The sequence below is a fragment of the Ostrea edulis genome, chromosome 10 (assembly GCF_947568905.1).
Source record: "Ostrea edulis chromosome 10, xbOstEdul1.1, whole genome shotgun sequence".
NCBI classification, from domain to species: domain Eukaryota; kingdom Metazoa; phylum Mollusca; class Bivalvia; order Ostreida; family Ostreidae; genus Ostrea; species Ostrea edulis.
In genome coordinates this window covers 17,893,948-18,038,126 of record NC_079173.1, presented here as the reverse complement: position 1 = coordinate 18,038,126, position 144,179 = coordinate 17,893,948, and the positions used below count along the sequence as shown (strand labels likewise).

Genomic DNA, 144,179 nt, shown 5'->3' with positions numbered 1-144,179 from the left:
TAAGTATTTCCAAGCAATTTGTTGAATATTCAACGTTTTAATAGATGCTTTTTCTTTGGGGAAATCATTTTTTCACTTGTTAACATTTCAACTTTAACACCTCTTTCCTGTTTCACGGTGACATGGTTTTTTCAAGTTATGAAATTTATGGTCAGATCTTGTGATTGCGGTTTTATTTACTTGTTTATGCTTGTCTCTTACACATTTATCTTTTTAAATCAATGTCATTATAGAGCTTTCCCTGAATTTGCAACTTCTTTGAGTTTATTTCATTATATTATTTAGTTCGTCAATACAACCTATCATTGGGTCAAATGCTGTCCGACGTGTTTCATATCGTTTGTTAAACTGTTCTTGGCACACTGATTTTGACTGCGGATAACTCCGTTTACCTGAACAGGATATAGGGGCTCACGGCGGGTGTGACCGGTCGACAGGGGATGCTTACTCTTCCGAGGCACCTGACCCACCTCTGGTATGTCCACGGAAACAATGTATTTCATAATTCATGTAGTATAATAAGTCTTTTTGATCCTAAATACATGTAATATTGACTTATTTTGAAAATGAAGTTGTATTTTGGGAGAAGCTATATCTAAACTTATTTCGCTTAGAGCCTACGCTGATTCCTGTTATACCATTATACAATTACAAATGTGTGTTACGATTCAAAGAAGCAAATATGTCAAAGATGACTCGAGTACACCTTGTTAGAGTATTTGCATAATCACGAGAAACTTATTTCATGCTTTGAAGTCCCGTAGGGATTCGGGTTAGAATACATGTAGGTCTGCAGTACCCCTTGCTTGTCGTAAGAGGCGACTAAATGGGGCGGTCCGTCTGATGGGGCCGTAAAAACTGAGGCATCGTGTCACAGCAGGTGTGGAAAGATAAACATCCCTCCCTGCTCAAAGGCCGTAAGTGCCGAATCATAGGCCTAAATTTTGTAGCCCTTCACCGGGAACGGTGACGTCTCCATATGAATAAAAAAAATCTTGAGTGGGACGTTAAACAATATTCAACGAAACAAGCTGCTCCATACAGATGATTGGAGGTGAGATGTTTCATTACAGTAACTGTGTTCCATAACAAGGGGAAGAACTTGTGGTCTTTCTGGGTATTTTTAAAATATATTTTATAAGAATTCTTTGCCTTCAGAAATCACCTAAATACATCTGTGTTGTTCTTTTGGGGATACTTAACATATAGAAACCCCCTTTTTCTATAGGGTTCTGAACATTTAGAAAGCCTTTTTCTATGGGGTATTTAACATTAAGAAATCCCCTTTTCTCTGGGGTACTAAACATTAAGAAATTACTTTTTCTATGAGGTCATTTTGAATCCCAATACTTACAAAAGGTAACAAAGTAATTTGGTCTGTGAATTTTTAAAATTATTTCATTCATAACAGTATCGTTTACGATTTTAATTTTACAGACTGATGTAATTTAGTTATTGGATTGATTTAATTTTGGAATTAATCTGTGAGTTATCAGGTGAATTCGTAATCTTGTATTATAACTTTCTGCCTTGTTTATCGTCCATGGCGGCATGCGGCCAAAATGTGGTAGTTGTTGGACATTCTTTTATTCGGCGATTACGGGAATTCATTGACTCCACTGAGAAGAACTTTAGTTTTCGCCTGCAGCGAGACATTTTTTGTATTTCTTTTTACGCTCGAGGAGGATTGACCATATACCGTCTGGCTACCACCCATGCCAGCGTTATACAATTTCCATGGACAGGACTTATGTTTGCTACAGATAGGAAGTAACGATGTTTGTGACTCATCAAGATCTGTTTCAGAGATTGGATCTGGAATTTTTTTCTTTTGCTAACTTTCTCGTTACTTCTGGTAAAGTGAAAAAAAGTGATCATTGGACAAGTTTTGCGCAGATCTCCCCGTGTTTCAGACTCCCGGTACAACGACAGAGTAATTCAACTTAACACTGTACTCCAGTCATTGTGTGGTTCACAGGCCTACGGTTATTATTACGGTTTCTGGGGGGGACCTATCATACATGGCTGCGAATGGAGTACATCTCGATTGAAGTCAGCATTTCGCAAATTCTATGGTCGTTATAACGATCTAGTTCGTCAATACAACCTCGCATTGGGTCAAATGCTGTCTGACGTGTTTCATACCGATTGTTAAGCCGTTCTTGGCACACTGATTTTGACTGCGGATAACTCCGTTTACCTGATCAGGATATGGGGCTCACGGCGGGTGTGACCGGTCAACAGGGGATGCTTACTCCTCCTAGGCACCTGATCCCGCCTCTGGTGTGTCCAGGGGTCCGTGTTTGCCCAACTATCTATTTTGTATTGCTTGTAGGAGTTATGAGATTGATCACTGTTCGTTATCTTCACCTTGCATCTACACCACCCCATGCAAAAATATTTGCAAAGTTTAAGGAGTGCTATTCTTCATTTTGCCTAATGGGCATGTCACTAATTTCCTCAAATAAGTATTAGATTTATCTTGTACAAATTATTGATGTGACTTAAGCACTGTATGCTATATTTTGTTGTAATGAAATATTAAATAATTAATTGAGTCACGTCTATTCAAATCTAATACATTTTCGTAAAACTATGGTCCAAAATTACTGGCTTTGGGTCTCTATCCATTATCAAATTTATTTGTAACATATATATATATAATGTTCAGGGTGACTATAGTGTTGCACTGAGGTAGATTTATGAACAGCAGTTAATCTTTAATAAATTACTTAATTGTGATTTTAGTATTTCTGGCTATTATAAAGTAAATTTACAAATTGTAGTGATTAATTTATATTTAGCCAGTTCTATTAAGTGGTTTTTTTTATGTCGCATTATCATTATGCTGACAAACTTTATGGTAAATCATAATCGTTAATTATTAGGTGCAACATTTTGACGTTAGTTTTATTATCACGATGCTGATTACATATATGACTTTGATTGTATGTAACCCAGTCGACATTTTGATTGTGCTAGGGACTACATCGTTTATTACACGTAAAATAGATGCTGATTTCCTTCGCTGGTATAATCTATTTCTGTGGCATCTAGTCAACATTTTGATTGCACTGAGGGCTATAAGCATTTTCATGTCACGTTTACAGTGTAGGGTGCTCAGTCTTCTATCAGTTTTTATATGAATAGCATTTTGACATTACGTTCACTGTAACGGATATGTATTTCCTTGCTTGCTAGATTTAATTCAGGTAATTAGAAAGAATTTGTTTTATGCTGATGACTATAGCATCTCAACGTCAAGTCCATTGTGTCGGATGCTTATGTTTTCTCAGCTTATTTTAATGAACAGCATTTTGACGTTATATGTAACGGATGCTGTTTGCTAGCTACATTTACTGGTGATACTTAGCCATATTTTTGTTAACAGCTAGAGGCATTTTTACGTCACATCTTTTGTGTCGAATGCTAATCTTTTATCAGCTTATTTTGATGAACCGCATCATGACGTTATGTCTATTGTAATGAATTGCTAGTTTTACGTACTGGTGATATTTAGCCAGATTTTGTTTGTGCTGATAACTAGAGGCATTTTGTACGTCTCATCCTACGCCTCCTATACACCTGATCCCACCTCTGGTGTGTCCAGGGGTCCGTGTTTGCCCAACTATCTATTTTGTATTGCTTATAGGAGTTATGAGATTGATCACTGTTCGTTATCTTCACCTTGCATCTTTGTGTCGAATGCTAATTTTTTATCAGCTTATTTCAATGAACAGCATTTTGACGTTACACCTATGGTAACGAATGCTGATTTCTTTCTTACTAGCTATTTTTACTGGTGATACTTAGCCAAACTTCTTTGTGCTGATAACTAACACCGAAAATATAACGCAATAATATTCGTGGAGACCATAATTGTATTGCTGATCACTTTTCACGGTTTAATGAAAGTAGCAAGCACTGCAGAAAAAAATCATAACCAATGTTAGTGGGTTATGCAATTTTTTCTGCATTGATTGCTATCTTCATCATCCGATGAAACAACAAAGAAAGATTATATTGTTTATATCTATATTTTTTATGATCTAAAATAATAAACTCGATATCGTTGACCCATTCATTGCTTTAAATATCATAGACAACACACCCTTTGACCTTGATGACGCTTCAAATTTGGTAGTGATTACGCAAACAGGTGGTAATAAAAAACCGAAATGGACTAGTTTTCAACAAACATGTATTCATTGTCGAGGATAAACGAAAATTCAAAGGAAACATAAGAGAACTCTAAATGCCAATATATTACAGGTATTCAATGTATAACGGAAGCTTAATTCAACAATTGTGACTGATTTCAATAAAAACAATTGATTATTAAAGGATTAAACATTCCTTTTGAAGAATGTTTTGATGTGTAAACTCTGGACATTTTACTCACAAACTAAACAAAAGTGCGAATCACTTTTATGTTAAGTTTGTGAGTAAAATGCCCGGAGTTTACACATCGATAAATTCTTCAAAAGAATGTTTGCTTCTTATAATTCCATTTCGTTCCTTGTATTATCAATCTCAAAATTTGGAATAGTTTTCCTGCGATATGTTATATATTTTCTGGCGCGTATGAATACATGTACATAGCGTTCTTGGATTTATTGTAAATTCTCATTTAGCTTTATTTTTGTCCAATCAAAACAATTGTAATAAATAACATTGGAAGTATTGTTAAATAATGAACAAAATTAAGTAGATGAATTCTAAATGGCTGGTAAATTACTAGAAGCTGACCTTTTTGCACGTGATGCTGTTTTGAAGAGTTATATGCCCTTTATAAGAATATAAAAAATCTAATTTTCTATAATAATAAAAAAAAAAAAAATAAAGTGTGTGGTAATTGATTAATCCCCTTTCATTATGGGCAGTGAAAAGAGTAAAAATAAATCGACGTTATTACAAAACGAACAATTAATTTTCAAAAACATACTGAAATACAAAACTAACCAGCTTGAGATAAATTCGACAGACTCCGTTGCAAACCCAACGATCACCGATGCAAAACCAACAGTCATTAACTAAATTGGAGCTAGACGGCGTACAAAAAAGACAGACATTATCTGAATCAACGCTAGATTGCGTGCGAGTCTATATAGGTAATCATTATATGTGTATACATATTCGTAATTCTCGTGAAATTGTCAATCATTGTCGAACTTTCAGAACGTCAACCTCCCGAACACATCTCTGATATTTCCAGGAGTCCGTGTTCACCCAACTCTCTATTTTGTATTCCTTATAGGAGTTATGAGATTGATCACTATTAGTTATCTTCACCTTTCATCATGCATCAAATCAGTGCGAAGTACGAATTTTGATATCTTTTATTTCCAAACAAACAACCCTTCTCATCTTATTTATCGTCTTTATTAAAAGATCTCGCTGTCAATATACAATAGTACAGAGTGTTTTTTTTTTATATATCTGTTTCATATGTTTGTTCAATTGTAGATTTAAATCTAACATATGAAAGGTGAAGATAACGAACATATTATGAAACACCCTGTACTTGGGATCAGAAGGACTTATCATACAGTATGAATTATGAAACACATTCCTTCCGTGTTGTACTCGGGTACAGTTTGTGATTCACAGATTACCTTGAAATTAAAAGATCCATAAAGTTTACAAATTTATTATAAACATAAGTAAATACATGTATGGTTTTAGAGTAGGTGATAACAAATAATAAGTTGCAATGAAAACGGATGAGAATATCCAGAGAGGAATGTAAAATTTACCTAAAATAATTGATCAGAATCACGAAAAATAAATAAGTTCTGAAATCATAAGAAAATCTAACGTTATAACACTAACAAACTTCCATACACTTGAAATATTCATTGGTTTAATACTAGCGATCTTTTATACATTCCAAAGTAACATAGAGCAAGGCTTGATACAAACACTGGGGTGGTCTAAATATGAAAATACAAACTCTGAAAATAGTAAGGTATTGGATATCCACTTCTACCTTGAACCAAAATAAATTGACTCCACTATGGTATATACATTTTATAAGGTACATAGCATATAGGAAAATCTAAATTCAACACTACTTTATCTTCATTTAAAGATTTAGAACCCTGTTGAAAAAGCTATTGTACATTGTATGTGAAAGAAAAAAAGCAAAGTTGGTTCTGCATGGTTTAAACTCTACACATTTTCAATCTTATGGAGACGTCACCGTTGCTAAGGAAGGGCTGCAACATTTAGATATATGCTCGGCATTTACGGCCTTTGAGCAGGGAGGGATCTTTATCGTACATCAGCTGAGACACGAGGCCTCGTCCGAAGGACCACCCCATTTAGTCGCCTCTTACGACAAACAAGGGGTACTGAGGACCTATTTTAACCCGGATCCCCATGGAAGCATTTTATAAGGTTTCCTAATAGTACATCATTTTCACTCACTGCATGTTAAAAACCATTCTCTATGTAAAAGAAAATAAGAAGACCCCAATATAATGCCTTGAAACTGTCCATCTTTCTTTAAGCCTTGCATACTAATAAAGAAAGGTGAAGATAACGAACAGTGATAAATATCATAACTCGTATGAGGAATACAGAATAAGAGTTGGGTAAATAGGGACACCTGGATATACCAGAGGTGGGATCAGGTGCCTATGAGTAAGCATCCCCTGTCGAACGGTCACACCCACCATGAGTCTTGATTAGGTAAACGGCTAGAAAAAATTTCGTTTCGATTATCTTATTCTTTTTTATTAGCAGTAGGAAAGGATTGACTACAATAAAGGAAACAGCAATACTTACTATTTTGTACAATATGTAAATATTTAACTTTGAGAATAAGACAGTTATTACTAACTGAGAATGTTGAGCTTAACTGACAATATTTCACAAAATAAACAATCAATGCATGACTTACTGAAAAGTAAGTAAATAGAAAAATGTGACATTTACACCAAACATTTGTTGTAGTTTTCTTTACAAACTTTAAATGATAGATGACCTTTTATAAATACATTGAAAATACAATATGAACATCGAGTTAACATCATATTAAAATTGGTACCGTATAAGTTTTACATTAAAACAACTATTGAAATGATAATTATCGTGATCATTTTCTGATAAATTGATGAAAAAGAAGAATAAAGAGCTCAAGTACAATACAGGAATCCTCATGCAAATATGGCGCTTTTACAATTCAGGTTGACACACAAATTCCGTTCTGACAAAATTGAACATTGGATATTTATATGCAATCGAACAAATGTGAAAAAATTCAAATCACATACTTTACACCGGCCTCTAAAATATGTTTCTAACTTTAACATATTTCTACAATTTACCATGTGCAAAACCATATACACTACTTGGAATATTCCTTTACGTCCAACAACATGACATGAGTTTTCACTTGCAGAACACCCAATATTTAAAGTCCGGTTTCAGACCTAAACAAGGTTTTGAAATGGGTCGCATTAAAGTTGTTGATGCTATTTTCATCAGCACAATATGCACACTAGCGTTCAGCTGGAATCAGGTTGTTCTTCAATTACCCTTCCCAGTTTGTAAATGTTTCGTGGGGTATTTTCAACGATTAATACGACATCCACAATCTGTAAGTGCCGTTTAGGTTTCAATAATCTCTGTCTTTTCTGGAGAAGAAAAGTTCACCTTGCCCAAAACACATCCGTAAGATACTGTATTCTTCTCCATCTTCTCCTCACGTACATGTAACTATCAGTCTTTAAGAGGGTTCCTGGAGGAAACTGCTCACCCGGTCTCAATAAAAGAGATGATTTGGCGTAAGTTCTTCTAAAACATTTGTGATGTTAGGAGATTCTACAACGGGTCTTCCATTGAGGACAGCATTTATGAAAATGATGTTTGTAGTCTTTCGCCATCCTACCGTATAACCTGCTCTTGCATGATATAATATAGAACTTTTCTTACTGATCGTATAAATCTTTCCCAGAATCCTCCACAATGGGAATCCGCAGGTTGATTGGCTTCCCACTGGATTCCTTTTTGCAGCAACTAATTGCGATCGTGTTCGAGATTTATGCTTGTATCGCCTCTCTCAGGTCCTTCCCAGCACCAGCTAGGTTAGTTACATTGTCTGATCTAAAGATATTTGGTTTTCCTCTTATTTCAATAAATCTAAGAATGGCATTAATACCCGAATGTGTATCTAGATGAACTGCACGTGTAAACATACGGTAAAGATCACTTCCAATCGTTGCTGAAACACGTACCGTATGTGGATTGTATAAATATCCCATTTTATTGAAAAGTGAGACTACCTGAGCGCACTTCTGAGGCGAATTTAAAGCGTGCAGAGAACTAGTTCCATCTCCATATAATTTCCAATTGTGTTTTGTTTCAAAGTAAGGTAATGAGATGTATTAAAACTTTGTTTATTTTCTTTTTGGAAGGACTTTGTCATTTGTAATTACGATCCTTATGAGGCCTGAGCCCCTTGACTTAAAGGTCAGGAAATCACAATTGTAGGTTTCTATCATGGTTTTAACAGAACACACAGTCTGTCAGAAACTGTATCTGCATTACAAATGACTTCGCCCTTCCCTGCGGAGGGTGAACAAAAAAAACGTGAAAAGCACTATCTTTGCTTCCTTCTGTCAAAGACGCTGCACACAAATGTAGGCAAGAAGTAGAAAACAAAAGGCACACACTCTTCGGCAGACGATGGATTCCAATAGGCGATATCATCTTGCTTTAAATACTACCTACGCGTGGCGCTTAAGGCCCCAAGACTGAAGTTCTTTATCGCACCAATGCTTTTTGTGATACGAGACCTTCGTTTCCCAGGTCATATCCGAATAACCAGTAACTGCCGAATGCTTGAAGGAGACTATCATTACTGTTAGGATTGTCATGGTTGTAGGAGTTTGATGTCTGTCAAGCAAAGGGTTCTCAAGATATGGAGTGGACAGTATCTTCCTATGTCCAGAGTAGATTGACCTTTGACCTGAAAAAAGGGGTCTTCTTCTACTCATAACCAACCCACATATGAAATACTACGATCAAGTGAATGATTCTTAAGATATTGAGCGGACAACATGTGGTCTACCGACCGACCGACCGACAGACCGACCAACCGACCGACCGACCGACCGACAGGTGCAAACCAATATGCTCCTCTTGTTGAAAGGGGCATAAAAATGCGCTAATAAGTTATTTGATGGTAGTGATTCTGAGAACTATTATACCCGAAAGGTAATATTTTGTAAAATTGCGTTATCCATTTTCACTTTATCTACCAAAATAAAATCTATGATTATGATAACCCATGTTCGCTAGAATATTGATTGATTGGTTGATTTGTTATGGTTATACGCCGTTTTGGCAATATTTCAGCCATTTTACGGCGGTCATCTAGTTGAAGTATGTTTGGTTGTGGGTGTTTGAGTTTCCCTGACGGCCCCCGGTTAGCCTACTCTCTTTTGAAAATCAGGGAAACGATGTTCTGCGTGCCAGGGGGGTTGTTATCCAGACACTTGACACCCTCGATTGTTCCAGCCGACGGACATAAAAGTTGAAAATGCATAAACATGTTTTTTAAAGATTATTTTATGTATATAAACAGTTATACTATAAAAGATTTCAGATTTGTCTGTAATAATCGCATTCTTGTATATATTGATTGATATAATGATTGTCGATATATGTAAAAAGCTCTTTCATTGATTGCACATTATTAAAAGGTATATTTCGTATGGGCGTAAAATCATTACATTCTAAAACGATATGATTTATAGTTAATTGACATTCACCTGATATGCATATAGACTGACGTTTTCTGTTTAGTAAGTAAGAATGGGTCAATTTTGAATGTCCGATGCGTATTCTTGAAATAATCACTTCGTCTTGGCGTTTCATTACAATGTTGCACGGTTTGTTTACTTTGTTTTGAATAGAATAAAACTTACTTGTGTCACAGAAATCCTAATAGTTTTGCCAAAGAGAATTTATATATAGTTTTAAAAAAATATTCCAAATCAGTGTAAGGAATTTTGAAGTGTACAATGTAATCTTGAAGTGCATTTTTGCCGCTTTGTCTGCTTTGGTGTTACCGTGGATATTAATGTGACTTGGGATCCAGCAGAACACAATTATTTTGATTTGTTTAGTTAAAAGATGGTACCAATGTAAGATATCTAAATTATATGGGTGATCAATATTCATGTTGTTTACTGACTGAAGACATGATAGGGAGTCTGAGCATATAGTACAGTGTTCGTCATTAAAATTTCTGATGTACTCAAACGCAAACCGAATAGCCTTTGCTTCGACGGTATAAATTGTTGCTTCATTCGGAAGTCGTGCAGAGAAAACGTCGTTTGTGATAACTGCAGCAGCTTTAGTTTGGTCTATTAAGCCATCTATATAGATATCAATTTTAGATTGTTTTATTTCGGATAATTTTTGCTTGAAAATAACGGAATTTTTTAAAGATTTTTTATATTCAGAAATTGGTGTGTCTAATTTGGGTTTTAGTAATTTCCATATAATAGTATTTCAGAACGTGATGCGGGTTTTACGATGTCCAAAGGTAAATTAGAATCATGCATTCGCTAGAATAGAACAATCCGAAAATGTCTACTGGTCACAACTACATTCCTCGACCACACAACTTCATCAATTCTTGTTTGAAATGAGTATCTGTGAATAAATATACGAACGGGTTCAAAATTCCGTTAATGGTAATGATATCCGGAAGGTATTCTTCTAAAATATCCTCCATCTTGGAAATTTCCTGTCGTGGGAAAAAGTATCTCTCCATCGATTTGATGAACTCGAACAACGTATGCGTGATAAAGCTGACCATTAAAAGCATTGAAACAATGACGAATGTAATTGCTATCCGCCTGTTTCTTTTATCCTCTTCCTCATCGACTGCCTCATTTCTTTTGGACTTATCTTTCTTAACAGCATTTCCATGATATTTTCCGACAACCAAGGCTAGATTTCCAGATTCAGATTTTTCGCTAGAGTTTTTCATCATCTTTTTTGAATTGGTTTTCCTGACAAGGGCATTTCGTATTTTCAACTGAAATATTATTACCACTGGAAAACATACCACGAGAACGCCGAAAATTAAGACGTGATATAGAAAAGGCAACATCACTCCGTCATATTCGTTTTTGGTGGAACATCTTGTAGCATTTATACCATTTATGCCTCCAACTACGACATATCTTTTTCCATGAATCATATAGATCGGAAAAGTTATGGCAAAGCTTAAAATCACTGTGCATACACACATAATTCTTGAATGTTTGATCGTAATCTGTGGTTTAAATGGTGTACATATTTTCCTGTATCTCTCAAAAGATATAAACATAACAATAAAAAAAGACGCAAATCCGACAGAATTGCCGACGTAGTGAGATATTTCGCATATGAATGATATTTCATATCTCGATTGATCGTAAACTGCTATCATTCTGTTCAACTCTTTTGCTATGTGAGCAATACAGGTGAAGAGATCAACAAATGACAAAAATAAGACGAAGGTCCTGTAATTTAATGATCTGCTAAAGCGTGTACGAAAGACATGGAGAACCAATACATTTCCGATAATTCCCAAAATGTTGAGTAGATAGGATACTGCTCCAATTGGAGCTCGTTCCATCCTTCCCTCCACGTTGTGGTCCAGAAATATCCCCGCCACCATATTGAAGATCTGGCTTAACCTACAAAAAAGTGAGTCTATTCTGAAGAATTTCAGTATTTCATTTTTCTGACTAAGTTTTACAAACAGATACGGAGCATGGACTCGTGAAATAATTGTAATTGAGATACACTAGGAGATAAAAACTTTCCTGTGATTTATGGCGCCAAATTTTTCTTTGTTTCTTATACAACATTTGGCACTAAAACAAAGTCTGGGATAATGAAGTAAGTGGGGTAGTGAAATACCGCTTGATTCCCCTGATCGAAAAAATTGACAGCAGTATCTTTGGTCTCCAGTAAAACAAATTCACAACCAGAACAGATTTCTAAATACATGGAACTTTTTGTCATTAGCAAAAAGAAAAGAACACAGAACTTTTTCCTGTTAATTTGAGTCAACTACCCATTTAGAGGCTTTTTTTTTTTTACGTACTTCCCTATTTGTTTTTGACAGGGAAAATGTGAAAAGAGTAACTTTCTCTTTCATTCATGATCCGATATCTTTATCATGCAAAGCGAAGATAACGAACAGTGATCAATCCCATAACTCCTACAAACAATACAAAATAGATAGTTGGGCAAACACGGACCCCTGGACACACCAGAGGTGAGATCAGGTGCCTAGGAGGAGTAAGCTTTGTATGTAACTATCAAACAATGCCACATAATGTCTCAGCATTTCTTACGCTCTTCCATTAGGAATGAATTTATAAAAAAAAAAAAAAATTCGTTGGATGGAGGTATACCGCAGAAAAAATGCTGAAAATTGATGCAATGTTTTCTGATTTTTTTTTTTTTTTTGGTGGTATACCTCCGTTCAACGAAAATATAATAAATCTATTCCTTTGCCCAGCGATCTATTTTGTTTTGCTCATAGGAGTTATGAGATGGAAATTGATCACTGTTCATTATCCTCACGTTCCTAATCATTTAGATAATTTAAAACATTGGATTTAAATAATAAAACATGATGTGATTTTGAGTTTGAGTTGAATTAGCGACTTATTCTTGAACTACATTCTATGTCATTTCGAGATGGGTGTAGTAATTTGAATGCACAACTAAATCCGTTAATGGCGGCTTCCACGAACTGTTGAGCAAACGGATTTGAAATGTGTAGTTTTAAATAGATGAGTTAGGGATAAGTCCTTTCGAGATAATAGTGCTGGAATTTTGTTGAGTGGAACTGGAATTAAGTCCAAAGCTTAATGTCGGAACTAATGGCAAGCGTGGGACATGTGCATGATCATATAATTTTTATTGTGGATGCGATATCATATTGTTGATGCGATCAGAGACCAGACAAGTAGGATTCTCTTGAGGGTTGTCATGGCCTCCAGGTGGGCAAGTGAGTGTTACAGAGGGTTTTCGAGTTTTACTAGTGAATTCCTAAGGTGTCCCTGTTGTTGTAACGTCGTACAGAAGCCTCGTTTCGGTGTCCACTCATAAATAGATTATGCCGGAGTACGAAACCATCGATCCGGGTTAGAATAGGTCATTGGTACCACCTTGCTTGTCGTAAGAGGCTACTAAATTAGGCGGTCCTTCGGATGAGACCGCAAAAACCGAGGTCCCGTGTTACAGCATGTGTGGCACGATAAAGATCCCTCCCTGCTCAGTGGTCATAGGCGCGAAGCATAGGCCTAAGTTTTGCAGCCATTCACCGGCAGTGGTGACGTCTCCATATGAGTGAAATATTCTCGAGAGTGACGTTAAACAATATTCGATCTATTTTTGTCCTCAAATAGCCATGATTATTTCATTTTGCATAATTAATTGTTAATATGTATATTTGATGTATTGTTTTGTTATTGTTGAATTTTTAATGGGATCAATAGCATTATTAAGGTTTTCTGTTCAGGATTCCCAATCTATAAAAAGATCTATAAATATATAATGCATCCAGAAGAATCCCCAACATTCCAATAGAAAGTAGTTCCAGCATTTTTTCTTCGTTGGATACGATATACCACTAATTTTTAACCCATGAAAAAGTGTGTAACATATAAAATTAGATGATAGAAGTATCAAATAAATAACGTCACGAGAGAATATTAGAAAACATCAATCCCACTAGTATTGTATCGAATTTGCTGATTTATATTGTTTCTGCTTTGCAAAATACAGAACAGTGTTCATAGAGTGTGTTTATGTTGCAAGTTGTGGAATATGATTTGAAATAACCTACTGGTAGATGCATGTCTGCTCTATCAGTTTCGCATCACCGCTCTTGACGTGTTAAATATATATATAATCTAAAATAATTATATTCTGTAAACAAACTATTCACAAAGTATATCACGCCGACATCTTAATTTTCTTTTTTACCAGCTGCATTACTTGCCATTTTCTGCGAAATGAAACTGTTCACGTAAATCAAGTATCTGTTTTAACCAATGAAAGATATGATATTTTCCTAAACTGGGCAGAGGGTGAATTCTGTGTATACATTTGTGCGTACTTTCAGCTCTACTGCAAATCTAAACGTTTACTTTTTGTTATTTGTTTTATGCTCCATTTAAGAATTTTGAATTTTTTTAACAATTTTCAAAAGATAATAGATCAATTAATTAGTAAACATCAATCAGAATACATAAAGGGAAGACATATAGGAACAAATGCAAGAAATATTCTCGATATAATTGAATATTGCGAAAATAAGAATTACGGCGGCATTTTATTTTTCTTTGATTTTCATTCAGTTGAATAGAATTTTGTCTTTGAAATCCTCAAACGATTCAACTTCGCGGAAAACTTTCTGCAGTGGATTTCAATTCTCTATAAAGAACCCATTTTTAAACTTTAACGTGTAACATGGAATGGGGCACAAAACAAGGCTGCCCTATATTTTCGATGATTTTCATGTTTGTTGCAGAAATCTATCAATCCGAATAATGTCTGACTGTGACATTATGGGATTTAAAACTTCTAAAATGTCAAATGACATTACATGGATACCGCATGCTGATGATGCTACGTTAGCACCTCGTGATAAATAAAATCATTACAACTTGCAGTCACCTATAGAAAGAACCTCGGGGATATATCTGGATGAATTCTTAACGTTAACAAATCTGAATGCATACTATAAGGCAATTTGAAAGATACAGCCCATAATTTACCTAGATTAAAGGTTAACAGTGATCACATCAAAGTCTTAGGAATTCATATAGGCCATGACATAAAAAAAAATCTACAGAGAAAAACTGGGGAAATAAAGTTTAAAATAAACTTTTGAGACTATTCGAATCATGGGGAAAAAAGAAAATTAACTATATTCGGTAAAACGTGTATCAAAAACAGTCTTGCTATATAAAACATAATATATATATAACCTTTCATTCCTACCATACCTTAGTGTTGATATGATAAAAAAACATTAATAGAGTAATTCTCAATTTTATTTGAAACAAAAGGGATAGAATAAAAAGAACTTTAATATGGGGCATTCAACAGGGTGATATTGGAATTGTAGATGTAGAGTCAAAAGCAAAAGCGAGTAAATGTTCATGGATGAAAGGTGAAGATAACGAACAGTGTTCAATCTCATAACTCCTATGGATATCCAAGTTAATTTCTGACGAACAAGACAATAAATAATAAAATATGTTTAGGAAATTTTGATATTAAAAAACGTGACATTTTGTACATATTACACACGGATGAATTAGCAAAATTTCATACCGAACTAAAACGTCATTATTATTTTATAAAGAAATTTTTGAAGCATTTAGTGATTCTAAGTGTTCAATGGAAATACATGAAATGACTACACTTGACTTTATGGGGAAACAAGACTTTTCAGTTTAAAACAAAGCGCTCTTTTTTGAAAACTAGTATGATGCTGGAATTCTACATGCAAAAGACAATGTCGATGAAAATGGTATTAAACCAATAGAATATTTTTTTTCAGATATGCTTACTAAAACAACAACATAATTTGTGAGAATTTCAAAGGAATGCATCGAAACAAACAAACAAACACTTACTATATGAACGTCAAAATGTTCAAAAGATATGGAATATTGTTAGTGAAATCTTAAAATTCAAAGTGTCTTGGAAACTAATTGTTGTAGGATTCCATAATGTAGTGAATGAGAAAACAATTTTGTTTAACAATCTTCTATCATTTATAGCTCTTGGAATTTATAAATACAAAATGTGGTGCAGACTGAAAGTAATTATTGAATCATCAGATAGCCTTCTATGGCATGCCAAGAGTTCATTAAACACATTTTACTATGCTCTAAAAAGATCAAAATATATACATTGGAAATTGAACATATTCAAAAGAGTTGATGAAAGATAATAATTTTATGTATCTAAATATCTTATAACTTATCAAATTTTCACCAAAAAATGCATTAATTACAATCGTCCTTTTTAGATAGATATGTTTGTCAACACCTTTTGCGGTAATATGGATTGTCATTATGTTTCATATAGAATTGCTTAGATTGTCATTAGTTATGTGTATCGCTGCATAAAATATTTATGTTTATGTTCAAACATGAATGTAATCATGTACACTGTAATATACCATATATTTTAGATGCAAAAAATCCCCTCTTTTTGTAATGCTCCAAGTCACTGTCAACAGGGTTCAGTTCTTTAATAGAGTTGCCTAATGAGTCAAATATGAACTTTGGTTATGTGACTTGGATTCATTATGATAGCACAGCGTAGGTAAACTTTTCATATGTACATACATATTTCATTGCAAATATTGATTATATGTAGTATTATTTACTGAATCTAATATACCTTTTATATACATGTATCTTTATCATGTTTCTGTGCCTATAATTACGCATACTTTGGGTGCCATAGTGGGGTATTCTGGGAATTACACATATGGATAATGCAAACACAGTTAAAATCAACGTAGAATACAAAATGCATTGTACAATAAAATGGATAGTTATATTGGTGTAGAAAGTTGACCAATGTGGCCCTTCTTTTCGCAATTCTAATGACTGTTTTATATAGTCTCCAACTACTGACAAAAGTTCAGATTCTGGATTTAAATGTATTTTTCAATTTTAACAAAAAGGAGATTTCCGAGATTTTGTTCACAATTAAGAAGATATATGTCTGTGTCGAATTCACATTCTCTTAGTTTGTGTCTGCTATTTTCAACTTTTAAATGACAATCGGTTACTCTGAATTTCCTAATTAACTGCCTAGTTTTAAAATTGTTTTCTAACAAGACACATTCTTCCATTTTCATATCAGTTTTTAATTTACTTTGAAGAAGTAATTAGGTGAAGAAAATGTTTAATCAATTATTATTAAAGGTTACAAAATTAGTTCGTTTCATTCCTATTTCCTTAAACGTATTAGAAGCAAAACTGTACCAAATTTATGAAAATATGTTGGGTTTTACCTATTTCATTATTAAATACAGGCGCAACATATAGAAATCTAATTGATGTGCAAGTCCTTAAATCATCTAAAAAGTCCATATGAAAGGCGAAGATAACGAACAGAAATTAATCTCATAAATCCTATAAGCAATACAAAATAGAGAGTTGGGCAAACATGGACCCCTGGACACACCAGAGGTGGGATCAGGTGTCTAGGAGGAGTAAGCATCCCCTGTCGACCGGTCACATCCGCCGTAAGCCCTATATCCCGATCAGGTAAACGGAGTTATCCGTAGTCAAAATCAGTGTGCCAACAACGGCCTAACAATCGGTATGAAACACGTTAGACAGCCTTTAACTCAATAATAGGTTGCATTGGTAATACATAATGTATTGTATATAATGTGATATATTCAACACTTTCAAACTGTGTTGGAATATTGTACAATGTTCGAAAAAGTATACTTTAGAATTACGTTCACCTTTTTCACAAGACCATAGCATTAGCTTGGGATTTAAAAAAGGCAAATAAGACATATTTGTAAAAAGTAATGGTTATAAATAACTGATCTTCTCTCTCGGTAGATAAGTCTCTTACTGGATTGTATTCCTATCAGTATGAAAGAAATATCCGAGTGTTTGCGATCTACTTGTAGATTCAAACTTTATGTGCTGTCGGTTGCGAGAAAAACACACACATTATCTTCTTAATGTGATCCTGGTACTGCGTTTGTACATGTAAAATAACTATTCGTGGAAAAATAAAAGTCTGTACACTTCACTTTTCTACCCTCAAAATAACTGAGGAACACGCCATGAAAACAATACTTTGCATGTTGAGCCATGAGAATTATATGTCTGCACGGTTAACTTCTCATTAGATAAACGATATAAACAAGACACCAGAACCACAATAAAGAAATGAAAACATCAATAAGGGTTTCTTTATCAATAAGATCGTCGATAACCATTTAGATTTAAATGTGCAGCTTTTTGCTTTCTCATTACGCTACCAAAACTTGTTTAAAGTAAAGTATCAAATGCCCAAAACCAAACACTGCTTTAGGTACTTGCTTTTTTATGGCTGAGGGTGTTCGAAAATTCCGCTTCTACAGAGTAATGTCTTAAGTGAACAATACACTGTATATGTAAATAGATACTATCAAGATACAATACTTATCAAGACATGTGGCACACGGTGGGTATGATCGGTCGAGAAACCAGCGACACCAGCATTCCCACTTCTCAAGATGGAGTCCGCTCTGATTCTCCCCCGCACATCTCACAATATGATAATGGTGGTAAATGTCAGGGGAATCTTGGATTAATATTGAGCTGGCAATTTGTATTTAGCCTCCACATTGGAAAGCGATCACAGTTAATTAAAACCGATGTCGAAAACACCCGGAATTCTGGATTTTTTTTTTTTTTTTCTGCCGACCCATTAAAAAAATGGGTTCGGGGCTCAAAATTAGGGTCGGTCGGGTTACAGAAAACACAGAATTGTTTAGACCTAAAATTGTTACATTGATCATTAATAGTTATATAGATTATAATTATTATTAATGTTATCTTCGCCTTTATAGGAGTTATGAGATTGATCACTGTTCGTTATCTTCGCCTTTATAGGAGTTATGAGATTGATCACTGTTCGTTATCTTCGCCTTTATAGGAGTTATGAGATTGATCACTGTTCGTTATCTTCGCCTTTCATATTGATGAAAACCATTTCCATCTTTTTAGAATATGTTTACATGATTTTCTCGTATCTCGTAAACACTGTGTATCTTGTATGATGCTCATAAATGCACGTCAAATATCTGTATCCCATTTCCATTTTTAATGACCCGTTTTTCACCTGATTCTAAATAATTGATAATTCACAAATTCTACCTTTGTGTAATGAATTTATTTATAACACAACATAAAACAATCTATATCTTTCACAATTATTAATTTGAAATGATAACATTATTGATATTGCAACTGAAAAACTTAATCGAGACGTTGTGATTGCCAACTTGCTTAATCGACTTTTTTTAATCAGAGCGCTGCATGGGGGTTATTTCTTTCTTGCTCCTTCAGGGGTTTGATACTGGTTGATTCCCACTTCTCAAGATGGAGTCCGCTCTGATTCTCCCCCGCACATCTCACAATATGATAATGGTGGTAAATGTCAGGGGAATCTTGGATTAATATTGAGCTGGCAATTTGTATTTAGCCTCCACATTGGAAAGCGATCACAGTTAATTAAAACCGATGTCGAAAACACCCGGAATTCTGGATTTTTTTTTTTTTTTCTGCCGACCCATTAAAAAAATGGGTTCGGGGCTCAAAATTAGGGTCGGTCGGGTTACAGAAAACACAGAATTGTTTAGACCTAAAATTGTTACATTGATCATTAATAGTTATATAGATTATAATTATTATTAATGTTATCTTCGCCTTTATAGGAGTTATGAGATTGATCACTGTTCGTTATCTTCGCCTTTATAGGAGTTATGAGATTGATCACTGTTCGTTATCTTCGCCTTTATAGGAGTTATGAGATTGATCACTGTTCGTTATCTTCGCCTTTCATATTGATGAAAACCATTTCCATCTTTTTAGAATATGTTTACATGATTTTCTCGTATCTCGTAAACACTGTGTATCTTGTATGATGCTCATAAATGCACGTCAAATATCTGTATCCCATTTCCATTTTTAATGACCCGTTTTTCACCTGATTCTAAATAATTGATAATTCACAAATTCTACCTTTGTGTAATGAATTTATTTATAACACAACATAAAACAATCTATATCTTTCACAATTATTAATTTGAAATGATAACATTATTGATATTGCAACTGAAAAACTTAATCGAGACGTTGTGATTGCCAACTTGCTTAATCGACTTTTTTTAATCAGAGCGCTGCATGGGGGTTATTTCTTTCTTGCTCCTTCAGGGGTTTGATACTGGTTGAATTCCCCCGCTGTCATGCGGAAGCTGCCACATGTGGGTAAACCCTCGGGTACAGGTTACATGTCTGAAATATCGCCTTCCTGGAGAAGCACGGCCATGCCAGAGATTTGATGGAGTTCGATGTGGCAGTGCATAAACCAAATCCCTGGAAAAAAATTCTGTATAGTGTACTGACCCGTTCTTAGTTATTTCACACGACACTGAATCCCTCAAAACCAGGATTAATACGACGGGTCTTCATGGAAAATTTGAGGAAGCATTCTTTTATATTTTAAAAGAGAAAGCACACCGTGTAATGTTTCTTAATTGCTAGATTACTTTTTATGAAAACAAACAGGTAATCTGTCTGTTTAAACGAAACTTCATATCTAATTTTAGAATTCGATATGAAATAAAAATCACCGCGTATCAACAAGCAATTACCGGGATTATCCGCTTTCAGTCTGAGAACAACGTAGCCATTTCTCGGCACCGCTATTGTGTCCTTCTGAGGTGGGTCCTCAAGATTCAGTCCGAGGACATTTCCAAATCTCCCAACTTTCATTTCTCCAAGATGCATCGTTACAACTTTTGGTATTACAGAGAATGTCTCTATTTCTGTTCACAAACCTCCCAGAGGTGACGTTGTATGTTGGATATCCAGTCTTAACGACATGAAAATGGGGACCGTGCATCTGAACGGGATGTGGCATACTGAGACTTTCCTCACCTATGTAAACAAAAATTCTAGTCATGGTTGTCTTGGTAAAACTACTAAAATCTCAAAAGCGCCAGCGAATACATCATTATTTTTTTCAACACTTTCTTTTAATCAGCTCCCCTTTTCAACAGAGGAATGCATACCATCACTGTTTGAAAATACACCAAGAAACAGAACATTATCATTGATCCCCTACACTCTTCATACACATATTTAGCAAGGTCATTGTAATAAATCATTGTCTCCGTGTAGTCGATAACCCAATCAAACTCACAAATGTTTGCATTTGGAGGACAGTGCGGTTTCACGGAGTGATCAAAAGACCACACAGTTCTGGAAGTAAATATCCATTGTCTTCCGTGCAAATATTTTGGTTATCTAGATTTTTCTTAATTAAACATAAACAGAAGGTGCTTACTCCTCCTAGGCACCTGACCCCTTCTCTGGTATGGCCACAGGTCATTGTTCGCATAACACTTTATTTTGTATTCTTCATAGGAGTTATGGGATTGATTACTGTTGATATTTTCACCTTTTTATGATCAATATCATCATTCCTTATCTTCTACGTGGGAGGAGGGAATCTCTCGCTGTGGCCTTCGGTTCGACTTTTGGATATGTTGATGACGTTTTGTCTGTTGACAGTGATGACTTTCATTCATGTGTCGATTTGGTGTGTCCCTGTGGGCTCGAGGTGAAGGACACCACAGAGTCGTCCACTTCTGCTTCGTGCTTGGATATTTTGTTGAAGGTGGACATTAGCGGCAAACTGACAACTCAACTGTATGACAAACGGAGTGGTATCAGCTTCTCCATCGTCAACTTCCCATATTTATGTAGCAATATTACATTATCACCTGCATATGATGTTTACACCTACATATTGGTATAGTAGATCGCCATAACAACCATAAAATAGTGAGATTAGTTCCGTACTGAAAATGAAAATCTAGTCAAACTTCAAGCTTTGCTTCTTCGGGCAACTGCCCTTCGTCTTTCGATCTATCGGTATTTGCCCAACTCTCAATTTTGAATTGCTTATATTTGTCGAAATGCGCATCTGGTGCATCAAAATTGGTACCGTATAGGTTTTACATTATAGCAGTTATGAGATTGATCACTGTTCGTTACCTTCACCTTTCATTTAACTATGGTCCAGCTGCACATGTCATTACTGTTGATGTTGATATGGTTGAAAATGAGGACCTCAAATCACTTATTATAAAAGGTCCTAAATACAGAGAACCTCGGTCTTTCAATTGGTGACAGAACTTCATCTCAATTATGAATTCTGTCGAAGATTATGCCAAAAGATGGGCTAAATATGAAAAAGAACTTGATACATTGTCAGTGTGGATTAAAAGTATAAGAGGACATAAAATATCGCATTAGGCACATTAAAAGAAACGTATGTACCATCAATACTTCTGCGTTTAGTAAACCAGAAGTCATAAAAGAATTAGATAGGTTACATGAGGAATGTGTTTTAGTTTCAGCTGACAAAGCTTGTAACAACATTGTCTTTGTTCGTAAGGCGCATTATTACAACTGTATATTAAACGAAATTGGTATTAATTCCACTTTTGGTAATCGTACTTATACTCCAACTCCCCTTTCATAAGATGAAATTCTTCATAACTATGCTTCAGTTTTTAGACTCATTTAATATCCCAGTTAATGGTTCGGATGAATACTAGTATGAGATACCGGAACTATACTGGATTCCTAAACTTCATAAAAAGCCGTTACAAACAAAGACACATTGCTGGATCCCGTAAGTGTTTTCTTTCAAGTCCCCATCTTTGCTCCCCGTGAAAATATTAACAGCAAAGCCGAGCAATAATCAATGTTGCGTTACAGCCCATTGGGCTAATAAATGCAATATCTGATGTACAACTGTTAATATCATGCTGACCCAACTTTACGTACAAATTAACTTTATTGCCAAGACAAGACCTTCAATCCATTTTAATAACGTATTAAATGCATTGATGTAGTGACAAAATTGAGATTCCGGAGGTCACATCCCTGATCATAATGCAGTTTAATTTTTCTAACTGGACATCTGGGTTCAAATCATAAGCATTTGAATAAAAAAAAATAATCAACCATTCATTAAAAAACACCATTTACTTAATAAACTAATTAAGTTTTGCAAATATCACCCGAGAAGAAAGTAAACAAAAAATAGCATAAGTATTACGGAAATAGGCCTAATTATTTGTTTGTTTTCCGGCCTTCCCCCCTCTCGCTCCATTTTTTTAAAAGTGCCTATATGGTCCTGTCTAAATGTATAAGAAAAAAATCCGCGAGGGCTACGATAATGCAACTAGAAGGAGTCTAATCTCATACAAAGGAAATTTAAAAAAAAAATAATTCCACATAATTTCAAAGAATTGAATGAAGCATGTAAATTTATGAACGTAAACACCGACTTGCAAGATTTGACGCAACAACATACAATATGAGCGATGGTCAGTTTCGTTTTGAACAAAATATTAGAGAGTTTATAACTATAAGATACACAGTAATTCACTTACTCAATGACTGGAAGATTCTCCTCAGAATATCTGCATCAACTGATTCAACTCCTGTTCTCGATTCATGTTCAAAATGTTGTTTACCGGTACAACATTATGGCGCCTGTCAATATCAACTTTCGCGCTCAGCATATATTGTGTGAATCCCACACCCGACGCATTGAACCCGATCTCTATTTATGATGCATAGAGCCGTAAAGCCCCATGAAGACCTACTTTGGTATACAGCTTAGATTATTCTAACTTAGTATAAATTAGCATTCCACAAACCAGAATAACGTACCTGGATAAAATCCTGATATGTAAATTATACATATAAAGGTGGATTTTTACCACTCTCATTTGATTAATTTCAACTCACAAACCCAGCATCTGAACTGTAATCAACAGATATACATGTAAATAAAGAAAACAAATCTCTCTCTCTCTCTCTCTCTCTCTCTCTCTCTCTCTCTCTCTCTCTCTCTCCATTTATTTAGATATAAAAAAAAATTCTTCACATTTTTTTCTAATTAACTATTACCCTTTGAACATCTACAATTCACACGATGCTATATCAAAGGAAAACCATTATAAAGTACTATGCAACCCTGTCAATGTAGTTCATGCTAGAAGGTTTTTTGAATTTTTACATGAATGTTTTGAATTCCGCACCAAAAGTAGAGTGCTATAACTACATTTAATTTTTACATGAATGTTTTGAATGCGCACCAAAAGTAGAGTGCTATAACTACATTTAATTTATGTAATATGCAATACTAAATTGTATACATAGTCTAATATCACAGGTACATATCAAATATATACTTGTATTTACATATATATATATAAATGAACTGTTAGTAATTAGTTTATTGTCATTATATATCTCATATTGTGTAACATGATTGTATGCTAACATGCTTGGTGAATCAATAAATAATTGAAATAATTAGATTAAAATTCAGATACCTGTGCACTTACATCTTACTTTAAAGGGGCATTAGCTGTGAAAGTGATGGCAACTATTTTTTTCTCAAAATCTCTCGATGATATTGAAATACATATTGATGACTAATAAGAACATTTATTTTTTATTATGTACAAAAACAAGAAAATTAATCCTAATAAAACTATGTTAGATAACCGCTTTTAATGTAAAGAAATATATATATACGGAAGAAGTATTCACTGCACCCCAATTAAATCATTTCTCAAATATAAACAAAAACAACAAATACATTTTGTTGACAGCATGCAAAGGTAACTAGAGAATAATTATACTGTCTCGCAAGACAATAATATTCAATCACCAAAATCACATATTCTTTTTCAAGATGTTAAAAGGTGTTTGAAATAATTAAATACAAGTGTAATTATTACTTTAATATATAATATCTATTATAGGGCAACTTTCATTGAATTCAATATTTGGTGACAAAATGACCGCTAATTCCCATTAAGACAAGAAGATCGATGGAAGGGGGTGCGAGAAATGTTGCATATGTTCTATTATAGAAAATGTTGTGATGGATATATTGATATGGCTCTTTTATTCTAAATATTCAAGAAAAAGTCGTGAACTTTGGTACCCTTACTGTATCAGTTCTAAAATTTTAAGAAAAAAGTTGTGAACTTCTGGCACACGATTCTGAAAACCAAAGAAAAAGTTGTGGTGCACTTCTGGCACACAGTTTTGATTCTGAATACCAAAGAAAAAGTTGTGGTGCACTTCTGGCACACTGTTTCATTTAGGAAAAGTTGTGGTGCACTTCTGGCACACTGTGCCACTAGTGGCACACTGTGTACTGTTAGTGGCACAATGTATGCCGCTAGCGGCATTAGTTGCACACTTCTGGCAAACAGCTCTGGCACACTGATTTGTTTGCCGCAAACTTGGAGCAAACTTGCGGCAAATTTGCAGCAAACTTTACATTTTGGTAAGGGTAATCATTGGAGAGAACTCGTTGCGTCGCTTCGCGACGCAAGCTTCGCTCGCTATTATAATCTAGATGAACTCTTTCATCGTTCTTTACTATCACCGAATTACTATTACAAAATGAATTTTGTTTTATGATTGCTCGTGCAGACAGTTGCAATATCGATACTGTTATAAGGTCACCTGAATTAGCTAGGTCTTTCATGGGCAGGTCTAAAGGCCGGAATGGAGGTAGTGGTACTCAAAAAGGTACCTATATCTCCGTTAATACTCATCATATTTTTATTCGGTAAAAAATCCCATAATCTATGGGGCAACACCTTTCAGAATTTGATAAGATATTAACATTTTATTATTGATAAGACTATGAAAATCCTGCTGGAATGAACGAAGGTTGTTAAAAGTTAGTGTTTTCCCAGTGTAGTCGGTGCCACATATTTCTTTATATCTCCTAAAATATCTAATATGTTCTTATTCGGTAAACTTTCCCACAATCTATGGGGCAAATACTTTCAGAACATAACAAATTCATGGCATTTAGATGATTTCTAATACATGAAAATCCTGCCGGAATGAGTAAATGTGAAAATATGAAGGCGTCGTGAAGAGGTATGTATTGTATAATCTGTAATATCTCGTAAAACAATTTATATTACATGTATCTTATTCGGATGAATTTCCCGAAATCTACGGGGCAAGACCTTTTCAAATATGTATGGTTTTTAACATTTTGTTAATGGTAAGTATATGAAAATCATGCCGGAACGATTAAAAATAGGCACATTTTCATGTCGAAATCGATGAGTCGGTATTCAGCGACGGGTGTTGACCTAATTACGAGGTGTGAAATTCATAACCGTGAAGAGGACTTACTCTTCGGTTATTAAAACAATGATAAAATTATAATAAAAAGCTCAAAATAGTAATTAAATTTGATTTTTATTCACAATAATGATCAGTACACAACCATTCATTACAATCTGGTGAAACAGTTGTACACTTTGAATGCTTCCAAACATCACAACATTTTCTCCCCACTTTATAACCACACCCTACCATTGCATCCACCCAATCGGGAAAACCACATGGACAACAACATTGAATTTTAACAAGTTTATGTTTTAAAGTGTCTTTAGAAACAAAATCACTATTTTGTGGAAATTTAGTAAAATGACCTTTTCGATACACTGAATTAGATGTTCCCTTATACACTCGGTTTTGAAAAATGTTTTGCTCTCAAAAAAATTCTCATTATAACAAAATTCCACTAAATTTGCAATGGCAAATGAACCACAATCGTTACCATTTTCTTGCTGTTGAATATCTAAAAATTGTATAGGAATAGACGTTTTAGCGCGATTCTTCCTCAAATACTTCTTCGTAGTCTTCGTCACTCTTGTCCAGGTCGATGCGGGCTTCGATTCCAACGGTGTGGACGTAGACGAGGTAACAGGAGGACTAGCAGACGACTCATTCTTGCGACCAACAGGCACACTTGTTGACTTGCTGACTTGTTGACTCCTCGGCGCACTTGCACTCACAGACGCGATCACTGAAGACACAGACGCGGGCACAGACGACACACAGACGGGCAGCCGATGAGATGGTGACAGTGTAGGCCACTCCTCTTCATTCCCTAGATCTGCAGAGAATTCCTGTGGAAGTCGTAGAAGGGCATCTCGATAGGGCGTGTTGATAGGCGATAACGAATCCTCACATATAACCTTCTCGCAGGGCACAAACACTGGCTTCTCCTCACAACACACACTAGGCACATCACACACATCTATACCGGGGGCATCACACACATCTACACTGGGGGCATCACACACATCTATACTGGGGGCATCACACACATCTACACTGGAGGCATCACACACATCCGCGTTGCTGCTCTCGCAAATAGCAGGTCGAATTCGGAAGACTACGGTGAAGATGGCGTCCTTCAGCTGCTGTATTCCTCGACGCGTCAGGTGGAGTCCGTCCCTGGACAGAAGATGTCGGTTGGCCGTTCGTCTGTTTTCGCCAAAGGTAAGATGGTGACAAAACTCCAGTAGCGGTGTTGTGGCTGCCAATTTCCGTAATCCAACGTTGACGTCGATTGCTTTCCTGTTGCAGCTATCGATGAATCCAACGTTGTTGCGTGCTCCTTCGCGAGGTAGTATTCCTGAAGCGATGATCTTTACGTTAGGGTTTGCCTCCCAGATGTTCTTTAGCAGGTAGCGGTAGCGGTGGAGAGTGGTGCGGGGGTCCTCATCTGGAATGTTGTTCGTTCCTGCATGGATGACAATGGTCCGGAAACCCCTAACAATGCCAGAAAGGAGAGCCCACATCCACACGGAATTCCGATGAAAATCGCACGGTGGATTCGTCGTCCAGCACATGATGAAGGTACTTCAGCTGAGAATCTCCCACGAATAACACAGACATTTTATCACACAACACACTTTCTCAAACTAAAACACACAATTATATTTATGATTTCACACTGAAAGAAAGCACACACTAAGCACCTTTTAAAAAATAGAGAATAATAGCAAATACGAAGAATCGTAGCACTATGGGTTTTGAGCACTATATACACCTGTATGATACAAGTAATATGGCAAAGTGGTGTTCAAGGAAAATAATCTTATATTTAAATGTTTCCACCGTATAAGTATGAACCAATGAAATTTAAGATATATGTGATTTTTAATACGCAAATTAATTTATAATTGAACATTTTCTGGTAGCACGCTGCTTCTGTGCAATGAAAACTGCATAATGATATTTAATTCAGCTTGAGTATATTCTAACTCACTTTGAAGATTTAATTATTCAGTTTATCTCCATTATCCGGAAGCCGTCTTCTCATTAGACGTAATGCATTTTTCACACCTATCGGCATATCAATTATTACTTTAAAAACATTGACTCGATCGCCGATTTGGTCATGGAATTTTGACGATCTCCGCTCATTCCGGCAGGTTTTTCACATACTAAGCATGCACAAAATACTAAAAACTTTACATGTTATAAACGATCTTGCCTTGTAGATTGTGGGAAAGTTATCCGAATAAATCAACATGCAATATTTTTTTAGATATATGATTTTATAAAACAACGACTCCCATATGACCTCTCCATTTTCTCCCCATATTTTCTCATTCCGGCAGGATTTTCAAACACTTTCCAGCAAATAAATGCAACTGTTTTTATATTTTCTAAATGGTCTTGCCCTATGCTTTATGGGAAATTTTACCGAATAAAAAAATATCAACTATAACAGGAGTTATAGTAAAATATTTGATACCCATTCTTCTATTACGGAACCAACTTTTTTCGATCACTGCTCATTCCGGCAGGGATTTCTATTAGTTGTCATCTTAGATTTTAAAAATGTTATATATATTCTGAAAGGTGATGCCCCGTAGATTATGGGATTTTTTACCGAATAAAAATACGACGAGTATTAACGGAGATATAGGTACTTTTTTGAGTACCACTACCTCCATTCCGGCCCCATTCCGGCCTTTAGACCTGCCCGTCTTTCATTACTATCAGTACTTGGATTAAATAATGGAACCCACCTCCAGTGGAATATTTTCTGGATCCGCTCATATACCAAATGGTAGACTTGCTCAAGTCTCTATGTTTCTATTAAAGTCTCTATGTTTAATAACCATTGCTCTCTTTAATACTTTTAATAATGCCAAACTATGTTTGGTGACATTAAGTATGGTAGAGAGCAGATATTTAGACTTCTGAAACACAAAAAAAAAATTGAACGAAATGATAAAGTAATAAAAACAACATAGAGACTTGATCAAGTCTAACCAAATGGTATTAGTAGGCTTATCACGTCGTTGAATTGATTCCACAGATAAAAACTATAAAGTTTTAATAGTTTATGTAAGCTTCTAGAGCCACGTTGGATATTCCCTATTCAATTTCCGGAGAGTTTCTGTTATTGGCTTTGAGTTATATCTGGCTGAAAGCGTTTCCAGTTATAACAACGCGCGAAAAACGGACAGATACTGAGATGAGATAGAAAAATGATAGACTTTCCACATACTCGGCGAACGTTGAAAGACCTAGAAAACGATTTGCGATGCAGTGTTTGGTACGTGAAAACTCCATCGATAAACATAATCAAGTTCAAGCAATATGCTGACGGCGCTACTGTTTGAGCGAGCGCGCGTTCAGGATTTTTAATTTTCCGTACATATGACTTGGATTGGGCTGCAAAACAACCTATTTTAGCCTTTTCCCAGGGTTTTATGTCAAATCATGAACAATTAAAGACCTGTAAAAGGGGTTTTGCTAGATTTAGATCACTCTATAATACCGGACATCTTAGCTGCAATAATGTAGCCCAATCCAATTTTTTTTTATTCTGACGTTTTCGGGATAGGGCTACAATTCCATGGGATCTCCGTAATGGTGCAAAATAATTTTATGAATAACCGATAATAAACTCTGTGTATTGGTCCCAAATGTTGTTTACACCAAAAGGAGTACCAACTTTGTGCTCGGGCATGTCTAATAAAGGTGTTTTTCATTAAATATAATGTACAGCATGCAAAATTCTTCGTCTGCTCCGCCATGCTTGTTATCGCGAGATCTCGTAGGTGGATCTAATGAAAAGCCTAAACATTGACAATCAGCGCGAAAATGTAGTTACTCGAGCCACTTCGACAAAGGAAAGAAAATCATATTGTTGCAGAAAGAATTTACACTCTGCTGTTCGGTTTTTAACTTGATATTAAATTCAAACCTTCTCAATACCGACGAAATAGCTTTCGCCTCCATACTTGTCCATTGATGTAAATACCACCTTATATGGCATATGCAAATGACTTGACAACCGGAAGTTGAAACTTCAGTACATCAAACATGGCGCATAAATATGAATCGAGAAACTGGGATTTATCGAAATTGTTGAAAACGGTAGAATAGAGCCTCACAAATCTAAAGTTGCAGGTTGTGAATTTATATATTGACTAAGAAACATAGAATATCATTTTATTTACGTAAAGAAAGTCAGGAAATGTTTAGAATGAGCGCAAATGTTGCGGGAGTGAATCACTCCCGCATTTGCACCATTACGGAGATCCTAAGGAGTTGTAGCCCTCTCCCTAAAAAAAAAAAAAAAAAAAAAAAAAAATCAGAGAGGGCTACATTATTGCAGCTACGGACATCTGATTACAAACTTATGCATGAATGTTGAACTTGATGAAAGATTTACAATATTTATTAGATTTCTGCTGCCTCCACTGTGACTTGCATTTAATTGTTCTGAACTGTATACGCTTGATTGTCTCTACTAAATTCATTATTTCAACTGTGTAGTACCATAAATGGGTCCACTTTTTTAATTTAAAAATACTACATAATTCATTGAAAACATTCACTTTTCCAAATTATTTTCATTAGGTTATCTAGCATCATTTTACACCATTAACAAATGTCTCTCATTTTTGGTCTCGGTGTCTTGCATTTTTCCATAACAGTTATACAGATCATATGACAAAAGTTTTTGTTCCACTCTTACAAAGGATTATGTAGGGTTATGGAGTACTTGAAGTTGATGTTAACGTTTCAGTAACCATATTTCTGCAATATAGGGCTTTCGAGATACGGATCCACTCAGACTTTTATCGCGCATTGAATGTAATTTGTAGGGCATGTCACTTCCAAATTACAATAACAACTAAGTAAACAAGGACCGATACTCCAATTGCTATCAAATTCTTGCATTTAGATGCTATCTTTGAAAGAAAAGAATCACTACAACCATTTTACAGGAAAATGCATTTGATGAAAGTATGTGAGTTGGTGAGGGAAATAAATCTAGTGAATATCTTGAGGATATCGGTAAAACTTCACACCTTGCATCCAGTGATACACGTCTAAATGCACCTTTTCCCTTCCATCTAATTTACACCCAGGTACTAAACACCAATAGTGACTTGGTTCATCATTGTAGGACTGCTCATAGCTCTTTACGGACCGTCGTTAGTGAAACACCAATTGTATCGATGTGAACTTTGTCCTACAATTGGTGTATAAACGTCAAATATAATCAGTCGTTCCGGCACATCCCGAAAGTACCGTTATGTTGGTTGAAGTTTAAAAATCATCAATAAAATTTATGTCTAGATAATTTGTAACAAATGCTTTAGATTTCATAAAAATTGGAGCAAAAATAAATTCAGAATGATTTCTCAAAGATGTTTTTCAATAAAATATATAGCGTAAAACACAAAAGTGGACTCATTTATAGCACTACACTGTACCCTTACAGTGATTTTTCTACATTTTTTACAAGGGTACAATTGTCGACATTTCAGTCAAATTGGAAAAAATCTATTTTATCATAAATAAGTTTTAAAATCATATCAAACATTATGCTGTCTTTATTTTACACATCTAATTTTCTTTATTCTTCTAAAAAAATTAACTATTCTATCCAAATCATCATTACCATATCTCTTTGTTAAATCTTATGTATATAATTCACATCGAATGTTTATTTTTTTCAAATACGTTTTACTTTCATAATTTTATTATTGGGAAAAATGCAAGCTAAATTGGGAAAATATTTGCAATTTTCAGGAGGGGAAAGGGCCGAAATTCGGACCCAAAATAGGCCTTAAAAAATCACTGCCTTAATCTTTAAGTCACCAATTGTGTCACAGTGATAAAAATGTCCTTCAAGTCTTGTTGCCAGTCTTTCAAGTTTGTAAAATCATGTGAACAGCACTGTCTGTGGGCATAGATCACATTTCAAGGTAATGGTAGCCCAAATACTTTTCAATTTGAAACACACACACACACATATTTAAACTTAATTGAGAAATCCAATACCATTTCACATACTTGGGTGTATCCAGCATTTTGGAGGGGGGGGGGGGGGGGGGGCTCTTTTTAACCCCAACCCTTTATGCGAACCTATCCAATATTTAAAATGAAAAGAGAAAAACTGAAAATTTATGATAATCTCCATGTAGCAATGGCATGTTTCTGAAGAAGTTAGGACGATATTGTATACTGTATAGAATCCTTGATTTAGCATTTTATAGCATTCACATATGATTATTGAATAATTTGCTACCTATTGAGCCCTCCCATTTGTTGTATGGATACATTGAGATTTATTCACAAGCCTACAATTAATTAATGAATTTTCAGTTATGAATAGTAAGTGGAGTGGTTGGTTATCAAGGAGTAATTGTGTTTTGCATCACCGGAAGTGCTTGGAAATTGAAACTGGGGCCATCATTAAAAATATTTTTGTTTGATGTACTCCGACCCACATTTTTCAAGGTGGGTTGGTAAGTAGATTTTTTTTTTTCTTTTTGAACATCATGAAAATATCTAATATTTTTCTATTTTTTAAGGGAACCCCCCCCCCCCCCCCCCCCCCCAAAAAAAATGAAATTTCAATTGCTAAAAAAAATGATCAGGTAGGAGCAAATTTGACGGGTCGGTCGGAGTACATCAAACAAATCAATTTTTATTTTTGGCCTGGTAAATAGATTTGTGCTGTTGGTTTTTTTTTTTTTCTGACCCCAAAAAACAAAACTAAGGCTTTTATTTTCTGTTCAATAAAATAAACTCCTATTAAATCTGCAACTGCCACAGTTGTAACATAAGAAGTTCACAATCTTAGACCAAGATGTGATGTTGCAATATATCCGCCATTTTTAAAGAGGCACTTCTGGGATTGGTGAACAAAAATTTTTTTAGACAAATATATACAGCTTTATTTATTCTTGCTTTTTTGCGTCCTTTAGACATTAGAGCTTGTAGTACAAGCCATCGCTTTGCACTAGCTAGCTGCACTTGCTATCAATCACAATCACATTGACTCAGACAGTGGCAAGCTGGCGGTCAGACGGGGTCGAAAGTTCAGTTGGTAGGGCACCTGGCTAGATATTTAAGGGGCCCAGATTTGAATTCTGGTCATTTGCATTTTCTCCCTTCCTGTTGCATTTGGTGTCATATGCCTTAGAGCAGCCCCCACAGTAATGTGACAGGTGAAAATGCCTTCCAGGGAATAAAAAATCCTGGGTTGGTGTCTTCAAGGTGTGAATTAAGACATTTAAGGAGGGAGGAATGTGGTATCAGACGGGTTTGATCGCCGATGGCCAGATCGATAGCTCAGTTGGAAGAGCATTCAGGGGGCTTGAGTTAGAAGCGCAATCTGGTCACTTGCATTTTCTCCCTTCCAGTTACTGTTACTTACACACACACATATATATATATATATATATATAGAGAGAGAGAGAGAGAGAGAGAGAGAGAAGCTCTAAGTCCAACATACCTAAAATGGGTGAGATGTTTTTTTTTATTTATCAATAAATAACTTGAGAAAAAAGGCAAATTTTGATGTAGATTATTTTATAATGTTAAAAGTAAACTCTATATAGGAATTGGTAAGATGACTCTTTTTGTACATGTACAGTGCTTGTATTTCAGTGGCCAAGTAGCAGGGAGTCCCTGTACCTTGGGTGGATGTGAACATATTTATTGCAGGTAATTTCTGTTAAAACTACCAACAAAAAGTAGTTGGAAGTGTAGGTAAAGTGGTAGTTATTTCAGTTTATATTGAAGAGAATAAATCTACCTTCCTGAAATCAACTTGTCTTTGGTGTTTAGCTCAGCTGAGTCGAAGGCTCATGTGAGCTTTTCTGATTAAAAAATTTGTCTGTCATCGTCGTCTGCGTAAACTTTTCACATTTTCATCTTCTTCTCCAGAATCACTGGGCCAATTTCAACCAAACTTGCACAAAGCATCCTTGGCCAGGTGAAAGGCTTTCAAGTTTGTTCAAATGAAGTGCCATGCCCTATTCATAGGGGAGATTATCACAGAAATGCAAAAATAGGGTGGGGTAATTTAAAAATCTTCTCAAGAACCACTGGACCAGAAAAGCTGAGATTTACATGAAAGCTTCCTGACATAGTGCAGATTCAAGTTTGTCAAAATCATGATCCCTGGGGGTAGAATGGGGCTACAATAGAGGATCAAAGTTTTACATAGAAATATGTAGGTAAAATCTTTAAAATTCTTCTTCTCAAGAACCACTGGGCCAGGAAAGTAGAAATTTACATTAAAGCGTCCTGAAATCGTGCAGATTCAAGTTTGTAAAAATCATGGCCCCCTGATGGGGGGGGGGGGGGGGGTAGGATGGGGCCACAATAGGGGATCAAAGTTTTACATACAAATATATAGGGAGAAATCTTCTCAAAAACTGCTGGACTAGAAAAGTACAAATTTACATGAAAGCTTCCTGACATAATGCAGATTCAAGATTGTTAAAATCATGGCCCCCGGGGAGTAGGATGGGGCCACAATAGGGGATCAAAGTTTTATATACTAATATATAAAGGAAATCTTTGAAAATCTTCTCAAGAACAATTGGTCCAAAGAGGTTTACTTTTGTATGCAATCTTCACATAATGCAGATTTAAGTTTGTAAAAATCATGGCCGTCGGGGGTAGGTTGGGGCCATAATAGGGACCAAAGTTTTACATGTGAATATATTAGTGTTGAATTATCGAAAAAATTTCATAATCAATAATCGGTCATGATCGGAAGAACTGTATAGATCAATGATCGATATAATTGCTATTTACATGTAGATCATAAATGTTTTTTATTTTAGGGGTAATTTCTTTTTAGTTTTATGCCCGCATATGTGCAACATACACACATCTAGATATTAGCCTATTAGGCCTAAGGAGGAATAAGATGTGTGTTCTCTAGCCACAAACCAACATTGGCTTTACTTTTAAGCAAAAAAATCCAGACGTCTGACTTGGGTTTCCCTGGGTTGGGATATATACGTATATATATCAAGATATCAACTAATCCGAGATTCCTCTGACTGTTAACCCCGTTTTTATATCAAGGCATGTGCGTGCGAGATACAGGGCAGACTCCATATTGAAAAGTGGGAATTCAGCTAATGTCACTGCTTTGCCTACCTTTTACAACTTTATTTCGCGGATCTAGATTAAGGATTCAGTTATGGGATGAGTATTGTTCAAGTTAATCATGACTACTTTGACGCTGATTGGAATTTTGTGTACATGTGTATTTGTGTGTTGACGTCATGCACAAAGAAATCAAATGGCAAGGAGGCGCCCTAAGTCAAAGTGATGCTTCATTTGTCAGTGTTAGAGCTTTTTACATGGCAATAGCATCGTATTTATACTGACTGTCATGATTAACTTGTAGAATAATCATATCTGATAACTGAATCCTTGCGTCTTGGAAAGTAATTTAAGTAAACCAGCGAAATAAAGCTGTAAAAGGTAGGCAAAGCAGCAACAATAGCTGGTGTCGCTGAATAATGAATTCCCACTTTTTAATATGGAGTCCACTCTGACTCTCCCCCGCACATGTCACAATATAAAAGCGGGGTTAACAGTCAGAAGTATCTCGGATTAGTTATCAACTAGTGCACGGACGACAATTGATTATGTAAAATGAAATCAATAATCGAAATCGAAGAGCCAAATTCGATACCGACAATCGTTTCATCACTAGAATATATATATGGAAAATCTTCAGATATGGGCCAGATGACTAAAGTGAGCGATGTGGCCCATGGACATCTTGTTTGTTTGGTGTGTTTTTTGCCCCCCTAAGAATTTAATCTGTTCTTACACAATTCCAAATGCACTGTTAAGATCACCAGTGTAAAAGGTGTTTTTGAAGTTGAATTTTCAGGTCCATTTTGCAACATGTTTTTAAATTTATGTAAAAATTAATAATGCAAGAAATGATTAGCAGATAAGTGGAATATTTCAGTATTTGCTGGGAGAAATTGCTGGAATATTTCAGTATTTGCTGGGAGAAGTTGCTGGAATATTTCTGTATTTGCTGTGAGAAATAATTAGAAGTCGCTGGAATATTTCAGTATTTGCTGTGAGAAGTTGCTGGAATATTTCGGTATTTGCTGTGAGAAATAATTAGAAGTTGCTGAAATATTTCAGTATTTGCTGTGAGAAATAATTAGAAGTTGCTGGAATATTTCAATATTTGCTGTGAGAAATAATTAGAAGTCGCTGGAATATTTCAGTATTTGCTGTGAGAAGTTGCTGGAATATTTCAGTATTTGCTGTGAGAAATAATTAGAAGTTGCTGAAATATTTCAGTGTTTGCTGTGAGAAATAATTAGAAGTTGCTGGAATATTTCAGTATTTGCTGTGAGGAATTGCTGGGTGAGAACTGTGTTATCTGTCACATCCCGGTTCATGTGAAGGACGCTCAGGTAAACAGACAGCTGTTCAACCTTGCGAACTTGTGTAAACGGCTGGATCAGATACTGAGTAGCCCAGAGAGCAATGTTTCAGGTAGGTGTGCTACTAAGATTCTGATATAATTTGTTTTGAATTCAGTTTCTAAAATCCAGTTTTGAAACTGTGTAATCAATGATAACACTGAATGCTTTAATGGTCGTACAATCTTTGAAGTTTGTAATGGAACTGATAAATTCATGCGTTCATGAGCACACACTCCTCCCGTCTCCCATCCCCCTCCAAATCTAACCTTAGGGACACATTTTGCAGTGCTTAGTAATAGAGATTTGATATGATGTCATATTAGTGTAGTTGTAATCTTGTGCATATATTCCCTTACAGCTGTGATGTATTTAAATCTCACATGACATATTGTCTCACAGCTGTGATGTATTTAAATCTCCCATGACATCTCACAGCTGTGATGTATTTAAATCTCCCATGACATTGTCTCACAGCTGTGATGTATTTAAATCTCACATGACATATTGTCTCACAGCTGTGATGTATTTAAATCTCCCATGACATTGTCTCACAGCTGTGATGTATTTAAATCTCCCATGACATTGTCTCACAGCTGTGATGTATTTAAATCTCCCATGACATTGTCTCACAGCTGTGATGTATTTAAATCTCACATGACATATTCTCTAACAGCTGTGATGTATTTATCTCACGTGACCTATTGTCTCACAGCTGTGATATATTTTCTTTCTCACATTATCACCAGTGTGAGATAGACTTTACCCATGTGAGACAGCCATGTGAGATTTTTCTGTCTCACACTGCTGCGACGTCATTTGATTGTGACGTCATATATTTTCTATGATTTACGTTACACGGTGAAGATTTACGGTACACGATGAAGCAAAAATATGTTGCATTGTTCTCTTTAAATTTTAATGTATATAGCTTTCTGGTGAACATCCTTAGTTTTTTTTAGTTTATACTTACAGTGTAAACCATTTTCGGGTATGCTCTTTCTGCCTATCTAATTAGTTTTTGCATCGAAGTTCAAATGAGGATTTTGATAATTTAGAATTTTCTCAAAGCTCCTAAATTTATGCACTAAACTGTAGGTAAAATGTGAGAAAAATAATCCTTCATTATTAACTCGTGTAGGATAGGGAAAGTCCACCTCGGGAACAAGATTCGCTGTCTAGGACTCGGTAAAGCCTCGTCCTAGACTGTGAATCTTGTCCCCTCAGTGGAATTTCCCTATCCCACACTCATATTAATGAAGGATTCTATTATTCTCACGTGACACATATTCTCTCCCAGCTGTGATGTATTTAAATCTCACATGACAACATGACATAATATGTAACAGTTGTGATGTATTTAAATCTCACATGACATAATATCTAACAGCTGTGATGTATTTAAATCTCACATGACATAATATCTAACTGTTGTAATGTATTTAAATCTCACATGACATTGTCTCACAGCTGTGATGTACTTAAATCTCACGTGACACATTCTCTCACAGCTGTGATGTATTTAAATCTCACATGACATTGTCTCACAGCTGTGATGTACTTAAATCTCACGTGACACATTCTCTCACAGCTGTGATGTATTTAAATCTCACATGACACATTGCCTCTTGTAACACACTTGCTGTATGACTTAATTGTCCAAACAAAGTGCACAAATAATTTAATTTTACAGTTAACGTACAGAAATTACATCCCAGCAAAACTGTAAAATCTCAACAATCCACGAAAATTGAACCCAAGAAATATATATATCAAACTCTTTAGTATACCACACTTGTTCCTCACTTGAAACACTTGACTTAAGATGCTAAACATTTGTTCATGCCATATAAGTTGTGGTCCTTCTATCGTCTTGATTTAACAGACGTTGTCTTTAGGTCAGATGATTGCTGATATCACTTGAAGACAAGTCTACGAATCATGGTGTAAGAAAAACACCCTACATGTATATTACCATTGGCAGTACTCTTGTTAAAAATAACATGTTTGGATTGAAATATACGCAAGGTATATATCAGGGGTAGATATAAGAGAGAAATTTTACACATTAAAAATTTTGGTCTGGTAAAATTACTTATGGAGATTGTTTACCAGACGGAATGACCTGTAAAATTAAAAATCATTTGCGTACACAGAAATTATAACAAGTTATAAAGTAGGCTCTTTAAAACTCTTTTCTTCAATTATTTATTAAGTACATTTATATCTTCACATCAATTAACTGAGTTATATCCCTTTTTGATACCATAAAAAAAATTCTTTCAAACAGAATTCTTCACTGTTGAGACTTGGCACCACTTTTTATGGAAATTAAGCTTTCAAGGATATTACCATCAAAATAATTTCTTTTGCGATTAGTTTTCGATCAGGAGAAATGTTTTGATAAATTGAATTCTCCTGTATATACAGAAAAGAGCCAGTTCAGCGACACCGTGGGGACCTTTATCAGCCATGCTGAAGATGTTACTGAAGAAGGTGTTAATGCTGAAAGTGTTAATGATGGTGTTTATGACTTTGTCAGTCCAGAAAAGTCCACGCCAACAAAATTACCCCACAAACGGAAATCTTTGGACAAGACAGGTAGAACTACTGCTGTTTTTTATACCTCTGAGAAGATTGATACCAGTTTGCAGGATGTAGGTCCTGAGAACACTAGCTTTAATGGAGTTTTCATTTCTTTGGTTCATATCATTATCTGACTGTTGTTTTGTGTTGAGAAGTTTTATTTAACACATGCAATGAATATATATTATATATTGTCTTTTGATTTTAAGTTCTTGCTATTATTCATGAAATTTTCAAGGATTTATCAAGATTCTTCTTGCTACTGATTTAGGGTACAACTATTCTCTTTTTTGCAAAAAATGAATATTTCTCCTTTTACAGGTTTTCATTCAATTGTAGAAAACTCCTGAGTTGGAGGTATTCCCTACAAATTTTTTTACATGAGACTTTGTAATCTTCAAAGAGTCCCCCCCCCCCCCATGTTTTGAGAGAGTTCACATTTAAATCCTCAAAAATTCCCCAGAAATTTGAAATGGGTTGTAATATTTGCAAGCTGGATAAAACCCTGAATTTGATCCCCCAACATAACAGTATGACATGGATCCTACTTTCACTTTTCAAACTCTCTGGGTATGATGCATAATTTACGTTTATCATGTTTAAAATCATGGTGACTCTTGAAGGTAGAAGTATAGCATACAGAAATTTATGAAAATTAAATTTGAATAAAAAGAGTTTTAAATTCATTGTATGAAAATATGATTTTTTTCTTTATTGCCGTATATCAGAAAATCAGCGACAAAGATCTACGACTTCGGTGGTAAAAGGACAACAATCATTAACTCCTGGTCCAGAAATGGTGGCTGTCTCCAACAGAACAGGTTCTCATGTTCACAAGACTACTAACAGGGGATTGAGAGGGCAGACTACCAGTTCAGATGTTAGAGAAATGAGATCAGCAGAGCCAGGGGACCAGACAACGATGACCCAATTCTTCGACTACATGGAGATGAATGATGGGATCACTCTTGACCACAGTGGCAGTTGTTCAGCAAACGTTAGCTCTGAGGAAAGGAATGCATCAAAGAAGATGAGTGAAAAGTCCACAAACGGGAAAGCAAGTGGAGGATCCAAAGGAAAAACAAGTGGCAGATCAGAAGGAAAAACAAGCGGTGGATCAGAGGGAAAAACAAGTGGTGGATCAAGGGGCAAAAGGAGGCTATCAAAGGGGTCAAGCATTTTGAGAGTTAGAAAAGCTGGGGATAATGTCATGGACTCAAAGTGGGGCGATGAAGAGGATTTGTCCTTGCTGCATAGTAGTAAAGGGAAAGACTCAAAAGTCAGTGAGGCTTCTGATACACAGAGAATTTCTAACAGAGGCGAGAAAGTTTCCCTGGTGCATGAGAAGTGGAGTGACACAGATCTGCCATCTGATAGTAAAAAAGGCAGGAGAAGTACCATGGCAACAGAAACCACTACCTCGCACACCAGGTATAGTATTTGTACTCACTAAATCACTGCTGCAGCAGTTTAAGTATCGACCTTGGGTGATGTGATTGATTGATTGATGTTTTCCGCCACGCTCAACAATTTTTCAGTTACAGTACCTGGTGGCGCCCAGTTTTTATTGGTCGAAGAGAGAACCCAGATACAATGTACCTGGGAAGAGATCACCGACCTTCCGAAAGTAAACTGGGAAACTTTCTCACTTACCGGCGCGTGCAGGATTTGAACCCGCGCCAACAGAAGTGAGAGGCCGTGTGATTTTGAGCACGATGCTTTAACCACTCGACCATGGAGGCCGCTGGGTGGGTGTAAAAGTGTAACACAATCATTGTCACATGGCAAAAGGTTTGATATCTTTTGGAATTGTTGTAATGCATTTATCAGAAGACTTACAATTCTATAATTTTTTCTTGGCTGTGAGTCATTACATGTGACATTGACAGTTCTGATATCAGCTGCAGCATGCTTTGTGAAAAACGAAATTAACATTTGAAGTAAATTTGCCAGTTAAAACTCAAAGGTCATCTTCACTTCATGCTTATAAAGTTGGCGGGTATTGACTTCAATTAACTACTTTTGATTGGTTCTTTGGTACAAGATCTGTACACGCACATGCAACACGTTTTATCATCCCCTGGTAATTCATTGGGAGAGGTGATATAGTAACAAGACTGTTCGTGTGTGTGGTAGTATGTGTAGGAGTGTGTGTGTGGGAGTCTGGGTAAGTATTTGTGGGAGTGTGTATGGGGGGTAAGTATGTGTGAAGTGTGTGGGTAAATATTTGAAGTGTATGGGTAAGTATGTGCATGGGTAAGTATGTGTGGGAGTGTGCATAGGTAAGTATATGTGTGGGTAAGTATATGTGGGGGTGTGTAGGTATATATATAACACTGACATAATGTACAGACTGTACAGGCCACACTTTTGCTCGATTGATTCAATACTTTGGAGTGTGGCTGAGCATATAAATGAGTAAGTGTGTTTGTACCAATTACCTTGTAGACTCTCCACAGGCCACACTTTTGCTCAATTGATTCAATACTTTACCTGTAACTTTGTTATTAAAGGAGGAAATATATGCACCCTATTGATTTTGAGGTCAAAAGGTCAGGGTCACTATGAGACTTCATAGAATAAGCTTTTAGACACTTTATGGGCCACATTCTTGGCTTGATTTATTTGATACTTTACATGTAGCTTTGTTATCAAGAGAGGAAGAACCCTATTGATGTTGGGGTCAGAAGATCAAGGTCACTATGGGACTTAATTTACTGATTGCCTACATTGCATTGAGATGTCCTGCTATGTTCGAAATTATTTTCACACTGTATGGAGAATGCTGACACATTGATAATACACATTTATTAATTTAGAAAATTTACTGTCAATGTTGTACAAAATGTTGGTCAGTCTAGCTACCAGATGAAAGAAATGCTCAAAGTCTTTTTGATCTAATCACATTCAAAATAGACTTATTTTTTGTAAAGTATGGTTTTAATTGTCAGTAAAGTGTTCAATTAAAAAACTACAGGAAGGCAGCCAGAAGAAGCTTGCCAGGGCGTCTAGATCAAACGCCAACACCAAAAAAGTTTACAAGGACCAGATCGGGCCCTCAGAGAAATGAAAGTTGCTTGAACTCTTCAATGAACAGCACTAGGAAAAGCAACCAAAGCAGCATTGATAAGAAGAATGTGAAAGGAGAGACTCCACTCCAAGTAGCTTGTATCAAGGTTAGTAGGACATAATTCCAGCTGAAGGACAAAAAAACAGAAACTGAAGGAACGTGTTCTTGGCTGTGAAGTCTCTCTATAATTATGGTAATTGTATAAATGGCTATGACGTTTGTTTGGTATTTACATGATGTTGTGAAGTACATGTAGTAGACCCCCAATATGACACCCCCCCCCCCCCCCCTCCTTCCCTCCCTTCACTCCATTTTGATATTCATTAAACTTTCAATTTCAATTGATCACATTGTCACTTGTGTGTCTCATTGAGTTGAGGCTTGCCTAGCAGGTGCCCTCATCATCACAGCTTTGTGTAATTATGCCCCACGCAACAAAGTTGCAGAGGGTATGTTTTTGACTCGTCTGTCAGTCCGTCAGTCCCTTTTTTGTCAGCACAACTCCTCTGAGACTGCTCAACAGAATTTCGTGAAACTTTGTAGTTGAAAAGGACACACTGTGTAGATGTGCATATTCCCAGGAAATTCCGATTCAATATTTTTTATGCCCCCAAGATCGAAGATATATTGTTTTTGTCCTGTCTGTCATTCTGTAATTCTGTCTGAAACTTTAACCTTGCTAATAACTTTTGAACAGTAAGTGCTAGAGCTTTGATATTTCACATGAGTATTCCTTATGACAAGACCTTTCCGTCAGTACCAACATTTTTGACCCTGTGACCTTGACCTTGGAGTTTGACCTACGTTTTGAAAACTTTAATCTTGCCAATAACTTTTGAACAGTAAGTGATAGAGCTTTGATATATTACATGAGTGGAATACTCATGTGACAAGACCTTTCTGTTAGTACTAAACATTTTGACCTTGACATTTGACCTACTTTTTAAAAAAATTGACATTGTTCATAACCTCTATGGTAAATATTGGAGCTTTCATATTGCACATGAGCATTTCTTGTGACAAAATCTTTCTACTGGTGCCAAGGTATTTGTCCTTGTGACCTTGGCCATCTTCGGAATTGGCCATTACCGGGGGCATTTGTGTTTCCCAAACACATCTTCTTCAGGGAGTTATGCCCCTTTTAAACTTAATAAGGACATACTGTCTGTGTTTGGATGTGCATATTCCCAGGAAATCCTGATTCAATCATTTTTCTGAGAGTTATGCCACTTTTTAACTTGAATTTCGAGCCTGTCTGTCCTGTTCTTTTCAGCGCAACTCCTTTAAGACTGCTCAACAGAATTTCGTGAAACTTTCTAGTTGATAAGGACACACTGTATAGATGTGCATATTCCCAGGAAATTCTGATTCAATAATTCTTCTGGGAGTTATGCCCCTTTTGAAGTTAGAATTTCGAGCCCCTCTGTGCAGTTCTTGCAACCATTCATTATATGAGGCATTGTCAAACAATGTTGGAACGTGGGTTATGTGAGCTTGCTCACTTTTGCAATCTTTCATTTGTTTAGCAGTTGCCCTCACCACCCACAGTTGCATGTCATTTGTTTAGCAGTTGCCCTCACCACCCACAGTTGCATGTCATTTGTTTAGCAGGTGCCCTCAACACCACAGCTCCATGTCATTTGAAGAAGCATTGTAATGCTTTCTGTATATTTTATGATTTTTAGGGGGATCTGGAGAGAGTGGAAACTCTGCTGTCATCTGGAGCAAATCCAAACACCAGAGACAATGCGGGCTGGACACCACTTGTGAGGGATTATTTCAAAACATTCTTTTTAAATGTTTGAATAAAGCAAAAGACAAAGATTTCATTATGTGCAGAAAATAAAAAAATTTAGAATTATTCATATGAAAATTACATAATAATGAAAAGTGATTTCTAAAATGGTGGAAACGAGAATGAGAAAATATGTAGGTGTTGAACTGCAAATGAAGTGAAATAATTAATACTTATATTTTGATGTGCTGGTGATAATTGTCAGTCTAACAGTTCTATAACACTTTTATCAGCATGAAGCATGTCATTATGGCCACACAGAAATAGCAGAAAAACTTCTTGGTGCAGGAGCACTTGTTGATGTCCCAGGAACTGAGAATGAGACTCCATTACATGATGCCGTCAGACACATGAAGATGGGATGTGTCACACTATTGGTTCAGCACGGGGCCTCTGTGAATGCTAGGTAATTTATTGATGTATAGTACTTTGTAGTAATTCATAAATTTACAGTTTGTTTTTCAGGGATTTTTTTGTAGGATGTTTAAGCTACTGTAAGCGATCAAATCTTCATGACAGTTTAATTTCTGTTCAATCGGACAAAAGCTGTTATTTTGAACTGAAACTTTCATGTAAATGTTTCTTTTGAACATTTCAAGTTCCCATTGTGAATGGTTTCTTGAAATTAATCTTGCATAAGATACATGTATGTTTATCGTTAGACTTTGAGGAATTTACTTCTTGCACATATATTTCTTGCGTTACAGTATATGTATTGTTTGACAATAGTCTTAGTGTTTTGTTTATATTTAAACGAATGTATAAGAGAGAGCTATAAATCTTGTAAACTATTTAAAAGAAACACTAGTTCAAATCGAAGTGAATAGGATTATGACGAAATTGAAACTAACCTGTGACTATAAGGCTCTTTATTTTTTACAGAAACATAAAAGGGCTTACCCCTGTGGACCTTGTCGGGAGTAACAGGGAATTAAGGTCTGCACTGGAGACTGAGGCACCCAGAGTTGTCACACCCTCTGTTGTACAGGTAAGTTAGTACTCTGTAGATACTAGTGTTGTCCTACCCTCTGTTTTACAGGTAAGTTAGTACTCTGTAGATACTAGTGTTGTCATACCCTCTGTTTTACAGATAAGTTATTACTCTGTAGATACTAGTGTTGTCCTACCCTCTGTTGTACAGGTAAGTTAGTACTCTTAGATACTAGTGTTGTCACATCCTCTGTTGTACAGGTAAGTAAGTACACTGTAGGTATTAGTATTCTCACACCCTCTGTTGTACAGGTAAATTAGTACTCTGTAGATACTAGTGTTGTCATACCCTCTGTTGTACAGGTAAGTTAGTACTCTGTAGGTACTAGTGTTCTCACACCCTCTGTTGTACAGGTAAGTTAGTACTCTGTAGGTACTAGTGTTCTCACACCCTCTGTTGTACAGGTAAGTTAGTACTCTGTAGATACTAGTGTTCTCATACCCTCTGTTGTACATGTAAGTCAGTACTCTGTAGATACTAGTGTTGTCACACCCTCTGTTGTACAGGTAAGTTAGTACTCTGTAGATACTAGTGTTGTCACACCCTCTGTTGCACAGGTCCTCTGAACAATAATATTACGATGATATGGAGTTCATACCTGATAGAATTAGTAAGTAGTGGCTTTATGCTAGCAGCATCATTAACCATTTTTAAGTCCTTCATGTTTCAAAAGGAATTTAAGGCAGTCATTATGTGGATGTGCTATCCCTCCTTAATATTAACATTACCAGCAAACCTGCTTACATTTGTGACTTCCACCACAATCATCCATAGATAGAGCTCGTTCTAAGATCGACATCTATAGGCAGTACTGGTATCCCCTGGTTAATGGATTGATTGATTGATGTTTTCCGCCACACTCAATAAACCTGCGCCGACGGAGGTGAGAGGCAGTGTGATTTTGAGCGCGCTGTTTTAACCACTCGGCCACGGAGGCCCCCTGGCTAATGGAAAGCACCCTCAATCTTGACATATCCATGAGTAGCAGTCTTTACGAAAAACTTTTTTCAGCTCTGTATCTGAACTCTTTACCAAACCAATGAAAAATTCACTATGTTTGCCCTGTTTCTTTGTCTTAGTGAAGACTTAGAATTTGTATATATGCCCAACTCCTTTTCTTGTAGAGAAAATGTTTAATAGAAATTGTACATATGTATGCCACGTTTCTTTCTCTCAGTGAAGATTTAGAAATTGTACATACGTATATCATGTTTGTTTCTCCCAGTGAAGATTTAGAAATTGATCATACATATATCGTGTTTGTTTCTCCTGGTGAGGATTTAGAAATTGATCATATGTATATCATGTTTGTTTCTCCTACTGAAGGTTTCTGTTCTTGTTAACAGGTGGACCCTCTCTATTACCAGAGTCTGTGTTTCCTGGGTACAGGGTTATCACGAGACCAGAGGATCACGCTGCAGAAGTGTGCCTCACAACTCCAGGCCAGGGTGGTGGAGGACTTCTCCCTTGAGGGTAGGCGATACTGTTTCATGTTTCCCTCGCAGTAGGATGCACCAGTAGTTATTACACCATTATTAACTTTTAAAGAGGTTAACTGTTTTTATCCACCCCAGGGAAGTATTATACCATATAGCAGGGTTTTTTTCGTGGGGTGATAAATTTGGCTTATTTTAGCAGTTAAATAGCTTTCTACTGAAATTTCACTCGCCAAATATGCACCTAAATGCAACGTCAATAATTGCAAGGGAGATAACTCTTTCTTGTTCGTCAAAATTTATTGTGCTAAAATTATTAGCATACTTTTAAGCATTTTATAGACCCACGGAAAAAAAACACTACGCTATTCACTTCAGCCAAGCTTGTTCACAACATGACACATAAGGATAAGGCAAAGCTATATGAGGCGTCCAAAGTTTTAGAGAGGATTACTTAGGGCTGTTCCAGAAATGATCAAATGGGGGGGGTCGGGCGGCAAACGATATTTTTTTGTGTGGGTGGTCGTATTTTTTCATATTTTAATTGGTCCGTGGTTGGACTGTTAAAAAAATATTTATTATGGGTAGTGGGTAGTTTCTATTGTTTTATTTTGTGCCTCGTGGGTGTTGAGTTTTCAGAATATTTTTATTGTCGCTCTTGTCGTGTTGGTTACAAAACGTCGGAGGGAAAATTGAAAACGTGCTTTCGAAATGCTGCTTTCGAAATCGGAAGTAACATAGAACTATTCGAGTTGTCGCTCTTTGCAGCACATAACTTTCCATTACGGCACTCTTCAAATTAGAGGCGCGTTTAGTAGGGTCCCTTTGGACGTGATGGCGGCGAACTCTGTTCTGTAGATTATTACAGTTTACAGTGCATCGATTTTGGGAATATTTTGAAACCAATAGGTATTCCGTTTTCTAATAAAAATAGGCAAACCTTAGTTGATTTATACGAGGGTACCGATGCGTTATATTTATCAGTCGGTGTGATGGTGATAGAGGCCTTCGGGCGCGGGCTCCATTAGAAGACGAACGATTCATGGAAAAACATATCCATACCCATTTCATGATAATAGCATCGTTTGGACTCCCAATCTTTCCAACATTCCCGCCATAGATGCCTTTGATTGTTGATGTGACATCGTTTCTTCAGAACTGCTGTGATACAATGTCGCACAGGCATTACCGCGTCATTGACTAGAATGTTTGTCCCGAAAACCTCGCGAGATTTGTACCGTTTTCATTTTTAAAAATATTTTTGTGGTGGGTCTGGTTAGTTTTTTTTTTTTATTAGATGGGTCATTGTAAAATGAGTTTATTAATTTGATGGGTCATGGGGTAATTTTTTATTTTTTTTTATGGGTGTTTGGTATATACAAAAGGTGCCTCCCGACCCCCCCCCCCCCCCCCCCCCCCCCCCCCCCCCCCCCCCCCCATGTATTTATTTCTGGAATAGCCCTTAGGAAATATCTTTAAAAATCTTCTTATAAACTAAATGGGTACGATTTGTCAAAAGCAAGCATCAGAGTGTAGTTATATCCCCCGCAACAAGTTGTGGGGGGTATACTGGAATCGGGTTGTCCGTCTGTCTGTCCGTCCGTCTGTAGACGCAATGGTTTCCGGGCTCTAAAGCATTATCCTTTCCACCTACCGTCACCATATCATATATATGGACTACCCATGGGATGAAGATGTTCCCTATCGATTTTGGGGTCAAAAGGTCAAAGGTCAAGCGCACTGGACATCGAAGTAGCAATATGGTTTCCGGGCTCTAAAGCGTTATCCTTTCCACCTACAGTCACCATATCATACATATGGACTACCCATGGGATGAAGATGTTCCCTATCGATTTTGGGGTCAAAGGTCAGGCGCACTGGACATCGAAGTAGCAATATGGTTCGGTTTGTCATGCCATTTGTTTTTTACACTCAGAAAAGAGGTAGTTTATACCTATTACCAACACCCTTTGGGAGATTGGGGTAAGCGGGGGGTATTCTTAGTGAGCATTGCTCACAGTACCTCTTGTTTAAATTTACATTTAATCACACCATGACTAATGACTAGTCAGGGTCAGTGGTTACTTTTGGACAGGGAGGCATCTTGGTCACGTCAAATCTCAAAAATAAAAATGGGTAAGGGACTCTTCATTCTTTAGATATTAAGTTAAATGTTTTAGAAGGGAAAGTTTGGGGTTTTATCAGATGCGACCTTTAAACTAGAGGACATGTGTCGTGGAAGGCACAATAAAGAAAGTCTCGCGGTGATAGAGCCCTGAATGCCAAGCATTGGTCTAAATTAGTGACACTTCAAATGCAGCTTGTAACATCTTGATAGAATTGAAAAATTATCCGATTTGATTTGAACATATTTTATTGCATATTATATAATACTACAAAGGGCTTTAATTTGGCGAGGCTAAAATTTTGCGATTTTTATTCTGTATTTCACCATGGTTTAAATTTCACGGATAATCCCTTCTCATGTATTAACTCAAATTTTGTGATGGTTTTATTTTTGCGATTGTTGATATAATAGCAAAGATAGCAAAAGAAACAAGTGAATATTTCCCCCTTTACAGTATACAACTTACAAGGTTATCAGATAGGTTGTAAAACAAACAATAGAGTACAGTGGGTTTCACTTAATCAGATTTCGCACATTCGGATATTTCGGCCAATCTGATATAATATTGCTGCACCGAACCATTTTCTATATATTTATACACCCCGCAACAAGTTGGGGGGGGGGTATACTGGAATCGGGTTGTCCGTCTGTCTGTCCGTCCGTCCATCTGTCCGTCCGTCCGTCTGTAGACGCAATTGTTTCCAGGCTCTAAAGCATTATCCTTTCCACCTACCGTCACCATATCATATATATGGACTACCCATGGGATGAAGATGTTCCCTATCGATTTTGGGGTCAAAAGGTCAAAGGTCAAGTGCACTGGACATCGAAGTTGCGATATGGTTTCCGGGCTCTAAAGCGTTATCCTTTCCACCTACAGTCACCATATCATACATATGGACTACCCATGGGATGAAGATGTTCCCTATCGATTTTGGGGTCCAAAGGTCAAGCGCACTGGACATTGAAGTAGCAATATGGTTTCCGGGCTTTAAAGTCTTATCCTTTCCACCTACAGTCACCATATCAAACATATGGACTACCCATGGAATGAAGATGTTCCCTATCGATTTTGGGGTCAAAAGGTCAAAGGTCAGGCGCACTGGACATCGAAGTAGCAATATGGTTCGGTTTGTCATGCCATTTGTTTTTTACACTCAGAAAAGAGGTAGTTTATACCTATTACCAACACCCTTTGGGAGATTGGGGTAAGCAGGGGGTATTCTTAGTTAGCATTGCTCACAGTACCTCTTGTCCTTTATATTTTATTCTGATAAGCAAAGTTTCAACATCCGGCTAACCTAATAGTAGAAAAACTCTGTAATATACAATTTCGGTCTCTATCCTTACAATTTCACACCTTTAGACCCTTAATTCATTGTTTATACAGATAAAACAGTTTCACAGGTGAGAAGTCACACTTCAACGCACTCAGATTGCTCCCAAGCACTCGCTGATTTAAGCTACCGACATCGATTGCACGCCCCACGGCAAGTTACCTGGACGGGTAAAGCTAATTAAAGGGCTTGTGTTTATGGACAGTTTTGTCTTGTGTCATGTACCTGGCAGCATGGGGTGTGAGAATCAATTAAAATTAAAACAACAAAGGTAAACGGTAAATACAATCCGGAAAAAATAGGTTTGCATTATAACTTCTGTTCTTTATACGTTGTACTTCCGGTTCACAATGGCAGCTGTTTGCGGTAAAGTAAAGACATTCAAAATTGGATTAAGTCTGATAAAAGTAAGCAAAATTACAATAAACCATTACAGTTAGAAAAATAGTAATAAATACACATGCAGTTATGAATCAAACGTAATAATACCGATATATATATAACATATTTCGTTGTAATATTAAGTTGCACTGTGAAACCCTACTTGTACCTTCAAAGACATCGATATTTCGGAGATGTATAGAGTTTTGTGAGTGTAAATAGCCATTCGGCTAATCAAATATCCTGATAATCGGATAAATTTTCCCTGACAAATGGGCTAATGGATTAACCGAAACCCACTGTACCATATCCTCTTTTGAGTTCACAGAAAAGTTCTTTAGAACAACAAGAGAAGGTACAAAATGTCTATGCAAGCATCCTCATAAAGTCTAGATTCAAGTTTGTTCATACCTTGACCCCACGAACAGAAATGGGATTTTATGTTTTACTTGGCAAATGCAATTGGTCAGGTTAGGAATGTGACCCTTGAGCCTCCTGTTAACGTATGCAGTGCTCCAAGTCACATCTGCTATCAGGTCGCAAAATGGTGACCTAAAAATATTTCTGGTCGCCATTTTCAAATTTCTAGTCGCCATGTTCAAAATTTCTACTCGCCATGGTAAAAGATTTGTAAATAAGACCTACAATGTACAAGTTTTTTTTTTTAATTTGAATATTTTTCAAGAAAAAAATCAACACCCATGTATGCATTTTGTTTGTTTTATTTTTAAACTGAATAGAAACGTGCTGTAAAACATGCTGGATGCTAACAAGTCAAGTATTTACTCTAGCAAAAGTTGTATTGCATTGGGCATATATATATATATGTATATTTTACATTACGCTTCTGGGGAAGAAAACCCAGCGTTTCACACAAGGATTTGCTTTAAAGTCTTCAATAAGTGGGCCTTCACTGCTTATGCGAATAAGAGCTTCTACTTTTGTTGGATCTTTTGCTGAACAATCAGTACCAGCATCAATAAGAACACTACATCCCGAGCAACAGTTGCCCCGCTCGACTTACTGCTAATAATGCAGTCACGGACAACGACATGTCTTTTACTGTTACCATGAATAGTCATACTTCCACATTTGAAAGATGTTCACCAGGTCGTGGTGAAATCGGACAATGGGTGTCCAGAAATGGTGGATGTTGCTGGCTGATTGACCTCACATATTCTGCAAACATTTTGCAATCTCTGTATATCAACCACGAAAATTCCTTCAGCCATTAGGACTGGGGTTCTTCCTTTACTTTTGCATTTTTCTTTAGACACAGCTACGTCATCTTTAAATGCAGAACTTTCTCCTTGTGATTCTTGAATTTCTTCGTTGCATGTACTAGGACGAGGCTTCTACTTTTTACCACTGATAAATCTAAAGTGCTTTAACCCTCGTTTTCCGACCATCTTGATCGCTTTCAAATGCTGTTTTGGCCAAGACTGGAAAATATTTATTCAGACTTCCGATCCCAATTACAAAATTTTACTGGATGCCCAATTTTTCTCCACTCGCAAAAATGCGACTTAAATATAATCTCTAGTCTCAAAATCAATTTTCTGGTTGCAAATGTGACCGTTTTACTCGCAACTTGGAGCACTGGTATGGTATGTAACTGTCCCAAGTTTTACAATGTTCTTTGTATATTTCTAACAGTGACCCACATAGTGACTACATGCAACAAAGAGGGACTGTGCCCACGTACCATTAAGTACTTACAGGGGGTACTTACCGGACGCTGGATTGTTAACATGAACTGTAAGTAGCCACTGAGTGGTCAGTAAAGTATGTACAATCTGTCAGTGGTCAGTTAAGTATGTACAATCTGTCAGTGGTCAGTTAAGTAAATACAATCTGTCAGTGGTCAGTTAAGTAAATACAATCTGTCAGTGGTCAGTTAAGTAAATACAATCTGTCAGTAAAGTATGTACAATCTGTCAGTGGTCAGTTAAGTATGTACAATCTGTCAGTGGTCAGTTAAGTAAATACAATCTGTCAGTGGTCAGTTAAGTAAATACAATCGGTCAGTAAAGTATGTACAATCTGTCAGTGGTCAGTTAAGTATGTACAATCTGTCAGTGGTCAGTTAAGTAAATACAATCTGTCAGTGGTCAGTTAAGTAAATACAATCTGTCAGTTAAGTATGTACAATCTGTCAGTGGTCAGTTAAGTATGTACAATCTGTCAGTGGTCAGTTTCATGTCTGTTTACATGTGTTGGATTATGAAATGTTTGAGTTTTTGGTGTGCCTTGCATCTTTTGGGTTCCAGGTTTTGTCCCCCACCACAACGCGGAAGGGAACATAAAAATACCAGTGTTCGTGCGTCCGTCTGTCTCATTTCACTTTGTGGACGCAACTCCTCAGAAACCTCCAAATGGATTTTGTTCATATTTTGTAGGATTGTTAGTCACCATGCGTAGTTGATCATATTGTGCCACCTTTCTGATTTGACAATTTTTACAGTAGTTATGGGACTTTGTTGAATTTGTACAATATGCTACACTATAGGAACACTGTGAATGCAACTCAAGAAACCGCTCAACGGATTTTGTTCATATTTTGTAGGATTGTTGGTCATCATATTTAGTTTATCATATTGTGCCGCCTTTCTGATTCGACAATTTTTACAGGAGTTATGGGACTTTGTTGAATTTTGTTCATGCTACTTTGTCGATATACATGTAACTTCTCAGAGACCACTGTATGGATTTTGTTCAAATTTTACAAGATCGTTAGTCACAAAATGTAGTTTATAATATTCCACCACAATTTTGATTGTACAAATTTTACAGGAATTAAAGGGAAAGGCAACTCAAAAGATTTTTACATGATAAATGATAGGAATAGATTTGTCATACTATTCTGTTGATATACAGCCTAGATAAGCTTCAGTACTAATTTGAAAACGTTAAAAATTGAAATTCCCACGATCTATAAAGGCTGTCATGATGTGCAACTCTTTTGTATTCAAGACCACAAAAATCAATAATTTTGACGTCACACTGTCTGTTCCGGTTTTAATGATATTCTAAGATAAGATCATCAAAGATGTGCATGTGGTAGATCTTACGAATAAATAGGTTGATGCCTTCCTGGCAAGCAGTTAATTACACTAATGCAAAGGGGAGATGTGAATTTTTTTTTCTCGAAATTCCCGACCCAATCAAGTCATTTGAAAAGAAAAGACTACGTAAACTGTGGATCCATCATTTGCGTAATGACAAGTTGAGGTTCGAGACATTTGTATGAAAAAACGTTTACCGTCTACCTGGTCTGCGACTCGACAACGTCTTTTTTTCACAATTTCTTCTTGCAAAAGAACGGGCTCAAATCTATACTGCTCTAAACTTAATTGTTCGTGAATTGTCATGTTTACAGTGCTACTGATGAAATAAACCGGAATAGAGGGTATGACATCATAAATCAAACATCAATGGCCGCTCTCTTCGCGGCTGGTAATTTAAAATACATGATAGATTAATATTGATTTAATTGTTAAGCAAGTATTTTTGTAGTTAAAGACTGCCATTTACGATATCAGTAAGTGATACTTTATTCATAAAAGCAACTATGTGGTTAGGGTTGCCATTCCCTTTAAGGGACTTTTTTGCGGCAGCGGGGACATATGGCTACGCATAGCAATCTTGTTAATTTTTCAGTCTTAAATGGTTGGTTTCTATTTCCACCACATTTCCTTATAAGGCATTTTAAAGTAGCTGATTAGGACTGTGTAACAGGCTGTAAATTTCTGTATCTACAAGTACAGGCTGTAAATGTCTGTATCTACTGTAAATTTATCTACAAGTACAGGCTGTAAATTTATCTACAAGTACAGGCTGTAAATTTCTGTATCTTTAAGTTCTTGAGGAATTTTGTAGGGGTAGAAATGTGTCTGGAATATGGAATGAAAGTTTGTGAAGAAGCATTCGAGAGCCCGGGAACCAGTTCCGACCCGGAGTCAAGGGCGGCTGAGAAAGGACGGGTCAATCGTCAGAAGCAGGTAGATACATCTTGTACTGTAATGCTAAACTTTTAGTAGATGTAGATTCATTCATTTATGCCTGGAGTAAAGAATATTTCCAGTTTCATACATACAGAAACATACCATTTTATATAATTACCATATGTACTCGCCTATAAGTCGGTTCGCCTATAAGTCGGTTGTATAGTTTTTAGGTTATTTAGGAGGGAATTGCCGTTGACCCATTTATAAGTTTGTCCAACTTTTTCAAGAGTCGAATGGCAATTTCATATCAATGCTCTAATGTTTTTACCTGTGTTTCAAATAATATTTTGAGAAATGCGCCGATATTATATTTTTCTCCCAACAAATCAATACTCTTATGTATATATCTGTTCCAATAATTATGTTTTGGGATATGACATCAATTTTTCACTTTTTATTCTCAACAAATTAAAATAAAACAGTTACTATTTTGTTTATTCCGTCCATGTTTTTGTCGTTTAAAAAATACTAGGCTATACATTATGCCATTCAGAAAAAGTTAATCTTCTTAAGACACTCCAGTGTGCAAAATTAACCATGGACCGATAGACAATGTCTATAGAAAATTGAGTCGGTCTATATAACGATCAAAATAGCTATAGACCAACTTGTCTTTAGGAATTCTGAGTAAAAAAACTGGTTTCCCGCTGCTTATTAACTTATATGAGAAGCAGGACCAGTTTATATGTATTACGCTTATGTTTCTGTTCACCCCTTACAATGTAAATACAAATCATTCGAATCAGATTATTCCATTTTCAATGGGGGGGGGGGGGGGGGGATTAATTTGATATTTACTTCAATGTACATCATTTTGTGCAAATTTGGAAAGTCCTTTTTTGAACGATTAAAAATATGTGGAAGGTGCACACCCTGGAACCTGGAATTAAACGGAAGGCAGTCAGTACAACAAGTTCCAGCAAGGCTAAAGTCACAGAAAATTATGAGAAGACGAAATGTAGTAGAAGTGACTTAGATGAAGAATCAGACTGTCTGACAGTGAAACTGAGCTGGAACAAAATGAAAAAGAAAACGAAATTCTAATTGAAAAGCTTGTGCATAAAATTCAAAAAGAATATAATCAAACTATGAACGAATTACCAAATCGAATTTGTGTCTATTATTTATTTATTAATAACAATGAATATTGCATGTTAAATTTCGGTCTATAGGAATTTGTTGTGGTCTACAGGAAATGAAATGACTATGGACCGAAAGTCTATAGGATTTTAAAGTTAGTTTCACACACTGACACTACTATAAGTCGGACATAGAGTTTTGGACCAAAATTTAACTCCCAAAAATCCGACTTATAGGCGAGTATATACGGTATGCTTGATTTTAATTTTGTTCAAAAAACAAGTTACAAATCTAATTAACAAAAGATGTTTATTCCAATGGTTAGTCTGTCATAATGTATTCAATATTAAGCAAAAGTATTTTTAAGAAAAAAAAAAATATTGGAAGTATGTTTAGAAACCTACAAATGTCTACAGACCATCAGCCTATGGGGAATTTTGCTTTGTTTACCCATAGCAACTTTTCCCTGGACATGAATGTATACAGATCATCAGTATAAGGGGAGATTTCCCTCTGTCTCCACTGGGGCTTTTCCTGGGGAAAATGGAAGCTGTTCACGAACCTTTATGCCTAAACCTTGTTTGCATGTTCAGTAATGAGCTATGCCGCTGAATGTTCTGTATAGTAACCTTGTCCTTGTCTTATAATTCAACAGCTGCCAGGGTTGTTTGATGGGTGCCAGTTTTACTTCTCTGGGAACTTTGAATACCCAACACCAGAGAAAGAGGACCTGGTAAAACTGGTCACGATGGGAGGGGGTCTGGTGATTCACCGAGAACCAAGGCCAGGACACATCCCTGAGGCAGATATTACCACCCCTTACCACGCTCCAGTTGGCATGGAAACATGTTGCATATTTGTTGTCCATGACAACAAATGTAAATTTCAGCCAATCAGAACTTCCGTAGTTTCCACAGTGACAGCTTCTTGGATTATGGATAGCATCAGTCAGTTTAGATTAATGCATTAGTAAACGCTGTGAGCTCAGAGAAACGGATCATTTTGTGTGTAAGAAGTGATCGTTGGATTTGTGAGCAGTAAGAAGTGACCATTGGATTTGTGAGCAGTAAGAAGTGTTAGTTGGATTTGTGAGCAGTAAGAGTGATCGTTGGATTTGTGAGCAGTAAGAAGTGTTCGTTGGATTTGTGAGCAGTAAGAAGTGATCGTTGGATTTGTGAGCAGTAAGAAGTGTTCGTTGGATTTGTGAGCAGTAAGAAGTGATCGTTGGATTTGTGAGCTGTCTTTTCCTGAGAATATTCGTTGTTTGTGAACCAGTCATTATGTTGTGAATATGTGCATGATGTGTGGGTGTCAGCTCATTCACAAATATTACAAACATGTATGTACTACTATAGAACTTGTTCATGTAATAAACATAATGATATATATATTGTAGCTTATATGTGTTTTTAGTGTGTACTCGAGGAAAATATTTACTTGCTAATCTTTAAAGTTACTTTAATTTCTTTCATTTTCGTGGTACAGCCATACCTAGGACTTTTTAAAAATCCTCATTAATTGATTGAAACTGAATTGCAACAGAAAGGACTCTCTAACCAGAAAATCAAATTCTAGTGATTTTTCTCAAACCACGAAAATTAGACAATGGTAATAACTAATTCATGTATTGTTAGAAATTCATTGATAAAAGTAATGTTTGGATAGTTTTAGTGCAAATATTGATTGATTGTATATTGTTTAACGTCCCTCTTGAGAATCTTTGACTCATATGGAGACATCACCATTGCCAGTGAAGGACTAGAAAAGTTAGGCCTATGCTCAGCACTTATGGCCTTTAAGCAGGGAGAGATCTTTATTGTGTCACACCTGCTGTGACACGAGTCCTTGGTTTTTGCGGTCTCATCCGAAGGACCGCCCCATTTGATTTAGTCGCTTCTTACGACAAGCAAGGGGGTACTGAGGACCTATTCTAACTCGGATCTTCACGGGAATTTAGTGTAAAGAAATGTGTGTTAAAATGTATGTATACCACATTGGTACATGTAGTAAACAGAATATCAGACACTTTTGTGACCTTTTTCTGATTGGTTGTGAAAACTATGCTCTCAAGTGCTTCAGACTGACTTAACCAAGCTTGGATTTCTTGTAAAAAAAATTAAGTTTGAATTTTCTTTTATTTGTTGAGTCAAAATTTGAGTAAGTCCAAGTTTGAACTCAAGTTTTTGTGGGTTTTTTTTTTGGGGGGGGGGGGGGGGGGTGAGAAATCCAGGTGAGGAGAGATTTCACATTTTACCAATCATAAACAAACTTATTGCATGTAACCAATCATATTGCACACTTCAAAGATCACATGACCAACAGTTATTTGCTTCAAGTGAGCTATTCTGATAATTTGTCTATTTCTAGCATTGCCATATAGGTAATCAAATTTTTCGTCTACTACTCGTGCCTATCCATACCTGAAATAGATGATCACCAAACACTCGGCATTTAAAAGCGAGAATCGCAGGTCTTTCGGATATGTCCTTAAAAATGGAGGTCCTGTGTTGTAACAAACATTGGCACGTTAAAGAACCCTCACTGCTACGGCCCAGAGCACTAAGCATAGGTCTATATATGTGGTACTTCGCCTACAGCTGGTGACGTCTCAATACGAGTGAAAAATCCTCGATGGGACGTAAAACAAACAACCAAATCAAACTGCCTGACACCCATCTATGTATAATGCCAATCTAGATGTCACCCACATCACATCTTCAAGAGTATAAAGACCTAACAACTCGTGATGGACGAATTTGTTCCAAAGAGGAATCTTTTGTACTGTTACAATAGTCAACTATTAAATTCTCATTTATGCAAGCGATGCTACAAGCCGCAATCTGCTACCAATGTCATTAATGAAGTTTAAAAAATTGACAGGTCATCACTTTTGCAGTACAAGGAGAAAACCAAAGGCTGTAAAGTACCTGTGGTCACCACTTTTCACCCTGCCCCGAAGGACCTAAACAAACTCCTAAAGGATAACTTTCCTAAAATCTTTGATAATCTTATGCCTCGTTCACACGAAGAATTTAATTCGCATTAAACGTGAGTTAATGCAAATTAAATCTGAACCACGTTCACACGCAGATTTTAATGTGCATTAGTTTACTTTGAATTAAAATTTACGTCGCGATTTAATGCGAATTAAATTTACTTCGCATTAGCTCTGTGTGAATGCAATGCGAATTAAATGTACATGCATGCGTAATGGCAAATTTGGGTCACATGCATCATACCCGTGGTCAGCTATATATATTAATTGAACAGTTGGGACATTTAAACCCCTGGCTCTGAAGTGGCTTTGCCAACTGATTGCAAAAACAATGGGGAATATACACAAACTTCCCTCCGACTTATCTATGGAGATAAATGGCCGCATTGCTTACTAAATACCCAGGTCTGGGGGGGAACAACCTAGATACCAACACACAAGGTGCATAACGGGCAAAACGGAGACCTTGTGTTGGGCACAAGTGCCAATGGAGTCCCATGTATAGAAACATGTGGACAGGGGTTGCATTGGTTGACATATCTGTTTCCCAAAGAATTGCTCCCTGGTTAATAGTACTGCTGACACCGAGTACTCCAAGGAAAGCCTCCCCTTCTGTTAAGAGGTGGAGGGGGCCCCTGTCTGGCAGACACACGTGGACCCCAATTTACATGAGGGGTATTCTTCCCCCAATAAACATAGTAACACCTGAGGGTTTATTCTTCCCCCGATAAACATAGTAACACCTGAGGGTTTATTCTTCCCCCGATAAACATAGTAACACCTGAGGGTTTATTCTTCCCCCAATAAACATAGTAACACCTGAGGGTTTATTCTTCCCCCAATAAACATAGTAACACCTGAGGGTTTATTCTTCCCCCAATAAACACCTGAGGGTTTATTTTTTTTCCAATAAACACCTGAGGGTTTATTCTTCCCCCAATAAACACCTGAGGGTTTATTCTTCCCCCAATAAACACCTGAGGGTTTATTCTTCCCCCAATAAACATAGTAACACCTGAGGGTTCATTCTTCCCCCAATAAACCACACATCCCCTCTGTCTTGATTGACAGATGGGGGGGAGACACAGACCAGAAATGCCCCTAAAATCCCCCCAGACCCGCCACACAATGCGATGAAAAGGAGGTGAAAAAAAAAATGCACGTGCACTTCATTTTGATTGGATAATACTAAAACATCTAACTCTCTTATCAATGAAGCGAATGAGTTGATATTTACAGCATAGGTAGATAATATGTATATTTATACATGTATATTGGTGTAATAAAAAATGCCAACACGCACATGCATCGTCTTTCAAATGCCAACACACATGCGCGTGCATCGCCTTTCAAAACTTAATTTTTAAAAGGACGATACTGTTTTTGTTTTTTATCAAATTTTTATAATTTTAAGGTTCTAAGTGTGTCTTGGTACGACTTGTCAAACTACTGCTCAGCACGTGCATGCACGTGTGCTGAATTCTGATTGGACGATTTTAAAATCACTATAACTTCCTTATATTTGATGGAAACGTTATGAAATTCATACTGTGGGTATATGATACAAAGGCCTGTTGAATGATATCAACAAAAGTGCAGCATCGTACTCGCGTGTGCGTGTATGCACGTGCATTACTTTTATTCATTTTTTGGTAATGAAATGACCATATTAAACGCACTATGTGTAATCAAAAGCTAAAATAAAATTATTTTTTGCTATAAGTTTACAATGACATCACTTTTTCATTGAGGGAGATTTGGGGAATATATGTAACGGTCCCCGTTACAATTAGAACTAGTTTTTATTTATTTTTAACGTCCGGCCTCTACCTGACCTTGACCTTTAGATTTTGTATGAAACAGAGATTAGTGGATGTTTCAGAAACTTTTATTTTAAAAAATCATTGTGTTATAATCACAAAGTCCAACAATAAATTATATAACTGAAAAAAAATAATCACCGATCAACATATATAGTATACATACACAGTAAGTATTAAACATATCAATTATAATTGCACAATTCATATCACCTGCTTATAATTATTTTTAGGACTAATCTTAATAAATTAGTCATTCTGGTGTACAATATATATACATGTATTCCTATATTTATTAATTCTCTCTAACTTAACAAACATTTTTAGGACTATAATCTTAAATTAGTCATTCTCCGGTGTACAATATATATTCTTATAATTCGCCTTTAACTTAAATACCAACTTTTGTATGGTGATTCAACATCAATGTTTGACTAGAATGGTATACACACATATTTGCTGATGTAACATGAACTGAGAACATCGTTTGGACAAATTGTGGTTGAGAAATTTCTGTGATAAAAACACATAAAAACATTGGGACTGTGATATCACTTTAAGGGATTGAAGTTTGAGCCATCTCGAGTCACCTGTATGTAAATGTACATGCACAAGTACTTATTAGTTAAAAAGTTTTTTCCTCTCAATCTAATGGCACCATGATTAGAACACCTAACATAAAAATACTTCAATATGGCCTCTCTCTCTCTCTCTCTCTCTCTCTCTCTCTCTCTCTCCTCTATTCTTTGATTGTTTTTCTAATGTTTACTTTTATATGCTATTCACATCTTGCTTTTGCTCTTGGCGACATGGTTGGACCACTGTGAGAAAGGGACATCATTTTCTGCCAGTTTCTTCAGGAGACGACTCGGAACCCAGTGAATGCTGTAAGCTACAAATCAAAGTGTTGATTCAAGACACTGGTAAAAATAAGTATCAGTCATGCAATAGCGAACATAGGTGACAAATCAAGGGATGTACAAATTTTCAATAATTCATAGAACTGGGGGGGGGGGGGGGGGGGGGGGGGTTAAACATGAAAATTGTAATATTTCTTTATGTATACTGCTTCTGCATGAGAGACAACTGACAGAATTTTTTAAAGTACTAAATAGTAAAATATTACAGAATTTTTTAGTCATTCATGTACCAATTAAGAGGCCCACAGGCCTTTTCAGTCGTCCGAGTATTAATTTAAAGTATCACTGGTCCCAAAAGCGATGAAATTTGAAAATTTCCTGTTCTGCATATCTATAAAACTAAATTCTGATATTTAGCAACAGTATAAAACAAGACATGTTCTTAAAACTTAAATGTCCCTGAAAGTGCCTATACTGATGAAAGACTTTACATATTTAAAATAACATATGTTCTTAAAACTTAAATGTCCCTGAAAGTGCCTATACTGATGAAAGACTTTACATATTTAAAATAACATGTTCTTAAAACTTAAATGTCCCTGAAAGTGCCTATACTGATGAAAGACTTTACATATTTAAAATAACATAGTGTAACATTAACACAATATGACTAATGTAGGACCTGTCCTTCAGTAAAAACCCTAAGGTTGCAAAATTCACAATTTTGGTACATCCTTTCATACTTTTCCTAAACATGGACTTAGTTTTTATACCATATCAGCAAACATAAAAAAGTTTTTCAAATGATAAAGACAATAATCACTTTCATGAATTTGGCCTCACCCTGGAAACAAGACTGTTAAACCCTGGGATCAAGACTGTTAAACCCTGGGATCATCAAATTTACAATTTTGGTAGAGGTCTTCCTGCTCTACATCACTATGTACATGTATTGAGTTTTCCTTACACATGTGTAGAGAAGAGTTTTGAAAATCGGTCAATTTTTGGCAGTTTTTGCCCTGCCCCTAAGGCCCAAGGGGTGCAGGAGTCCTGAAATTTATAACTTATGTCCCCCTTGTCCCAAAGATGCTTCATACCAAATTTGAAATAAATTGGAATGGTAGTTATCAAGAAGTTAAAAAATAAGAAGTTATAAACGACGGACGCCAGCACTTAATTTGTGCCATATACCCGGTACAAACAATAGTTTTAAAGCCTACATTTTGTAGCATACAATATTGGCCCAATACAAACAAACAATATTCATTTAGCTAGCTAGGTCTCAAGCGCACACTAATGAAATATATAATGAACTACAATTGGAATGCTTGCATATTAATGTATCTAATCAATATGCATATTCATGTATCTAATTAATATGCATATTCATGTATCTAATCAGTGGTACCTAATAAGAAATTTTGAAAGGGTTATATTAATTTTATATTGATTTCAGTGTAAAACTTTGATCCTCTATTAAGATCCCATCCTATGGATACCCCCCCCCCCCCCCCTCTTTTTTGGTACATTTGATTGTTCTTAGTTTATGCATGCATAGCGACATTCTACATCATCAACTGAAAATCTGATATATGTATACTTCAACTTGTGTGTTAAAATTGGCACAGAACCATTCCATTTATCTTTTTAAACAAATAAAAGTTTGTAAATAGCTTACGACATGTTTCATGATAGTGACAAATTCTTTCGTAGATTCTTTTGAGTCCAATCTGGCTGGCATAAAACATTGGTCCTCCTCGGTATTTTGGGTAGCTGAAGCCATAGATCCTACAATTTTTTTAAAATCAAAGTCGATGAAATATTCATACTTTCAGTCTACTCCAGATATATTGAAATATACTGGGAACTAACGTCCTCAACTATTCATTAATAACGGAAGATGTTGAACTGTATGAATATTGTTACTGCATGGGGATTTACTTTTACTTCAATATAACAGACAGTTCATCATAAGCAACTTCAGTATAAGTGGCGAAGGCCTCCGTGGCCGAGTGGTTAGAGCATCACGCTCAAAATCACACGGCCTCTCACCTCTGTCGGCGCGGGTTCCAATCCCACTCACGCTGGTAAGTGAGAAAGTTTCCCAGTTTACTTTTGGAAGGTCGATGGTCTCTTCCCAGGTACTTTGTATCTAGATACAATGTATCTGGTTTCTCTCTTCCACCAATAAAAACTGGGCGCCACCATATAACTGAAAAAAATTGTTGAGTGTGGCAGAAAACATCAATCAATCAGTCAGTATAAGTGGAGTGGAGTGTAGTTAGTCAGTTAGATTTTAAATGGGTTTGATTCAAACTCGAGATCCACCACCAGTAAACTTACAGCCTTATCTATGATAAAGAAAATCTGAGCCCACAGGAAACCTGATTTGCATCTTACGATTTGAAACTTTAACCCCCACCCTCATCATGATCTGCCCAGAGCCCTGCTGGGATAATAGTGTGCACATGGACATCATAAATAAGTCCATGTGGCTCTTGAAATCATTTTTAAAGAATTCTTCTATTTTTTATTTTAAATAATTAAAAATTGCAACCTTTTGTGTGACCAGCCTTCCTAGATGACCACTGGGGTCATTTTAAACAAACTTGAATGTATTTACATGAATAAGCTGCATGCATATTTATTTGTCATATACATGTACAAATCAAAGAATTTTCTATAATTATCTAAATCTTTAAAATTTCTACTAGCTATGAGACCAATAGCAATAGGCAACTCAGGTGATCTAAAAATTGTATTCTTGCGATTCTTGAGAAAAAAAGTCTTTCCATGATATTCCTATATACTCATAAATGTGATGCTTTGAAGACACCTGCATCTACACTACATGGGGGTGCTTGCGTATTTTAGATAAGACATATTGTATAGATGTCGTTATTGAAAGATTCTTATACAATCTATGTTAAAACTCCCACTCAGGCCCTATGTCATAAGTTTGTTACAATAATGTACTAATTTATATCGTTTCATATTTACTGATTCATTCAAATGTAGTAATAATCAATATGATTAACATCAGACTCAACAATCTCAATAGCCTAATCAGCTAATCAAGAACCCAGGAAGTCGTGGATAATGAGCTCGGAGATCCATACAACTCGATTGTATTTCTAATTACAAAAAGACAAACACACATGAAATACTTTTGTGTACACAGTTCTGCATGTGACGTGGTCAATCATTTTCCACGAAAGCTTGTGTAGATGCATAATGTGACATCATCAGTTTCAAAGGACATGGTCTGGATTCAGATCATCAAAGTGAGGTGATCCAGAAAGTCGGATCACACTCCATGAATTTCACAGTATCAAAACATGGATTATTGATAGATAATAAAACACATTCTCACCATGAAATGTCAATTTCTTCTGGTGTATTACATATACCTTCCTCCAAGATCCGAAAGCCCTCATTAATACAAGAATAAAACTGTCGTTCTAGAATTTCCTGCCAAAATAATACATACATGTCATTGTTCTGATACTAGATATTCTAACACTTAAGGTTGGGAAAAATAATGAAATTCATAAAATCTACCCATTTCGAACATCTCTCCTGGTATTAGAATTTTTAATCTAGAGGCCCATGGGCCACATCACTCACCTGAGCAGCAGTTCCTAACAACAAACAAGCTTGAGCAAAACTATCATTATACAAGCAGCTTGGTTCAGAAAATATTTTTCAAAGGTAACGACTAAAAATTCATTAATTATCAAACTTAATTATTAAACTTGACTTTGATCCCCCATTGTGGCCCCACCCTAACCCCAGGGATCATGATTTTTACAGACTTAATTCTCCACTTTGTTAAGGAAGCTTTCATGTAAATTACAGTTTTCTGGCCCAGTGGTTCTCGAGATTTTTAAATGACCTCAATCTATTTTTGTGATTATCTCCCCTTTGAAGGGGGGCATGGTCCTTTATTTGAACAAACTTGAATCATCTTCACCTATGGATGATTTGTATCAAGTTTGATTAAAATTGGCTCTGGAAAAGAAGATTTTCCTATATATCTGCATGTAAAACTCTGATACCCTATTTATTATGGCCCCAACCTTACCTGGGGGGGGGGGGGGGGGGGGGGGGGGGAAATTGACCTAAACAAATTTAAATTTACTCTATATCAGGAAGCTTTTAGCTCAACTCTTCTCAAGAAAAAGATTAATTTTAAAGATTTTCTTCATATATTCACATGTAGATTTGATCCCCTATTGTGGCCCAAACCTAACCCTGGAGGTCATGATTTTAACAAACTTGCATCTCCACCATGTCAGAAAGCTTTCACGTATCAACTTTTCTGGCTTAGTGGTTCTTGAGAAGATTTTTAAATGAACCCACTATCATTTTTGTAATTAACTTCCCTTTGAAGGGGACAGGGCCCTTCATTTGAACAAACTTGAATCCCTTTCACCCACGGATGCTGTGTGCCAAGTTTGGTTGAAATTGGCCCAGTGATTCTAGAGGAGAAGATGAAAATGTGAAAAGTTTACGACGAGAACAACAACGACGACAGACAACGGAGAGTTTTGATAAAAAAAGCTCACTTCAGTCTTTGGCTCAGGTAAGCTATAAAAAATCTATCAATATTGCAAAAATGTATTTTGTTTTGCATATTTTTGATAGTCAGCTTTCTTAAACTTAGTACAATGTAGTAATTTCATGCAGAACTGTAAATGACTTTGTGAAACCTGTGGTGTGATTTTCCTTTTACTGATCTGCCTTCTCTGTCTATAGTTGTTTATGATTTCCTCAGACTCGGCATCCACTGTTGGAATTTTCCCTCCAACTTTTTCATACAAATACCAACCTTTACCTGAAAAAAAAGAAGATATTTACGACCAATCTGTCACAAAGACAATGCATCACCCTTAGGGTTAGTGATTGTTTGGTACAGTGGACATGTGTCAGTTTGTTGCAATGTGGATTGGTATAAAGTTATATGATCAATAGACTGTATCAATTGGATTTGACAATCAGGACAAACTGATTCAATTTAAATTCTTAAAAATAAAATGTATGACATATTGTGTAAAACACCACTACTGCATTCAACTATGAGAATCCTTAGCAATTTTGTAAAGTGTCAAAAATTTGTGGTCATAAAAACAATTCACATATTTTGTTGAAATTGAGTGTGAGATTTTAGCATAATTAGACCTCATTATAACGACTTGAGTAGTTGTAATAGGACTAATAACCCTGTATATTCAGACCAAGGAATATCAAACCCTCCCCCCCCCCTAACTGTGACCTTGTTCAAATGACTTAATCAGATCAGAAACATGACAGTGTCAAGCCTAAGCAATGTTTGAGCTGAGTGTGTTCTGGTATCAAATGTCTCTCCATCAGAATGTTATGGTTTGGACAAATATAATGTCAGGATGACCTAGATTCAGGGTAACAATACACTGTCAGGATGACCTAGATTCAGAGTAATGATATACTGTCAGGATGACCTAGATTCAGAGTAATGATACACTGTCAGGATGACCTAGATTCAGAGTAACAATATACTGTCAGGATGACCTAGATTCAGAGTAACAATATACTGTCAGGATGACCTAGATTCAGAGTAATGATACACTTTCAGGATGACCTAGATTCAGAGTAACAATATACTGTCAGGATGACCAAGATTCAGAGTAAAGATATATTGTCAGGATGACCTAGATTCAGAGTAACAATATACTGTCAGGATGACCTAGATTCAGAGTAACAATATACTGTCAGGATGACCTAGATTCAGAGTAACAATATACTGTCAGGATGACCTAGATTCAGAGTAAAGATATACTGTCAGGATGACCTAGATTCAGGGTAACAATATACTGTCAGGATGACCTAGATTCAGAGTAACAATATACTGTCAGGATGACCTAGATTCAGAGTAACAATACACTGTCAGGATGACCTAGATTCAAAGTAATGATATACTGTCAGGATGACCTAGATTCAGAGTAATGATATACTGTCAGGTCATAAGTAATCTGTGCCATATTGCATTAACTTCTGATATACTTCCATTCAAACTTACGGCCTGGATGAGAATTTCTAACGTTTTATTTTTACTTGTGAACTTTATTTTCACTAAATGACCTTGGCTATAGGTCACAATACCAACTGGTCACAAGCAACCATTGTGCCTGGGAACAACTTCAAAACATAAGTTTTCCTTTGCAAAGTGATAGACTGGAAAAATATTTCTATCAATGTGGATTAGAATGACAGACAGACATGGAGATTCACACATGTATAGACCCTATAAACAGACGTTTAGGAAGAAGGGGCCTGGGGGACAGGATAAAGTTCAGACTTGCCTGTTTTTCTTCCATATCTCCCTTTGTCAAAGAAGTCATCATTCAGCCCACAGTATCTGTTACCACCAAGAAATCTTGTTTCCTTGGTGATGGTGGTTCCCAGTGCTTTGGCAACCTCTCTGTTAATTCGCCAGCTGATGTCAGTCCCTAAAGACACAACGATAGGCTTCCAAAACAGAAATAGCCTTCCCTTGCGAAAATTTGCATATTACAGCATTGCACTAAATGACAATATGATTTAATTTACCATATGCTTATATTAAATATGTATATTAATCGATGACACTAGCTGTGGTATATTACAATGGTGAACAATTATGGAGTGCCAAATCAACATAAACTGAAACGCTTGAAGATATCTAATTACATGTATTTGAGGATATCATCAATTCATTTGTCGCACACAACAATTCAATTAAAGATCTCTTAAAATAATTAATGATATTTCAATTCTAAATGATTGTGCATATTAATTGAATTGTGGATAGCATTTAATATTTAATTATATTGCTTCTTGACCTTAAAAACGGTCCCATGTCACAGTAGGTGTGGCACACTAAAAAACCCTTCCTGCTCAATGGCCATAAAGCACCGAGCATAGGCCTAAAATTGAAGCCCTTCACTGGTCTTGGTGACTTCTCTATATGAGTGAAAAATTCTCGAGAGGGACGTTAGACAATATACAATCAATCAATCAAATTGAAGTGCACTATAATTCAATAGAAGAAAAAAATTTAATTAATACACGCAAAAATCAAATTATTACTCTCTTCAATTGAATTAAGGATATCATAAATTCAATTGATGCGTGCAATAAATCTTTAAGACATCGAGAGCATCTATATGATTATAATAATTCATTACAACATAATATCCACATCTGTATTAATCATCTCTTTAATTGAATTGTTGCACTCTTTAAAAGAATTGATGTGCACATTATTTCCTCACACAAAAGAGTTGTAAATAATTAAAAATATCTTAAATTAAATTAAAGAGATCATCAAATCATTTATACTGAGCTCCAAGTTAAATTTTGAGAGGAATAATGCCACCACATTGATGTGCAGATCAACTGGATTGATGAAATCAATTATTGCTCTCTTTAATATGGGACTTTCGAGATACAGATCCACTCTGACTTTTATCGCGCGTTGAACGTAATTGTAGGGCATGTCACTTCCGGGTTGCAATAACAACTAAGTGAACAAGAATGGAAGACTTCAATTGCATTCAAGTTCCTGCATTAAAATGCTATCTTTCCATGAAAGGAATCTCTTCAACCATTTATAGGAAAACGCATTTGATTAAACAAGATGTGTTTGTGAAACACAAATGCCCCCAATAATGGCCAATTCCGAAGATGGCCAAGGGTCACAAGGGCAAATATCTTGGTACCAGTAGAAAGATCTTGTCAAAAGAAATGCTCATGTACAATATGAAAGCTCTAATATTTACCATTTAGAAGTTATGACCAATGTAAAAAAAAAAATTAAAAGTAGGTCAAATGTCAAGGTCAAAAGGTTCAATACCATCGGAAAGGTCTTGTAACAAGGAATACTCATGTGAAATATCAAAGCTCTATCTCTTACTGTTCAAAAGTTATTAGCAAGGTTAAAGTTTTCAAAAAGTAGGTCAAACTCCATTGTCAAGGTCACAGGGTCAAAGATGTTGGTACCAACGGAAAGGTCTTGTCACAAGGAATACTCATGTGAAATATCAAAGCTCTATCCCTTATTGTTCAAAAGTTATTAGCAAGGTTAAAGTTTTCAAAAAGTAGATCAAATTCCAAGGTCAAGGTCACAGGGTAAAAAATGTTGGTACCCAAGGAAAGGTCTTGTCACAAGGAATACTCATGTAAAATATCAAAGCTCTATCACTTACTGTTCAAAAGTTATTAGCAAGGTTAAAGTTTTCAAAAAGTAGATCAAATTCCAAGGTCAAGGTCACAGGGTAAAAAATGTTGGTACCCAAGGAAATGTCTTGTCACAAGGAATACTCATGTGAAATATCAAAGCTCTATCCCTTATTGTTCAAAAGTTATTAGCAAGGTTAAAGTTTTCAAAAAGTAGGTCAAACTCCATTGTCAAGGTCACAGGGTCAAAGATGTTGGTACCAACGGAAAGGTCTTGTCACAAGGAATACTCATGTGAAATATCAAAGCTCTATCCCTTATTGTTCAAAAGTTATTAGCAAGGTTAAAGTTTCAGACAGAATGACAGAATTACAGAATGACAGACTGGACAAAAACAATATGCCCCTCGATCTTCGATCTCGGGGGCATAATTATGTGAGTTGGCGAGGGAAATGAATCTCGAGGACATAGAAATGAAAGACAGCCATGTCGACATGGATAAGGAATGGAGAATTTCCCTCTGCGTTACACCCAGGTACTGAGCACCAATAGTGACTTGGATTGTCAGCGTTCTTCCTCTTTTTAGGACTGTACATAGCTTTTTACGGAAGGTCTGCCAGTGAATCGATGTCAACTTTGCCCTACAATTGGTTACACTGTACTATCAGGTGACCATGGTGTATAAACGTCAATTCTAATCGGTCGTTCTGGCGCATCTCAAAAGTTCCGTACTTCACTCATCAAATCAATTTATTGCTCTCATCAATTGAATTAATGCACATCAATTGAGTTGATGAGAGCAATAATTAATTTGCTAATTCAATTGATTATATCTTCAAATAATTAAAGGTATCTTCAATTATTTGAGTTTATGTTAATTTGGAGCTCCATAAACAATTTTGCATGCAGCATACATATTAAAGATATGACTTTCTGTTGCATTCCTGCACTGACCATTCAAACATCACATCTCCACAGAAAATTTAACTTTCTCTTACATTCCTGCACTGACCATTCAAACATCAAATCTCCACAGAAATTTCAACTTTTCATCTACCTGACAGGTCCCGCACTTTGAAGGGTCCTATTGGCATTCCAAAATCCTCATTTATCTGGTCCACTTCCTGAGGGCTGGCTCCCTCCTCCACCAAGAAAGTGGCCTGGAAAAGTCAGTGTTGCAAAGAAATACATTACCAGCAGGCATGCTCTGCATTCCATTTCAAATACATTACCAACTGGAACTGCTTCTTAAAAATATATAGTTATCCTGGAAATCACTGTATAATAAACATGTATACAATAAGGAAATACCAGCGAAGGAGTTATTGCCCTTGACAACATTTCATAAAAGATATAATTTAATTATTTGTTGAATATTCAATTTTTTTTTTAGAATCATTTAGTTAATCAGATGTTTAATATACCCAGTGAATAGAATTCCTCTGGCAAAATTTAATTAAATAAAGATTTTGCAAAAAAACCCATCACATATCACATGAGGGTGGAATACTTTAAAGGACACATGACATGAAAAGAATTGATGTGGAAAATTCAGTCTTTGTTAGCCTCTTTTCAGTTAACATTGACATAAAATCTGTAATACAGGCATCAGATAAGAATACATGGATATACACCACAGTAAACAATATCAGTGGATGGAGAAGCAATATCGGATATACAGTAAACAATATCAATGGATGGAGAAACAATATCAGATACACCACAGTAAACAATACCAGTGGATGGAGAAACAATATCGGATATACAGTAAACTGAATATCAATGGATGGAGAAACAATATTGGATATACAGTAAACAATATCAATGGATGGAGAAACAATATCGGATATACCACAGTAAACAATACCGGTGGATGGAGAAACAATATCGGATATACAGTAAACTGAATATCAATGGATGGAGAAACAATATTGGATATACAGTAAACAATATCAATGGATGGAGAAACAATATCGGATATACCACAGTAAACAATACCGGTGGATGGAGAAACAATATCGGATATACAGTAAACTGAATATCAATGGATGGAGAAACAATATTGGATATACAGTAAACCATATCAATGGATGGAGAAACAATATCGGATATACCACAGTAAACAATACCGGTGGATGGAGAAACAATATCGGATATACAGTAAACTGAATATCAATGGATGGAGAAACAATATTGGATATACAGTAAACCATATCAATGGATGGAGAAACAATATCGGATATACCACAGTAAACAATACCGGTGGATGGAGAAACAATATCGGATATACAGTAAACTGAATATCAATGGAGAAACAATATTGGATATACAGTAAACAATATCAATGGATGGAGAAACAATATCGGATATACCACAGTCAACAATACCGGTGGGTGGAGAAACAATATCGGATACAACACAGTAAACCATATCAATGGATGGAGAAACAATATCGTATATACCACAGTAAACAATACCAGTGGATGGAGAAGCAATATCGGATACACCACAGTAAACAATACCAGTGGATGGAGAAACAATATCGGATATACCACAGTAAATAATACCAGTGGATGGAGAAACAATATCGGATATACACCACAGTAAACAATATCAATGGATGGAGAAACAATATCGGATATATCACAGTAAACAATATCAATGGATGGAGAAACAATATCGGATATATCTCAGTAGTCCAGTGGATGGAGAAACAATATTGGATACACCACATTAAACAATATCAATGGATGGAGAAACAATATCGGATACACCACAGTAAACAATATCAACGGATGGAGAAACAATATCAGATATACCACAGTAAACAAGAGGTACTGTGAGCAATGCTCACTAAGAATACCCCCTGCTTACCCCAATCTCCCAAAGGGTGTTGGTAATAGGTATAAACTACCTCTTTTCTGAGTGTAAAAAACAAATGGCATGACAAACCGAACCATATTGCTACTTGGATGTCCAGTGCGCTTGACCTTTGACCTTTTGACCCCAAAATCGATAGGGAACATCTTCATCCAATGGGTAGTCCATATATATGATATGGTGACGGTAGGTGGAAACGATAATGCTTTAGAGCCCGGAAACCATTGCGTCTACAGACGGACGGACGGACGGACGGACGGACAGACGGACAACCCGATTCCAGTATACCCCCCACAACTTGTTGCGGGGGGTATAACAATACCAGTGGATGGAGAAACAATATCGGATATACCACAGTAAACAATACCAATGGATGGAGAAACAATATCGGATATATCTCAGTAGTCCAGTGGATGGAGAAACAATATCGGATACCACAGTAAACAATACCAATGGATGGAGAAACAATATCGGATACACCACAGTAAACAATATCAATGGATAGAGAAACAATATCGGATATATCTCAGTAGTCCAGTGGATGGAGAAACAATATCGGATATACCACAGTAAACAATACCAGTGGATGGAGAAACAATATCGGATACACCACAGTAAACAATACCAGTGAATGGAGAAACAATATCGGATATACCACAGTAAACAATACCAATGGATGGAGAAACAATATCGGATATACCACAGTAAACAATACCAATGGATGGAGAAACAATATCAGATATACAACACAGTAAACAATACCAATGGATGGAGAAACAATATCGGATATACCTCAGTAGTCCAGTGGATGGAGAAACAATATCAGATATACCACTGTAAACAATACCAATGGATGGAGAAACAATATCGGATATACCTCAGTAGTCCAGTGGATGGAGAAACAATATCAGATATACCACTGTAAACAATATCAATGGATGGAGAAACAATATCGGATACACCACAGTAAACAATACCAATGGATGGAGAAACAATATCGGATATACCTCAGTAGTCCAGTGGATGGAGAAACAATATCAGATACACCACAGTAAACAATACCAATGGATGGAGAAACAATATCGGATATATCACAGTAAACAATACCAATGGATGGAGAAACAATATCAGATATACCACAGTAAACAATACCAATGGATGGAGAAACAATATCGGATATACCACAGTAAACAATACCAGTGGATGGAGAAACAATATCGGATATACCACAGTAAACAATACCAGTGGATGGAGAAACAATATCAGATATATCACAGTAAACAATACCAGTGGATGGAGAAACAATATCGGATATACCACAGTCAACAATACCAATGGATGGAGAAACAATATCGGATACACCACAGTAAACAATATCAATGGATGGACAAACAATATCGGATATATCTCAATAGTCCAGTGGATGGAGAAACAATATCGGATATACCACAGTAAACAATACCAGTGGATGGAGAAACAATATCGGATATACCACAGTAAACAATACCAGTGAATGGAGAAACAATATCGGATATACCTCAGTAAACAATACCAATGGATGGAGAAACAATATCGGATATACCACAGTAAACAATACCAATGGATGGAGAAACAATATCGGATACACCACAGTAAACAATACCAATGGATGGAGAAACAATATCGGATATACCTCAGTAGTCCAGTGGATGGAGAAACAATATCAGATATACCACTGTAAACAATACCAATGGATGGAGAAACAATATCGGATATACCTCAGTAGTCCAGTGGATGGAGAAACAATATCAGATATACCACTGTAAACAATATCAATGGATGGAGAAACAATATCGGAAATACCACAGTAAACAATACCAATGGATGGAGAAACAATATCGGATATACCTCAGTAGTCCAGTGGATGGAGAAACAATATCAGATACACCACAGTAAACAATACCAATGGATGGAGAAACAATATCGGATATACCACAGTAAACAATACCAATGGATGGAGAAACAATATCAGATATACCACAGTAAACAATACCAATGGATGGAGAAACAATATCGGATATACCACAGTAAACAATACCAATGGATGGAGAAACAATATCGGATATACCACAGTAAACAATACCAATGGATGGAGAAACAATATCGGATATACCACAGTAAACAATACCAATGGATGGAGAAACAATATCGGATATACCTCAGTAGTCCAGTGGATGGAGAAACAATATCAGATACACCACAGTAAACAATACCAATGGATGGAGAAACAATATCGGATATATCACAGTAAACAATACCAATGGATGGAGAAACAATATCAGATATACCACAGTAAACAATACCAATGGATGGAGAAACAATATCGGATATACCACAGTAAACAATACCAATGGATGGAGAAACAATATCGGATATACCACAGTAAACAATACCAGTGGATGGAGAAACAATATCGGATATACCACAGTAAACAATACCAGTGGATGGAGAAACAATATCGGATATACCACAGTAAACAATACCAGTGGATGGAGAAACAATATCGGATATACCACAGTAAACAATACCAGTGGATGGAGAAACAATATCGGATATATCACAGTAAACAATACCAATGGATGGAGAAACAATATCGGATATATCACAGTAAACAATACCAGTGGATGGAGAAACAATATCAGATATACCACAGTAAACAATACCAGTGGATGGAGAAACAATATCGGATACACCACAGTAAACAATACCAGTGAATGGAGAAACAATATCGGATACACCACAGTAAACAATACCAGTGGATGGAGAAACAATATCGGATATACCACAGTAAACAATACCAGCGGATGGAGAAACAATATCGGATATACCACAGTCAACAATACCAGCGGATGGAGAAACAATATCGGATACACCACAGTAAACAATACCAGTGGATGGAGAAACAATATCGGATACACCACAGTAAACAATACCAATGGATGGAGAAACAATATCGGATATACCACAGTAAACAATACCAATGGATGGAGAAACAATATCGGATATACCACAGTAAACAATACCAATGGATGGAGAAACAATATCGGATATACCACAGTAAACAATACCAATGGATGGAGAAACAATATCGGATATACCTCAGTAGTCCAGTGGATGGAGAAACAATATCAGATACACCACAGTAAACAATACCAATGGATGGAGAAACAATATCGGATATATCACAGTAAACAATACCAATGGATGGAGAAACAATATCAGATATACCACAGTAAACAATACCAATGGATGGAGAAACAATATCGGATATACCACAGTAAACAATACCAATGGATGGAGAAACAATATCGGATATACCACAGTAAACAATACCAGTGGATGGAGAAACAATATCGGATATACCACAGTAAACAATACCAGTGGATGGAGAAACAATATCGGATATACCACAGTAAACAATACCAGTGGATGGAGAAACAATATCGGATATACCACAGTAAACAATACCAGTGGATGGAGAAACAATATCGGATATATCACAGTAAACAATACCAATGGATGGAGAAACAATATCGGATATATCACAGTAAACAATACCAGTGGATGGAGAAACAATATCAGATATACCACAGTAAACAATACCAGTGGATGGAGAAACAATATCGGATACACCACAGTAAACAATACCAGTGAATGGAGAAACAATATCGGATACACCACAGTAAACAATACCAGTGGATGGAGAAACAATATCGGATATACCACAGTAAACAATACCAGCGGATGGAGAAACAATATCGGATATACCACAGTCAACAATACCAGCGGATGGAGAAACAATATCGGATACACCACAGTAAACAATACCAGTGGATGGAGAAACAATATCGGATACACCACAGTAAACAATACCAGTGTATGGAGAAACAATATCGGATATACCACAGTAAACAATACCAATGGATGGAGAAACAATATCGGATATATCACAGTAAACAATACCAGTGAATGGAGAAACAATATCGGATATACCACAGTAAACAATACCAGTGGATGGAGAAACAATATCGGATATACCACAGTAAACAATACCAGTGGATGGAGAAACAATATCGGATACACCACAGTAAACAATACCAGTGGATGGAGAAACAATATCGGATATACCACAGTAAACAATATCAATGGATGGAGAAACAATATCGGATATACCACAGTAAACAATACCAATGGATGGAGAAACAATATTGGATATACCACAGTAAACAATACCAGTGGATGAAGAAACAATATCGGATACACCACAGTAAACAATACCAGTGGATGGAGAAACAATATCGGATACACCACAGTAAACAATATCAATGGATGGAGATTTAAGTGAGGAGATAACACACTCGAGAGTACATTAGGCCATATAATAATACATATGAGGGCTGTTCGATATTTAATGTGTATTATTATCCTTCAGAATAATACAGTCAATTTCATTGGTCGAGGGCTGGTCAACTGTATTGTCTCCCTCTAGAAGATATTAACTTCTAATGGCACAAGCGAGAAAGCTCTAGGCTATTAAAAAATAATTGAAAATATGCGGGATCGTTAATCATAAACTTCAGCGTCAACATTTACGCTCGCAAATAACAACCGAGAGGATAAATATTTCCATTCTAATGCAATTTGGTATTTCACTTGATGTTTATGTTTTTGTCTTGAAATACGTTACGAAATGTTTACGTTTGACGTGAGTCGTTATGTTTTTGCGTCATTCTACTGTGATGTCACAATTGAAAGCTTTCTCTCGTTTAACTTTCTCAAACCTCAATGTTTTGCTTTCGTTAACATATATATCTAATAAATGTACGACATTGAGTGTAAAACAAAATAATGTATGTAGTTGAGGGTAACATTGATTTCACCCCTCGAAAACTATTGAAAAGTTATCAGAATTTTCTGCAGAGAAAGTTATTTCGAATTTGTTGACGTTTTAAATTAAAAAAAAGATGCACGGTAAAAGTCAATAAATGTGTGATAGTTTTTTTTAACATTCAGATTCTTCAGGATAAGAAAACTATTATGGACTGTTTAGCAGGGAGACATCACAAATTATCAGGTCTTAGTAAGGGTTATCACCCGGGTGATAACCCTACTAAGACCTGATAATTTGGGTGATAACCCTACTAAGACCTGATAATTTGTGATGTCTCCCTGCTAAACAGTCCATAATTGTATATTGTACCACAGTGTGATAACACTTTGCACGATTTCGTGGATGATGATACTCTTGAATAGCTCTATTCAATACCTTTCCAACGGTATAAACACGAGCCTTCAGCTCCACATAGTTTTAAACTTATAGTCATTTCAATAGAGCCAGTTGTTGACCACTGTTGTAAAAATGCTTGGGAAACAGGTTGAGAATATTGAAGAAATTAGAGCTTATATAAAAGTTCGCACAAAACTCGGTCACTCGGTAATGCAGCTTTTTACTGAATTGGGGGAAGTTTATGGGTCTGATAATTTATCTTATGAGACAGTTCGTAGGTGGAGAAAGAAATTTCTGACTGGCACAGAGTTTGTCAAAGATACAGATTTGGCCGACCTGTGACTGTAACAAGCAAGGCAAATGTCTCAAAAGTCAGGGAAATAATTGAAAGCGATGGCAGATACACGATTCGTGATATCGCCAAAACTGTTGGCATATCGCTATCATGGGTGCATTTCATTTTGAGGCGTATTTCCAAAGTACGAAAGATTTCTGCCAGATGGATACCGCATATATTGACAGATGACCAAAAACGGGTACAAGTACAAACTGCTAAGCAATTGCTCCAAATGTTTTCCAATTCAATCAAAGACAATTTGCAAACATTAGTGACGAAACATGGGTTCACTATTTCAAACCAGTAAGAAAAATTGGAAACAAAATTTGGCTAACTAAACACAGTAGAAGGCCTGTATATATAGTTGCCAAAAGAACCATAAGCTTATCAGATATGTACATGTATTAGGAATTAAATTGGGGAGAATTTCCATTTTCATGTCATGTATTCTTTAAATCAATTTCTTCTATGAATAGTTTTTGACCTACTTCTGTATTGAAGGGACCATTCATTCTGTTGGCCAAGAACCCTTCACAACTCTTCACCAACACTGCAACCTGTTAAATAAAGATCTCACCAACTGAATTGTCTTTTATTTTAAACATTCAATTTATTAATTTCAAAACAGTTACCATCAATTATTAAGCTACAGTACAACACAGTTATAGCAAACCTCCAGGGCCAGCAAAAAATAGTTCTCTATAACCAAACTTTATTATACAGTAAAACAGTTATAGTGAACCTCCAGGGCCAGCAAAAACAGTGCATTATAACCAAACTTTATTATCAGTAAAACACAGTTATAGTGAACTTCGAGGGCGAGAAAAAAACCCAGTTTGTTTTAATGCAGTAAAAATTTCTGTTATTTTCCTCTCACAGGGGAATAGATAAATAAACTTCACAATAAGTGTGAATTTGTTGCGAGCATGTTCATTATATGCATATTTTAATGTACTAATTTTGTTAAGAAGTGAAAAAGAGCTCTGGCGAAAACAAATTTTGTAACCAGTCACCTTGTTAATAGTTTTCCCCAGTTTCATAACTGTAGCCACAGCCTCTGGCGAAGTTTTGGTCCCATATATGTTTTCCAGCAACCTCATGTGATAGGCTGGTGCAAAGAAATGGGTCCCCACAACCCTATCAGGTCGTGACGTGGCTGTTGATATCTGTGGAATACAGCAGAATAGGCAATATCTTGAGCAATCTTAAAACTTTCATGTCTGAAACATGGGTTAGTCTATATGCATTTAGTTAGCTCAATTATACACAGCTACAGAGTCAATAGTCGATCTCCAACCTCCTGATCTATTAAGGAACTCCAAAAGTAGAGAAACTATACATATGTAGAAAAAATAAAAATACAGGAACTACAGATTTCCAAACAAAACAAGAGGTACTGTGAGCAATGCTCACTAAGAATACCCCCCGCTTACCCCAATCTCCCAAAGGGTGTTGGTAATAGGTATAAACTACCTCTTTTCTGAGTGTAAAAAACAAATAGCATGACAAACCGAACCATATTGTTACTTCGATGTCCAGTGTGCGTGACCTTTGACCTTTTGACCCCAAAATCGATAGGGAACATCTTCATCCCATGGGTAGTCCATATGTATGATATGGTGACTGTAGGTGGAAAGGATAACGCTTTAGAGCCCGGAAACCATATTGCTACTTCGATGTCCAGTGCACTTGACCTTTGACCTTTTGACCCCAAAATCGATAGGGAACATCTTCATCCCACGGGTAGTCCATATGTATGATATGGTGACTGTAGGTGGAAAGGATAACACTTTAGAGCCCAGAAACCATATTGCTACTTCGATGTCCAGTGCACTTGACCTTTGACCTTTTGACCCCAAAATCGATAGGGAACATCTTCATCCCATGGGTAGTCCATATGTATGATATGGTGACTGTAGGTGAAAAGAATAATGCTTTAGAGCCCGGAAACCATTGTGTCTACAGACGGACGGACGGACGGACAGACAGACGGACAACCCGATTCCAGTATACCCCCCCCCCCCCCCCACAACTTGTTGCGGGGGGTATAAATACAGAAACTTCAGAACTCTAAACAAACAGGAACTATGAAAATACAGAAACACCAACAATACATAAATCCAGGAACTTCTAGTGCATTAAAGTGGAGAACCCTGTAAGTTGAAAGAACTTGTGTTCAAACCATTTGTATAATATGCACTTATACAATAAAATATGTTCAAATCAACAAGTTATTCATGGACTGGAGGATAGCTCGATACAGTATCAAAAATGAAAAGTTGCATCAAGAAATCTGTCAGTGTGACTAAGACTTTAAAGCCAGACAAGGGACTGCACATGGGATACTTTCATGTATTGACCATTTGGTTTTTGCTGTTGATTTCTTTGAGCAAATTCGTGTTTGACCTGTATCAAAATATTAAAGGTAATATACACGAGGCTAAACACTTTTCCAGTAAATAGTACGATATTGTCGTGAACCACTCACCCTGTCGATGTCAATAGTGGATGTGTTGGTACACAGTATGACTGATGGCTTACATACTTTGTCCAGCCCCGAGAACACTTCCCTCTTAAGAGCTAAATCCTCATACACTGCTTCTATAACCTACGAAAAAATTAAACTGAATCATAAATCACATAATCACATTCAGTTAGACTGAAAAGAAGAATTTTTAATTTGCATGCACCAGTTTTATTGTAAAGTTCGATTACAGGTCACAAAACCTGGATAGCTCACCTAGCTTAAATCATTTCACAGCAGTAACTTCAGAAGACTCTGCAGTTTGTTTCACTACTTCTGGAACAAAATTTGCTATCTGGCAACCAATCAAAACCAGAGATGGCTAGATTCTTATTTCATTACGCAACAACACAGCTTAGGTTTAGTGACTTGGCATGCGGCCGTTCTGTAGATCGTTTATTTATAGTCGCAGCAAATCAAAAAAAAAATTGAAATAGGATGGGATCCATATTTATACATTGATTCATATTCATACAAGGAATGCTAGCAGAACTATAGTTCCAGGTATGGTAATTTGACATGAAGCTGTTAAATCACAGCATGCAATCAAAGCACAGTGTGGACAAACTGGACTCTGGATGTCGCTGAAAAGTATAAATTCTTCTGTGGGACTACTGAAGGAAGATGGATGTGTGTATGTAAAACAGGACTGGATTTGCAGCAATTCTAAAGAAGTCAGTCTTTTCTCAGTCAAACAAAATCCAGGGATGCCATATTGGAATTCAAATTTAATAAACAATGAAAAAACAAGAGGCCCATCACTCACCTGAGTCACCACTGTTGGCCCTGCTGTTGTCTAGCTTTGTGATTTTTAAAGGATTTTTCTCAATTCCTATAAAAATTTTCCATCCCATATTGTGGCCCCAACCTAGCTCATGATATTTTGTGTGCCTGATTTTGACTTGATCTATGTCTTCGTGGCTGATTTTGACTTGATCTGTGTCTGTCAATCTAATTGAAATTAGATGTCAGATCCGCTTGCATACTCACTATACAAACATCTAACAACATCCCGTAGAGGGTCACGTCAAAGGTCAAATTCGATTGACCAATGAAATCACCGCTGGCAAAATCATTGAATGTTTGTTGAAGCCGATAAGTCTAGAGTGATACCGAATTTGACCTCTGACGTGACCCTCTATGGGATGTTTTTAGATGTTTGTGTAGCGAGTATGCGAGCGGATCCAACATCTTATTTTAATTAGATTGCTGTGTCTGTGTGACTGATTTTGACTGTGTGACTAATATTGACTTGGTCTGTGTGGCTTACCAAGTCTACATCCTTGAGGTCATTGTAATTCAGTGTGGGTTTCAATAGAGTAGCAGCCTTTTTTGCTGTTTCCATGGAAACCTTTCCAAGCTTCACAGAACCAGCCATTATGTTTTCAATCATTTTCACTCCACTTTGAAGAAACTGTAAAATAACCATTACAAATCATTGAATACAAAAATATGAAAAAGTGCAATTGTAAATTGTACGATATCTCAGATGAGAGCACTCTACAAATTTCAAAATTCCTTGTATTACAATAACATATACAGTGTACTAGCTGCATTGTAATCTAGTATTCATACTTTTAATTCAGGAATAAATCTTGTTTGTGAGAATCATGCAGAATATATATTTTCAAACAAAGCGCAACCTCCATGGTACATGATATGCCCGTCAGATTCATTATTAACAATTGCAGATAAAAAGTACATGACACAAAATCATGTCAATAACCTTAATTGGTGCAAATATCTTTGCTTTTAGGGCTGTACAGAGGTAAAATGAAGATTAGTCCTTGTAATGTGTCTATTAAACATTAAAGTTGACTGGTCAATATATATCTTGTTTAAATAACTACAGGAATATTCCGAAACATATTTTTGTCTTAATACATATATTTAGATTTTTTGTCACATGGTTACTGAACCACTATTTTGGGTTGTACAGAGATCACACTCATTAATTAATCTCTAACATGGACCGTGATATATTAAATAATCTCTGAATCTCCAGCTGAACTCTGAAACACCATGGCTAACAGATTAAACTCCTCGAAACACCATCAGCTTAGAATGTTATTCCCATATGAGACAAATTAATTCCTCTATTTGTTCTGTGATGTGCAAATTTTGTACAATACTGCATATATTCATATCATTATTGTTAGAAACAAAATAAATATTCCTATCAATCGTTATGTAGCTACATCTTTTAGGGAAAAGTGTGTATTTCTTGATGTAATATATTTAATCACTGTATTACTCTCTAGCATACGTAGGGATTATCTCCCTTAAAACATTTTTTATTACCATGTTACAGCAAATTACAAAAGACCAGTAGAGTTTTCTATTGCCTGTTGGATTCATTTAACGATTTTAGAATTTGGTCTGAATTTAGGTCACAAAGTTACTCAGGTGGCACACTGAATTGACAACTTTTTTCTCAGTGTTTTTTCTTAATAGCTTGTTTGAAATTTTCTTGGTAACATCATTTCTATATAATTCAGATTAATCAAGAAACAGAGCACACACACACAAAAAAAATGAAAACAAAATTATTAAAAGCCTTCGATTCTGCATGATACCTGTAATAGTCATGCAGGTTACAGTAACATAGACATACATGCATATACTTAACAATGTTCTATATATTCACAGTATCTGAAAAAATATCATAGTAAATCAATTACAGTCAAACCTGTATTAAGAGACTGTCCAAAGGAGAATGGAAAAAAGGTCACATATGACAGGTGGTCTCTTAATACAGGTTGCCTATTTTTCGCAGTTAATGGATAAAATTTCGCAAATAATTTGTACAATGGAGAAAATGACTACATGTATTTGGAATTTATCATTAAGAATATCAAGTACGGTTTTAATAGTTGTAAAATAAAATTAATAATACACTGTAGTTAAAAAATCTAGAATACAATGTGTTGTATCATAATTTTTTATTCTTCAAAAATTACATTTAATCTATTTAAGAATGATAAACTTTGCATGCATTTCATATTACACATTTACATGAGATTTAAAAATTATTTATGAACTGCATGTAGATTTTCTAAAACTAATAAACACTTTGTTGTAAAGGGTATTTATGTATAGCCTACTTGTACAGTGTAACTGAAAAATGCAATGCTTGTCGTAAGAAAGCAAATGGTGAAGTGTTATGTCTCCTTTTGTACAATACATGCTGGAAATATGTTATTCAATTTGAGAAACATTAAATAAATCACAATATCCATTGTACATGCACAGCAAATCTTTTAAGTTTAGAACTAATGCAGGCAATTTTCTTGAACTCAGACGTGTCAAATACTCGGGACATGTCGAAGTGAGCCACTAGTTCCGGTCATTATTCTGGAAACCTCGAGTATCTCATGCAGGAAAACTGTGAATACTCAGTTTAAAATTTCAGTCCTAAGCACAATATTTACCTGATTTATATCGCAATCGGGCAGTTTTTTTTTACTCTGTTTAACATAATGGTATAACAAGTGATAGATTTTCATTTCCGATCTAGCCTACCCGGCACTTCTTAAAGTTTGTCGAAATTCACACCTTCAAATACACCGGCCTTGATTCCCTGATCCTTGATTTTGTTAAATAAACTCCGGTTTTATTAATTAACCACACACGACACTGCATGTTGACAGCTTGGGTATAATAATTTATTCAGAGGGCCGACTGAACAAGATCATCGCCAAACTGTGCGTATTAAAACGAAAGTGTTAGGGGCGATAATTCCCAGAATAGTCGTGCGTTTGAAAACGAAAGTGTTAGGGGCGATAATTCCCAGAATAGTCGGCTCAACCGAAATCGTAAATAGTAATCACGTTGTAATCGAAAAATGTACAGTCGTTAAATAGAGGTAAAATTTCGTGAAAATACACGAAAAGGTTGTAAAAATCATGGTCGTTGGTCGCGTCAGACAGGTGGTCGTTTAATACAGGTACAATATATAGAGTAAGTCTTGGGGGGAACTTTTTATGGTCACATACGACAGTGAGTCGCTTAATACAGTGGGTCGCTATGGCAGTTTTGACTGTATACATTCTTTCAGATATTTTCACACATTTAACAAGATTTTATTAGAGAGAACAGTATGAGAGAGAGAGAGAGAGAGAGAAAGAGAGAGAGTGAGTGAGAGAGAGGTTAAGAGAAAGAGAGAGAGAGAGAGAGAGTGTGTGTGTATGATACTAATATCTCCTAAACTGGGTCAGCTCTACCAGGAGAAGTATCAGATTTCTGTTTTGTCATTCTGTTGCAGGATTTTTCTGAGTCAGATACCTGCATACATGTACCAAGACATTTTGTTCCAGGATTATCTCCATTCTTTATCACAGTGGTGAATCATGTGACTTTGACATGATCAATTGCATGGAAAATGGCAACGAAAGTCAACACATGGGAAAATTCAAATGAGTAAGTAACAACTTTATCAATAACGAATTGTCACGTAAGTTATATCAACATTTGAAGAATTTTCTCAGGAATACATCTATACCAAAAATGGTAGTTCTACGAGTAACAGAGGCAGAGAACAATGACACGCTTTTTTGTTTTCAGACAAAAACTTTCTGACTGCCAAAAAACTGTGTCACTGTGTTCTCTACTTCTATTGCACGTAGATCTAACATTTTAGTTTAGATTTGTTCCTGAGAAAATTCTTTAAATGTTGATACAAGTTATGTGACAATTCATTATCGATAAAGGTGTTACTTACTTGTTTGAATTTTCTTGGTGTTGACTTTCGTCCCCATTTCCCCATGTAATTGATCATGTCAAAGTCATTTGATTTGCCATAGTGTTTATACTGGTTCAGCTGAATACCTACCTTGTCATTCTGTTCTAGGAGGTACACTGGAAGTCCTGCTGAACACCTACCTTGTCATTCTGTTCTAGGAGGTACACTGGAAGTCCTGCTGAATACCCACCTTGTCATTCTGTTCTAGGAGCTACACAGGAAGTCCTGCTGAACACCTACCTTGTCATTCTGTTCTAGGAGCTACACAGGAAGTCCTGCTGAACACCTACCTTGACATTCTGTTCTAGGAGGTACACAGGAAGTCCTGCTGAATACCTACCTTGTCATTCTGTTCTAGGAGGTACACAGGAAGTCCTGCTGAATACCTACCTTGTCATTCTGTTCTAGGAGGTACACTGGAAGTCCTGCACTAAGCAGACAGACTGCTATCCCTGACCCCATGGTTCCGGCTCCCACCACAGCAGTACTCCTTACTGGGAGAGGCTTAGCTGTTTTATAGCTGCCTCTGGGCATCTCCCACTAAAACCAAAAGTAATGACAATGTACACAAGTACTAATTATAGCAGGATGCTAATGTATGAAAGTTTCCCATATGAACACCAACTGAATCCCTACCCAAAATTTGTTGATAGGGGATTTCAAACTAAACAAAATGTCAAATCTTAATATCTGTAACCATAAAGCATGCAGAACTCTTAGACTAATATGAATTTGACATGATTTGGTGAAAGAGTTATATAGAAAATTAAAATTTAATTGAATTACTTAGCTGTTCAGGGATCGAAATCCACTTTTTTTACTACCTAGCAAATTTTAACTTGTGGATTATTTTCCAACTAGCAAAATTGAGCTTTTACTAGCATTTTTCAATCGATTGCTGTTTTACAGGAATTTAAGAAAACAAGCATGTATCTATATCAAAATATAGGGAAAATCTTCTTTAAAGTGCATTAATAAAATTCAGATTGAGAGTTCTTTCATTTACCATTTAATGAATTATAAGACAACATACAAAGTCATGTATTATTGGTGCATGGTGAGGGTCATGGGGTACACTTGTGTGGTGTACTTGCTGTACTGAGATCTAGTTACCACCTATTAACAACATCACGTGGTTTGAAATCTTGAAGACTGTTAGCGTTAATATTCAGACTACAGTATATCCAAAACTTTTAGAAATTTCATCTAAAAAATTCTAGTTGAAAAAAAAAGCGAACTTGAAATGTTTGACTATAAACTACAACAGGTCACTGCCTTAAGCGGTACTAATAACACTTTCATGTTAGGGCTGAAACGATTCACCAAAATATCGATACTGTTCAATATAAACCCTCAATTCAATGCTCAATGCATTGCCTCGATTTTCAATTCGATATGTTTATTACAAACTGGTTCGGTAAAATACATCATGTTCGGCCTGTAATTAGAAATGTAAAACGTACATCACAAAAATATGCCCATCTGGTCAAAAAACGACACAGACGATTTTTTTTAAAAAGTCAATTTTTAAAAGATAAATTCCTACTGAACATACTAATATGCAACATGACTTTGTTCACTACATGTCAAAATGTCGCAAACCTTAAGTTACCTTAAACTACAGAGCCAACATGCATCTTACCATTTGGCAATTTGGAAACATTTTGCTTTTAGAATTATGAATGTGAATCTTGGTAATTAAACATTTCTTCAATGTTATTATTGGTTTCTTCTGTAAATTGTATCGTATTGAAAGAATTGAATCATGGCATAAGTATTGCAATATGTATCATATCGTGAAGGGGGCATATCGTTTCAGCCCTATTTCATGTGTTGAGTAAATAAAGATGACATCAATATGCTTGCTATTTTTAAAATCAGACGTCTCTGAGACGCCCAAAGTGTGCTTCATTCCCATCTTGGTCAAATACATTCAATTCTCAATGATGAATCTGTAATTATATCACTCCTTCATATTTATCTTACCCTGGACACGGCTCTCTCAGCAAAAAAAGCGTACTGCTGGGCCCAGGCTTGTCCTGATGCCTTCAGATGATTAAACAGTTCTCTCTCTCGCTCCATACCTTCCAAATAGGGAAGTTCTGCTGATGCCCTTACTGCCTGGACACATGCCTGAGGGAGAAAACAGAATACATTAAAAAAAAATTTTACACATCACTAGCGATAACGAAATAATACAGTTTATGTTATAATAGTTTCAAATGGTTCATTTGCTTTCTTTTTCAAGGCCATAGCTTGATATTCTATCTTTAATTTACCTAAAAATTGAACATATGTTTCAATCATTTGAATGATTAAGGAACAAGAGTACTGCAAACAGTACAATATACGCCCATCGGACAGTGAAATTCAACCTGGAAGCATATTGTGCACTCTGAATTGATAGAACACACATTCTGAATAGAAAAGCCTTAAAAATTAAAGTGGGTCATGGTGCACCAATCCATTTGACATGTGAACTGATTATGTATTTCACTGAGAGTGAGGTTGTGACAGAATGATAGTACAATATCTATCTATGATGATAAAAAGTCCAGGAAACCATTTGATCTACTTCTAGCCCTAAAGTAGGTCATGGTGCACCAATTAAGTTGAAAGTTTGAAATGTGAACTGATTATGTATTTCTCTGAAAAGGAAGTTGTGACTAAATTTTAGAGCAATGCCTGTGACCATACCAAAAAACATCTGGAAAATTGTTTGACCTACTTCTACCCCTAAAGAACTGTATGTAGGTCATAGTGCACTAATTCAGCTGAAATGTTAACTGCACTTGTCTTCCTCCAAGAGGAAGCCTTTAAATAATATCAGGGCAATATCTGTATCCATAATGGAAAAAAAGCCCAGAAAACTGTCTGACCTATTTTTAGTCCAAAAGTAGGTCAAGTATGGACCAATCCAGCTGAAATGCAAATTGAGCTTGTATTCCTCTGCGAGGAAGCCTTTGACTAAATATCAGGGCAATATCTGTATCCGTAATGAAAAAAAGTGTGAGCTAGTGCTGCATGACCACATGACTGTCTTATTAGCATATAATGCATATGTTTTCATGATCTAACACAATAAATTGAGTCAAATAATTTAAGTCCTCATTTTTTTTATAAACACGAATAATGCACATGATGACATCGTTTTCATTCTGACCATGTGAAGAAGGCAGCATAAGCTGAAGCCAAACCAGAGATGTCTGCGAATCAAATTAGTCAAGAATGAACTTTGACCTAGCTATTCCTAATATCTGGGATGAAATTAAACAGATTGTAAGTTATAATTATATATCACTATCACAAATACATTAACCATGTTTGTTTGGAAACTAAAAATCTCGCAAAATTTGCATAATTTTAATATGTACTCATAGAATAACCCTGTTGCATCTGCATGGCCTGTTGGGATATATATAATGTACGACTTATCGATATCATGAATATACAACAACATGGAAATCAGACAATTACTGGTGCTCAGTACGTGTAAGATTTATCATTATAGCAACTAAATTAAATCTGTTACTGGTATTTATACTCAGTACGTGTAAAGTTTATCATTATATAGCAACTAAATTAAATCTGTTACTGGTACAATTAAGTTATAAAGGTCCATATTGGTCAGAAATTTGTCACATTTAGCATCTGAAATTCATTATGGGAAAAAGTTGATTTTTAGTCAAATCTGCAATGAAATAAAAATATTTGTATACTTGTATATACAGCTGTTGTTTTAGATTAGAATCTTACCACAGGGGCTTCAAAACCTTTGTACTTTTTCTTCACTTGGGCCATTGCCGCTACAAGAGAAATTCTCCATTTGATAACTATAAAGTGAATGTCTGCATTTAGACATCATTGATAATCTAAAATGACAATATTTTTAAACAGTACATTATATTTACCTGAGGTGTACTTCTCTACAGAGTCAGTATTAGGTACAGTACATTATATTTACCTGAGGTATACTTCTCTACAGAGTCAGTATTAGGTACAGTACATTATATTTACCTGAGGCGTACTTCTCTACAGAGTCAGTATTAGGTACAGTACATTATATTTACCCGAGTACATTATATTTACCTGAGGCATACTTCTCTACAGAGTCAGTATTAGGTACAGTACATTACATTTACCTGAGGCGTACTTCTCTACAGAGTCAGTATTAGGTACAGTACATAGTATTTACCTGAGGCGTACTTCTCTACAGAGTCAGTATTAGGTACAGTACATTATATTTACCTGAGTACATTATATTTACCCGAGGTGTACTTCTCTACAGAGTCAGTATTAGGTACAGCACATTACATTTACCTGAGGCGTACTTCTCTACAGAGTCGGTATTAGGTACAGTATATTATATTTACCTGAGTACATTATATTTACCTGAGGCGTACTTCTCTACAGAGTCAGTATTAGGTACAGTACATTATATTTACCTGAGGCGTACTTCTCTACAGAGTCAGTATTAGGTAAAGTACATTATATTTACCTGAGGTGTAGATGTACTTCTCTACAGAGTCAGTATTAGGTACAGTACATTATATTTACCTGAGTACATTATATTTACCTGAGGTGTACTTCTCTACAGAGTCAGTATTAGGTAGAGTACATTATATTTACCTGAGTACATTATATTTACCTGAGGCGTACTTCTCTACAGAGTCAGTATTAGGTACAGTACATTATTTACCTGAGGTGTACTTCTCTACAGAGTCGGTATTAGGTACAGCCTTGTGTCCCAGGCGTCTCTCATTCAAGGTGCGACCTTGAACACTTTCAGCATACTTTAATGCTGCTGTCATCAAGTCTCCTGTCACAATCTGAATTTATCAAAACTAAAAATATTACATATCATTCACAGTTTACAATAAATAGTATTTAGATTCATGCAAAAATACAAGAGGCCCATAGGCCACATCACTCACCTGAGTCATCGTGGCCCTGCTGTTGTTCAATAATTGTTATTTTATGCAATCTTTATTCCCATAAAAAATCTTGACCCCATATTGTGGCCACAACCTAGTCCCAAAAAGTCACGGCATAACCATGATACAAGGTCACAAAGTCGACATGAGTTAGTAGCGCAAATGGTACAACATACGCCAATTAGACCTTCTGTGCAATATCTGTATCTATGATGAGAAAAAGTCCAGAAAACTATGTGATCTACTTTTAGCCCTAAAGTAGATCATGGAGCACCAATCAAGTTGAAATGTGAACTGATTATGTATTTTTCTGAGAGGGAGGTTGTGACTGACCTACAGACTGTGGACAAAAGTATCGGAACGGTTTACGTGGCGTTACACAAGAATGAAACTGTTCGCGTTATTTACGGCAGGCATTTTCAGTGTAGATACGATTTGACACTACACCTTAGGTATTTTCATAATGATGATGACTTCCTGTTTACACTAACTACGTTATTTTTGTCGTCTGCAATCATAAAGTAAGTAAAGACCTCTCCAAACAACATGACCTCGAAACATAAATATGCATCGGATGGTGTCAAACAGTCTGTTGCTACATTAGTTCAGAATGGAAATTCTTTTCAGAAAGTTGCAGATATGTTAGATATGGCTAAAACATCTGTGCATCAAATTTACAGAAATTTCTGTGAACGAGGAACTGTAAAAACAGCCCCTAAAACAGGTTGCAAGAAAAGTCTCAGCGATCGTGACGGAAGGAAAATTTTACGACAAGTGAAGGCTAACAGGAAAACTCCATTGGCCGATGTGACGAATAATTTTAACAATAATGAAAACAGAAATGTATCCAAAAAGACAGTGTGGCGTTTTCTTAAGAATCAGTCAGGTATAGTCGATGTGTCTGTAAGAAACAAGTCAGGATTTCCCCTGTAAACAGACAGAGAAGAGTGGCATGGTGTCGAGCCAAATCAACATGGACAAACGATGACTGGAAAAAAAATAATTTTTTCAGACGAGAGTCAAATTGTTATTGGTAGTGATAACAAAGTGTATATCTGGAGAAAAAGTGACGAGGCCTTTAGACCAGAATGTATTTCACCTGTAAAAACCAAGAAACTTGCCGTGATGGTTTGGGGTTGCATAACCTATCATGGCGTCGGCACATTAACACGTGTGGAGGGGAACATCAATTCAGATAAATATATTCAAATCATAGACAACAATCTATGGCCAGTAATAGCAAGACACTTTCCTGACAATAATTATATATTTCAAGATGATAATGCACCAGTTCATCGTTCTAGGGCTACTAAAACATTCATGGAATATAACCATATCAACACGATGGAGTGGCCGGCACAGAGCCCAGATATAAACATTATAGAAAATTTATGGTGAAAGATTAAAAAAAAGATAGAGCAATCAATGGATGAGATTACCTCTGTGGAACAATTATATGATAAAATTTATTCAATTTGGACCCGTTTCGATTGTGAAACTATTTAACATTTGTACCAATCCCTCCCCAAGAGAATCACTGCAGTACGGAGAGCCAAAGGCTATATCACGAAATATTAAAAGTAAGTTTTGATGAATAAGGTATTTTTTGGACAGGGAGATACATGTACAAAATTGTCTTCTCTTTAAAATAGTGGCAATTTATTTTTAGTATTCTTTATGAAATATGGTTATTTTTAGCATCGAATCAAACGCGAGTATATTTGCAAACTGGACAACGTCATAAATCGTTCCGATACTTTTGTCCACAGTCTGTACTTTTATCCTTAAAGTATGTAGGTCATGGTGCAACAATCCAGCTGAAATGCAAACGGAACTTATACTCCTCTGAGAGGAAGCTTGTGATTAAATTTCAGGCAATATCTGTATCTGTAACTAATACAAGGTTTTTCTACCACGTGATAATATGACCTTGACCATTGATCTTGATAAATAATAGGCAGTGATACCTTGACCTTTGACCTTGAAGAACAAAAGGTGCCCTCCACATATGTGTACCAAGTTTGATAGTTTGGTTTGTATTCTGCCTACAAGGTTTTCCTATTTACTGATACTATGACCTTGACCTTTGAACTTAAAAAAAACAAAAGGCATCTTCCTCTCATCATTGTGATTAATAAATGTACCAAGTTGTAAGGTACTAGCTCCAAAAGTTCGATCTGTATTCTGCCTACAAGGTTTTCCTATTAACTGATATTACGAACCTTGACCTTTGACCTAGTTGTAAGATCCTGGAGCTTACAGTTCATTTTGCATACAAGGTCTGGACAGATGGACAACGGTATTTCATAAAATGTCCCGTCTTCGATAGACATATATAAAATTTGGTAACAAATGAAAGGTCTTGTCACAAGGAATGCATATACATGAACTATGAAATCTATATCACTCCCCCATTCAAGGGTAAATTGGATAAAGTTTTGAAATTAGGGTCAAACTACAATGTCAAGGTCAAAAAGTCATCATGGCATCAAATAAAATTTCTTGCCATAAGGAATCTTTATACAACCTTAAAGGAACTGGTTCACGATTTTTGAAAAAAAACATTTTTTATTTTTGATGTTAATTACATTAAAAATATATTAACTCATCTAAATTGTTGATAACCAAAATTTTGACCTTCTGAAAGCAAGAATAAAAGCAATATTTTAGCCTTAAATCTGTGTTAATCGTATGTAAACAAAGACTCCAGTTCTTTTCATGTATACAAACAATTAAACCAGTGAAATATCAATTTTGCAATATAAGGCATCTTAATTTTGCATAAGTCACAAATTTTAACTTCTAGATGACACATTTTACCAAAAGAATGCTTGAAATGTGGAATATATAATAAACTTAGATCGCTGTGGCCTTCAATTCGACATTTCGATATATCGATGACGTTTTGTCTATTAACAATAATAACTTTCATTCATATGTCGATTTGATATATCCCTGTGAGCTCAAAATAAAGGACACCACAGAGTCGTCCACTTCTGCTTCATACTTAGATATTTTATTGAAACTAGACATTAACGACAAACTGACAACTCAACTGTATGACAAATGGGTTGATTTCAGCTTCTCCGTCGTCATCTTCCCATATTTATGTAGCTATATTCCATTATCACCTGCATATGGTGTTTATATCTCTCAACTGATTCGATATGCAAGAGCTTGTTCTGCGTATAGTAAGGTTTTAAATCGAGGTAAGCTACTGACAAACAAGTTGATGGTAATGGGGTTTCAACAGTCTCGTTTGAAGTCAACATTTCGCAAATTCTATGGTCATTATAACGATCTAGTTCGTCAATACAACCTAGCATTGGGTCAAATGCTGTCTGACGTGTTTCATACCGATTGTTAAGCCATTCTTGGCACACTGATTTTGACTGTGGATAACTCTGTTTACCTGATCAGGATATAGGGCTCACGGCGGGTGTGACCGGTCAACAGGGTATGCTTACTCCTCCTAGGCACCTGATCCCACCAGGGGTCCGTGTTTGCCCAACTATCTATTTTGTATTGCTTATAGGAGTTATAAGATTGATCACTGTTCATTATCTTCACCTTGCATCGATATCCATTTCTTTTGAAAATTTCATAAAGAATTACATACGGCAATCTTTTTTTACAAAACAAATATAAACATTTTAAAATGAACTTCTGTGATAATGTACGTCTAACCTTAATTATTTAGTTAAATCTTTTAAACACATTAGACAGTAGATTTTGATCATTAAAAATGGAAAACAAAATTTTGGGGAAAATCCTAAATCGATCAGTTCCTTTAAATAATTCAGGAGATATTGTCAAGGTTACATTTTCTTGAAATTAGATAAAATGTCAAGGTCAAGGTCACAATGTCAAAAACTTTGCAACAACAAAAGGTCTTGTTACAGGGAATGCACATCCCACAACTGTAGTACAGGGCATAAAAAAACTTGAATCCACCCAACTTAAGAACGTTTGCAATTCCATTTTGATTTAGTGTGGGCCTGCTAATCTTGAAAAGAATTTGTTTTAATCAATTACCTGTATATTCCCATATAAAACTGTGATCTCCTACTGTACATGGCCAATAACTCCTGGGACCAATGAATTGAAGAAACTCAATTTGCACTACCTTAAAATGCTTGCATATTAAATTGAGTAATCATGGCCCCGCTGTTTATGAAGTGCAAAATTAACACAAACTAAAATAATTGAAGACACTGATAATATCTTTGATTATGTTAAGATATCATCAATTCATTTATTGCAATAATTGAATGATGTACTCATCAAATAAATTATTACTCTCATCAATTGATTATTTTGAAAATAGGCAAATTTTTGGCAGTTTTTGCATTGCATGCCCATAATGCCCAAGGGGTATAGGAGTCGTGAAATGTACAATTTATGTGCCCCTTGTTCCAGAGATGCTTCATACCAAATTTGAAAAGAATTGGAATGGTACATGTTGTTATCAAGAAGTTAAAAATGTTCAATTGTTAACACACAATGCATGGCAACAAATACTAACCAATTACAATAGGTCACCTGAGTAAAAGCTCCTTGAAGAAAATTTTTGCAATTTACCTCATCAATAATGCCATATTCCTTGGCTTTTTTACTGGCAACATGACGACCTGAATAAATCATCTCCATAGCAACCTGTAGTCCGGTCAGTCTTGACAACCGTTGCGTGCCCCCAGCACCTGGTAAAAGTCCTAGAGCCACTTCTGGAAATCCAACTCTGAAAGCAAACAATTAAGCACCATGCACAAGTCAAAATTTAGGACACTTCATCCCTTTTTTGGAGCATGAAATAACGAATACTCATGGACACGCATAACATACCAATATGAAATCAGGTTAATTGATGTGGTGCTTCGTTATCATCATGTGTAATTGAATTGAAATAAATTATTAAATGTTTGTCGTACACGTAATATGGTTGCAATAAAAATAAAGACACAATTGTATATCATGTACCTCATATGAAACTTTTCACATAAGAGTAGGTGAACTTGATCGTTACTGTGACAACTGTACCTGGAATGCGCTCAAGATCGTAGTGGCTAAATTAGGGGCTAGGTATGGTGGCTTAATTAATTGTGCCATTCTACACTTTATCGTCTTTTTGTGTGTGTTATTTCGAGGCAAAAAGACGACAAAATGATATTTATAGCGACTTTTCGTCCCGAAATAATGAAAAGATGACAAAATGATAATATTAGCTACTTTTTGTCTCAAAATAATGAAAAGACAACACATTGTAAAATGGCACAAATCAGCCACAATACCTAGCCTCTACACGAGCCACTTCGATGTTGAACACAGCCAAGGGTTGTTTACATAGCATTTAGTTTGATTTCAAAACTTGTGAAACACCCCACCTCTCAAGCAATATGGACAAATTTAATTGTGAACAAGATGTGTTTGTGAAACACAAATGCCCCTAATAATGGCCAATTCCAAAGATGGCCAAGGTCACAACGACAAATATCTTGGTACTAGAAGAAAGATCTTGTCACAAGAAATGTTCATGTGCAATATGAAAGCTCTAATAATTACCATTTAGAAGTTATGACCATGTAATGTCAAAGTTCTTAAAATTAGGTAAAACTCCAAGGTAAACATCACAAGGTCAACAATTTTGGTACCCACAGAAAGGTCTTGTCATAAAGAATACTCATGTGAAAAAAGTTATTAGCAAGGTTAAAGTTTTCAAAAAGTAGGTCAAACTCCATGGTCAAGGTTAAAAAATGTTGGTACCCACGGAAAGGTCTTGTCACAAGGAATAATCATGTGAAATATCAAAGCTCTAGCACTTACTGTTCAAAAGTTATTTGCAAGGTTAAAGTTTAAGACAGAATGACAGACGGGACAAAAACAATATGCCCCCGATCTTCGATCTCTGGGGCATAAAATGACCTTGATTTTGGTAAATGACCTTAACATCTTTTCAATTGCATAGCTCTAACCTTGAACTCTCAATTCACAAGTATGTCAAAGTCTACATCTTTAAAAACATTAATGTTGCCAGCAGACAAAAAGACAGACCAAAAACAATAAAGCAAAAAACAGGCTACCATTCATAGAATCTGATCCAGCTCCAGGAGCCCTCTAAAACTTGTTGTCAACCCTGATTGCAGTAGTAGCCAATCTAACATTCCTCTACTATACATACAGACACTGTTACAGTATTAGTGAGTCTCTACTGTACATACAGACACTGTTATAGTATTAGTGAGTCTCTACTGTACATACACACACTGTTACAGTATTAGTGAGTTTCTACTGTACATACAGACACTGTTACAGTATTAGTGAGTCTCTAGTGTACCTACAGACACTGTTACAGTATTAGTGAGTCTCTACTGTACACACAGACAGTTACAGTATTAGTGAGTCTCTACTGTACACACAGACACTGTTACATTATTAGTGAGTTTCTACTGTACATACAGACACTGTTATAGTATTAGTGAGTCTCTACTGTACATACAGACACTGTTACAGTATTAGTGAGTGTCTACTGTACACACAGACACTGTTACAGTATTAGTGAGTCTCTACTGTACACACAGACACTATTACAGTATTAGTGAGTCTCTACTGCTACACACAGACACTGTTATAGTATTAGTGAGTATCTACTGTACACACAGATACTGTTACAGTATTAGTGAGTCTCTACTGTACACACAGACACTGTTACAGCATTAATGAGTCTCTACTGTACCTACAGACACTGTTACAGTATTAGTGAGTCTCTAGTGTACCTACAGACACTGTTACAGTATTAGTGAGTCTCTACTGTACACACAGACAGTTACAGTATTAGTGAGTCTCTACTGTACACACAGACACTGTTACAGTATTAGTGAGTCTCTACTGTATACACAGACAGTTACAGTATTAGTGAGTCTCTACTGTACATACAGACACTGTTACATTATTAGTGAGTTTCTACTGTACATACAGACACTGTTACAGTATTAGTGAGTGTCTACTGTACACACAGACACTGTTACAGTATTAGTGAGTCTCTACTGTACACACATACACTGTTACAGTATTAGTGAGTCTCTACTGTACACACAGACACTGTTACAGTATTAGTGAGTCTCTACTGTACATACACACACTGTTACAGTATTAGTGAGTCTCTACTGTACACACAGACACTGTTACAGTATTAGTGAGTCTCTACTGTATACACAGACACTGTTACAGTATTAGTGAGTCTCTACTGTACACACAGACACTGTTACAGTATTAGTGAGTCTCTACTGTACACACAGACAGTTACAGTATTAGTGAGTCTCTACTGTACACACAGACACTGTTACAGTATTAGTGAGTCTCTACTGTATACACAGACACTGTTACAGTATTAGTGAGTCTCTACTGTACACACAGACACTGTTACAGTATTAGTGAGTCTCTACTGTACACACAGACAGTTACAGTATTAGTGAGTCTCTACTGTACACACAGACACTGTTACAGTATTAGTGAGTCTCTACTGTATACACAGACAGTTACAGTATTAGTGAGTCTCTACTGTACATACAGACACTGTTATAGTATTAGTGAGTCTCTAGTGTACCTACAGACGCTGTTACAGTATTAGTGAGTCTCTACTGTACACACAGACACTGTTACAGTATTAGTGAGTCTCTACTGTACACACATACACTGTTACAGTATTAGTGAGTCTCTACTGTACACACAGACACTGTTACAGTATTAGTGAGTCTCTACTGTACATACACACACTGTTACAGTATTAGTGAGTCTCTACTGTACACACAGACACTGTTACAGTATTAGTGAGTCTCTACTGTATACACAGACACTGTTACAGTATTAGTGAGTCTCTACTGTACACACAGACACTGTTACAGTATTAGTGAGTCTCTACTGTACACACAGACAGTTACAGTATTAGTGAGTCTCTACTGTACACACAGACACTGTTACAGTATTAGTGAGTCTCTACTGTATACACAGACACTGTTACAGTATTAGTGAGTCTCTACTGTACACACAGACACTGTTACAGTATTAGTGAGTCTCTACTGTACACACAGACAGTTACAGTATTAGTGAGTCTCTACTGTACACACAGACACTGTTACAGTATTAGTGAGTCTCTACTGTATACACAGACAGTTACAGTATTAGTGAGTCTCTACTGTACATACAGACACTGTTATAGTATTAGTGAGTCTCTAGTGTACCTACAGACGCTGTTACAGTATTAGTGAGTCTCTACTGTACACACAGACACTGTTACAGTATTAGTGAGTCTCTACTGTACACACATACACTGTTACAGTATTAGTGAGTCTCTACTGTACACACAGACACTGTTACAGTATTAGTGAGTCTCTACTGTACATACACACACTGTTACAGTATTAGTGAGTCTCTACTGTACACACAGACACTGTTACAGTATTAGTGAGTCTCTACTGTATACACAGACACTGTTACAGTATTAGTGAGTCTCTACTGTATGTACAGACACTGTTACAGTATTAGTGAGTCTCTACTGTACATACAGACACTGTTACAGTATTAGTGAGTCTCTACTGTACACACAGACACTCTTACAGTATTAGTGAGTCTCTACTGTACATACAGACACTGTTATAGTATTAGTGAGTCTCTAGTGTACCTACAGACGCTGTTACAGTATTAGTGAGTCTCTACTGTACACACAGACACTGTTACAGTATTAGTGAGTCTCTACTGTACACACATACACTGTTACAGTATTAGTGAGTCTCTACTGTACACACAGACACTGTTACAGTATTAGTGAGTCTCTACTGTACATACACACACTGTTACAGTATTAGTGAGTCTCTACTGTACACACAGACACTGTTACAGTATTAGTGAGTCTCTACTGTATACACAGACACTGTTACAGTATTAGTGAGTCTCTACTGTACACACAGACACTGTTACAGTATTAGTGAGTCTCTACTGTACACACAGACAGTTACAGTATTAGTGAGTCTCTACTGTACATACAGACACTGTTACAGTATTAGTGAGTCTCTACTGTACATAAAGACACTGTTACAGTATTAGTGAGTCTCTACTGTACATACAGACACTGTTACAGTATTAGTGAGTCTCTACTGTACATACAGACACTGTTACAGTATTAGTGAGTCTCTACTGTACACACAGACACTGTTACAGTATTAGTGAGTCTCTACTGTACACACAGACAGTTACAGTATTAGTGAGTCTCTACTGTACATACAGACACTGTTACATTATTAGTGAGTCTCTACTGTACATACAGACACTGTTACAGTATTAGTAAGTCTCTACTGTACACACAGACACTGTTACGGTATTAGTGAGTCTCTACTGTACACACAGACACTGTTACAGTATTAGTGAGTCTCTACTGTACATCAGGTTTAAGCCTACAGACACTGACCTGGAAGATGGAACAGCTATACGGAAGTGTGAGAAGAGTGCGATCTCTAGACCACCACCTAGACAGGTTCCGTGGATGGCTGCTACCACAGGTTTTAGGGAGGCCTCTATTGTGTGGCCTACCTCTACCAACCAGGGGTCTGCACAAAATGGAAAGACTGACATTACTTTCAAATTGTGATTGGATGTTTGAGGTGATTTTACATTCCATTTCTCTATGTAAAACTTTAATTCCAAACTGTGGCCATGTCTTGGCCCGGGGGTGGGGATGGAGGAGGGGCATAATCTAAACAACCTTCATGTTATCTAGAATTAACCGTACATAGCATGAGAATGGCAATCATCAAACTGACAAACTGTACCTGTATATGGTAATGTACTGTATAGGGGTATAGACAGGGTATCTACTGTACAGGGTGGACTGTGGTGTGAAGAATCTTCACAATGTCAAATCTTTGTGAATATGAATGAGGAGGTACATATAAGTTTCTGAAAGCCTAGACATTGCAGTGAAATTGGTAAAAAGGAACAATACCACAAAGTGGAAAAATTCACAGGAGATGGATTAGGGAGCATTAAGTAAGGAAACTTGATTTGTACCTTTACTAGCTTTCCCAAACTCTCGAATGTCTGCACCTGCAGGAAAAGTCTGGCCTTTACCAATGATAACTATCGACTTCACTTTGTTGTCCCTGGCTGCTTGCTCCACGCCCGACTTCAGACCATGTCTGACAGAGTGGCTGAAAGTTCATATTGTGTAATCATTATTACAGTGTAAAGCTACACATCATAGTACACATGCAATCATTATAATTGTAATTGAGATAGACCTAATTGTCTATGCCAATTTTCTAGGTGTAAAGCAATTTATAGAGTTATCTCAAAAGTCGATGTCTGATAAACGTTATGAGGAAAGGAGGACATTGTTATGGAAAAGGAAAGAAAATATGCTTTCTAAGTACATTAGAAGTAAATAAAAATGTTTTTAATTTGTGTTATTTTTCTTTCAATGTTACGACCGTCTATGCCAATACAATAAGGTCTATTAAAAGTGATCTTGTTTTGGCATAGACCCGTGTTCTACACCAAGTTTTAAACCAATTTCAAACACTGCCACACATACATGTATAAAATAAAATGATAGAGGAATATGGAGTTAATGAGTTAATAATCATTTATTTATACAAAAATGTATCACCTTTCCAAATTCATAATTATATTTCATTTCTCCAACTTAATTATTACATGCTCAAATTGTGAATTTGTAATATATAAATGATTTCTCAAAATAATTTAATTAATAAAGGATTATACATGCATGGATAGGAAAGTGGCATCATCATGAAAAGGCCTTCGCTCCGACTCTTCCCCCGCCCTTTTCACATATCATAATTATCTAAATTAAGTGAAGTAAGAGGAATATCAAACTCGAAGTGAAATATTTTCTCTATATAATGAAGCATATATGCATGTTTACTCTCAATGTCCATCTCCAGCTAAAATGCAAGCAGTAAAGCTTAAATTTTTCTGAGAGGAAGATTGTGACTAAATTTCAGGACAATATCTGCATGATCTGTATATTCAAAACTTAAAAACGAGGTTTTTCTACTGTACAAGGTTTTTCTACTTAGTGATACTGCAACTTTGACCTTTGAAGAATTATGGCGTCCTCCGCTTGGCATGAGAAGTGTGTGTGTGCCAAGTTTGACAGTCCTACATGTAGAGCCCCTATAAGCTGCCTACAAGGTTTTCCTATTAACTGATACTACATGTACATTATACGACCTTGACCTGTGGCCATGAAAAACAATAGGCATCTTCCTCTACTCATGGTGATTAAATGTACCAAGGTGTAAGATCCTGGAGCTTAATAATACATACAGTTCTCGACAGACAGACAATGCCATCACACCAATATGATATGTCCCATGTATAGCTTTGGTTACGCTAATACGGGCATATAAAAATTATGTAAATCGTAATTACAAGATTTTAACCAGATACAAAGTCATACTTAAGCACAGATTTTGGCATGAATTTTGGCTCTAAAGTCTTTCAGGTCAAGCCTGCCCTAAGATTTATTTTTTTTTTTTTTTGGTTGCATGTTGATATTTTGATAGGTTGAGAAAAATATATATACCGCTGTATTATAACCTTTGTAAGAGTGGAACGAAAACCTTGAGGGCAGTGTTATAACATTCATATTGCAACATGTGTGTAAGGCTGTCCGAGAAAAAAATAAGACAATGAGACCAGAAACTGCAAATATTTGTATAATGGTGCAATTCAATTTATTATAAATTGAATCTTCACTGGTAATATTTTATGAAAATGATAAACAGAAAAGTTGTTATTTTCAATGAATTTTATAGTTATTTATTTATTATTATTATTATCAGTATTCTGACGTAGCCAGGAGTAAACACCCCCACCCCCTAATATTGCAAATTGCAGCTAGGCCTAGTTCCATTAGACTTTTGATCCGCCACACCTCATATATAATATGGGTTATATACCCACCCCAGAGCGTTGACAGGCGGGTTGTTCACTTCTAAGACAGCTACGGAGCCTCGAACGCTATAATCAACCGACATGTTGGCTCTGGAGATGCAGAGAAAACGTCCTAGATAATGCCAAAGTTGCTTCTGAACTTCTAGCATGAAACTACTTTATGACCCGAGTGTCGTGCCCAATCGGAACTCCTCGAATGTCTCGCGCATTCGAGGAGTTCCGATTGGTGTCGTGCCCTCAGACATTTAGTTTCGTATTCTAATTTCTTAGCGACATTATGGTTTACAACTAATTAAGATGATTAACATTTAGACCTATAGTTTTTGTGTAAAACACACATGCAACTTTCTTTTAAATGAAGTAGTCTACTCTTAGTGGGTATGAATTTGAAACTATGGCTTAACTAGATGTCTGGAAAAAGAAAGTAGAAAAACATACGTAAACAATGTCGTGTGTGAGCTATTCATGTCGCTGAAAATCCCCAGACTATGAGGATGCTGTAAAGTTTTCAGCCATACCCATCCTCGTGATTCTGTAATGGAACCCCTAGCTCAGTTTGCGATAGAGGTCCCTGACTTCAGCTCCCAGTATGGAAGTGAGACGTCCATTTCCTACACTGCGAGGAACTTGGCAGGAAAGTGTAACATTTATCCGGCTTATGGAGATTTTACACAGGCGTGTGTTTTTGTGAGTATTTACGTGTATACAGGCAAATCCGGGTATGTTCTTGAGTGGGTCTCACCCTGGACCTGTGTAAACTAAATAAACTCGTATCAAATCAAGTGTAATTAACATTAAATGATATTTATTTATTTACTGATTAATATGTCTTACGGTGTGACCGTGTTTGAGGGCGAAGCAAAAGCATTGGCATTAGTATCTAGATCCATAACAGGACAAAAATTATCGGGAAATATTAGCGCCTAAGGTGTGAGGACATAATCCGAGATTCCTCTGACTCTTAACCCCGCTTTTATTTTGTGACTTCTGCGGGGGAGAGTCAGAGCGGACTCCATATTGAAAAGTGGGAATTCAGCGACACCAGCTGGTGTCGCTGCCTTACCTACCTCTTACAACTTTATTTCGCGGACCCATCTTCCAAGACGCGAGGATTCAGTTATCGGAAGATTATTCTACAAATACATCATGATTAATACGATGCTATCGCCGTTTAAACGATGGAATTTTGTGTTTACATGTGCTGACGTCATGCGCAAAGAAATCAAATGGCGAGGCGGCGACCTAATTCAAGTGATGCTCCATTTGTCGGTGTTAGGGCCGTTTAAACGGCGATAGCATCGTATTAATCATGATCTATTTATAGATTTATCTTCCGTTAACTGAATTCTCACGTCTTGGAAGATAGATCCGCGAAATAAAGTTGTAAGAGGTAGGTAAAGCAGCGACACCAGCTGGTGTCGCTGAATTCCCACTTTTCAATATGGAGTCCGCTCTGACTCTCCCCCGCACATGTCAAATATAAAAGCGGGGGTAAGAGTCAGAGGAATCTCGGATTAGTGAGGACAGAGCTCAATCAAAGTATTTTAACATTATACATTTTTGATCCACCAATTCACCGAACACGGGGAAACTCTACGCAACTGATGTAAACAGTGCATTGTAACGTCATATTCAATGTCGGTATTTAGCAAATACACAAACATAGAACACATAACCTACAATCGCGTCAATCAAGGAGTGATTATATACAATGTCATATAGAAACGATTAAGAAAATAAGATTTACATGCTTTTACGGATTTTATATAACATCTCAGAACGATGTGAACTTAGGTACTTGAGATTCGAAATGGAGAAATACATGTCCACACGCTAGAATTCGAATCGACACCATTGGGACCAAACTTTTCAAGTTCCATAGGTATATGGTTTAATTTTTCATTAGTTTTCTTACTTTTCTATATTTTCCTTTTAAACATGTATATATGCGTGTTACCTATAGGGAGAGCTCCAGGGCTGTGAGAGGACTTCGCCCTCTAATATGAATTAAACCAACATCTCTAAAGAATTATTAGAGAGACATATTGCATTAATGTTACATCACATTATCCCCCCCCCCCCCCTCCAGCTTCACCAGGGTGTGTGGAAATAACCAAGACTTATTCTCATCTTCAAAGTTGCATAGTAAATAAAGTGATTTTAAAATATTCTCATTCATGTGTAGCATATCGCTAGTTTGATATTATAACGTAAGTCTATCAAACGCCCATTGTATACATAAGCACTTCCAGTCCAGAAAACTTTTGAAATCATCCCCGCTTCAATATTCCATAGTTTACTAGCTATTTATCAATAGGATACAGAAATAAAAAAAAAAATAATGATTTTTTTAATAAATCAGTTCAACAATATTTATCAAATTTAAAGTATAAACAATATACTATTAACTAACTTGTTTATTTGTACATGTATATCAAACAAAAGCTTATCAGAAAAATTATCAGAAAAAAAAGAGATGTCAACAATTATTGTCCACAAGGAACCATCATGGCTGGCAGACCAAACAATGACCGTCCAGAAACTAGACCAGCTGTAGTAGCAGGAAGTATTGAACAGCCACCATATCTCATTTATGATATTGCATGATTTGATATTTGCTCTATCCAACTCATTGAAATGGTAATTTATTCGCTTGGCAAGCCTCGTGAATAAATACACCTTTTCAACACGTAGGATAGAGCAAATTGATATCATAAAGCACAATATAGATATCCTCTATTTCTTCATTAGGACCACATTATTGATTAAATTGAATTCAGAAAGAGCTGAAACTAGAATCATGTTAAGAAAAATGTAGATAATTCTATAGATGATATTAGTATATGATGAATATGTACATGTCAAGCATATGTGAACATACCTCTGCTTATTTAATTAAACAAATCTATTAACAGAGAACATATGGACCTTGGTGGAAATATGCACCATCTGGGAAACGAAAATTCAAACGCACACCTCCAAACTTTATCAGTGAAGACTACATAGGTAAGCTTTTAATTCAAAATGAAGATAGTAGATGTACGTGCTACAGTACAAAGCATATGATTGGGATATGTTGTTTTTCTGTATTTTTAATAGTAAAGATGATTTCTAGTCAACTCGTACCCTGACCGACTCGTACTCAGGCCAACTTGTACCAAATAGGTCAACTCGTACCCAAAAGGCAAAAGTCAACTCGTACCCAAGAATCTGCCCATAATGCAATATACCTATGCGCATATAAGTGACATATCTCTTAGGTACAAGTTGTCATCAATTGAAGAGGAGGAATCAACTCGTAACCAGATTCTTGGGTACGAGTAGACTTTTGCCTTTTGGGTACGAGTTGACCTATTTGGTACGAGTTGACCTGGGTACGAGTCGGTCAGGGTACGAGTTGACTTGACTCCGTAAAGATGCAATTACCAGAAACACTATTAGGAAACACTATATCCCAAGACTAGACAGAGATTATTAGTAAAACATGCTTATAATGAACACACTTATAATGAACACACTTATAATGAACTACTAGTAAAACACACTTATAATGAAGACACTTATAATGAACACACTTATAATGAACACACTTATAATGAACACTTATAATGAACATGCTTATATTGAATTCACACTTATTGCAAAGTGATATTTATTTCCCTATGAGAGGAAGATAATGAAAAATTGTATTGGATATTACAAAGTTTGGATATCAAATGAACTGTTTTTCGCTAGTCCCATTGGTTTGCTATAATTGTGTTGTACTGTACATAAAGTTAGATGTGTGTACCTGTTGATATAGCAGGAATTAAAACAAAAACCGCAGTTACACTTATACTAAAACAAAAATCAAATTTAGTCATTTATGCTGTTGGTTTTATTTTGTCTCCTTCATTTCATCCCAAATATATTTCATAAAAATACACCATGGTGTTACATGTGGCAAAGTATACTTTAATTTTAAGTTATCCTTTATTCCAGAGTTGGAATTTGAGTATGAAGTTCAGCCGACAAAAATTGAGATCTGGGAGACCTACAATCCAGGAACCATTGTCAGAATACTGGCATGTGATTCTTCAGGTACCGACGTGGACAAAGGAATGGCCAGGTAAGTACAAAATATGAAGGGTTAAATTCAATCTATAAAACCATGATTTCAAGGTAGTATCAAATATCAATCTATCAAACCATGATATTGTAACAGTTAAACCCAGTTCACATAAGGCCAATTCAACTTAATTAGTAGATTATCATCCAGGGTCAGCAAAAGGTATGGGGTGGGTAGGAGGATTTTATTTTTTAATTTTTATTTTCTGATAAAAATATTAAAGAAACTTCTTCAAGATTTACGTCTGTAAGAACGCGAGAAATTAAGAAAACCATATACATGTAAATCTATTTTCTTCACGTGACTTTTCACGTTCCTATACCAGAAATGTAAACAAGAAGTGTAAATACTGGAGTCGGACATGAAAATATTCCGGAAATTGCAAGTTTCGCAAAATAAAAAAATTCTGGGAGGGCCAATTTTTGAGGGTCGGGCGGGGATGATAATCTATCAATTAAGTTGAATTGGCCTAATGCTGGGAAAAGTATATTGGTAGAAAATCAGATGAAATGATCATAGGTTTCAAAATCAGTATTCTGATACAGTAAAACACAGTTACAGTAAACATGCTTATAATAAAATCATATAACTAAGTGATTTTAATTCCTTGTAGTTTGAAAACATATTGTGAACTCATTGTGTAACAAATTATGTATATAATGAATCAGAATTGTTCGTCCCCAGCACTTCAACATAATCATGTCTTACTATTAATTGTTCATCCCCAGCACTTTGCTATAGGTGTGTTTTACTGTAATTCTTTATCCCCAGCACTTCTCTATAAGAGTGTTTTACTGTAATTATTTGTCTCCAGCACTTCTCTATAAACATGTTTTACTGTAATTTTTTATCCCCAGCACTTCTCTATAAGAGTGTTTTACTGTAATTATTTGTCTCCAGCACTTTGCTATAAACATGTTTTACTGTAATTATTTGTCTCCAGCACTTTGGCTATAAGCGTGTTTTAAATTAATTGTTCATCCCTAGCACTTCACTGTAAGTGTGTTTTACTGTAATTGTTCATCCCTAGTACTTCACTATAAGTGTGCTTTACTGTAATTGTTCATCCCTAGCACTTCACTATAAGTGTGTTTTACTGTAATTGTTCCTCCCCAGCACTTCAACATAAGCGTATTTTACTGTAATTGTTCCTCCCCAGCACTTCACTATAAGTGTGTTTTACTGTAATTGTTCCTCCCCAGCACTTCACTATAAGTGTGTTTTACTGTAATTGTTCCTCCCCAGCACTTCAACATAAGCATGTTTTACTGTAATTGTTCCTCCCCAGCACTTCACTATAAGTGTGTTTTACTGTAATTGTTTCTCCCCAGCACTTCACTATAAGCGTGTTTTACTGTAATTGTTCCTCCCCAGCACTTCAACATAAGCGTGTTTTACTGTAATTGTTTCTCCCCAGCACTTCACTATAAGAGTGTTTTACTGTAATTGTTCCTCCCCAGCACTTCACTATAAGTGTGTTTTACTGTAATTGTTCCTCCCCAGCACTTCAACATAAGCATGTTTTACTGTAATTGTTCCTCCCCAGCACTTCACTATAAGTGTGTTTTACTGTAATTGTTTCTCCCCAGCACTTCACTATAAGCGTGTTTTACTGTAATTGTTCCTCCCCAGCACTTCAACATAAGCGTATTTTACTGTAATTGTTCCTCCCCAGCACTTCACTATAAGTGTGTTTTACTGTAATTGTTCCTCCCCAGCACTTCAACATAAGCGTGTTTTACTGTAATTGTTCCTCCCCAGCACTTCACTATAAGTGTGTTTACTGTAATTGTTCCTCCCCAGCACATCACTATAAGCATGCTTTACTGCATAATAAGGTGTTTGCCCATGCAACTGGATACAGAGGGGAAACCAGGGCCCATTCTGAGATTAGTAAAAAATGCATACATTTGCCTATTTTTATGCACGTTCAGTATGCAATTTCTGAGTTGCTCTATAGTTCTTTCCCTTTGTGGAACTCTTACGCACAGTGAGACACAAAACATACTTTCTTCCACACGCGGCGGCTACAAATGCTTATTACTGCCTTCATATATTGCCTAAAGGATGATTATCAGACATCATGCAACCACCCAAACTTCTGGGACAAACAATTTTAGTAGGTTTAAGATTATTGGATAATAAAATAGCTCAAATAGAAATCGATAATCACCAACTTTCTTTGATTAAAGTATCACTCGTGCAGAAGAGGAAATAAAAAATAAATTCATATTTAATTTAATGGCCTAATTCAAACAAATATTATTCTTCATATGGTCAGTTTAATGTATAGCAATTAACAGCTGATATAAACAAAATTACGTCGCTTTAATAACTTTTATCCTTATTTACATAGCTAGTCTATAACATTTGTATACATCTTGTACCCACCCAAGCGTTCAACTTACTGAATGTACCTCCATCACAGAAGAGTTGATATCTCGGAACTTGAGTGTTGTAAGATACTAAGTGTTTGTCCATAGCATAGGTTGGACCCTTTCCCCATCTTACTCCTGGCAAAATTTCTGTACATGGCGGTTTCCTTCAGAAATTCCTCTCTTTCTCACACCGAAGACATCACACTAATTTCTAAGAGACAATGATTGAAGTTAGACATCACACTAATTAGAGACAATAATTGAAGTTAGATAGAACTTGTTTGTTATTGTGTTAAAATGAATAAAGTTTAAATTTAAACTAGATGGAAAGTGTTGTGGGAAGGAGGGCCGGAGAGATGTCCACCGGAATCACGAGTCTTCTGTCCACTACTCAGACATGTCCAGTTCCAAACCAAGTAAGTCACCCCCCGTAAAACATCTGACAGTATGTTACAGATATATTCCATCAAAACTCTACAAAATTCTGTATACAAGACATCCCCGTAAAACATCTGACAGTATGTTACAGATATATTCCATCAAAACTCTACAAAATTCTGTATACAAGACATCCCCATAAAACATCTGACAGTATGTTACAGATATATTCCATCAAAACTCTACAAAATTCTGTATACCTACATAGTACACAATGCAGGCATCTGAGGAATTTATTGCATGAAAAATTGAAAGGAATTAAGTCTTTGAATTCATTGCTAGACAGGAAACTACAAACTTTAGAAAACAATGGGTTTCTTTTTTCAGTTATTCATGACTGTGTTTGATGTTTTGTTTTTGTGTAAGGATTATCCGGTTGGAGTTTTGTAATGATCAGTGTGATTATTACATTAATTTTATGATATTCTACTTTCATTTTAGTATTATACGGTTGGAGTTTTGTTATGATCAGTGTGATTATTACATTAATTTTATGATATTCTACTTTCATTTTAGTATTATACGGTTGGAGTTTTGTTATGATCAGTGTGATTATTACATTAATTTTATGATATTCTACTTTCATTTTAGTATTATACGGTTGGAGTTTTGTTATGATCAGTGTGATTATTACATTAATTTTATGATATTCTACTTTCATTTTAGTATTATACGGTTGGAGTTTTGTTATGATCAGTGTGATTATTACATTAATTTTATGATATTCTACTTTCATTTTAGTATTATACGGTTGGAGTTTTGTTATGATGTTTGAGATTATTACATTCATGATGTTTTGTTTTAGAATGATCTGGTTGGAGTTTTGTTACGATTGGTGTAATTATTACATTCATGACGTATTGCTTTTATTTTAGGATTATCCGGTTGGAGTTTTGTCATGATCTGTGTGATTATTACACAGAACTAGATGCTGTGTGTCTCTATGGAGAGGAGCAGCAAGGTCAATATGTCATGTCGGGGCTGGAAGGAGTGACCGTTGGACCTCATTTGACGGACATCAGTGAAATTGATCAAAGGCTTAGAGACGTCACACTCAGAGAACAAGTATTGTCAATCACTCACTACAGTTTTTATAAGCCCATTTAAAAATGTGGACGTATTATGCTATGATATATAGGGAAAATCTTTAAAAATCTTCTTCTCAAGATCCACTGTCAGAGTCAGAAGAGCTGAGATTTACCTGAAAGCTTCCTAAAATATTGCAGATTCAAGTTTGTTCAAACCATGGCCCCCAGAGGTAGGTTGGGGCCACAATAGGGGTCAAAGTTTTACATAGAAATATACAAGGAAAATCTTTAAAAATCTTCTTTTCAAGAACCACTCAGCCATAAGAGCTGACATTTACATGAAAGCTTCCTGACATAGTGCTGATTCAAGTTTGTTCACATCGGGAGTAAGTTCAATGCAAGTTTGTAAAAAGTATGGCCTCCAGGGGTAGGTTGGGGCCACAATTGGAACTAAGGTTTCACATGCAAATATATATGGAAAGTCATCAGATATGGGCCAAGGTGACTCAGGTGAGCGATGCCGCCCATGGGCCTCTTGTTTAAAGGAGTTGTGGCCCTTGGACTTAATTTTTTCTAATCAAAATACATTGTCTTCGCAACTTCTCCTAAAACCTTTTGGGGGATTTTGATGAATTTTGGTACAAAGAAAGATCACAATGTGGAGGTTTGCATACTGCAAGGGGAATGCTGTCCAATGTTTTTTAATGGAGTTACTGCTCTTGGACTTGTTTTTTTTTTTATTATTCAAAATACTTTGTCTTAGCAACTCCTCATAAACCCTCTTGGAGATTTTGATGAAACTTGATACGAAAAAAGATCACAATGTAGAAATGTGCATATTACAAGGAGAATGCTGCCCCACTATTATTGAAGGAGTTAGGGGCCTTGGACTTAGATTTATTTCATACAAGTACCTTGTCTTCGCAACTCCTCCTAACCCTTTGGGGGATTTTGATGAAATTTGGTACAAAGAAAGATCACAATGTGGAGCTGTGCATATTGCAAAGGGAATGCTGTCCAATGTTTTTAAAGGAGTTGTGGCCCTTGGACTTGATTTTCTCTATTCAAAATACTTTGTCTTCGCAACTTCTCCTAAACCCTTTGAGGGATTTTAATGAATTTTGGTACAAAGAAAGATCACAATGTGGAGGTGTGCATACAACACAGGAAATACTGTCCAATGTTTTTAAAGGAGTTATGGCCCTTGGACTTGTTTGTTTTTTTCTATTCAAAATACTTTGAATGTATGGCACTTAGGGCTGTGGCAGTGAGGGTTCTTTTCATGCAAACATGTACCATAACATGAGGCATTCAGTTTTAAATTCCAAACAATCCCTGACTTTTCACCTCCCAATGACTGACCAAGGAACAGTCACTTTTGATGTTAAATGTCTTCACATGCAACGTTTCACAATGATATATAATTTTTCATGACGGTTCAGGCACAGTTCTCTTGCAACCTATCTTGTTTCTGCAAAAATACTTGGGGCATATTACCACATCTGTTTTAAGAGTTAGCATTTTTATAGTTCCTGGTTGTGGCAAGTAAAAACATAAAGTTAACTCTTATGTATTAAAGATTGTATATAGTTATATATATGAACATTACTAAATTACTGTAGCAAAGAAGGGGAGACAAACGAATAGATCTTAAATTGACAATAAAACTCGTAATCCTTGTACTACGTACCAGTTAGATGATCTAACCATTGAGTTAACCAGGCCTATATGCATGAAGAAATAGTTAAAATGGCAGAAACATCGCATGTAGCTTTGATTATAAAATATTGTGTATTTGTAGGAGTATAATGCAAATGCTAACAATACCAGTATGACTATAGAAGAACTTCCGGTAAGTGAAATACAAGTAATCAAAAGTATAGTATCTAGTGCTTGTACATTGAAATTAAAACTTCAAGGGAAGAAAATGTATAAATTACACATGGTTTCCACAAGAAGCTAGAACAAAAACTCTTAAGTTTTGTTTTTGTTTTGTTTTCAGGAAGAAGTTATACAGTTGATTTTAAGTTACCTCGATATCCCCTCCCTCTGCAGAGCCAGTATTACCTCAAAGTAGGTCAAACGGGCACTCAGCAGTCAAACACACGATAGACATCTCAAAATGTAGTTGTTAGGGCTAAAAGGACCGTAGATATTGGCCTGGCCTGGAGGTTATTATAAAACTTTTTTGAGCATGTTTTCATACTCAAAACTCTGTGCTCTAAATCATACTCATGCTCAAAAGTGAAGGTTATAAAACTTTTATAAAATCATGCTCAAGATTTTCCAAGTATGTTTTGAAGCTTGCTCAAAGTTGTACTCAAAATAAACATGGCTGAGTTTGAGTATGAGTATGGTAAAAGTTTTTATAATCTCCAGGCTTGGATAGCTCAGTGGTGAGAGCACCTGACTAGTAATGCAGGGGTCCCAGGTTTGATTCCCGGTCTAGCCATAAATTGTTTTCTTTCTTATATACATTATAGGGTTATTGAACTTATATTGGTGAGTATTGGCATGAGTTGGCTGTGAAATTGCACGAGCTTGTGAGTGCATTCTGACAGCCAACGAGTGCCAATATTCACCAATATAAGTTCAATAACCCGTTTATTATATAGGTAAAGTATTTAGTTGTTAAATTATATCCCTTTTCACTCAAAATACTCCAAAATAGACGAGAATTCATCAATATTGGCATCTAAGGTGAAAGTGTGCAATATCAGCATGCATTTCTTAACTGCATCATTACCGTAACGGCTTGTTTACGTCGTTACAGTAAGGTCAATATTGAACACTCATACTCGGAATATTTCGGGCGCACACAATTTACGCAATGCAAAGTTACTGTTCAATAAATTGTCAGGATATTGAATGCTAACATTCTCTATATTTTACGCAGATTTTATAATAGACTATTTATTAGCTATATAATAATACAGTATACTGGATCTCACATTAACGCTAATCATGACTAATAGTCAAATGCATGGTAACCAATATGTATTGTATTATTATTGAGGAAACTCGGGTGACCTATTGCAATTGGTCTGCATCCATCAATCGTCATGCATTGTTCGTTAACAATTGAACATTTTTAACTTCTTCTTGATAACTACCTTTCCAATTCTTTTCAAATTTGGTATGATGCATCTTTGGTACAATGGGGACATGAATTGTAAATTGCAGGACTCTTGTACCTCTTAGGCCTAGTGGCGGGGCAAAAACTGCCAAAAATTGACAAAATTTCAAAAATCTTTTTCTCTACAACCGCACATGTATAAGAAAAACTAAATGCATAGTGATGTAGAGCAGGAAGGCCTCTACCAAAATTGTAAATTTCATATTCCTTGGGATAGAGGTTTTGATTCCAGGGTTTAGGCTAACTTGGTATATATTATTTATGTGTAAAAACATTTTTAAAAAACATCTTCTTTAATGTTATTGATACTAAATTGAAACTAAATGGATGTTTAGAATGAGCAGGTAGTTGGATCTCAGGGGTAGGGGTCTTGGTATCAGTGTGGGGCCAAAATGGTCAGTGATTAAATGTAAAAACAATAGAACATTTTTAACTTCTTGATAACTACTAATTCTACCATTCCAATTCTTTTCAAATTTGATATGAAGCAGAACTGTTGATGTGGAATGTAGAATATACATGTACATTTCTGTGGAGTGTGAAGTTACACATGTGTAACTATGTATACACATGTAGTACAATAAGGGAGTACATTTCTAATGATGTACATTTCAGATTTTTTCATACGCATTGTTATGATTCACTACAGTACAAGGAACTGGACTTACAGCCTCACTGGACTGAGGTAAGTGTAATAATGACTTACAGCCTCACTGAGGTAAGTGTAATCATGGACTTACAGCCTCACTGAGGTAAATGTAATAATGACTTACAGCCTCACTGAGGTAAATGTAATAATGACTTACAGTCTCACTGAGGTACATGTAAGTGTAATAATGACTTACAGCCTCACTGAGGTGAGTGTAAGAATGACTTACAGCCTCACTGAGGTAAGTGTAAGAATGACTTACAGCCTCACTGAGGTAAGTGTAAGAATGACTTACAGCCTCACTGAGGTAAGTGTAATCATGGATTTACAGCCTCACTGAGGTAAATGTAATAATGACTTACAGTCTCACTGAGGTACATGTAAGTGTAATAATGACTTACAGCCTCACTGAGGTGAGTGTAAGAATGACTTACAGCCTCACTGAGGTAAGTGTAAGAATGACTTACAGCCTCACTGAGGTAAGTGTAAGAATGACTTACAGCCTCACTGAGGTAAGTGTAATCATGGATTTACAGCCTCACTGAGGTAAGTGTGATAATGACTTACAGCCTCACTGAGGTAAGTGTAATCATGGATTTACAGCCTCACTGAAGTAAGTGTGATAATGACTTACAGCCTCACTGAAGTAAGTGTGATAATGACTTACAGCCTCACTGAGGTAAGTGTGATTATGCTCTTGAAGTTTATGTTAGTATATTTCTAGGAATAGAATATTAATTAATTTCATAATGAATTTCATTTTTGAAAATACTTGAGGGTCTGTACTGTGACACTTTATGAGGACATCATGGAAAGTATACTGGCATGAAGGGTTGCAGTTCATACCTGCATGTACAGTGTTCATTTACATCAACATTCTACTTTCATTCTCTCAGAATTCCCAGCGATTAAAGTAGATGATGAAGGGGATATAAAATATTTAAAGAAATTGTCACATCCTTTTCAAAGGGGAGATAGCAAAGAAATAGAGAAAATATGGTGACATCTTTTAGAATTCTTCTTATCAGGAACTGCAGGGCCAGAAAAGACAGAACCTTTGTGAAGGCTTCATTAAAGAATGTAGATTCAAAATACAGTCAACTCTCGATAAACCGCCACCTTTTGTTCTTATGAAATTATGGCATTATAACGAATTTGGCGATGAATTGAATTACTGCCATCTTGAAGAAATAGAGTTACCGTTCTTTTATATGTAAGAATTATATTTCCTCTATTTACAATACTTATGTAAGTGAGCAATCGGGTAACATTCGGTAAAACAATCCTGTCTCGTCTATGTTATAAATATCCTTCAAATCATAATTTTTCATTACTTCTATTGCCTCTTTCTGGCCATCAGTAATCAAACTCACATCAATTCCAGCACTTTCACCGCTTATAATTCTGGAAGAAATTCCATGACGTTGTTTGAAACGAGTTAGCCACCCTTCAGAATATTTGAAATTGGATATTCCTAGCTCTGCACCATACTGTTTTCCATTTTCAATTATCATATCCCCGGTAACAGGAATGTTTTTTGTCCTGACTTGCATAAACCATATAAACAACGCCTTTTCTAAGTCAGTATTAAGTGCACTGCGGTGCCATTTCCTGGCAGGCGAACCTTCAGAGATTGGGTCAGGGTCGGCAAGAATTGCATCCTTTGCCCACTCTCCTTCTTTTATAGACTTTTGAAAAATTATTTGCAATATCCTGATGGGTACATTTTGGATGATGTCCTTGGTACGTAATGATTTGCTTTTTCTCATCGAAATTTAACAGGACCCTTTTTCGTGGCGAAGCCATAGCTAAATTGAAATGAGTTTTTATGATGTATAAACAACTTGACTACAGTTCATCTCGGTAATTTTCTTGTTTATTCAATACAGCAATTACTGGGATCCTTCTGTCCAGGTGCACCCGTGGCGGTTTATTGACTCAGAGATAATTAACAAGTTGAAATAGACTTTTGTAATGAAAACACTGTGGCAAATGGCGATAGCGAATTTGGCATTTTAACGAGAGTTTTGAGTAACAGGAAAAATGTTCCTAGAAAAATGCGGCGTTAAAACGAAAATGGTGATAAATTGAGTGGCGATAATTCGAGAGTTACCTGTATGAACCTAGGGGGTAAGGTGGGGCCACTATAGGGGATCAGGGTTTGAAATGGGGATATATAAGAAAGAAACTTTTGATATCTTCTCAAGATTAGTAGGGCCCTGATTTGTTTTAATGATATGCAAGCATCCTTGACTAATGCAGATTTGCACAAATTTTGGCCCCAGGGGGGTAGGGTGGGGCTACTATAGCAAATCAAAGTCATACATGAGAATACAGTTCTTTTCCAGAACCATTGGATCAATTTCAACCAAATTTGCCCTAGAGCATTATTGAGTAAAGGAGATTCAAAGTTGCTCAAATGAAGTGTTATACACCATTCAAAAGGGAGATAATGAATAGTAAAAATATGGTGGCATCTTTAAAAATTCTTCTCAAGAACCACTGGGTCAGAAAAGATGAAACTTATTTGAAAACTTCCTTAAAGAATGTAGATTCAAAATTGTTCAAATCATGGCCTCCAAAGGTACAGTAGGGTGGGGCTAAAATAGGGGATCAAATTTTTAAATGGGTATATTTACATGTAGGAAAAACTCTTCTTCTCAAGAACAGCAAAACCTTGAATAGTTATTGCAAACATCCTTAGTTAATGCAGATGTAAGTTTGAAATCATGACCCCTGGGGGTAGGGTGGGGCAACAATAGGACATTAGGAATACATTGATTTGCATTTATCTTATATTTTTTTTTAGGTAAATAGCTTTGCAATAGAATGTCTGCTGTCAAGGTGTCATCATCTTCAGCATTTGAACATATCATGGTGTGGTGGAAATCAGAGTACAATATCTACTAGTACTTTCAGCAGGTGAGTTCTTGGTAGAGTAAAACACGAACCACCAGGGCCAGCTAAAAACAGTTAATTACAATCAAACTTCATTATACAGTAAAACACAAACTTCCAGGGCCAGCGAAAAACAGTTAATTATAATCAAACTTCATTATACAGTAAAACATGAACTTTAGGGCCAGCGAAAAACAATTTTAAAATTACAATCAAACTTCATTATAGCCAATACAATTTTCATTGATTTTATTCTCAGATGGGGATTAAGGATTACTTTGCAATAAGTGTGAATTTGCTATAAACAAGTTCATTATAGGCATTTTTTACTGAATGCAAATTATTTAATTTGAACAAATTTCACTACGTATATCATTATAGGATTAGGCAGCAGACAGAGTCTATGTTTAATGTTGAAGCTCCTAAGCTACAAGGCACTACATGCTCATATTAGGAATACACACTTTGTTGTAATTACAGTGGAACATTGTTATTACGTTTCTCATTTTTCCACAACAAAATAACGTAATACCGTGGACACCGTAATAACATTGCCAGTGAAATCCGTTAAAAACATCAATTGGAAATTGTATATCTTCCATTTTCACTCCACTCACAGTAAAAATTTTGGGCAATCTTTCATGTGTACGATATTTTGTGGTGATGAACAACCTTCGCACCCTATCATTCTTAAACATCAGAATGATATTTCACATCATGTATATAAAATATTCTTTGGGTTTTATTTTTGCTATATTCGCGACTATATTAACGATCACGAAAATAAAACCAAAGTACTGGTCAAAGTATTTGGGAGTATACACAAAATAATTATTTAAATCATCGTGAAATACTGAATGATAAAACTCGTGAAATTCTAGCCACGCAAAATTAAAGCCCTTTACAGTACTATCATAACTTAAGTGTCCTTGTGAATGCTTGTAAATAACCATTAAATCCTGATATAGTGTATATCATCATTACACTTCCCATTCTAAAGTTGTCTTTATTTTAGTTGTTTGTGAATTCCAGATTTTTAGAGGCGTGTGGCAGGGATCTCCTTACTCTCTACATGTCTTCTTGTAAATTTGTGAATGGGGACGTTTTAAAGGCTGTGGGAAAACATTGTCCAAAACTCAGAGGTATGTTACACTGCAAGATGCAGGAATAGTCAGATTTTACTAGATTCTGCATGTTGTTGAATCTTAGGAAATATTAGTTTAAGTTATAATTAGATGTTGTATATATATCCCTTGCACATTAAACACTTTATTGATGATAAAATTTAACCGTGATATAATGAATTTTATTGACTTTTATTGACTTATGAATACAACTGTATAACTATTCTATGCATTTGAAAATTTGACTTCAGTTTATTCTCAGTTTATGGTCATGGAGCCAGATTATAACCAGGGCCTGTTCTATTTACATCACATCCACAACATAATTATACTGTATGTACACACTGGCAAATTAATCATACAGTATATGCTCCAAACTCCAATTTTAATGACTTACAAATACAGCTGTATCAGTATTCTATGCATTTGGAAATTTGACTTCAGTTTATTCTCAGTTTATGAATATTTTCTTCTCGTGTTTGATCTTCACATGTAGCTTTGTCATTAAGAGAGGAAGAACCCTATTCATTTTGGGATCATAAGGTTAAAGTTCAAGGTTACTAAAGGACTGCATAGACAAAAATTCATAGACACTCTATAGGGCACATTTTTTGCTCATTTTGTTTTGAAACTTCACCTGTAGTTGTGCTATTCAGATGAAGAATCCAACTGATTTTGGGATCAAAAGTTCAGAGTTCAAGGTCACTATGGAAATTCATAGAAGAAGCTTGTAGACACTAATTGTGAGGGGATATGTCTTGCAGAGTTCTTGTTTTACAAGTCATTTTATTTGTTTTGAGAAAAGAGAATACAGTAAAACACGGTTACAGCAAACACACTTATAATGAATTCACACTTACAGTAAAACATGGTTACAGTGAACACACTAATGAATTCACACTTACAGTGAAACATGGTTACAGAGAACACACTTATAATGAATTCACACTTACAGTAAAACACGGTTACAGAGAACACACTTATAATGAATTCACACTTACAGTAAAACACGGTTACAGAGAACACACTTATAATGAATTCACACTTACAGTAAAACACGGTTACAGAGAACACACTTATAATGAATTCACACTTACAGTGAAACATGGTTACAGTAAACACATTTATAATGAATTCACACTTCCAGTGAAACATTGTTACAGTGAACACACTTCTTACAGTGAAACACGGTTACAGAGAACACACTTATAATGAATTCACACTTTCAGTAAAACACGGTTACAGAGAACACACTTATAATGAATTCACACTTACAGTAAAACATGGTTACAGTGAACACACTTCTTACAGTGAAACACGGTTACAGAGAACACACTTATAATGAATTCACACTTACAGTAAAACACGGTTACAGAGAACACACTTATAATGAATTCACACTTACAGTAAAACATGGTTACAGTGAACACACTTCTTACAGTGAAACACGGTTACAGAGAACACACTTATAATGAATTTACACTTACAGTAAAACATGGTTACAGAGAACACACTTATAATGAATTCACACTTACAGTGAAACATGGTTACAGAGAACACACTTGTAATGAATTCACACTTACAGTAAAACACAGTTACAGAGAACATGCTTATAATGAATTCACACTTACAGTAAAACATGGTTACAGTGAACACACTTATAATGAATTCACTTTTACAGTGAAACATGGTTACAGTGAACACACTTCTTACAGTAAAACACAGTTACAGAGAACACACTTATAATGAATTCACACTTACAGTAAAACATGGTTACAGAGAACACACTTATAATGAATTCACACTTACAGTAAAACATGGTTACAGTGAACACACTTATAATGAATTCACACTTACAGTAAAACACGGTTACAGAGAACACACTTATAATGAATTCACACTTACAGTAAAACACGGTTACAGTGAACACACTTATAATGAATTCACACTTACAGTAAAACACAGTTACAGCAAAGACACTTATAATGAATTCACGCTTACATTAAAACACGGTTACAGCAAAGACACTTATAATGAATTCACGCTTACAGTAAAACACGGTTACAGCAAAGACACTTATAATGAATTCACACTTACAGTAAAACACGGTTACAGCAAAGACACTTATAATGAATTCACACTTACAGTAAAACACGGCTACAGCAAAGACACTTATAATGAATTCACACTTACAGTAAAACACGGTTACTGCAAAGACACTTATAATGAATTCACACTAACAGTAAAACACGGTTACAACAAAGACACTTATAATGAATTCACGCTTACAGTAAAACATGGTTACAGAGAACACACTTATAATGAATTCACACTTACAGTAAAACACGGTTACAGAGAACACACTTATAATGAATTCACACTTACAGTGAAACACGGTTACAGCAAACACACTTATAATGAATTCATTCCCTGGAGTTATAAGACATCTTATTAGATATAAAGAATTTCTTTTAGTTTGAATCAAAATTGAAAATTGTTCATCCGTAACACTTTGCTATATGATTGTGTATTTCACTGTATATATACCCATTCTTTATCCCCTCGCTACAGTATTTCCGAGGAGTATATATGATTAATTTGCCAGTGTGTACTTACAGAACGTGTTGTGGATGTGATGTAAATAGAGCAGGCCCCGGTTAAAATAGGGATCAGTGCAAAGATACCTATTTAGTAACTACATTTCCTTTATTTACAGAGTTGGATGTGGGGAGTTGCCAGTCTCTAAATGGCCAGTCTTTATCGCACCTATCAAAGATCCATACACTTGAACGGCTCAATTTATACAGGTTAACAGTGAATAAAGACAGCCTTATAGAAGTTCTTCAGTAAGTAATACTTCAGGGGCCCAACATATACAGTTTACTCGAGGACAAAGAAATCCTTACAGAAGTTTTTTATACGTAGGTCACTTAATTAAAGACCCCCCAAAAAATACCTTACGGTTTCTTCACAGATCGCTGAATGTGGGTGGAGCTTATTCATGGTCAATGTTATTTACCTGACCAAGAGATTGGGCTGTTGTGTATATTTCTATAATATAAACAGGAAATGTCTCAGGTTATCACAAATTATGCTTAGTGTCTTGATTTGTGCAAGTTGAATGAACATCAGATGCAAAAAAAATTATTAACATTTCTACCTACATACACACCACATTTCTATTTTCCGTAAACCTTCAAACTTGGTCATATTTATGTATTGCACGATAACATATTTAACACAGCCCATTTCTGAGCCTCAGATGTACTTTTCAAAACCTTTAATTATACTGTTATATATCACTATTCTTTCAAGAACTTTGGTGTTTGCTAAATAATTTCCAAATTATTAATATATTACCCCACGAATTCAGTATGATATCATCAATTATGCAACTTACAATGATTAAAAAGTTGTTTTTGTTTTTTTTATGAAGTTACAATGATGTATGAAATATGTATGATGAATATTTTTGAGAACATTAACCATCAGGGAATTACAATTTTTTTAATTTATTAAAGCCGGCTTAGGTTTTTGTGGCCACCAAAATTGTCTGTGCCTGTCATCTACCATGCAGGGTTGGCAAAAACATTCCGGGCATTCAAAGGGTAGATAATCAAGAAAAGTAAAAAATAGGGTGTGATAATTTAAAATTATTTTCTCAAGAAATACCAGGCCAGAAAAGGTGATGATTACATGAGGCTTCTTGACATAGATTACATTTAAGTTTGTTCAAATCATGGGCCCTGGGGATAGGGTAGGGCCACAATAGGGGATGAAAGTTTTACCGTATATACTCACCTATATGTCGGATTTTAGGGAGCTCAAAATTGGTCCAAAACTCTATATCTGACTTATAGGCGAGTCCTAAGAAGATTATCATTTTTCTGGACAGCGTAATGTATAGTATTTTTTAATAACTTTGTACTCCAACAATTATCATGATTGACGTTGACTGGACATATTATATTATTCATGTATTCTAGGATTATATGCATAAAGTACAAGTATTTACATATTTTAATAATTTTATTCATCTTAAGTTTATATTACTAAAATTGATTTGTTGATAAAATGAATAAATATCAGCGCATTTCACAAAATATTAATATTTGAAGCAGAGGTGAAAATGTTAGAGCATTGGTTTGAAATTGTCAACCGATTCTTGAAAAAAGTTATACCGACTTATAAGCGGGTCGATGGCAAATCCCTCCAAAATAGGCTACAAAATATACAACCAACTTATAGGTGAACCTACTTATAGGCGAGTATATACGGTACATGCAGATATATAGGAAAAATGTTTTTAATTAGAGTCTTCTTCTTGAAAATTGATTGATTGAATATTGTTTAACGCCCCTCTCGAAAATATTTCCCTCATATGGAGACGTCACCACTGCCGGTGAAGGGCTGCAAAATTTTGGCCTATTCTCGATGCTTATGGGCTTTCAGCAGGAGGGATCTTTATCGTGCCACACCTGCTGTTTTTGCGGTCTCATCCAAAGGACCGCCCCATTTAGTCGCCTTCTAAGACAAGCAAGGGGTACTGATGACCTATTCTAACCCCAATCCCCACAGGATCTTCTTGAAGAAGAACAGTATCATGATTATAGGTACATTGATATTCAAGAATCCCTTGGTAGCACAGATTCAAGTTTCTTCAAATTGAAGCCCCCTGAAGTAGGGTGGGGCTACAATAAGGGATCAAAGTTTTACATGGGAATATATAGGGAAACATTCTTCAAAAATCTTCATCTCAACAATTGCAGGGCCATAATTAGTCACATTGATATGCAAACATCTTCAAGTAGTTCAAATTCAAGTTTGTTCAATTCAGGGGCCCTGGGGGTAGGATGGAACCACAATAGGTGGATGTTTTATATGGGGTATATACAAATAATGAATTTCAAAAAATTCTCTTTAAGAGTAGCAAGGCCACAATAAATCATGCCCAAATGTTCTAAAGTTGTGTGGTTCAATTTTTTTTATGCCCCCGCTACTCTAATCGGGGACATGATTGTTTTGTCCTGTCTGTCCGAAACTTTAACCTGCTCATAACTTTTTAATGGTGAGTGATAGAGCTCTCATATTTCATACGAACATTCCTTGTGACAAGACCTTGTTTAAACCAAAGATTTTAACCTGTGACCTTGAACTTAGAAATTGACCTCCTTTTAAGTAAACCTATTTGATACATGTATCTCCTGAACTATTTAACCATAATTTACACATATATAGATTCCTTATGGCTAGGCTTTTTATATCATTCATTATCTTTGACGTTGGAGTTTGACCCAAATTTCAAACCTTTATCCTTTCTCACAACTTTTGAATAGTGAGTGATGTGGCTTTCATATATCATTATGTATTGTTTGTGACAAGACCATTTTTGTGGCCTTATAAACTTTTGAGTTTTATCTACTTTTAAGAAAACCATACCTTTTAGATATCTTCTAAACTATTTATGGTAGGGTTTCATATTTTGTATATACATGCATTCTTAATGGTGAGACCTCTCATTTGATACCATGTTGTTTAACCTTGTGACCTTGGATTTTGATCTACTTTTAAGAAAAGCAAACCTACATGCATCCAATATCTCATAATCTGCTGAACTACTTAAGGTAGAGCTTTCATATTTTGTATATTTGATTCTACATGTAATAGAAAGACATTTCATACCAAAGGTTGGGGCCACAATAAGGGGTAAAAAAAATTCATGAAAAAAAAGATTGAAAAAAAATTAAAAAATCACAACAGCATGGTTAAGGTGATTCAGGTGAGTGAATGTGGCCCATGGCCTCTTGTTAATGTAAATAGATAAATATACAAATTAAAATGTACATGTATCTATTTTAACTCTGTACTACGCTTTTATTGTTTTTCAGAGTGTCTCCTAACTTAAAGCACTTAAATTTAGGATCTACAAGAATTAATGAACAGAACATAGATCATGTTATGAGTGTATTGGGTATACATTGCAAGTGAGTACTTTTTCTATCTTCTTCTTCATAGTTAAAAACAGTCTGAGAGTGTGAATATTATCATAAAGTATGCCATTGTGCAAACTGATTTTCATAACTTGCTTCTTTTAACACACATTTCAGAAATCTTATCTCTCTTGACCTATGGAGGAGTCGTGTTTCAGAGAATGGTTTAAGTCATATGTCTGACAATTGTAAATATATCGAGGAACTAGACCTGGGTTGGTGGTAAGCTTTATAAATATACTGAAATGACCGACAGCTCCACATGGCTCAGTGTTTGTAAATTGATTACAAATTACATTGTACAGTAAAACATGTTTATAGCAAACCTCCAGAACCTACAAAAAATAGTTCATATCTAAAACATTTTTTTTTTATTTTACTCACAATGGAGAATAAATATCAGTACTGTAACAGGATAAGGCCAATTAAAATTAATTGACAGATTATCATCCCCGTCGCCCTTCGAAAAAGGGCCCGCCCCGATTTATTTCTATTTTCGCAAAAATTACGATTTCAAACAAACTTGCTTCCCAGTAACATGAGTGAATGATTTAAGTCACAGAATGTTGGTTTTATATCTTCTACCAAGGATTCTTTGAATGTTAACTTGATTTTAAGACTTTATGTGATGCTTTTTGTCATTATTTTTCTTTTTCTCGGGACATGAAAATTTAAAAAATAAAATCCTCCCACCTGCCCCATATTTTTGTGTGACCCCGGATGATAATCTACTAATAAAGTTGAATTGACCTAAGAATTCATTCTAAGTGTGTTTCTTACAAGCATGTTTTACTGTACATTTCACTTCGTGATAAGCATGATTTCATTCTAAGTGTGTTTCTTACAGGCATGTTTTACTGTATATTTCACTTGACTTTATTTCCATGATCTTGTTGGATTTAGAGGTTTGTGTATTGTTTTTTATACACCTGTCTTTAGACAGGACATATTACATGTATGTTATGGCTGTGTCCGTCCGACTTACTGGCCTTCTGAGGTCACGTTTTCCCGACTTTTTTCCATACAGCTTTTAAATCTGCATGGTCTCCCTCAAGAAGCGTAAGTTCAGCTGGATTGGTGTACCATGACCTACTATATGGCTAAAAGTAAGTCAAAAAGTTTTCCATACTTTTTTTCCATTACGGGTACAGATATTGCCCTGATATTTAGTCACAAGCTTCCTTTTGAAGGAATACAAGTTCAGTTTGCATTTCATTTGGATTGGTGCACCATGACCTACTTTAGGGCTAAAAGTAGGTCAAACAGTTTTTCAGATTTTTTTTTCATTATTGATACAGGTACTGCCCTGAAATTTTGTCACAACCTCTCTTTCAGAGAAATACATAATCAGAAGATTGATTGGTGCACCGTGACGTAATGTAGGACTAAAAGTACATGTAGGTCAAAAAGTTTCCTGGACTTCTTTTCAACATGGATACAGATATTACAACATCTCTCTCAGAGAAATACATAATCAGTTCACATGTCAGATAGATTGGTGCAGCATGGTTTCACTGTCCGACGGGCGTATTTTGTACTGTTTGCGGTACTTTTCTTTGTGGTTGTTTTCTGTTCCGTTGGAGAATTAATTATTCACGCTGTTTTGAGATGTCACCAGCTTTAGGTGAAGTGCTACAAATTTTATCCCAAAATTGATTTGAAATCACAATAATGCTGGTGACTATTTAGTGGTGATTGAGTTCTGAAAACACTTTTCCAGATTATTTCCATGTCTCCATACGAGTGAAAAATGCTCGAGAGGGACGTTAAACAATATACAATCAATCAATCAATCTAGGATATTTTAATTCTCATGATTCAGAGGCAGTTTACCTCTCAGACTAGACCATGAGAGGGCTAGACATTAGTACAAAATAAATTGTGTGAAAGTTTTGAATGTCTCTAGGACATGAACTATCTTTATGCCTGTAAGCCCCAGATACTACATGTAAGTATGGAGTTTGTCAGTGTCATGCCACAGTAAAAGGACAAATTTGCAAATATGAAGCTGAAAATCATAGATCTGCTCAAAATTACTCAAAACTTATGAAACACAGGTTATGCTAAAATTGAAATAATTAATGATTGCAGTACATTAGGTCTCATCATTGCTGTCTTGCCTTATGTATTGTTTCTTTCCTTTTCAGTGTAAATTTAAGGTCAGGAACGCATTGTTTTATTGACTTAGTGAAGAAGTGTCCCAACATCAAGAAGTTATTCTTAACAGCTAATAGGTAAATGTACACACTAGATATACTACAGTGTTGTCAGCTAATAGGTAAATGTACACACTAGATATACTACACAGTGTTGACAGCTAATAGGTAAATGTACACACTAGATATACTACACAGTGTTGACAGCTAATAGGTAAATGTACACACTAGATGTTAACAGCTAATAGGTAAATGTACACAATAGATATACTACTCAGTGTTGACAGCTAATAGGTAAATGTACACACTAGATACACTACACAGTGTTGACAACTAATAGGTAAATGTACACACTAGATATACTACACAGTGTTGACAACTAATAGGTAAATGTACACACTAGATATACTACACAGTGTTGACAACTAATAGGTAAATGTACACACTAGATATACTACAGAGGGTTGACAACTAATAGGTAAATGTACACACTAGATATACTACACAGTGTTGACAACTAATAAGTAAATGTACACACTAGATATACTACACAGTGTTGACAACTAATAGGTAAATGTACACACTAGATATACTACAGAGGGTTGACGGCTAATAGGTAAATGTACACACTAGATATACTACAGAGGGTTGACGGCTAATAGGTAAATGTACATGCTAGATCTATGCTTCAGAGTGAAACGAAGGACCAGGTCACATCTAAAGGGGATACCCTACAAGAATCGCATCATATCAGTATATACTACAGTGTTGACAGCTGATTTTGACTACAGATAACTCCGTTTACCTGATCAAGATATAGGGTTCATGGCAGGTGTGACCGGTCGACAAGGGATGTTTACTCCTTCTAGGCACCTGATCCCACCTCTGGTGTGTCCAGGGGTTCGTGTTTGCCTAACTCTCTATTTTGTATTCCTTATAGGAGTTATGAGATTGATCACTGTTCGTTATCTTCACCTTTATAGGAGTTCTGAGATTGATCACTGTTCGTTATCTTCACCTGTATAGGAGTTATGAGATTGATCACTGTTCGTTATCTTCACCTTTATAGGAGTTATGAGATTGATCACTGTTCGTTATCTTCACCATTCATGATATAAGTTATCATTTTGTAACTTATATCATGAAAGGTGAAGATAACGAACAGTAGTCAAAATCATTGTGCGAAGAACGGCCTAACAATCGGTACGAAACATATCAGACAGCATTTGACCCAATGATAGGTTGTATTGGCAAACTAGATCATTAGAACGACCATAAAAAACATAGAATATGTCATTTGGTCATGTAAATGTATTCATTTTCAGTCACTGACGATCACATCGTCCTTAGCCTTGCTTATTGAGTTCGAAAATACCTTACCTCAAACCGTGGCTGTATGATCAGTGAAAATCTCAATTTTCATGAATATTTATGAAATGACATAATCATTTCTTGACCAATCACTGTCATGATAAAGATTTTAATATTTTAATGGCTGCACCACAGGTAAAACGTGTAGCATTTGCTTACAAATAATAACAGTCAAAAAAGCTTACACATCACTCGGACGTTTAGATGCAAGTTAAGTACATTATTAATAAATGAAATCCACCTCAACAACAGAGGCTGTGTTTGCAAATTCTGTGTCGATAAACTTATTTTAATTGGTTATGTGTCAGTTTTTCCCAATAAGCAATCCTCGGATTATTCTGCTATGAGCCACGCAATGATCTCCATTGTTTTTTGTTGTGTTTTTTTTTTTTCATCCAAAAAAATGGGAAATTCCTGATAGGTTAATTGATATATGAACGTAAATATTTATAAAGTCGAGGGCTTTCTTAATCGTACAATCACAACCATGATGCAGTATGAACAGAGACAACAGGTGTTGCGTTGATGTGAGAACGGACAGCATGCATGTACTATAATGCATTGCATCATATGTTTTTCAAAAATTTCTCATTGTCCTAACAACATATACATGTACATATAACAGATAAGTATATTGTGATTCTCTGCTAAGACCACCTTCCACGGTCCTTTCGAAATGTGAAATTAAATCATCCTATAAACTCCCATTTCAAATAAAGTCCCTATAGATATAACACATATAAATTAAACATATGTCTCTGTTATTTCAGTTAATCAGAATTAACACACAGTGATTAATGATGCCTGTACCTCTCTGATGAAAAATGTCCCACTTCCAAATTGGTTTAATTGATGCCTGTTAGGAATTAAGATGCATAAACATTTCAACATTGCTTTGTAGAACTGTATTGAAGACCTTTAATGCATTTCAACATTGTTTTGTAGGACTATTTGCAATGAAGACCTGGTAACCTTTTCTAAGCACTGTCCAATGTTAGAACAGCTAGATATTTTGGGTACAGGAAATGTTCATGTGGAAAGTGTATACAGGTTTGTACAGAAAATTTTTTATTCTCATTGTTTCATTATAATGGAATGTTAAGGTTTGCCTGCTGCCTAGTCCATTTCATCTTTTCAAGAATAAATATTATTTGAAATAAAAGTCTATGGTCTAGAATAATCATATGTATTAATTTAATGATGGACAGGTGAAGTCAACATTAAACATGCTTAATTATATGATTGAGCTGAAAGCTCAAGTGAGCTTTTCTGATCACTTTTTGTGCAGTGACCACCCATCTGTAAACTTTTAACCTTTTTGGCTTCTTCTCCAGAACCAAGGGACTAATTTCAGCCAGATTTGCCACAAAGCATGCTTGTGTAAAAAAAAATATCTAAGTTAACAAACTCAAATGAAGTGCAACACCCTTTTTAAAGTGGAAATTATTAAGAATTAAGGAGGTACTCTACATCGTCATAATGGCTGACTTCCTTTTAAAACGTGGAGGAAAATATAAATATCAGCAATATTTGTCTATTCATTTAAAAAATCATTGTCTATCTGAGTAGTTCAGTAGGTTAGCACGCCGACAGCTGAACTGTAGATTGCAGGTTCGAGACCAGCAGGGGTTTTTAAAAGTTTTTTTCAAATTGCTTTCTACTAAAACTGCATTTTTTGACTAAATAAAGTAAATTTGAAAGTTTTCAATTTCATATCCTCAGTAGGCATATCTTCCACTTTTCATCCATATCAAATATAGCATACACTGTACCTCCTTAATTAAAAAAAATTGTTCCATCTTTTAAAAGTCTTCTCCAGAACTACTGGACCAATTTCAATCAAACTTGGCAAAAATCATCCATGCCAGGTAAAGGGGATTTAAGTTTGTTCAAATGAAGGGTTATGCTCCCTCCAAAGGGGAGATAATCAAGAAAAAAGGCAAAAATATTGATTACTCCAGTGTGATAGTATTTAGCAACGGGCAAAAGTACTTCACAACAGGTGATTATTATAAAAAAAATTATCACATGCGTCAAATTTATGTGCGTGCGGTTCGCCATAGATTGTTAGACAATGCGTTTTAGCATATGTAATAAACGTGAATACCCGCATCGATATACGAAATATCGCATGACAGTGATTGATCAAATGTTAACAGACTCAAGTTTTTCTGCTTTGCTGTTTATGTAACATTCAGTATAATAAAACAAATATTGCATGTAGTTGAGGGTAACATTGAAAATTTTCACCCCTTATGAAATAATTGTCAACCTTGGCTACTCCTCAGTTGACAATGGTTTTCTCGGGGTGAAAATTTTCAATGTTACCCTCAAATTTTCACCCCTTATGAAATAATTGTCAACCTCGGCTACGCCTCGGTTGACAATGGTTTTCTCGGGGTGAAAATTTTCAATGTTACCCACAACTTCATGCAACATTTATATATTATATCACCCATTGTCAAGTACTGTTACCTGTTGCTAGATATTATCACCCTTGAGTACATGCTTTCTACTCCCAGAGGGAAACATAATGTTTTTTCAACTGTCTCTTGACCAATCAGATTTGAGTATTTTACATGAAGTATAAGAATAAAATTTATCACATGTTTACTCCGTTATCCAGTGAATATTGCCCATTAGATATAACACTATGTTTTGCTACGCCGTTTAATATGCGTAATAGTGACGTGGATGTAGATTTATATGTATTATCATAGCGAAAATGTGGCAGATATTTCAAAACTATCAAACTTATCATACTTGGTTACAATTGGTCCATTATTGCATCAAAAATATTTCTATTCATGTATATATAAATGTCTGTTTCAGTGTTCTTACGCAGTGTCCAAAGTTAATATTCCTAGACGTCTCCTTCTGCGCTAACGTCCTCGTGGAGAACATAGGCATTTGGAGAACACAGTTCCCAAGATGCAGCATAAAAAGAAGCTTCCAGGATTAGCTCCCCCCCCCATATTTAATGGTTATGTACGAGATAATAAAAATATTTTCATAACACCACGATACAAATTTCATTATGTTTGTGCCTACTGCCGATTTGTACTGCTCTCACGTTACGTATCCTCCATATCATGTGATCACGGTGTCACCAGAATTTAGACGCGAGGGTGGAGCGAGATATCCCCAATCAACCTATTTCTATGTGAATTTTTATCGCACGTACATGATACACAAGTCTATAATAGATGGTTTTCCATTGAAGCGATTAAGCAAGAGTTATTTCCCATTGGCTGCCATATTGTAGATTAACATGCCCGGATTCCTTCATTATTCCACCAAAATCAGCCTTGTTATTCTGGTCACTGAGGTGGAGATAAACTGTTTTTCTTATTAATATACATTTGTTAATGCATCTTTTACTTCATAATTGCAATATTGCAAAGGTTTCCCCCCATATAGTTCTGCCTTACATGTTTGAAATTGGTTGCCCAAAGAGGAAAATCCACCAGTTTGACCTACAAGATGGTGGCCAAGGGGAATAACTCGGGGTCAAAATACGTCATATGAAAATCATCTATTGTTTTTACGGTACACAGTGTCGTTCTGATACCCACGTGCGTTATAATCCTGGATGCCTTACAGTACAATGTATGCATGATTTGCATATATACATGTAGAAATAAATGATACGTGTGTGTACCTTACATCTGTATTGATCTCATTTCACCAGTTGGAAGACTAAATCTTCAGTTTTTATCAATTTGAAAATGAACTGATCCATTAATGTATTGTATCTTGCTTAACGTCTCGCTCGATAATTTTTCACTCATATGGAGACGTCACCAAGACCGGTGAAGGGCTTCAAATTTAGGCCATTTAGCAGTGAGGGTTCTTTAGCGTACCACACCTATTGTGACACGGGGCATCCGTTTTTAAGTTCATCTCCGAGGACCCGTAACATTCACACTTGATGCCGAGCATTTGGAGATGGAACTGTCACGACTTAGGTCTGTCGCGGCCGGGATTGGAACCCCGGCCTTCCGCATGCGGGGCAAACACTCTAACCTGGCGGTCACGTTTGGATTTTTGTAATCATGATATCATTTTGAAGGGTTTATCAAGCAAAAATGATAAGTCATTAAATCCACCATAGTAATTTTCAAAATTTAATTACTGCTTGATTTATTTCGCCTAGAATTTAACATTGAAGCCTATCGGAAGAGCATGTCTTAATGAAATATTTTAATACGAAATGATAGGTTTTTAAATCTCTTGGTAGAAAGTTACATAAACTTTCTCTTTATGAAAATATGAAATAAAATTAATCATTCACCATACACATTTTTAGAAAATTAGATTTTTCTTATTTTTACAAAGGGCAGATAACTCTTTAAAAAGTCTCAAGAGTAAAAAAAAAAAAAAAAAAGACAACTTCTAATCACATACCAGTCGTGTGAATTTCATCTACTTCACTTTCGTCAATATTTAACAAAAACCATTTATGTTGATTAAAATCCTTCAAAATTGTTCATTATCCTTTGGTTACTACGAAAGCCTATTAGGATCAAACTATGGAGGAAAATAATTAGAAAGGCGTTGTGATGCAGAAAAAAAGGCGTAATAACGCAAAGTGAAAGGGTGTTATTATTATAGCGCGAAAAAAGGCATAATAACGCAAAAAAGCGTTATTACGCCTTTTCAAAAGGCTACGCATGCATTGTTTGAACGACTAGTATACGAATTGAAGGTAAAAGTATAGCTATATATTACTACTGCAATATCTTATAATACACATGTACATGTATTCACAAATTTTAGTGTAAATGGTTTTGTGATCTCTTTGTTGACAAAGAGTAAACTATAAATGTATGTATAATTGCTCTTTGTAAACATTTCAGTGAGCCTTTCTTAACTGGAACAGTCACTCAGCATCCATAGATATAAAGTCCGATCAGAATTCTCATCGATCGTCATCCCCAACAAACCGCGTCACTTCCCAAAAAACACGTCACTCCCCAACAAACCACGTCACTTCCAACAAACCACGTCACTTCCCAACAAACCACGTCACTTCCAACAAACCACGTCACTTCCCAACAAACCACGTCACTTCCCAACAAACCACATCACTTCCCAACCACGTCACTTCCCAACAAACCACGTCACTTCCCAACAAACCACGTCACCGGTTTTCATCAGACTGGAACCTTGCATATTATTATGTACCCACGACAGCTTCGTTATCTCGCATGGCATACCCATCAAGACTTCCAAAATTCATTATGCGTTGAAGAATATTGTATTTATACAATACACCAACTAATATTCCACCAAGATGGCCTGTAATTAAAAATATGTAGATCTACCATTTAATTAAATTAAGACGTAAATCAAATATTTTTTTTAAAATACATTTTGTTCACTCTGTGAACTGATTTCCAATAAAAGCAGTTTTAAAGGAGAGAGGGATCGAGAGAGAGATGGGGACAATTTTTAACCACGTGACTTGCGCTGTGAGGACAGTCTGACTTGCTCAATTTCAGTTTATTCTCTGAAACCATTAATGGTACATGAGGAACAGTAACAATATATATGTACATAATAAATAACATTGCGCTGTGAGGACAGACTACTATTACATGACCCACAGAATGTAAAGTGAATAGATGACAGTAGATTAGTAGGAACAAGCGGTATGGGGAAATGTCCTTGCTAATATTCAGTTTCAAAAACCCTTTCACAGTTTGAAAGAGTGCATTGGATATTAAACTTTTATAGGTGTATTTACTTTTTGTTTTTATTCTTCTTTATATAATATACCTCTGATTAGTGTTATTTATTATATACATATATTGCTGCTGTTCCTCATGCACCATTAATGGTTTCAGAGAATAAACTGAACTGATAGGTGCTCTACAAGATGGTACATTAAGCATTGTAAACTGGACGGTTTTGTCGGAGGTGGGGGGGGGGGGGAGGAAAACCTACTTGTGAAACACGCTTCCGATGTCATTATGTGTACGGCGGCTAGTTCTAGCCAGTACATAAATTCATTTTCTTTGGTGAAGTCAGAAATAACAACTTTCAAGGCAAACAGCACTCCTATAAAATAAAAGTTACATAGGCATGTAAATATTCAGATCTGTTACAAACACCACTCCTATAAAATAAAACTTACGATAGGCATGTAATAGATCTATTACTTTCTTGCAACAAATTTTCTATGACTAAAAATAAAATATGTAATTACATACAATGTATATTCAAAAAATAATCGGCAAATTGGTACGTCAGATCACAGGGGCTTGTATAGAAAAAAATCAAGATAGCTCATATGGAAAATACAGGTGGAGATGTATGCATCCGGGGTGGGGGTCTTGGTTTTTCTACACAAGCCCCTGTGGTTATATTGGATTTAGTAAATGGTAAATGATCTATTTACCCGAAATCCCTATGCATCCTTGAACAAGTCCTTTCTTCCTGTTCTTGTTAATGCATGCTGACAGAATCCTAAGAAATGTACAAAACAAACTGCTTAACACGGTGAATATAATCACCATGTATAACACATACCACGGTTTGAACCGCTGCTCAAGAAGCGCACATTTAGTAACAAATGATGCTAGATTATACACCAAGTGTGTATCGTCAGCGTGATATAACACTCCTGTCAAAAGCCTGTGATATTCGCCATCTCTGAAAATGGTCATTGGACTAATCCACACATCCTCATGTTTAAAACCGCTCGCCTTGATGTAGAGGTAAACGACGAGAGAGGCAAGGGCTACAGTCATGTATGGAAAATGGTCTAAATTGGCCTCTTGAAGGCATTCCTGAAGCTTACTTTGTAGGCCCTCAGGACCCTCGCTGGCGAGGTATGTTACACTACACAAGCTACTATTGAACATTTTCTATTCACGTTACAAACCCGTTTAACGTTGTGTTGCTGCATGCCACTTCGACTTGTTTATTGTTTACTGGTGTGACAATTTATAGTACTCCAAACCCGATAACTATTATGTGTGTCTACGGCACCAAAAATGTAAAAATCCTGATCCACACAGCAAGCACTAAAAACGTAACAGGAAGCCTGTGTGTATGCTGGGATTGAAATAAGTCTAGCTTCTCCTAACGCATAAGTTCTATCGTTAAAAATAAATATATTATTGATATAAAAAGAACTCGCTGTCAATTTGGTCTTTCAAGTAAATTTGTCTTCCAAAAGAGTGTTTCAAAGTGTAACTTTACTTCGTTTCGGCCGTGAGTATCGACTTGTGTTTCTAAATCGTAACACTATTGAATCTTTTCACGTATTTCTGTCTTTCAAAACAGCAACTCAAGCACAACTCATCTAATTTCGTTTCCGCCTTGAGTTTTCAAATCTTATTCATTATTGTATTGGACCATGCAGATTCTTGCACGTAATTTTTGTATTTAGTGGTAAATTTGAATTCACGTACATATACGACTTATCTTATCGGGCTCTCGGTGTGACCGGTCGGCAGGGGATGCTTACTCTTCCTGGACGCCTAATCCCACCACTGATGCGTCCAGGGGTCCGTGTTCATCTGGCCCTTTATTTATATTTTACATATATTTAGTAAAACTTTTTCGTTTGTCCAGAGGAAGGGACAGGTCGTTCTTATTAGGACTTACCGAGTTGTTCGTGTCGTTGGTCATTTCTTGTATTTGAATGATTTTTAAATCTAGTATGTGGATTCGACACCTCTATGTTGCGGGTGTTAGCGCTGTTTTGCATCATTATTTATCCACTGCGTTATATCTTTATTCGCCTGTATACCTATTTTCCTGTTTGTTTCAGTGTATATAAGAATCAAGATAAACTGCCTGTTCAAAGAGCCGTAAGGCGAACGTAGCAGGAACTGATCGTTGATTAGTATGTGATCATTTGGGATTTTATTCTACGCATGCCACTTCTCAAATCTTGTTTCATACAATAGATATTGAAATGATTGCATGCTCGTCAAAAGTTACACTGGAGGCAACATATTTTTATCCATAAAGCAAAAATGAAAGATTATTGTTGTTTTAAACTTAGAAATAAATGAATAAATTTGTTATCATTTACAGGAAATGATTTGTATTCACTCATTTGGAGTCTTTTTTTTTTTTTTTTTTTTTGGTAAGAATATAAAACAAAGTGGCTTTTCCTGTCCCTTTAAGGAGGAATACTACACCCTTGAAATTTGATATGGATGAAAAGTGAAGGCTGCGTAGAACAATATTTTAAAAATTGACAACCTTCAGAATTCACTTTAATTAGTCAAAAAAGGCAGTTTTGGTATAAAGTAATCTGGAAAAAAGTAACCCTGCTAGACTTCAATCCGCGATCTGTAGTTACAGATCAGCAGTCGATACGCTTTTTTCTCTCTTATTTGCAGTCGATACGCTAACTTGCGGAGCTACCCAGCTGCAATTAAATCTAAAGGGAATAGACAAATTTTGCTGATATTTGTATTTTCATTTCTCGTGTTTTAGATAGTATACCTCTTTCTTTTTTTTTCTTCTTCTTCTTCTTCTTCTCTTTTAAAAAAAAAATCAAAGCACAGGATAAGAAAGATAACTCTAGCTCTGTTTTGTCGCAGAAGAGCCAAATGTCTCGTGTGTTCCCATCACCAATTGACGAGGCCATTTTTTCTTCCTTCATGCATTGCTAATGTAAATGAATATAATGATGTGATGTGGGGCGCCTACCTTAATGTGACGAACATGCACACACGTGTATATCAATTCTGTTAATGTAAGAAATGTGTTCTACATGTTCTGTACATACATTTCGATATGATAAGTAATTACCCTGCTTCTTGTTAGTTTCTTCCTATCAGTGACGCCCCCCCCCCCCCCTAAAAATTTTTAATTTAAGGTAAATCGTGGTATCTTGTTAAGAAAAATGTACTAACCGATAAAAGAAGATATAATTTCATCCACTCCCGGAGAAATAAATAAAATCTTTTGTTTTCTTGAAATACTGTATTGGGAGAACTTAATTTTTTCCAAAAACCCTTAAAATTTGCGTCATTTTTATCAATTTCACCTTATAAAAAAAATGATAGAAAATAGTACAAATGACTAAATAGGAGATGTATTTCAAGCTCTATAAAACCTGTAAAAATCCAGGAGCTTCCGGGGGCTTCGCCCCCTGGGCCCCCACCAGACCCCCTGCCTCATAAAGTGGCACCCCCTGTAACCACAATTCCTGGATCCGCCCCTGCCTATATACTGGGAATTCGATATCCTGCTATTTTTACACAGAGCACGGATATACATACACTATCATGATATTTTGAAGAAGAAAAAATAAAATTTTACTGTATTCGGTCAAAAAATGCAGTTTTAGAAGAAAGTAGTCTTTAGAAAAAAATTAATTAAAACCCCCTGTTGGACTCTGACCCACGATCTACACATCAGTAGTCGGCACATTAACCGACTGAGCTATCCAACTTGGCGGAATACACACATATGGCTACGTGGTTAAGTTACACAACTGTTTATATACACTGTATATAGTGACTAAAGTTTACCAGTAACTGATATAACCATTAAAAAGCAAACATGCCCAGATATTGGATTACCACAAAAATGATGAGATAGCATCCATTTTTGGTGGTTTTGCTACCACAAAATAACAAAATAATCAATACTGCGTTTGAGTATGGACAGTTAGCATATAATAGTAAGATACTGTTACATTTTTTGTATACTTTGTCAAAATAGTAGTCAGGGCTTTTACAAATAATGCATTCCCTTTCGGATCCTGCAATATTTGTCAAAACTTTGACTGTTATTTTGACGTAATATACTCAAATGCAAAATGTAATATTTCATAAGCGTTAACTGTCAGAAAATTCAGGAATCGAAGAGCGATTATCGAGACGGTTTTAGGTTCACCATATTTATCTTTAAAGATTTCAAGACAAGCATAAACTAAATCAATGAAATTAGAAGAGCGAGTTGTATTCTCTATGTTATGTGTGGCATTGATATCACATTGGTAGGACACCGGCCGTGGTGGCTTAGTGATATAGCGTTTGCTTCGAAAGGTTCCGAGAGGTCGTGAATTCGAGCCTCGCTCTGTCATGACAGCGTTAATATAGGTAGTGATTGCTCCCTCGCCGTTAAGAACGGAGGTCACGCGTCGCAGCAGGCGTTGACACAGCGTACGTTAAAGAGAACCTTCGCTGCTACGGCCCTGAGCGCAAAGCATAGGTCTAAATTTGTGGTCCTACTGCTGGCGACTCAATATGAGTGATGAATTCTCGAAGTAAAGTAAAACGAACAGGGTGGGAGTTTGATATATATGTACTTAAAATCACAGGCTCCTGAAGTGTGGATAGCTTGTATAGATCTTATGTCCCCTTCTAGAATGAAATTATTTTATACAGATCCAATAATTTATCCAAAATATGTTATTCCCCCCACCGATCACCCTCATAAGTCGTTCTGAATAGTCAGTTTCTACCTTCAGAACGACTAGTGAGGGTGATCGGTGGGGAATTAACATATTTTGGATGAAATATTGGTTCTGCATAAAAATTATTTCATTCTAGAAAGGGAGAAATGTACATAACATCTATAGTCAAGCTATCCACACTTCAGGTGCCTGTACTTAAAATGGCCGATTGACAAACTGGTTAAATGTTCAAATTCATTAAAAAATAAAAAATAATTATAATTCAAAACTAACAAGGATATTCCTGATGTGGGGGTTTGTAAGTCGTATTAGACAGGCATGGAACATCTTACCACGCAAAATAGAATCTGCTTAATCTGCTTCTTTTACGGAAGTTTCAAATGGCAAAAATAATCAATCATGTATGACATTATCAAGCACATATCAATAAATCATTGAAAATTAGAAATAGAATTTTAAAACATTCGCATAAAATGTTATGTACAGGATATGTCAAAATGTCCAACAAATTTTTATTGTTTAAATACTGCCACGAAAGTCCTCCGATGTAACAGATTTAAATTGTTTAATAGACGTACATGTAGGTCAATTTGACCTAATTTAATATCATCAACAGGCGAGCGGATCATAAAATCTAATTTTAATTAGGCTGTCTTAACAAATTTTTTTGCGATTGCCGCTCTAAGTGAAGAATTTGTATGAAATGCAATCTAGCAGACGACTGCTCGGAATAAGAACCCTCCTCACACTTTCATGTTACACGTGTGTGGAAGGTACGTAATCACAAAACATTGTGAGAATGAATAAAATCTTTCACGTACGTTTGTAAATAATAATGATGATAATATTTATATAGCGCCTTATATGACTATAAGTAACCACTCTAAAGCGCTGCACACAATAAAAATGATACAGCATGTTATAAAAGCAGTAAAAGGAAATTCCAGTAGCATTAAGACAGAAAATAACTATGCTAGCAAAACATCAATAATGTGAAGTAAAAATGCTTTTTAATAGTGTTCAAATTTTGACAACGGCGAAGGGTACCAGGTAGAGAGTTCCAGAGTGTAGCTGCTGCCACATCCAAGCGCCTGTTTCCATATGTGGAGGTTCGATATCTAGGCCTAATTTTCAGATTTTATGGAACGATTTCGTTGGTAAACAGTGATCACTTCTTCCAAGTAATCGCTTCACATACCTTATTTCTTAAGGGTTTTTATTTAAAATTTTATTTAAAATCTGTTTACAATACATTCCACAATTCCAAAGTGATGGCAATGTACTCTTTTATATTTACATTTCCAAAGTTTTTGTCTTCGACCTCTTTACCAAATAAAGTTATAGGCATTTCCTCGTGAATGTGAACAATACGCGCATGGATCTTAATAAATATAGTACGGGTCTTTTAACGATTGTGAATTCCAACCGAAATAAAAGTTTTTAAAAAAAATAGATTTTTTTTTTGAAAATGCATGAGGGACGCTTCATGTCAGCATACTTGCTTCATACAGTATGCTTGCACATATGAAACCAGAAGGTACATAGGAGGGTGAGATGTATAAAAGAATATAGAGAAAAGGGAAGGGAGAGTGAAGTGAAGAAACAGAGGAGAGGGGAATACCCCCTCCCAACCTTTATACGTAGATAACGGGAATCATTAATGTGAAGCCCTGAACCTGAAAAACAGAATGATAGCAAGCTCATATGGGAATATGCTGCATGGAATACTTTTGTTGATGTGCTGAAATGATGCACATCCTCCTAAAATCATGGTCGAGCAAACTCGATGCTGAGTGGAATTTTGTGTTAAATGATGCTTACAATTTACACTTTTGTTACGACCTCACAGAATGGAAGAAACTATTTTACACAGAAACTTGGTGATAACTGTTTTTAAGGCAAATTTGACATAATCATTTTATTTGAAATTACTAATATTCAACATGAAAACGAATATTCATATTCAATCAGGATCTTTGGCATTATTGGAAATTTATGTTATATGGATGAACAAGCATGTGTTTACTTAAATTTATAAGGATTATGAAACATCCTTTCGAACAACAGAACACGCATTGCACGCAAAAGCACAGTGGTTGGGAAATTCTCTTTAGATTTGAAACATCGTCTTTTGGTTTTTCTTTCAGCTTTTGAACATTTCTAGATCCAACTACAATAAACCTCTCGTATCATTCCCTTCTGACTAATACCCGAATTATCCCCAGGCCCCAGCCATCTCGTCCGACACACCAGTACAATGACAGCGAAGTTTGCGCAAGGTCATCGCGCTGTGATCCTCTGCATTCAAGCATTCCTATGTGTCCAAAACTCAAACGAGAAACGACTTCACGAAACGTTCACGACCAGTGGAGCCTCAATGATTTGTTTGTACAACTCGCTAATGGGAGAAAGTGCCGTAAAGTGAGTTGTAATTATCCAGGGAGGAACCAGTGCTCTTTATGGAGTGGAAGGGGAGCAGAAATATAAACGTGGGTACTCCGTAATAAAAAAGTGTTTGTGTGCGCAAAGAAAGAGTTGTGATAAATATGTCGATCAAAAAATGATCGGATTCTCTTCCAATGATACTGGAGGTTTTGTCTGAATTTACGTGTATACAAACTTAAATAATGTGAAGTATCAAACATTTTGAAAACAATCTAAATCGTCTCCATATACCCTTACTAAACTACGGTATGAAGTGTATATCTCTACATTTACATAACCAACGTTTGATATATCTTTACAAATTGTAATAATAGCCATTTCCTCATACGTTGCAATTGTAAATGAAGTATGTCTATTTTAACATCTGGAAATTCCGACAGGACTGAAAGTAGAATGTAAATACAAGAAATAAACTTCATTTTTGGAAATGTATGAGGGTATGAACTGCAAAGCGTCACACGGCATACACTTTTCATGAAGCGCAGTAGCGGGTCACGAAACATGCCTGGGTGAAGCATCACAGTTCATACTCTCTTGTATTTTCTTAAAAGTTAGAATTTTTCATAATATACACTGTAGATCAAGGCAACAATGTTTATATCAGCTTTTTTGGATAGCAGTGTAAGGGTTTTGATACTGTTTGGAGGGATGGCCTCATGATAAAGCTATACAAAGTTGGAATGAAAGGTAAAACCTGGTCACTGATTAATAAGTGTCATCAAGGAACATCTAGTTCTATTATTGTAAATCAAACTCAGTCTAGATGGTTCTCTGTTGATCAAGGTGTACGACAAGGTGTTGTTTTGTCTACATATTTATATCTTATTTATATTAACGATCTTATTGATGAATTAGAGTTAAGTAGTCCTGATACAGGCGTCATTAACGTTATGAGCAGCTGTCCCTCATTGGCAGATGTTATATCATGTATTGGATTATCCCCAATTGCCCTCCAAACCTTGTTAGATATTACATACGCATATTCGGAAAAAGTGGCAATTTTCCTTCAATGCATCAAAATCGTGCGTAGTGAAATTCCGTGGTAAGAGAAGTAAAATGGATAACAAAGTTTCTTTGGCATCTGGGACAATCATCAATTCCATGTGAAGAATCCTATAACCACCTAGGTATTGTGATTCACTAGAAATTCAAACTTTCTCAAAGAATAGGCAGAGCCTGTGAAGAAGGCAGAAAATCCTTTTTTGCACTATCTGACATAGGATCCCATTTTCTCAACCCAATGACTATATCTTATCTATATAAAACAATCGTTATGCCTACAGTACTTTATGGATAATTTGACCTGTTCAGACCGCCAAAACCTTTCCACTTTTCAACATTTGATGTGCAAAAAATCTCTGAATTTACCAAAACTGTGCAGATCCGATATGTGCGAGTCATATTTTGATGAATTGCCCATCAGCGCAGAAATATATACAAGAAAACTAATGTTCTTAAGAAGGCTTTGTCGAATGGACATATACACTCTACCAAAGAAAATATTCTTGACCCGATTATATTCTTACTGGCAAAACCTTTCAGAAGTCCAATATGGTTTTATTCCAGACGTTATTAAATCCTTACAAACATACAATCTTACCAATTATATAAGTACATGGATTGGCAACGGATTCTTCCCCGATAAGTTATCCTGGAAAAGGATATCCAGAAAAACTGAATCATTGTATCACCAAGACCAGCGGCAACTGAGGATTGAACAGTCCGGATTTCCATTTATTCTGACTAATATTTTCAGCTATAAAACATGCGACAATTTGGAATTTAGCTAACATTGAACTTTGCAAATTCATATGTAAAATATACACAGGTATGCATGTGCCTTGTTCATTTGTGCCATTTATATCGTAATTCGTTCACGGATGTTTTCTACCATTCGTCTTGTTCATGTTCAAGTACCGCCAACATATGAGAACAGTGGTGGAACGCCATCGTTACTAGCTTCAGTGTCGAACTGTGTGCAGAACTCTGTGGGCTCTCGGAATTTGAATGGCACCTTGTTCTTCTTGGTGGCCAAATATCTACACTTCTAAATCAGATGGATGTTACATCATGTCGTCTGCTGAACTTTAAATTGGTGCGCAGCACAGCCCTATACTACCGATGTTCACCGCAGTAATTATTACTATATATATATATATATATATATATATATATATATATATATATATATATATATTAAACATTTCGGTTGAGCATCACTGAAAAGACATTATTTGTCGAAATGCGCATCTGGTGCATCAAAATTGGTACCGTATAAGTTTTACATTATGACCCCTGGGTCGAGGCCTCTGCTGGTGGACTGTTAGTCCCCGAGAGTCTCTACAGCCCAGTAGCTAAGTACTTCGTTACTAGCTTGAAAATACGGATGTATATTTAATTGCTGTTATAAAATTTAGAAATTCATTTCAAAATTAAGGATTATCTCCCTCATGCATAGCTCTTATCCTTGGACGAATTTGGCTCCACTTGTTTGGCACGCTGTTTTTGGCTATATTTAGATCTAAAACTTCATAGTTATTTCGGATTTCAAACATTTCGGTTGAGCATCACTGAAGAGACATTATTTGTCGAAATGCGCATCTGGTGCATCAAAATTGGTACCGTATAAGTTTTACATATATTAAATGATTCTGGGCATTAATAGAGACAGCTGTTACCGCGTGTACTCATCTGTTGGTGTGTACAACTAGGAATATCCTTTTCTTTTCTATTTTGGTTATAGTGTGGACATAGGTCTTCTTCTCTGTATGTATTTGTAACTACAGTCCACTCCACTTATATTGAAGTCGGTTATATTGAACTATCTGTTATATTGAAGTTAAAATAAATCCCCGGTAGCAATATTTGAGTAGTTGAGCATCGGTTATATTGAACGCGTTGGATATAATGAACAATTCAGGTTGGTCCCCTGAATTTCATTATATCCGGAGTAGATGTATTTTCTTTATAATCTCCTAAGGGAGGAAATAAAGTATGTATGAATGCAATAACTACTTAATCAAATTATGGTATCAAAGTCATTACTACCGTAAACTTGTGGATAAAACTGGATTTACAACTGGTATGTACGTGAACTTTCCGGGATCAACTTGCTCAATTTATTATAATGTTTTCTTTTCTTTTAGCTGTTCGAATTCTCATATAGGGAATCGGGGCAGAATTGTGAACACGTGACATGCTTCTTGCTGGGATACAGAGATTATGTTGGAACATATTTTATTGTAATATAATCTGCGAGCAAATGCAAACTTAAAATCTTTTTCATCCTATATGCATGACATGTAAATTTCATAGTAAAATCGCCAAAAAAAGACAAAGAATTCGATATACTTGAAGCAATGACATATTTAGCTTATATATGACATTAATATATTGATATTTACCCCTACAACATCAATGTAAGTATTTAAATATAAGATGAAATTGCTCACTTTTCAAGTATATACATGTATGATGAATATAGAATTCACACTCTTTCTCAATCCGGGATCCCGATATCAGCCCGAAGGGTGAAGTTAACCGAGGGTTGACATGGAGTGTAAGAGTAAGTATTTCTGTTAAATATTTTTTCATAATTCGGCACTACATGTATATTACATACATTACACCTATAAGGAATTATATTTATTGCATGCTTATCCTGTTATAATTTATTTAGGAAATTAATTTGTTTGTAATATTAGACTTGAAAATATCAATTATGTAAATAGAGGAGTTTGAGGGAAAGATTCTGGAAGGGGTATCATGTATGGCTCAGGCATGCGTATTACGGATTCATCATTAAAGGACCAGGCTTGGGTTTGAATAACTTCTTGAGTTCAAGATTTCGTTGTAAACTGAAGTTACGATTTATGTTCATCTTACAACTGTAATATATTTTACGGTGTGACTGTTGAGTTGAGCGAAGACCCTTAACATCTTGCATCTATTTAATACGACTATCTATTTAACGCAGGGATCATAAGGCAGTCGAGTGCATTGTGATCGCGATATCAGCTGGGACCAGGTAGCTTGTCTGGAATTTGAAAGTTAAAAACGTTTATGGTACTTTCCAAACATTTACGAGGTTGTCAATGAAGTGACGGCGACATTTTTCCAGAAGCATTATGGGTAATCCTCATCTTTTTCTTCTTCAGCTATTGAAGAGCAAATCACGTGACTCACATATACAATCATTGGAGCGAGCTCGTTTGCTCGCTATTAAACTTCTGATGTTACGTTAAAAATCAATCATCGTAACCTTACGACAGGCTATGAGCTAT

The 144,179-nt window shown here is 35.9% G+C and overlaps 4 protein-coding genes and 1 long non-coding RNA gene across 9 annotated transcripts; 2 read left to right on the top strand and 3 right to left on the bottom strand.

The window, feature by feature from the left end:
- The first annotated feature begins 29,156 nt into the window (after positions 1 to 29,156).
- Positions 29,157 to 56,651, top strand: LOC125665229 (BRCA1-associated RING domain protein 1-like). The gene is made up of 13 exons (XM_048897863.2): positions 29,157 to 29,280; positions 33,642 to 33,698; positions 36,370 to 36,524; positions 38,882 to 39,052; positions 39,766 to 40,468; positions 42,015 to 42,213; positions 43,793 to 43,873; positions 44,136 to 44,308; positions 44,785 to 44,890; positions 46,240 to 46,366; positions 51,832 to 51,933; positions 54,055 to 54,176; positions 55,918 to 56,651. Exons 1-13 carry the CDS (start codon positions 29,213 to 29,215, stop codon positions 56,230 to 56,232), a joined length of 2,379 nt encoding a protein of 792 aa, XP_048753820.2. The 5' UTR covers positions 29,157 to 29,212; the 3' UTR covers positions 56,233 to 56,651.
- Positions 56,652 to 60,127: 3,476 nt separating this feature from the next.
- Positions 60,128 to 101,987, bottom strand: LOC125665228 (peroxisomal bifunctional enzyme-like). Its single transcript, XM_048897862.2, has 18 exons — positions 101,792 to 101,987; positions 99,872 to 100,011; positions 99,273 to 99,411; positions 94,397 to 94,553; positions 89,581 to 89,710; positions 88,638 to 88,687; positions 86,868 to 87,014; positions 85,272 to 85,421; positions 81,411 to 81,554; positions 80,105 to 80,224; positions 78,630 to 78,782; positions 78,105 to 78,173; positions 70,191 to 70,293; positions 67,279 to 67,425; positions 65,650 to 65,774; positions 64,311 to 64,408; positions 62,616 to 62,725; positions 60,128 to 60,969 (listed from the first exon to the last, which is right to left on the bottom strand). Exons 1-18 carry the CDS (start codon positions 101,929 to 101,931, stop codon positions 60,860 to 60,862), a joined length of 2,232 nt encoding a protein of 743 aa, XP_048753819.2. The 5' UTR covers positions 101,932 to 101,987; the 3' UTR covers positions 60,128 to 60,859.
- On the bottom strand, positions 82,232 to 85,265 carry LOC130051017 (uncharacterized). Its single transcript, XR_008799402.1, has 2 exons — positions 84,972 to 85,265; positions 82,232 to 82,792 (listed from the first exon to the last, which is right to left on the bottom strand). It is a non-coding gene; the product is annotated as an uncharacterized LOC130051017 (long non-coding RNA).
- Positions 101,988 to 102,185: 198 nt separating the features above from the next.
- On the top strand, positions 102,186 to 130,079 carry LOC125665225 (F-box/LRR-repeat protein 4-like). Of its 5 annotated transcripts, none has more exons than XR_008799401.1 (17): positions 102,186 to 102,469; positions 104,698 to 104,788; positions 105,764 to 105,890; positions 108,592 to 108,684; positions 109,582 to 109,771; positions 111,536 to 111,586; positions 111,737 to 111,807; positions 113,486 to 113,555; positions 116,329 to 116,441; positions 117,450 to 117,559; positions 120,258 to 120,387; positions 123,430 to 123,525; positions 123,649 to 123,753; positions 124,559 to 124,637; positions 124,867 to 124,922; positions 125,679 to 125,765; positions 128,004 to 128,031. XR_008799401.1 is itself a non-coding variant. In XM_048897857.2 (16 exons), the coding sequence occupies exons 1-16, from the start codon at positions 102,320 to 102,322 to the stop codon at positions 130,018 to 130,020; spliced, it is 1,719 nt and encodes a 572-aa protein (XP_048753814.2). In that variant the 5' UTR covers positions 102,190 to 102,319; the 3' UTR covers positions 130,021 to 130,079. The 5 variants fall into 5 exon arrangements, 3 of the variants coding, with proteins under 3 accessions (XP_048753815.2, XP_048753814.2, XP_048753816.2); XR_008799400.1 differs by having other exon boundaries at positions 124,867 to 124,928; positions 128,004 to 128,019; XM_048897857.2 differs by lacking the exons at positions 124,559 to 124,637; positions 124,867 to 124,922 and adding an exon at positions 129,891 to 130,079 and having other exon boundaries at positions 102,190 to 102,469; positions 128,004 to 128,108.
- Positions 130,080 to 131,760: 1,681 nt separating this feature from the next.
- LOC125665226 (rhomboid-related protein 4-like) lies at positions 131,761 to 134,011 on the bottom strand. Its single transcript, XM_048897860.2, has 3 exons — positions 133,462 to 134,011; positions 133,008 to 133,121; positions 131,761 to 132,359 (listed from the first exon to the last, which is right to left on the bottom strand). Exons 1-3 carry the CDS (start codon positions 133,925 to 133,927, stop codon positions 132,238 to 132,240), a joined length of 702 nt encoding a protein of 233 aa, XP_048753817.2. The 5' UTR covers positions 133,928 to 134,011; the 3' UTR covers positions 131,761 to 132,237.
- Positions 134,012 to 144,179: the final 10,168 nt, after the last annotated feature.

Bases quoted from the DNA above. Each gene is read 5' to 3' on its own strand.
- LOC125665229 (XM_048897863.2), top strand. From the start codon at position 29,213: ATGATAGACTTTCCACATACTCGGCGAACGTTGAAAGACCTAGAAAAC. The intron at 29,281-33,641 runs GTACGTGAAAAC...CTTGTATTTCAG, and splicing joins GATTTGCGATGCAGTGTTTG to TGGCCAAGTAGCAGGGAGTC. The intron at 42,214-43,792 runs GTTAGTAGGACA...TATGATTTTTAG, and splicing joins TCCAAGTAGCTTGTATCAAG to GGGGATCTGGAGAGAGTGGA.
- LOC125665226 (XM_048897860.2), bottom strand. From the start codon at position 133,927: ATGTTCAATAGTAGCTTGTGTAGTGTAACATACCTCGCCAGCGAGGGT. The intron at 133,122-133,461 runs GTAAATAGATCA...TTTATTTTATAG, and splicing joins AGGATGCATAGGGATTTCGG to GAGTGCTGTTTGCCTTGAAA. The intron at 132,360-133,007 runs GTAGGTTTTCCT...TTTTAATTACAG, and splicing joins ATCGGAAGCGTGTTTCACAA to GCCATCTTGGTGGAATATTA.
- LOC125665228 (XM_048897862.2), bottom strand. From the start codon at position 101,931: ATGCTAGAAGTTCAGAAGCAACTTTGGCATTATCTAGGACGTTTTCTC. The intron at 88,688-89,580 runs GTAAATAATGTA...TTTCTCTTGTAG, and splicing joins TGTAGAGAAGTACACCTCAG to CGGCAATGGCCCAAGTGAAG. The intron at 78,783-80,104 runs GTGAGTGGTTCA...TGTATTCCACAG, and splicing joins CCACTATTGACATCGACAGG to ATATCAACAGCCACGTCACG.
- LOC125665225 (XM_048897857.2), top strand. From the start codon at position 102,320: ATGGAACCCCTAGCTCAGTTTGCGATAGAGGTCCCTGACTTCAGCTCC. The intron at 116,442-117,449 runs GTGAGTTCTTGG...TGTGAATTCCAG, and splicing joins TCTACTAGTACTTTCAGCAG to ATTTTTAGAGGCGTGTGGCA. The intron at 125,766-128,003 runs GTAAATGTACAC...ATTGTTTTGTAG, and splicing joins TTATTCTTAACAGCTAATAG to GACTATTTGCAATGAAGACC.